This window comes from Ascaphus truei, unplaced genomic scaffold, assembly GCF_040206685.1.
Source record: "Ascaphus truei isolate aAscTru1 unplaced genomic scaffold, aAscTru1.hap1 HAP1_SCAFFOLD_120, whole genome shotgun sequence".
NCBI lineage: Eukaryota > Metazoa > Chordata > Amphibia > Anura > Ascaphidae > Ascaphus > Ascaphus truei.
In genome coordinates, this window is record NW_027454070.1 from 743,720 (window position 1) to 887,898 (window position 144,179).

Here is a 144,179-nt window from a genome sequence, read left to right on the forward strand (position 1 = left end):
ACAGGGGCATTTACATTGCGCATCTCATTACAGGGGCCTTTACACGGCGCATCTCATTACAGGGGCCTTTACACGGCGCATCTCATTACAGGGTCCTTTACACGGCGCATCTCATTACAGGGGCCTTTACACAGCACATCTCATTACAGGGGCCTTTACACTGCGCATCTCATTACAGGGGCCTAAACATTGCACATCTCATTACAAGGGTCTTTACACTGCGCATCTCATTACAGGGGCATTTACACTGCGCATCTCATTACAGGGGCATTTAAACTGCGCATCTCATTACAGGGGCATTTAAACTGCGCATCTCATTACAGGGGCATTTATACTGCGCATCTCATTACAGGGGCATTTACATTGCGCATCTCATTACAGGGGCCTTTACACGGCGCATCTCATTACAGGGTCCTTTACACGGCGCATCTCATTACAGGGGCATTTACACTGCGCATCTCATTACAGGGGAATTTACACTGAGCATCTCATTACAGGGGCATTTACACTGCGCATCTCATTACAGGGGCCTTTACACTGCGCATCTCATTACAGAGGCATTTACACTGCGCATCTCATTACAGGGGCCTTTACACTGCGCATCTCATTACAGGGGCATTTACACTGCGCATCTCATTACAGGGGCATTTACACTGCGCATCTCATTACAGGGGCATTTACACTGCGCATCTCATTACAGGGGCATTTACACTGCGCATCTCATTACAGGGGCCTTTACACTGCGCATCTCATTACGGGGCTTTTACACTGCGCATCTCATTACAGGGTCCTTTACACTGCGCATCTCATTACGGGGAATTTACACTGCGCATGTCATTACAGGGGCATTTACACTGCGCATGTCATTACAGGGGCATTTACACTGCGCATGTCTTTACAGGGGAATTTACACTGTGCATCTCATTACGGGGCATTTACACTGCGCATCTCATTACAAGGTCCTTTACACTGCGCATCTCATTACGGGGAATTTACACTGCGCATGTCATTACAGGGGCATTTACACTGCGCATGTCATTAGAGTGGCATTTACACTGCGCATCTCATTACAGGGGCATTTACACTGCGCTTCTCATTACAGGGGCATTTACACTGCGCATCTCATTACAGGGGCATTTACACTGCGCATCTCATTACAGGGGCATTTACACTGCGCATGTCATTACAGGGGCATTTACACTGTGCATCTCATTACGGGGCATTTACACTGCGCATCTCATTACAGGGCATTTACACTGTGCATCTCATTAAGGGGCATTTACACTGGGCATCCCATTACGGGGCATTTACACTGCGCATCTCATTACAGGGGCATTTACATTGCGCATCTCATTACAGGGGCCTTTACACTGCGCATCTCATTACAGGGGCCTTTACATTGCGCATCTCATTACAAGGGTCTTTACACTGCGCATCTCATTACAGGGGCATTTACACTGCGCATCTCATTACAGGGGCATTTACACTGCGCATCTCATTACAGGGGCATTTACACTGCGCATCTCATTACAGGGGCATTTACACTGCGCATCTCATTACAGGGGCATTTACACTGCGCATCTCATTACAGGGGCATTTACACTGCGCATCTCATTACAGGGGCATTTACACTGCGCATCTCATTACAGGGGCATTTACACTGCGCATCTCATTACAGGGGCATTTACACGGCGCATCTCATTACAGGGGCATTTACAATGTAATGAGATGCGCAGTGTAAATGCCCCTGTAATGAAATGCGCAGTGTAAATGCCCCTGTAATGAGATGCGCAGTGTAAATGTCCTGTAATGAGATGCGCAGTGTAAATGCCCCTGTAAAGTGATGCCCAGTATAAATGCCCCTGTAATGAGATGCGCAGTGTAAATGCCCCGTAATGAGATGCGCAGTGTAAAGGACCCTGTAATGAGATGCGCCGTGTAAATGCCCCTGTAATGAGATGCGCAGTGGAAATGCCCCTGTAATGAGATGCGCTGTGTAAAGGCCCCTGTAATGAGATGCGCCGTGTAAAGGCCCCTGTAATGAGATGCGCCGTGTAAAGGCCCCTGTAATGAGATGCGCCGTGTAAAGGCCCCTGTAATGAGATGCGCCGTGTAAAGGCCCCTGTAATGAGATGCGCCGTGTAAAGGCCCCTGTAATGAGATGCGCCGTGTAAAGGCCCCTGTAATGAGATGCGCAGTGTAAAGGCCCCTGTAATGAGATGCGCAGTGTAAAGGCCCCTGTAATGAGATGCGCAGTGTAAATGCCCCTGTAATGAGATGCGCAGTGTAAATGCCCCTGTAATGAGATGCGCAGTGTAAATGCCCCTGTAATGAGATGCGCAGTGTAAATGCCCCTGTAATGAGATGCGCAGTGTAAATGCCCCTGTAATGAGATGCGCAGTGTAAATGCCCCTGTAATGAGATGCGCAGTGTAAAGGCCCCTGTAATGAGATGCGCAGTGTAAATGCCCCTGTAATGAGATGCGCAGTGTAAATGCCCCTGTAATGAGATGCGCAGTGTAAATGCCCCGTAATGAGATGCGCAGTGTAAAGGACCCTGTAATGAGATGCGCAGTGTAAAAGCCCCGTAATGAGATGCGCAGTGTAAAGGCCCCTGTAATGACATGCGCAGTGTAAATGCCCCTGTAATGACATGCGCAGTGTAAATGCCCCTGTAATGACATGCGCAGTGTAAATGCCCCTGTAATGACATGCGCAGTGTAAATGCCCCTGTAATGAGATGCGCAGTGTAAATGCCCCTGTAATGAGATGCGCAGTTTAAATGCCCCTGTAATGAGATGCGCAGTGTAAAGGCCCCTGTAATGAGATGCGCAGTGTAAAGGCCCCTGTAATGATATGCGCAGTGTAAAGGCCCCTGTAATGAGATGCGCAGTGTAAAGGCCCCTGTAATGAGATGCGCAGTGTAAAGGCCCCTGTAATGAGATGCGCAGTGTAAAGGCCCCTGTAATGAGATGCGCAGTGTAAAGGCCCCCGCAATGAGATGCGCAGTGTAAATGCCCCCGTAATGAGATGCGCAGTGTAAATGCCCCCGTAATGAGATGCGCAGTGTAAATGCCCCGTAATGAGATGCGCAGTGTAAATGCCCCGTAATGAGATGCGCAGTGTAAATGCCCCTGTAATGAGATGCGCAGTGTAAATGCCCCTGTAATGAGATGCGCAGTGTAAATGCCCCTGTAATGAGATGCGCAGTGTAAATGCCCCGTAATGAGATGCGCAGTGTAAATGCCCCGTAATGAGATGCGCAGTGTAAATGCCCCGTAATGAGATGCGCAGTGTAAATGCCCCTGTAATGAGATGCGCAGTGTAAATGCCCCTGTAATGAGATGCGCAGTGTAAATGCCCCTGTAATGAGAAGCGCAGTGTAAATGCCCCGTAATGAGATGCGCAGTGTAAAGGCCCCTGTAATGAGATCGCAGTGTAAAGGCCCCTGTAATGAGATGCGCAGTGTAAAGGCCCCTGTAATGAGTTGCGCAGTGTAAATGCCCCTGTAATGAGTTGCGCAGTGTAAATGCCCCTGCAATGAGATGCGCAGTGTAAATGCCCCTGTAATGAGATGCGCAGTGTAAATGCCCCGTAATGAGATGCGCAGTGTAAATGCCCCGTAATGAGATGCGCAGTCTAAATGCCCCGTAATGAGATGCGCAGTGTAAATGCCCCTGTAATGAGATGCGCAGTGTAAATGCCCCTGTAATGAGATGCGCAGTGTAAATGCCCCTGTAATGAGATGCGCAGTGTAAATGCCCCTGTAATGAGAAGCGCAGTGTAAATGCCCCGTAATGAGATGCACAGTGTAAATGCCCCTGTAATGAGATGCGCAGTGTAAATGCCCCTGTAATGAAATGCGCAGTGTAAATGCCCCTGTAATGAGATGCGCAGTGTAAATGCCCCTGTAATGAGATGCGCAGTGTAAAGACCCTTGTAATGAGATGCGCAATGTAAAGGCCCCTGTAATGAGATGCGCAGTGTAAAGGCCCCTGTAATGAGATGCGCTGTGTAAAGGCCCCTGTAATGAGATGCGCCGTGTAAAGGACCCTGTAATGAGATGCGCCGTGTAAAGGCCCCTGTAATGAGATGCGCAGTGTAAATGCCTCTGTAATGAGATGCGCAGTGTAAATGCCCCGTAATGAGATGCGCAGTGTAAATGCCCCTGTAATGAGATGCGCTGTGTAAATGCCCCTGTAATGAGATGCGCCGTGTAAATGCCCCTGTAATGAGATGCGCCGTGTAAATGCCCCTGTAATGAGATGCGCAGTGTAAATGCCCCTGTAATGAGATGCGCAGTGTAAATGCCCCTGTAATGAGATGCTCAGTGTAAATTCCCCTGTAATGAGATGCGCAGTGTAAATGCCCCTGTAATGAGATGCGCAGTGTAAATGCCCCTGTAATGAGATGCGCAGTGTAAAGACCCTTGTAATGAGATGCGCAATGTAAAGGCCCCTGTAATGAGATGCGCAGTGTAAAGGCCCCTGTAATGAGATGCGCTGTGTAAAGGCCCCTGTAATGAGATGCGCCGTGTAAAGGACCCTGTAATGAGATGCGCCGTGTAAAGGCCCCTGTAATGAGATGCGCAGTGTAAATGCCTCTGTAATGAGATGCGCAGTGTAAATGCCCCGTAATGAGATGCGCAGTGTAAATGCCTCTGTAATGAGATGCGCAGTGTAAATGCCCCTGTAATGAGATGCGCCGTGTAAATGCCCCTGTAATGAGATGCGCCGTGTAAATGCCCCTGTAATGAGATGCGCAGTGTAAATGCCCCTGTAATGAGATGCGCAGTGTAAATGCCCCTGTAATGAGATGCGCAGTGTAAATGCCCCTGTAATGAGATGCGCAGTGTAAATGCCCCTGTAATGAGATGCGCAGTGTAAATGCCCCTGTAATGAGATGCGCAGTGTAAAGACCCTTGTAATGAGATGCGCAATGTAAAGGCCCCTGTAATGAGATGCGCAGTGTAAAGGCCCCTGTAATGAGATGCGCTGTGTAAAGGCCCCTGTAATGAGATGCGCCGTGTAAAGACCCCTGTAATGAGATGCGCAATGTAAATGCCCCTGTAATGAGATGCGCAGTGTAAATGCCCCGTAATGGGATGCCCAGTGTAAATGCCCCTTAATGAGATGCACAGTGTAAATGCCCCGTAATGAGATGCACAGTGTAAATGCCCCTGTAATGACATGCGCAGTGTAAATGCCCCTGTAATGAGATGCGCAGTGTAAATGCCCCTGTAATGAGATGCGCAGTGTAAATGCCCCTGTAATGAGAAGCGCAGTGTAAATGCCCCTGTAATGAGATGCGCAGTGTAAATGCCACTGTAATGAGATGCGCAGTGTAAAGGCCCTTGTAATGAGATGCGCAGTGTAAAGGCCCCTGTAATGAGATGCGCAGTGTAAAGGCCCCTGTAATGAGATGTGCTGTGTAAAGGCCCCTGTAATGAGATGCGCCATGTAAAGGCCCCTGTAATGAGATGCGCCGTGTAAAGGCCCCTCTAATGAGATGCGCCGTGTAAAGGCCCCTGTAATGAGATGCGCAATGTAAAGCCCCTGTAATGAGATGCGCAGTGTAAATGCCCCTGTAATGAGATGCGCAGTGTAAATGCCCCTGTAATGAGATGCGCAGTGTAAATGCCCCTGTAATGAGATGCGCAGTGTAAATGCCCTGTAATGAGATGCGCAGTGTAAATGCCCCGTAATGAGATGCACAGTGTAAATGCCCCTGTAATGACATGCGCAGTGTAAATGCCCCTGTAATGAGATGCGCAGTGTAAATGCCCCTGTAATGAGATGCGCAGTGTAAATGCCCCTGTAATGAGAAGCGCAGTGTAAATGCCCCTGTAATGAGATGCGCAGTGTAAATGCCACTGTAATGAGATGCGCAGTGTAAAGGCCCTTGTAATGAGATGCGCAGTGTAAAGGCCCCTGTAATGAGATGCGCAGTGTAAAGGCCCCTGTAATGAGATGTGCTGTGTAAAGGCCCCTGTAATGAGATGCGCCATGTAAAGGCCCCTGTAATGAGATGCGCCGTGTAAAGGCCCCTCTAATGAGATGCGCCGTGTAAAGGCCCCTGTAATGAGATGCGCAATGTAAAGCCCCTGTAATGAGATGCGCAGTGTAAATGCCCCTGTAATGAGATGCGCAGTGTAAATGCCCCTGTAATGAGATGCGCAGTGTAAATGCCCCTGTAATGAGATGCGCAGTGTAAATGCCCCTGTAATAAGATGCGCAGTGTAAATGCCCCTGTAATGAGATGCGCCGTGTAAATGCCCCTGTAATGAGATGCGCAGTGTAAATGCCCCTGTAATGAGATGCGCAGTGTAAATGCCCCGTAATGGGATGCCCAGTGTAAATGCCCCTTAATGAGATGCACAGTGTAAATGCCCTGTAATGAGATGCGCAGTGTAAATGCCCCGTAATGAGATGCACAGTGTAAATGCCCCTGTAATGACATGCGCAGTGTAAATGCCCCTGTAATGAGATGCGCAGTGTAAATGCCCCTGTAATGAGATGCGCAGTGTAAATGCCCCTGTAATGAGAAGCGCAGTGTAAATGCCCCTGTAATGAGATGCGCAGTGTAAATGCCACTGTAATGAGATGCGCAGTGTAAAGGCCCTTGTAATGAGATGCGCAGTGTAAAGGCCCCTGTAATGAGATGCGCAGTGTAAAGGCCCCTGTAATGAGATGTGCTGTGTAAAGGCCCCTGTAATGAGATGCGCCATGTAAAGGCCCCTGTAATGAGATGCGCCGTGTAAAGGCCCCTCTAATGAGATGCGCCGTGTAAAGGCCCCTGTAATGAGATGCGCAATGTAAAGCCCCTGTAATGAGATGCGCAGTGTAAATGCCCCTGTAATGAGATGCGCAGTGTAAATGCCCCTGTAATGAGATGCGCAGTGTAAATGCCCCTGTAATAAGATGCGCAGTGTAAATGCCCCTGTAATGAGATGCGCCGTGTAAATGCCCCTGTAATGAGATGCGCAGTGTAAATGCCCCTGTAATGAGATGCGCAGTGTAAATGCCCCTGTAATGAGATGCTCAGTGTAAATTCCCCTGTAATGAGATGCGCAGTGTAAATGCCCCTGTAATGAGATGCGCAGTGTAAATGCCCCTGTAATGAGATGCGCAGTGTAAAGACCCTTGTAATGAGATGCGCAATGTAAAGGCCCCTGTAATGAGATGCGCAGTGTAAAGGCCCCTGTAATGAGATGCGCCGTGTAAAGGCCCCTGTAATGAGATGCGCCGTGTAAAGGACCCTGTAATGAGATGCGCCGTGTAAAGGCCCCTGTAATGAGATGCGCAGTGTAAATGCCTCTGTAATGAGATGCGCAGTGTAAATGCCCCGTAATGAGATGCGCAGTGTAAATGCCCCTGTAATGAGATGCGCAGTGTAAATGCCCCTGTAATGAGATGCGCCGTGTAAATGCCCCTGTAATGAGATGCGCCGTGTAAATGCCCCTGTAATGAGATGCGCAGTAAAAATGCCCCGTAATGAGATGCGCAGTGTAAATGCCCCTGTAATGAGATGCGCAGTGTAAATGCCCCTGTAATGAGATGCGCAGTGTAAATGCCCCTGTAATGAGATGCGCAGTGTAAATGCCCCTGTAATGAGATGCGCAGTGTAAATGCCCCTGTAATGAGATGCGCAGTGTAAATGCCCCTGTAATGAGATGCGCAGTGTAAAGACCCTTGTAATGAGATGCGCAATGTAAAGGCCCCTGTAATGAGATGCGCAGTGTAAAGGCCCCTGTAATGAGATGCGCAATGTAAATGCCCCTGTAATGAGATGCGCAGTGTAAATGCCCCTGTAATGACATGCGCAGTGTAAATGCCCCTGTAATGAGATGCGCAGTGTAAATGCCCCTGTAATGAGATGCGCAGTGTAAATGCCCCTGTAATGAGATGCGCAGTGTAAATGCCCCTGTAATGAGATGCGCAGTGTAAATGCCCCGTAATGAGATGCGCAGTGTAAATGACCCTGTAATGAGATGCGCAGTGTAAATGGCGCATCTCATTACAGGGGCCTTTACACGGCGCATCTCATTACAGGGGCCTTTACACAGCACATCTCATTACAGGGGCATTTACACTGCGCATCTCATTACAAGGGCATTTCCACTGCGCATCTCATTACAGGGGCATTTACACTGCGCATCTCATTACAGGGGTATTTACACTGCGCATCTCATTACAGGGGCATTTACACTGCGTATCTCATTACAGTTAGCATTTACACTGCGCATCTCATTACAGGGGCATTTACACTGCGCATCTCATTACAGGGGCCTTTACACTGCGCATCTCATTACGGGGCTTTTACACTGCGCATCTCATTACGGGGCATTTACACTGCGCATCTCATTACAGGGGCCTTTACACTGCGCATCTCATTACAGGGGCCTTTACACTGCGCATCTCATTACAGGGGCCTTTACACTGCGCATCTCATTACAGGGGCCTTTACACTGCGCATCTCATTACAGGGGCCTTTACACTGCGCAACTCATTACAGGGGCCTTTACACTGCGCAACTCATTACAGGGGCCTTTACACTGCGCATCTCATTACAGGGGCATTTAAACTGCGCATCTCATTACAGGGGCCTTTACACTGCGCATCTCATTACAGGGGCCTTTACACTGCGCATCTCATTACAGGGGCCTTTACACGGCGCATCTCATTACAGGGGCCTTTACACGGCGCATCTCATTACAGGGGCCTTTACACGGCGCATCTCATTACAGGGGCCTTTACACGGCGCATCTCATTACAGGGGCCTTTACACGGCGCATCTCATTACAGGGGCCTTTACACGGCGCATCTCATTACGGGGCATTTACACTGCGCATCTCATTACAGGGGCATTTATACTGGGCATCACTTTACAGGGGCATTTACACTGAGCATCTCATTACAGGTGCATTTACACTGCGCATCTCATTACAGGGGCATTTACACTGCGCATTTCATTACAGGGGCATTTACACGGCGCATCTCATTACAGGGGCATTTACACTGCGCATCTCATTACAGGGGCATTTATACTGGGCATCACTTTACAGGGGCATTTACACTGCGCATCTCATTACAGGTGCATTTACACTGCGCATCTCATTACAGGGGCATTTACACTGCGCATTTCATTACAGGGGCATTTACACTGCGCATCTCATTACAGGGGCATTTACACTGCGCATCTCATTACGGGGCATTTACACTGCGCTTCTCATTACAGGGGCATTTACACTGCGCATCTCATTACAGGGGCATTTCCACTGCGCATCTCATTACAGGGGCATTTACACTGCGCATCTCATTACAGGGCATTTACACTGGGCATCCCATTACGGGGCATTTACACTGCGCATCTCATTACAGGGGCATTTACATTGCGCATCTCATTACAGGGGCCTTTACACGGCGCATCTCATTACAGGGGCCTTTACACAGCGCATCTCATTACAGGGGCATTTACACTGTGCATCTCATTACGGGGCATTTACACTGCGCATCTCATTACAGGGCATTTACACTGTGCATCTCATTAAGGGGCATTTACACTGGGCATCCCATTACGGGGCATTTACACTGCGCATCTCATTACAGGGGCATTTACACTGCGCATCTCATTACAGGGGCATTTACACTGCGCATCTCATTACGGGGCATTTACACGGCGCATCTCATTACAGGGGCCTTTACACAGCACATCTCATTACAGGGGCATTTACACTGCGCATCTCATTACAGGGGCATTTACACTGCGCATCTCATTACAGGGGCATTTACACTGCGCATCTCATTACGGGGCATTTACACTGCGCATCTCATTACGGGGCATTTACACTGCGCATCTCATTACGGGTCATTTACAATGCGCATCTCATTACGGGGGCATTTACACTGCGCATCTCATTACGGGGGCATTTACACTGCGCATCTCATTGCGGGGGCCTTTACACTGCGCATCTCATTACAGGGGCCTTTACACTGCGCATCTCATTACAGGGGCCTTTACACTGCGCATCTCATTACAGGGGCCTTTACACTGCGCATCTCATTACAGGGGCCTTTACACTGCGCATCTCATTACAGGGGCCTTTACACTGCGCAACTCATTACAGGGGCCTTTACACTGCGCATCTCATTACAGGGGCCTTTACACTGCGCATCTCATTACAGGGGCATTTAAACTGCGCATCTCATTACAGGGGCATTTACACTGCGCATCTCATTACAGGGGCATTTACACTGCGCATCTCATTACAGGGGCATTTACACTGCGCATCTCATTACAGGGGCATTTACACTGCGCATCTCATTACAGGGGCATTTACACTGCGCATCTCATTACGGGGCTTTTACACTGCGCATCTCAATACAGGGTCCTTTACACTGCGCATATCATTACGGGGCATTTACACTGCGCATCTCATTACAGGGGCATTTACACTGGGCATCTCATTACAGGGGCCTTTACACTGCGCATCTCATTACAGGGGCATTTACACTGCGCATCTCATTACAGGGGCATTTACACTGCGCATCTCCTTACAGGGGCATTTACACTGCGCATCTCATTACAGGGGCATTTACACTGCGCATCTCATTACAGGGGCATTTACACTGCGCATCTCCTTACAGGGGCATTTACACTGCGCATCTCATTACGGGGCATTTACACTGCGCATCTCATTACAGGGGCATTTACACTGCGCATCTCATTACAGGGGCATTTACACTGCGCATCTCATTACAAGGGCATTTACACTGCGCATCTCATTACAGGGGCATTTACACTGCGCATGTCATTACAGGGGCATTTACACTGCGCATGTCATTACAGGGGCATTTACACTGCGCATGTCATAACAGGGGAATTTACACTGTGCATCTTATTACGGGGCATTTACACTGCGCATCTCATTACAGGGCATTTACACTGCGCATCTCATTACAGGGCATTTACACTGTGCATCTCATTAAGGGACATTTACACTGAGCATCCCATTACGGGGCATTTACACTGCGCATCTCATTACAGGTGCCTTTACACGGCGCATCTCATTACAGGGGCCTTTACATGGCGCATCTCATTAAGGGGCATTTACACTGGGTATCCCATTACGGGGCATTTACACTGCGCATCTCATTACAGGGGCATTTACATTGCGCATCTCATTACAGGGGCCTTTACACGGCGCATCTCATTACAGGGGCCTTTACACGGCGCATCTCATTACAGGGGCCTTTACACGGCGCATCTCATTACAGGGGCCTTTACACAGCGCATCTCATTACAGGGGCCTTTACACTGCGCATCTCATTACAGGGGCCTTTACATTGCGCATCTCATTACAAGGGTCTTTACACTGCGCATCTCATTAAAGTGGCATTTACACTGCGCATCTCATTACAGGGGCATTTAAACTGCGCATCTCATAACAGGGGCATTTACACTGCGCATCTCATTACAGGGGCATTTACACTGCGCATCTCATTACAGGGGCATTTACACTGCGCATCTCATTACAGGGGCATTTACACTGCACATCTCATTACAGGGGCATTTACACTGCGCATCTCATTACAGGGTCCTTTACACTGCGCATCTCATTGCGGGGCATTTACACTGTGCATCTCATTACAGGGGCATTTACACTGGGCATCTCATTACAGGGGCATTTACACTGCGCATCTCATTACAGGGGCATTTACACTGCGCATCTCATTACAGGGGCATTTACACTGCGCATCTCATTACAGGGGCATTTACACTGCGCATCTCATTACGGGGCATTTACACTGCGCATCTCATTACAGGGGCATTTACACTGCGCATCTCATTAGAGGGGCATTTACACTGCGCATCTCATTACAGGGGCATTTACACTGCACATCTCATTACAGGGGCATTTACACTGCGCATGTCATTACAGGGGAATTTACACTGTGCATCTCATTACGGGGCATTTACACTGCGCATCTCATTACAGGGCATTTACAATGTGCATCTCATTAAGGGGCATTTACACTGGGCATCCCATTACGGGGCATTTACACTGCGCATCTCATTACAGGGGCATTTACATTGCGCTTCTCATTACAGGGGCCTTTACACGGCGCATCTCATTACAGGGGCATTTAAACTGCGCATCTCATAACAGGGGCATTTACACTGCGCATCTCATTACAGGGGCATTTACACTGCGCATCTCATTACAGGGGCATTTACACTGCGCATCTCATTACAGGGTCCTTTACACTGCGCATCTCATTACGGTGCATTTACACTGTGCATCTCATTACAGGGGCATTTACACTGGGCATCTCATTACAGGGGCATTTACACTGCGCATCTCATTACAGGGGCATTTACACTGCGCATCTCATTACAGGGGCATTTACACTGCGCATCTCATTACGGGGCATTTACACTGCGCATCTCATTACAGGGGCATTTACACTGCGCATCTCATTACGGGGCATTTACACTGCGCATCTCATTAGAGGGGCATTTACACTGCACATCTCATTACGGGGCATTTACACTGCGCATCTCATTACAGGGGCATTTACACTGCACATCTCATTACAGGGGCATTTACACTGCGCATGTCATTACAGGGGAATTTACACTGTGCATCTCATTACGGGGCATTTACACTGCGCATCTCATTACAGGGCATTTACAATGTGCATCTCATTAAGGGGCATTTACACTGGGCATCCCATTACGGGGCATTTACACTGCGCATCTCATTACAGGGGCATTTACATTGCGCATCTCATTACAGGGGCCTTTACACGGCGCATCTCATTATAGGGGCATTTAAACTGCGCATCTCATAACAGGGGCATTTACACTGCGCATCTCATTACAGGGGCATTTACACTGCGCATCTCATTACAGGGGCATTTACACTGCGCATCTCATTACAGGGTCCTTTACACTGCGCATCTCATTACGGTGCATTTACACTGTGCATCTCATTACAGGGGCATTTACACTGGGCATCTCATTACAGGGGCATTTACACTGCGCATCTCATTACAGGGGCATTTACACTGCGCATCTCATTACAGGTGCATTTACACTGCGCATCTCATTACGGGGCATTTACACTGCGCATCTCATTACAGGGGCATTTACACTGCGCATCTCATTACGGGGCATTTACACTGCGCATCTCATTACAGGGGCATTTACACTGCGCATCTCATTACAGGGGCATTTACACTGCGCATCTCATTACAGGGGCATTTACACTGCACATCTCATTACAGGGGCATTTACACTGCGCATGTCATTACAGGGGAATTTACACTGTGCATCTCATTACGGGGCATTTACACTGCGCATCTCATTAAAGGGCATTTACACTGTGCATCTCATTAAGGGGCATTTACACTGGGCATCCCATTACGGGGCATTTACACTGCGCATCTCATTACAGGGGCATTTACATTGCGCATCTCATTACAGGGGCCTTTACACGGCGCATCTCATTTGAGGGGCCTTTACACGGCGCATCTCATTACAGGGGCCTTTACACGGCGCATCTCATTACAGGGGCATTTACACTGCGCATCTCATTACAGGGGCATTTACACTGCGCATGTCATTACAGGGGCATTTACACTGCGCATGTCATTACAGGGGCATTTACACTGCGCATGTCATAACAGGGGAATTTACACTGTGCATCTTATTACAGGGGCATTTACACTGCGCATCTCATTACAGGGGCATTTACACTGCGCATCTCATTACAGGGGCATTTACACTGCGCATCTCATTACAGGGGCATTTACACTGCGCATCTCATTACAGGGGCTTTACATTTCGCATCTCATTACAGGGGCCTTTACACGGCGCATCTCATTAGAGGGGCCTTTACACGGCGCATCTCATTACAGGGGCCTTTACATGGCGCATCTCATTACAGGGGCCTTTACACAGCACATCTCATTACAGGGGCCTTTACACTGCGCATCTCATTACAGGGGCCTTTACACTGCGCATCTCATTACAAGGGCCTTTACACTGCGCATCTCATTACAGTGGCATTTACACTGCGCATTTCATTACAGGGGCATTTACACTGCGCTTCTCATTACAGGGGCATTTACACTGCGCATCTCATTACAGGGGCATTTACACTGCGCATCTCATTACAGGGGCATTTACACTGCGCATGTCATTACAGGGGCATTTACACTGTGCATCTCATTACGGGGCATTTACACTGCGCATCTCATTACAGGGCATTTACACTGTGCATCTCATTAAGGGGCATTTACACTGGGCATCCCATTACGGGGCATTTACACTGCGCATCTCATTACAGGGGCATTTACATTGCGCATCTCATTACAGGGGCCTTTACACGGCGCATCTCATTACAGGGGCCTTTACACAGCGCATCTCATTACAGGGGCCTTTACACTGCGCATCTCATTACAGGGGCCTTTACATTGCGCATCTCATTTCAAGGGTCTTTACACTGCGCATCTCATTACAGGGGCATTTACACTGCGCATCTCATTACAGGGGCATTTACACTGCGCATCTCATTACAGGGGCATTTACACTGCGCATCTCATTACAGGGGCATTTACACTGCGCATCTCATTACAGGGGCATTTACACTGCGCATCTCATTACAGGGGCATTTACACGGCGCATCTCATTACAGGGGCATTTACACGGCGCATCTCATTACAGGGGCATTTACACTGCGCATCGCATTACAGGGGCATTTACACTGCGCATCTCATTACGGGCATTTACACTGCGCATCTCATTACAGAGGCATTTACACTGCGCATCTCATTACAGGGGCCTTTACACGGCGCATCTCATTACAGGGTCCTTTACACGGCGCATCTCATTACAGGGGCCTTTACACAGCGCATCTCATTACAGGGGCCTTTACACTGCGCATCTCATTACAGGGGCCTTTACATTGCGCATCTCATTACAAGGGTCTTTACACTGCGCATCTCATTACAGGGGCATTTACACTGCGCATCTCATTACAGGGGCATTTACACTGCGCATCTCATTACAGGGGAATTTACACTGAGCATCTCATTACAGGGGCATTTACACTGCGCATCTCATTACAGGGGCATTTACACTGCGCATCTCATTACAGGGGCATTTACACTGCGCATCTCATTACAGGGGCATTTACACTGCGCATCTCATTACAGGGGCATTTACACGGCGCATCTCATTACAGGGGCATTTACACGGCGCATCTCATTACAGGGGCATTTACACTGCGCATCTCATTACAGGGTCATTTACACTGCGCATCTCATTACGGGGCATTTACACTGCGCATCTCATTACAGGGGCATTTACACTGCGCATCTCATTACAGGGGCATTTACACTGCGCATCTCATTACAGGGGCATTTACACTGCGCATCTCATTACAGGGGCATTTACACTGCGCATGTCATTACAGGGGCATTTACACTGCGTATCTCATTACAGGGGCATTTACATTGCGCATCTCATTACAGGGGCCTTTACACTGCGCATCTCATTACAGGGGCCTTTACATTGCGCATCTCATTACAAGGGTCTTTACACTGCGCATCTCATTACAGGGGCATTTACACTGCGCATCTCATTACAGGGGCATTTACACTGCGCATCTCATTACAGGGGCATTTACACTGCGCATCTCATTACAGGGGCATTTACACTGCGCATCTCATTACAGGGGCATTTACACTGCGCATCTCATTACAGGGGCATTTACACTGCGCATCTCATTACAGGGGCATTTACACGGCGCATCTCATTACAGGGGCATTTACACGGCGCATCTCATTACAGGGGCATTTACACGGCGCATCTCATTACAGGGGCATTTACACTGCGCATCTCATTACAGGGGCATTTACACTGCGCATCTCATTACGGGGCATTTACACTGCGCATCTCATTACAGAGGCATTTACACTGCGCATCTCATTACAGGGGCCTTTACACGGCGCATCTCATTACAGGGTCCTTTACACGGCGCATCTCATTACAGGGGCCTTTACACAGCGCATCTCATTACAGGGGCCTTTACACTGCGCATCTCATTACAGGGGCCTTTACATTGCGCATCTCATTACAAGGGTCTTTACACTGCGCATCTCATTACAGGGGCATTTACACTGCGCATCTCATTACAGGGGCATTTACACTGCGCATCTCATTACAGGGGAATTTACACTGAGCATCTCATTACAGGGGCATTTCCACTGTGCATCTCATTACAGGGGCATTTACACTGCGCATCTCATTACAGGGGCATTTACACTGCGCATCTCATTACAGGGGCATTTACACTGCGCATCTCATTACAGGGGCATTTACACGGCGCATCTCATTACAGGGGCATTTACACGGCGCATCTCATTACAGGGGCATTTACACTGCGCATCTCTTTACAGGGTCATTTACACTGCGCATCTCATTACGGGGCATTTACACTGCGCATCTCATTACAGGGGCATTTACACTGCGCATCTCATTACAGGGGCATTTACACTGCGCATCTCATTACAGGGGCATTTACACGGCGCATCTCATTACAGGGGCATTTACACTGCGCATCTCATTACAGGGGCATTTACACTGCGCATCTCATTACGGGGCATTTACACTGCGCATCTCATTACAGAGGCATTTACACTGCGCATCTCATTACAGGGGCCTTTACACGGCGCATCTCATTACAGGGTCCTTTACACGGCGCATCTCATTACAGGGGCCTTTACACAGCGCATCTCATTACAGGGGCCTTTACACTGCGCATCTCATTACAGGGGCCTTTACATTGCGCATCTCATTACAAGGGTCTTTACACTGCGCATCTCATTACAGGGGCATTTACACTGCGCATCTCATTACAGGGGCATTTACACTGCGCATCTCATTACAGGGGAATTTACACTGAGCATCTCATTACAGGGGCATTTACACTGCGCATCTCATTACAGGGGCATTTACACTGCGCATCTCATTACAGGGGCATTTACACTGCGCATCTCATTACAGGGGCATTTACACTGCGCATCTCATTACAGGGGCATTTACACGGCGCATCTCATTACAGGGGCATTTACACGGCGCATCTCATTACAGGGGCATTTACACTGCGCATCTCATTACAGGGTCATTTACACTGCGCATCTCATTACGGGGCATTTACACTGCGCATCTCATTACAGGGGCATTTACACTGCGCATCTCATTACAGGGGCATTTACACTGCGCATCTCATTACAGGGGCATTTACACTGCGCATCTCATTACAGGGGCATTTACACTGCGCATGTCATTACAGGGGCATTTACACTGCGTATCTCATTACAGGGGCATTTACATTGCGCATCTCATTACAGGGGCCTTTACACTGCGCATCTCATTACAGGGGCCTTTACATTGCGCATCTCATTACAAGGGTCTTTACACTGCGCATCTCATTACAAGGGTCTTTACACTGCGCATCTCATTACAGGGGCATTTACACTGCGCATCTCATTACAGGGGCATTTACACTGCGCATCTCATTACAGGGGCATTTACACTGCGCATCTCATTACAGGGGCATTTACACTGCGCATCTCATTACAGGGGCATTTACACTGCGCATCTCATTACAGGGGCATTTACACGGCGCATCTCATTACAGGGGCATTTACACGGCGCATCTCATTACAGGGGCATTTACACGGCGCATCTCATTACAGGGGCATTTACACTGCGCATCTCATTACAGGGGCATTTACACTGCGCATCTCATTACGGGGCATTTACACTGCGCATCTCATTACAGGGGCCTTTACACGGCGCATCTCATTACAGGGGCCTTTACACGGCGCATCTCATTACAGGGTCCTTTACACGGCGCATCTCATTACAGGGGCCTTTACACAGCGCATCTCATTACAGGGGCCTTTACACTGCGCATCTCATTACAGGGGCCTTTACATTGCGCATCTCATTACAAGGGTCTTTACACTGCGCATCTCATTACAGGGGCATTTACACTGCGCATCTCATTACAGGGGCATTTACACTGCGCATCTCATTACAGGGGAATTTACACTGAGCATCTCATTACAGGGGCATTTACACTGCGCATCTCATTACAGGGGCATTTACACTGCGCATCTCATAACAGGGGCATTTACACTGCGCATCTCATTACAGGGGCATTTACACTGCGCATCTCATTACAGGGGCATTTACACGGCGCATCTCATTACAGGGGCATTTACACGGCGCATCTCATTACAGGGGCATTTACACTGCGCATCTCTTTACAGGGTCATTTACACTGCGCATCTCATTACGGGGCATTTACACTGCGCATCTCATTACAGGGGCATTTACACTGCGCATCTCATTACAGGGGCATTTACACTGCGCATCTCATTACAGGGGCATTTACACGGCGCATCTCATTACAGGGGCATTTACACTGCGCATCTCATTACAGGGGCATTTACACTGCGCATTTCATTACGGGGCATTTACACTGCGCATCTCATTACAGAGGCATTTACACTGCGCATCTCATTACAGGGGCCTTTACACGGCGCATCTCATTACAGGGTCCTTTACACGGCGCATCTCATTACAGGGGCCTTTACACAGCGCATCTCATTACAGGGGCCTTTATACTGCGCATCTCATTACAGGGGCCTTTACATTGCGCATCTCATTACAAGGGTCTTTACACTGCGCATCTCATTACAGGGGCATTTACACTGCGCATCTCATTACAGGGGCATTTACACTGCGCATCTCATTACAGGGGAATTTACACTGAGCATCTCATTACAGGGGCATTTACACTGCGCATCTCATTACAGGGGCATTTACACTGCGCATCTCATTACAGGGGCATTTACACTGTGCATCTCATTACAGGGGCATTTACACTGCGCATCTCATTACAGGGGCATTTACACGGCGCATCTCATTACAGGGGCATTTACACGGCGCATCTCATTACAGGGGCATTTACACTGCGCATCTCATTACAGGGTCATTTACACTGCGCATCTCATTACGGGGCATTTACACTGCGCATCTCATTACAGGGGCATTTACACTGCGCATCTCATTACAGGGGCATTTACACTGCGCATCTCATTACAGGGGCATTTACACTGCGCATCTCATTACAGGGGCATTTACACTGCGCATGTCATTACAGGGGCATTTACACTGCGTATCTCATTACAGGGGCATTTACATTGCGCATCTCATTACAGGGGCCTTTACACTGCGCATCTCATTACAGGGGCCTTTACATTGCGCATCTCATTACAAGGGTCTTTACACTGCGCATCTCATTACAGGGGCATTTACACTGCGCATCTCATTACAGGGGCATTTACACTGCGCATCTCATTACAGGGGCATTTACACTGCGCATCTCATTACAGGGGCATTTACACTGCGCATCTCATTACAGGGGCATTTACACTGCGCATCTCATTACAGGGGCATTTACACTGCGCATCTCATTACAGGGGCATTTACACGGCGCATCTCATTACAGGGGCATTTACACGGCGCATCTCATTACAGGGGCATTTACACGGCGCATCTCATTACAGGGGCATTTACACTGCGCATCTCATTACAGGGGCATTTACACTGCGCATCTCATTACGGGGCATTTACACTGCGCATCTCATTACAGAGGCATTTACACTGCGCATCTCATTACAGGGGCCTTTACACGGCGCATCTCATTACAGGGTCCTTTACACGGCGCATCTCATTACAGGGGCCTTTACACAGCGCATCTCATTACAGGGGCCTTTACACTGCGCATCTCATTACAGGGGCCTTTACATTGCGCATCTCATTACAAGGGTCTTTACACTGCGCATCTCATTACAGGGGCATTTACACTGCGCATCTCATTACAGGGGCATTTACACTGCGCATCTCATTACAGGGGAATTTACACTGAGCATCTCATTACAGGGGCATTTACACTGCGCATCTCATTACAGGGGCATTTACACTGCGCATCTCATTACAGGGGCATTTACACTGCGCATCTCATTACAGGGGCATTTACACTGCGCATCTCATTACAGGGGCATTTACACGGCGCATCTCATTACAGGGGCATTTACACGGCGCATCTCATTACAGGGGCATTTACACTGCGCATCTCTTTACAGGGTCATTTACACTGCGCATCTCATTACGGGGCATTTACACTGCGCATCTCATTACAGGGGCATTTACACTGCGCATCTCATTACAGGGGCATTTACACTGCGCATCTCATTACAGGGGCATTTACACTGCGCATCTCATTACAGGGGCATTTACACTGCGCATGTCATTACAGGGGCATTTACACTGCGCATCTCATTACAGGGGCATTTACATTGCGCATCTCATTAAGGGGCATTTACACTGGGCATCCCATTACGGGGCATTTACACTGCGCATCTCATTACAGGGGCATTTACATTGCGCATCTCATTACAGGGGCCTTTACACGGCGCATCTCATTACAGGGGCCTTTACACGGCGCATCTCATTACAGGGTCCTTTACACGGCGCATCTCATTACAGGGGCCTTTACACAGCGCATCTCATTACAGGGGCCTTTACACGGCGCATCTCATTACAGGGGCCTTTACACGGCGCATCTCATTACAGGGTCCTTTACACGGCGCATCTCATTACAGGGGCCTTTACACAGCGCATCTCATTACAGGGGCCTTTACACTGAGCATCTCATTACAGGGGCATTTACACTGCGCATCTCATTACAGGGGCATTTACACTGCGCATCTCATTACAGGGGCATTTAAACTGCGCATCTCATTACAGGGGCATTTAAACTGCGCATCTCATTACAGGGGCATTTATACTGCGCATCTCATTACAGGGGCATTTACATTGCGCATCTCATTACAGGGGCCTTTACACGGCGCATCTCATTACAGGGTCCTTTACACGGCGCATCTCAATACAGGGGCATTTACACTGCGCATCTCATTACAGGGGAATTTACACTGAGCATCTCATTACAGGGGCATTTACACTGCGCATCTCATTACAGGGGCCTTTACACTGCGCATCTCATTACAGAGGCATTTACACTGCGCATCTCATTACAGGGGCCTTTACACTGCGCATCTCATTACAGGGGCATTTACACTGCGCATCTCATTACAGGGGCATTTACACTGCGCATCTCATTACAGGGGCATTTACACTGCGCATCTCATTACAGGGGCATTTACACTGCGCATCTCATTACAGGGGCCTTTACACTGCGCATCTCATTACGGGGCTTTTACACTGCGCATCTCATTACAGGGTCCTTTACACTGCGCATCTCATTACGGGGAATTTACACTGCGCATGTCATTACAGGGGCATTTACACTGCGCATGTCATTACAGGGGCATTTACACTGCGCATGTCTTTACAGGGGAATTTACACTGTGCATCTCATTACGGGGCATTAACACTGCGCATCTCATTACAAGGTCCTTTACACTGCGCATCTCATTACGGGGAATTTACACTGCGCATGTCATTACAGGGGCATTTACACTGCGCATGTCATTACAGGGGCATTTACACTGCGCATCTCATTACGGGGCTTTTACACTGCGCATCTCATTACAGGGTCCTTTACACTGCGCATCTCATTACGGGGAATTTACACTGCGCATGTCATTACAGGGGCATTTACACTGCGCATGTCATTACAGGGGCATTTACACTGCGCATGTCTTTACAGGGGAATTTACACTGTGCATCTCATTACGGGGCATTAACACTGCGCATCTCATTACAAGGTCCTTTACACTGCGCATCTCATTACGGGGAATTTACACTGCGCATGTCATTACAGGGGCATTTACACTGCGCATGTCATTACAGGGGCATTTACACTGCGCATGTCATTACAGGGGAATTTACACTGTGCATCTCATTACGGGGCATTTACACTGCGCATCTCATTACATGGCATTTACACTGTGCATCTCATTAAGGGCATTTACACTGGGCATCCCATTACGGGGCATTTACACTGCGCATCTCATTACAGGGGCTTTACATTGCGCATCTCATTACAGGGGCCTTTACACGGCGCATCTCATTAGAGGGGCCTTTACACGGCGCATCTCATTACAGGGGCCTTTACATGGCGCATCTCATTACAGGGGCCTTTACACAGCACATCTCATTACAGGGGCCTTTACACTGCGCATCTCATTACAGGGGCCTTTACACTGCGCATCTCATTACAAGGGCCTTTACACTGCGCATCTCATTACAGTGGCATTTACACTGCGCATCTCATTACAGGGGCATTTACACTGCGCTTCTCATTACAGGGGCATTTACACTGCGCATCTCATTACAGGGGCATTTACACTGCGCATCTCATTACAGGGGCATTTACACTGCGCATGTCATTACAGGGGCATTTACACTGTGCATCTCATTACGGGGCATTTACACTGCGCATCTCATTACAGGGCATTTACACTGTGCATCTCATTAAGGGGCATTTACACTGGGCATCCCATTACGGGGCATTTACACTGCGCATCTCATTACAGGGGCATTTACATTGCGCATCTCATTACAGGGGCCTTTACACTGCGCATCTCATTACAGGGGCCTTTACATTGCGCATCTCATTACAAGGGTCTTTACACTGCGCATCTCATTACAGGGGCATTTACACTGCGCATCTCATTACAGGGGCATTTACACTGCGCATCTCATTACAGGGGCATTTACACTGCGCATCTCATTACAGGGGCATTTACACTGCGCATCTCATTACAGGGGCATTTACACTGCGCATCTCATTACAGGGGCATTTACACTGCGCATCTCATTACAGGGGCATTTACACTGCCCATCTCATTACAGGGGCATTTACACGGCGCATCTCATTACAGGGGCATTTACACGGCGCATCTCATTACAGGGGCATTTACACTGCGCATCTCATTACAGGGGCATTTACACTGCGCATCTCATTACGGGGCATTTACACTGCGCATCTCATTACAGAGGCATTTACACTGCACATCTCATTACAGGGGCCTTTACACGGCGCATCTCATTACAGGGTCCTTTACACGGCGCATCTCATTACAGGGGCCTTTACACAGCGCATCTCATTACAGGGGCCTTTACACTGCGCATCTCATTACAGGGGCCTTTACATTGCGCATCTAATTACAAGGGTCTTTACACTGCGCATCTCATTACAGGGGCATTTACACTGCGCATCTCATTACAGGGGCATTTACACTGCGCATCTCATTACAGGGGAATTTACACTGAGCATCTCATTACAGGGGCATTTACACTGCGCATCTCATTACAGGGGCATTTACACTGCGCATCTCATTACAGGGGCATTTACACTGCGCATCTCATTACAGGGGCATTTACACTGCGCATCTCATTACAGGGGCATTTACACGGCGCATCTCATTACAGGGGCATTTACACGGCGCATCTCATTACAGGGGCATTTACACTGCGCATCTCATTACAGGGTCATTTACACTGCGCATCTCATTACGGGGCATTTACACTGCGCATCTCATTACAGGGGCATTTACACTGCGCATCTCATTACAGGGGCATTTACACTGCGCATCTCATTACAGGGGCATTTACACTGCGCATCTCATTACAGGGGCATTTACACTGCGCATGTCATTACAGGGGCATTTACACTGCGCATCTCATTACAGGGGCATTTACATTGCGCATCTCATTACAGGGGCCTTTACACTGCGCATCTCATTACAGGGGCCTTTACATTGCGCATCTCATTACAAGGGTCTTTACACTGCGCATCTCATTACAGGGGCATTTACACTGCGCATCTCATTACAGGGGCATTTACACTGCGCATCTCATTACAGGGGCATTTACACTGCGCATCTCATTACAGGGGCATTTACACTGCGCATCTCATTACAGGGGCATTTACACTGCGCATCTCATTACAGGGGCATTTACACTGCGCATCTCATTACAGGGGCATTTACACGGCGCATCTCATTACAGGGGCATTTACACGGCGCATCTCATTACAGGGGCATTTACACTGCGCATCTCATTACAGGGGCATTTACACTGCGCATCTCATTACGGGGCATTTACACTGCGCATCTCATTACAGAGGCATTTAGACTGCGCATCTCATTACAGGGGCCTTTACACGGCGCATCTCATTACAGGCTCCTTTACACGGCGCATCTCATTACAGGGGCCTTTACACAGCGCATCTCATTACAGGGGCCTTTACACTGCGCATCTCATTACAGGGGCCTTTACATTGCGCATCTCATTACAAGGGTCTTTACACTGCGCATCTCATTACAGGGGCATTTACACTGCGCATCTCATTACAGGGGCATTTACACTGCGCATCTCATTACAGGGGAATTTACACTGAGCATCTCATTACAGGGCCATTTACACTGCGCATCTCATTACAGGGGCATTTACACTGCGCATCTCATTACAGGGGCATTTACACGGCGCATCTCATTACAGGGGCATTTACACTGCGCATCTTATTACAGGGGCATTTACACTGCGCATCTCATTACAGGGGCATTTACACTGCGCATCTCATTACAGGGGCATTTACACTGCGCATCTCATTACAGGGGCATTTACACTGCGCATCTCATTACAAGGGCCTTTACACTGCGCATCTCATTACAGTGGCATTTACACTGCGCATCTCATTACAGGGGCATTTACACTGCGCTTCTCATTACAGGGGCATTTACACTGCGCATCTCATTACAGGGGCATTTACACTGCGCATCTCATTACAGGGGCATTTACACTGCGCATGTCATTACAGGGGCATTTACACTGTGCATCTCATTACGGGGCATTTACACTGCGCATCTCATTACAGGGGCATTTACACTGCGCATCTCATTACAAGGGCCTTTACACTGCGCATCTCATTACAGTGGCATTTACACTGCGCATCTCATTACAGGGGCATTTACACTGCGCTTCTCATTACAGGGGCATTTACACTGCGCATCTCATTACAGGGGCATTTACACTGCGCATCTCATTACAGGGGCATTTACACTGCGCATGTCATTACAGGGGCATTTACACTGTGCATCTCATTACGGGGCATTTACACTGCGCATTTCATTACAGGGCATTTACACTGTGCATCTCATTAAGGGGCATTTACACTGGGCATCCCATTACGGGGCATTTACACTGCGCATCTCATTACAGGGGCTTTTACATTGCGCATCTCATTACAGGGGCCTTTACACGGCGCATCTCATTACAGGGGCCTTTACACAGCGCATCTCATTACAGGGGCCTTTACACTGCGCATCTCATTACAGGGGCCTTTACATTGCGCATCTCATTACAAGGGTCTTTACACTGCGCATCTCATTACAGGGGCATTTACACTGCGCATCTCATTACAGGGGCATTTACACTGCGCATCTCATTACAGTGGCATTTACACTGCGCATCTCATTACAGGGGCATTTACACTGCGCATCTCATTACAGGGGCATTTACACTGCGCATCTCATTACAGGGGCATTTACACGGCGCATCTCATTACAGGGGCATTTACACGGCGCATCTCATTACAGGGGCATTTACACTGCGCATGTCATTACAGGGGCATTTACACTGCGCATCTCATTACGGGGCATTTACACTGCGCATCTCATTACAGAGGCATTTACACTGCGCATCTCATTACAGGGGCCTTTACACGGCGCATCTCATTACAGGGTCCTTTACACGGCGCATCTCATTACAGGGGCCTTTACACAGCGCATCTCATTACAAGGGTCTTTACACTGCGCATCTCATTACAGGGGCATTTACACTGCGCATCTCATTACAGGGGCATTTACACTGCGCATCTCATTACAGGGGAATTTACACTGAGCATCTCATTACAGGGGCATTTACACTGCGCATCTCATTACAGGGGCATTTACACTGCGCATCTCATTACAGGGGCATTTACACGGCGCATCTCATTACAGGGGCATTTACACGGCGCATCTCATTACAGGGGCATTTACACGGCGCATCTCATTACAGGGGCATTTACACGGCGCATCTCATTACAGGGGCATTTACACTGCGCATCTCATTACAGGGTCATTTACACTGCGCATCTCATTACGGGGCATTTACACTGCGCATCTCATTACAGGGGCATTTACACTGCGCATCTCATTACAGGGGCATTTACACTGCGCATCTCATTACAGGGGCATTTACACTGCGCATCTCATTACAGGGGCATTTACACTGCGCATCTCATTACAGGGGCATTTACACTGCGCATCTCATTACAGGGGCATTTACACTGCGCATCTCATTACAGGGGCATTTACACTGCGCATCTCATTACAGGGGCATTTACACTGCGCATCTCATTACAGGGGCATTTACACGGCGCATCTCATTACAGGGGCATTTACACGGCGCATCTCATTACAGGGGCATTTACACTGCGCATCTCATTACAGGGGCATTTACACTGCGCATCTCATTACAGGGGCATTTACACTGCGCATGTCATTACAGGGGCATTTACACTGCGCATCTCATTACAGGGGCATTTACACTGCGCATCTCATTAAGGGGCATTTACACTGGGCATCCCATTACGGGGCATTTACACTGCGCATCTCATTACAGGGGCATTTACATTGCGCATCTCATTACAGGGGCCTTTACACGGCGCATCTCATTACAGGGGCCTTTACACGGCGCATCTCATTACAGGGTCCTTTACACGGCGCATCTCATTACAGGGGCCTTTACACAGCACATCTCATTACAGGGGCCTTTACACTGCGCATCTCATTACAGGGGCCTAAACATTGCACATCTCATTACAAGGGTCTTTACACTGCGCATCTCATTACAGGGGCATTTACACTGCGCATCTCATTACAGGGGCATTTAAACTGCGCATCTCATTACAGGGGCATTTAAACTGCGCATCTCATTACAGGGGCATTTAAACTGCGCATCTCATTACAGGGGCATTTATACTGCGCATCTCATTACAGGGGCATTTACATTGCGCATCTCATTACAGGGGCCTTTACACGGCGCATCTCATTACAGGGTCCTTTACACGGCGCATCTCATTACAGGGGCATTTACACTGCGCATCTCATTACAGGGGAATTTACACTGAGCATCTCATTACAGGGGCATTTACACTGCGCATCTCATTACAGGGGCCTTTACACTGCGCATCTCATTACAGAGGCATTTACACTGCGCATCTCATTACAGGGGCCTTTACACTGCGCATCTCATTACAGGGGCATTTACACTGCGCATCTCATTACAGGGGCATTTACACTGCGCATCTCATTACAGGGGCATTTACACTGCGCATCTCATTACAGGGGCATTTACACTGCGCATCTCATTACAGGGGCCTTTACACTGCGCAACTCATTACGGGGCTTTTACACTGCGCATCTCATTACAGGGTCCTTTACACTGCGCATCTCATTACGGGGAATTTACACTGCGCATGTCATTACAGGGGCATTTACACTGCGCATGTCATTACAGGGGCATTTACACTGCGCATGTCTTTACAGGGGAATTTACACTGTGCATCTCATTACGGGGCATTTACACTGCGCATCTCATTACAAGGTCCTTTACACTGCGCATCTCATTACGGGGAATTTACACTGCGCATGTCATTACAGGGGCATTTACACTGCGCATGTCATTAGAGTGGCATTTACACTGCGCATCTCATTACAGGGGCATTTACACTGCGCTTCTCATTACAGGGGCATTTACACTGCGCATCTCATTACAGGGGCATTTACACTGCGCATCTCATTACAGGGGCATTTACACTGCGCATGTCATTACAGGGGCATTTACACTGTGCATCTCATTACGGGGCATTTACACTGCGCATCTCATTACAGGGCATTTACACTGTGCATCTCATTAAGGGGCATTTACACTGGGCATCCCATTACGGGGCATTTACACTGCGCATCTCATTACAGGGGCATTTACATTGCGCATCTCATTACAGGGGCCTTTACACTGCGCATCTCATTACAGGGGCCTTTACATTGCGCATCTCATTACAAGGGTCTTTACACTGCGCATCTCATTACAGGGGCATTTACACTGCGCATCTCATTACAGGGGCATTTACACTGCGCATCTCATTACAGGGGCATTTACACTGCGCATCTCATTACAGGGGCATTTACACTGCGCATCTCATTACAGGGGCATTTACACTGCGCATCTCATTACAGGGGCATTTACACTGCGCATCTCATTACAGGGGCATTTACACTGCGCATCTCATTACAGGGGCATTTACACTGCGCATCTCATTACAGGGGCATTTACACGGCGCATCTCATTACAGGGGCATTTACACTGTAATGAGATGCGCAGTGTAAATGCCCCTGTAATGAAATGCGCAGTGTAAATGCCCCGTAATGAGATGCGCAGTGTAAAGGACCCTGTAATGAGATGCGCCGTGTAAATGCCCCTGTAATGAGATACGCAGTGGAAATGCCCCTGTAATGAGATGCGCAGTGTAAATGCCCCTGTAATGAGATGCGCTGTGTAAAGGCCCCTGTAATGAGATGCGCCGTGTAAAGGCCCCTGTAATGAGATGCGCCGTGTAAAGGCCCCTGTAATGAGATGCGCCGTGTAAAGGCCCCTGTAATGAGATGCGCCGTGTAAAGGCCCCTGTAATGAGATGCGCCGTGTAAAGGCCCCTGTAATGAGATGCGCCGTGTAAAGGCCCCTGTAATGAGATGCGCCGTGTAAAGGCCCCTGTAATGAGATGCGCAGTGTAAAGGCCCCTGTAATGAGATGCGCAGTGTAAATGCCCCTGTAATGAGATGCGCAGTGTAAATGCCCCTGTAATGAGATGCGCAGTGTAAATGCCCCTGTAATGAGATGCGCAGTGTAAATGCCCCTGTAATGAGATGCGCAGTGTAAATGCCCCTGTAATGAGATGCGCAGTGTAAATGCCCCTGTAATGAGATGCGCAGTGTAAAGGCCCCTGTAATGAGATGCGCAGTGTAAATGCCCCTGTAATGAGATGCGCAGTGTAAATGCCCCTGTAATGAGATGCGCAGTGTAAATGCCCCGTAATGAGATGCGCAGTGTAAAGGACCCTGTAATGAGATGCGCAGTGTAAAAGCCCCGTAATGAGATGCGCAGTGTAAAGGCCCCTGTAATGACATGCGCAGTGTAAATGCCCCTGTAATGACATGCGCAGTGTAAATGCCCCTGTAATGACATGCGCAGTGTAAATGCCCCTGTAATGACATGCGCAGTGTAAATGCCCCTGTAATGAGATGCGCAGTGTAAATGCCCCTGTAATGAGATGCGCAGTTTAAATGCCCCTGTAATGAGATGCGCAGTGTAAAGGCCCCTGTAATGAGATGCGCAGTGTAAAGGCCCCTGTAATGAGATGCGCAGTGTAAAGGCCCCTGTAATGAGATGCGCAGTGTAAAGGCCCCTGTAATGAGATGCGCAGTGTAAAGGCCCCTGTAATGAGATGCGCAGTGTAAAGGCCCCTGTAATGAGATGCGCAGTGTAAAGGCCCCCGCAATGAGATGCGCAGTGTAAATGCCCCCGTAATGAGATGCGCAGTGTAAATGCCCCCGTAATGAGATGCGCAGTGTAAATGCCCCGTAATGAGATGCGCAGTGTAAATGCCCCGTAATGAGATGCGCAGTGTAAATGCCCCTGTAATGAGATGCGCAGTGTAAATGCCCCTGTAATGAGATGCGCAGTGTAAATGCCCCGTAATGAGATGCGCAGTGTAAATGCCCCGTAATGAGATGCGCAGTGTAAATGCCCCGTAATGAGATGCGCAGTGTAAATGCCCCTGTAATGAGATGCGCAGTGTAAATGCCCCTGTAATGAGATGCGCAGTGTAAATGCCCCTGTAATGAGAAGCGCAGTGTAAATGCCCCGTAATGAGATGCGCAGTGTAAAGGCCCCTGTAATGAGATCGCAGTGTAAAGGCCCCTGTAATGAGATGCGCAGTGTAAAGGCCCCTGTAATGAGTTGCGCAGTGTAAATGCCCCTGTAATGAGTTGCGCAGTGTAAATGCCCCTGCAATGAGATGCGCAGTGTAAATGCCCCTGTAATGAGATGCGCAGTGTAAATGCCCCGTAATGAGATGCGCAGTGTAAATGCCCCGTAATGAGATGCACAGTCTAAATACCCCGTAATGAGATGCGCAGTGTAAATGCCCCTGTAATGAGATGCGCAGTGTAAATGCCCCTGTAATGAGATGCGCAGTGTAAATGCCCCTGTAATGAGATGCGCAGTGTAAATGCCCCTGTAATGAGAAGCGCAGTGTAAATGCCCCGTAATGAGATGCGCAGTGTAAATGCCCCTGTAATGAGATGCGCAGTGTAAATGCCCCTGTAATGAAATGCGCAGTGTAAATGCCCCTGTAATGAGATGCGCAGTGTAAATGTCCTGTAATGAGATGCGCAGTGTATATGCCCCTGTAAAGTGATGCCCAGTATAAATGCCCCTGTAATGAGATGCGCAGTGTAAATGCCCCGTAATGAGATGCGCAGTGTAAAGGACCCTGTAATGAGATGCGCAGTGTAAATGCCCCTGTAATGAGATGCGCAGTGGAAATGCCCCTGTAATGAGATGCGCAGTGTAAATGCCCCTGTAATGAGATGCGCTGTGTAAAGGCCCCTGTAATGAGATGCGCCGTGTAAAGGCCCCTGTAATGAGATGCGCCGTGTAAAGGCCCCTGTAATGAGATGCGCCGTGTAAAGGCCCCTGTAATGAGATGCGCCGTGTAAAGGCCCCTGTAATGAGATGCGCCGTGTAAAGGCCCCTGTAATGAGATGCGCCGTGTAAAGGCCCCTGTAATGAGATGCGCAGTGTAAAGGCCCCTGTAATGAGATGCGCAGTGTAAAGGCCCCTGTAATGAGATGCGCAGTGTAAATGCCCCTGTAATGAGATGCGCAGTGTAAATGCCCCTGTAATGAGATGCGCAGTGTAAATGCCCCTGTAATGAGATGCGCAGTGTAAATGCCCCTGTAATGAGATGCGCAGTGTAAATGCCCCTGTAATGAGATGCGCAGTGTAAATGCCCCTGTAATGAGATGCGCAGTGTAAAGGCCCCTGTAATGAGATGCGCAGTGTAAATGCCCCTGTAATGAGATGCGCAGTGTAAATGCCCCTGTAATGAGAAGCGCAGTGTAAATGCCCCGTAATGAGATGCGCAGTGTAAAGGCCCCTGTAATGAGATCGCAGTGTAAAGGCCCCTGTAATGAGATGCGCAGTGTAAAGGCCCCTGTAATGAGTTGCGCAGTGTAAATGCCCCTGTAATGAGTTGCGCAGTGTAAATGCCCCTGCAATGAGATGCGCAGTGTAAATGCCCCTGTAATGAGATGCGCAGTGTAAATGCCCCGTAATGAGATGCGCAGTGTAAATGCCCCGTAATGAGATGCGCAGTCTAAATGCCCCGTAATGAGATGCGCAGTGTAAATGCCCCTGTAATGAGATGCGCAGTGTAAATGCCCCTGTAATGAGATGCGCAGTGTAAATGCCCCTGTAATGAGATGCGCAGTGTAAATGCCCCTGTAATGAGAAGCGCAGTGTAAATGCCCCGTAATGAGATGCGCAGTGTAAATGCCCCTGTAATGAGATGCGCAGTGTAAATGCCCCTGTAATGAAATGCGCAGTGTAAATGCCCCTGTAATGAGATGCGCAGTGTAAATGTCCTGTAATGAGATGCGCAGTGTAAATGCCCCTGTAAAGTGATGCCCAGTATAAATGCCCCTGTAATGAGATGCGCAGTGTAAATGCCCCGTAATGAGATGCGCAGTGTAAAGGACCCTGTAATGAGATGCGCAGTGTAAATGCCCCTGTAATGAGATGCGCAGTGTAAATGCCCCTGTAATGAGATGCGCAGTGTAAATGCCCCTGTAATGAGATGCGCTGTGTAAAGGCCCCTGTAATGAGATGCGCCGTGTAAAGGCCCCTGTAATGAGATGCGCCGTGTAAAGGCCCCTGTAATGAGATGCGCCGTGTAAAGGCCCCTGTAATGAGATGCGCCGTGTAAAGGCCCCTGTAATGAGATGCGCCGTGTAAAGGCCCCTGTAATGAGATGCGCCGTGTAAAGGCCCCTGTAATGAGATGCGCCGTGTAAAGGCCCCTGTAATGAGATGCGCAGTGTAAAGGCCCCTGTAATGAGATGCGCAGTGTAAAGGCCCCTGTAATGAGATGCGCAGTGTAAATGCCCCTGTAATGAGATGCGCAGTGTAAATGCCCCTGTAATGAGATGCGCAGTGTAAATGCCCCTGTAATGAGATGCACAGTGTAAATGCCCCTGTAATGAGATGCGCAGTGTAAATGCCCCTGTAATGAGATGCGCAGTGTAAATGCCCCGTAATGAGATGCGCAGTGTAAATGCCCCGTAATGAGATGCGCAGTGTAAATGCCCCGTAATGAGATGCGCAGTCTAAATGCCCCGTAATGAGATGCGCAGTCTAAATGCCCCGTAATGAGATGCGCAGTGTAAATGCCCCTGTAATGAGATGCGCAGTGTAAATGCCCCTGTAATGAGATGCGCAGTGTAAATGCCCCTGTAATGAGATGCGCAGTGTAAATGCCCCTGTAATGAGAAGCGCAGTGTAAATGCCCCGTAATGAGATGCGCAGTGTAAATGCCCCTGTAATGAGATGCGCAGTGTAAATGCCCCTGTAATGAAATGCGCAGTGTAAATGCCCCTGTAATGAGATGCGCAGTGTAAATGTCCTGTAATGAGATGCGCAGTGTAAATGCCCCTGTAAAGTGATGCCCAGTATAAATGCCCCTGTAATGAGATGCGCAGTGTAAATGCCCCGTAATGAGATGCGCAGTGTAAAGGACCCTGTAATGAGATGCGCAGTGTAAATGCCCCTGTAATGAGATGCGCAGTGGAAATGCCCCTGTAATGAGATGCGCTGTGTAAAGGCCCCTGTAATGAGATGCGCCGTGTAAAGGCCCCTGTAATGAGATGCGCCGTGTAAAGGCCCCTGTAATGAGATGCGCCGTGTAAAGGCCCCTGTAATGAGATGCGCCGTGTAAAGGCCCCTGTAATGAGATGCGCCGTGTAAAGGCCCCTGTAATGAGATGCGCCGTGTAAAGGCCCCTGTAATGAGATGCGCAGTGTAAAGGCCCCTGTAATGAGATGCGCAGTGTAAAGGCCCCTGTAATGAGATGCGCAGTGTAAATGCCCCTGTAATGAGATGCGCAGTGTAAATGCCCCTGTAATGAGATGCGCAGTGTAAATGCCCCTGTAATGAGATGCACAGTGTAAATGCCCCTGTAATGAGATGCGCAGTGTAAATGCCCCTGTAATGAGATGCGCAGTGTAAATGCCCCTGTAATGAGATGCGCAGTGTAAATGCCCCTGTAATGAGATGCGCAGTGTAAAGGCCCCTGTAATGAGATGCGCAGTGTAAATGCCCCTGTAATGAGATGCGCAGTGTAAATGCCCCTGTAATGAGATGCGCAGTGTAAATGCCCCGTAATGAGATGCGCAGTGTAAAGGACCCTGTAATGAGATGCGCAGTGTAAAAGCCCCGTAATGAGATGCGCAGTGTAAAGGCCCCTGTAATGACATGCGCAGTGTAAATGCCCCTGTAATGAGATGCGCAGTGTAAATGCCCCTGTAATGACATGCGCAGTGTAAATGCCCCTGTAATGACATGCGCAGTGTAAATGCCCCTGTAATGAGATGCGCAGTGTAAATGCCCCTGTAATGAGATGCGCAGTTTAAATGCCCCTGTAATGAGATGCGCAGTGTAAAGGCCCCTGTAATGAGATGCGCTGTGTAAAGGCCCCTGTAATGAGATGCGCCGTGTAAAGGCCCCTGTAATGAGATGCGCCGTGTAAAGGCCCCTGTAATGAGATGCGCCGTGTAAAGGCCCCTGTAATGAGATGCGCAATGTAAATGCCCCTGTAATGAGATGCGCAGTGTAAATGCCCCGTAATGGGATGCCCAGTGTAAATGCCCCTTAATGAGAAGCACAGTGTAAATGCCCTGGAATGATATGCGCAGTGTAAATGCCCCGTAATGAGATGCGCAGTGTAAATGCCCCTGTAATGAGATGCGCAGTGCAAATGCCCCTGTAATGAGATGCGCAGTGTAAATGCCCCTGTAATGAGATGCGCAGTGTAAAGGCCCCTGTAATGAGTTGCGCAGTGTAAAGGCCCCTGTAATGAGTTGCGCAGTGTAAAGGCCCCTGTAATGAGATGCGCAGTGTAAAGGCCCCTGTAATGAGATGCGCAGTGTAAAGCCCCCTGTAATGAGATGCGCAGTGTAAAGGCCCCTGTAATGAGATGCGCAGTGTAAAGGCCCCTGTAATGAGATGCGCAGTGTAAAGGCCCCTGTAATGAGATGCGCCGTGTAAAGGCCCCTGTAATGAGATGCGCCGTGTAAAGGCCCCTGTAATGAGATGCGCCGTGTAAAGGCCCCTGTAATGAGATGCGCCGTGTAAAGGCCCCTGTAATGAGATGCGCAGTGTAAATGCCCCTGTAATGAGATGCCCAGTGTAAATGCCCCTGTAATGAGATGCGCAGTGTAAATGCCCCGTAATGAGATGCGCAGTGTAAAGGACCCTGTAATGAGATGCGCAGTGTAAAGGACCCTGTAATGAGATGCGCAGTGTAAAAGCCCCGTAATGAGATGCGCAGTGTAAAGGCCCCTGTAATGACATGCGCAGTGTAAATGCCCCTGTAATGCGATGCGCAGTGTAAATGCCCCTGTAATGACATGCGCAGTGTAAATGCCCCTGTAATGAGATGCGCAGTGTAAATGCCCCTGTAATGAGATGCGCAGTGTAAATGCCCCTGTAATGAGATGCGCAGTTTAAATGCCCCTGTAATGAGATGCGCAGTGTAAAGGCCCCTGTAATGAGATGCGCTGTGTAAAGGCCCCTGTAATGATATGCGCCGTGTAAAGGCCCCTGTAATGAGATGCGCCGTGTAAAGGCCCCTGTAATGAGATGCGCAATGTAAATGCCCCTGTAATGAGAAGCGCAGTGTAAATGCCCCGTAATGAGATGCGCAGTGTAAATGCCCCTGTAATGAGATGCGCAGTGTAAATGCCCCTGTAATGAAATGCGCAGTGTAAATGCCCCTGTAATGAGATGCGCAGTGTAAATGTCCTGTAATGAGATGCGCAGTGTAAATGCCCCTGTAATGAGATGCGCAGTGTAAATGCCCCTGTAATGAAATGCGCAGTGTAAATGCCCCTGTAATGAGATGCGCAGTGTAAATGCCCCTGTAATGAGATGCGCAGTGTAAATGCCCCTGTAATGAGATGCGCAGTGTAAATGCCCCTGTAATGAGATGCGCTGTGTAAAGGCCCCTGTAATGAGATGCGCCGTGTAAAGGCCCCTGTAATGAGATGCGCCGTGTAAAGGCCCCTGTAATGAGATGCGCCGTGTAAAGGCCCCTGTAATGAGATGCGCCGTGTAAAGGCCCCTGTAATGAGATGCGCCGTGTAAAGGCCCCTGTAATGAGATGCGCCGTGTAAAGGCCCCTGTAATGAGATGCGCAGTGTAAAGGCCCCTGTAATGAGATGCGCAGTGTAAAGGCCCCTGTAATGAGATGCGAACTGTAAATGCCCCTGTAATGAGATGCGCAGTGTAAATGCCCCTGTAATGAGATGCGCAGTGTAAATGCCCCTGTAATGAGATGCACAGTGTAAATGCCCCTGTAATGAGATGCGCAGTGTAAATGCCCCTGTAATGAGATGCGCAGTGTAAATGCCCCGTAATGAGATGCGCAGTGTAAATGCCCCGTAATGAGATGCGCAGTGTAAATGCCCCGTAATGAGATGCGCAGTCTAAATGCCCCGTAATGAGATGCGCAGTGTAAATGCCCCTGTAATGAGATGCGCAGTGTAAATGCCCCTGTAATGAGATGCGCAGTGTAAATGCCCCTGTAATGAGATGCGCAGTGTAAATGCCCCTGTAATGAGAAGCGCAGTGTAAATGCCCCGTAATGAGATGCGCAGTGTAAATGCCCCTGTAATGAGATGCGCAGTGTAAATGCCCCTGTAATGAAATGCGCAGTGTAAATGCCCCTGTAATGAGATGCGCAGTGTAAATGTCCTGTAATGAGATGCGCAGTGTAAATGCCCCTGTAAAGTGATGCCCAGTATAAATGCCCCTGTAATGAGATGCGCAGTGTAAATGCCCCGTAATGAGATGCGCAGTGTAAAGGACCCTGTAATGAGATGCGCAGTGTAAATGCCCCTGTAATGAGATGCGCAGTGGAAATGCCCCTGTAATGAGATGCGCAGTGTAAATGCCCCTGTAATGAGATGCGCCGTGTAAAGGCCCCTGTAATGAGATGCGCCGTGTAAAGGCCCCTGTAATGAGATGCGCCGTGTAAAGGCCCCTGTAATGAGATGCGCCGTGTAAAGGCCCCTGTAATGAGATGCGCCGTGTAAAGGCCCCTGTAATGAGATGCGCCGTGTAAAGGCCCCTGTAATGAGATGCGCAGTGTAAAGGCCCCTGTAATGAGATGCGCAGTGTAAAGGCCCCTGTAATGAGATGCGCAGTGTAAATGCACCTGTAATGAGATGCGCAGTGTAAATGCCCCTGTAATGAGATGCGCAGTGTAAATGCCCCTGTAATGAGATGCACAGTGTAAATGCCCCTGTAATGAGATGCGCAGTGTAAATGCCCCTGTAATGAGATGCGCAGTGTAAATGCCCCTGTAATGAGATGCGCAGTGTAAATGCCCCTGTAATGAGATGCGCAGTGTAAATGCCCCTGTAATGAGATGCGCAGTGTAAAGGCCCCTGTAATGAGATGCGCAGTGTAAATGCCCCTGTAATGAGATGCGCAGTGTAAATGCCCCTGTAATGAGATGCGCAGTGTAAATGCCCCGTAATGAGATGCGCAGTGTAAAGGACCCTGTAATGAGATGCGCAGTGTAAAAGCCCCGTAATGAGATGCGCAGTGTAAAGGCCCCTGTAATGACATGCGCAGTGTAAATGCCCCTGTAATGAGATGCGCAGTGTAAATGCCCCTGTAATGACATGCGCAGTGTAAATGCCCCTGTAATGACATGCGCAGTGTAAATGCCCCTGTAATGAGATGCGCAGTGTAAATGCCCCTGTAATGAGATGCGCAGTTTAAATGCCCCTGTAATGAGATGCGCAGTGTAAAGGCCCCTGTAATGAGATGCGCTGTGTAAAGGCCCCTGTAATGAGATGCGCCGTGTAAAGGCCCCTGTAATGAGATGCGCCGTGTAAAGGCCCCTGTAATGAGATGCGCCGTGTAAAGGCCCCTGTAATGAGATGCGCAATGTAAATGCCCCTGTAATGAGATGCGCAGTGTAAATGCCCCGTAATGGGATGCCCAGTGTAAATGCCCCTTAATGAGAAGCACAGTGTAAATGCCCTGGAATGAGATGCGCAGTGTAAATGCCCCGTAATGAGATGCGCAGTGTAAATGCCCCTGTAATGAGATGCGCAGTGCAAATGCCCCTGTAATGAGATGCGCAGTGTAAATGCCCCTGTAATGAGATGCGCAGTGTAAAGGCCCCTGTAATGAGTTGCGCAGTGTAAAGGCCCCTGTAATGAGTTGCGCAGTGTAAAGGCCCCTGTAATGAGATGCGCAGTGTAAAGGCCCCTGTAATGAGATGCGCAGTGTAAAGCCCCCTGTAATGAGATGCGCAGTGTAAAGGCCCCTGTAATGAGATGCGCAGTGTAAAGGCCCCTGTAATGAGATGCGCCGTGTAAAGGCCCCTGTAATGAGATGCGCCGTGTAAAGGCCCCTGTAATGAGATGCGCCGTGTAAAGGCCCCTGTAATGAGATGCGCCGTGTAAAGGCCCCTGTAATGAGATGCGCAGTGTAAATGCCCCTGTAATGAGATGCCCAGTGTAAATGCCCCTGTAATGAGATGCGCAGTGTAAATGCCCCGTAATGAGATGCGCAGTGTAAAGGACCCTGTAATGAGATGCGCAGTGTAAAGGACCCTGTAATGAGATGCGCAGTGTAAAAGCCCCGTAATGAGATGCGCAGTGTAAAGGCCCCTGTAATGACATGCGCAGTGTAAATGCCCCTGTAATGCGATGCGCAGTGTAAATGCCCCTGTAATGACATGCGCAGTGTAAATGTCCCTGTAATGAGATGCGCAGTGTAAATGCCCCTGTAATGAGATGCGCAGTGTAAATGCCCCTGTAATGAGATGCGCAGTTTAAATGCCCCTGTAATGAGATGCGCAGTGTAAAGGCCCCTGTAATGAGATGCGCTGTGTAAAGGCCCCTGTAATGATATGCGCCGTGTAAAGGCCCCTGTAATGAGATGCGCCGTGTAAAGGCCCCTGTAATGAGATGCGCCGTGTAAAGGCCCCTGTAATGAGATGCGCAATGTAAATGCCCCTGTAATGAGATGCGCAGTGTAAATGCCCCGTAATGGTATGCCCAGTGTAAATGCCCCTTAATGAGATGCACAGTGTAAATGCCCTGGAATGAGATGCGCAGTGTAAATGCCCCGTAATGAGATGCGCAGTGTAAATGCCCCTGTAATGAGATGCGCAGTGTAAATGCCCCTGTAATGAGATGCGCAGTGTAAATACCCCTGTAATGAGATGCGCAGTGTAAATGCCCCTGTAATGAGATGCGCAGTTTAAATGCCCCTGTAATGAGATGCGCAGTGTAAAGGCCCCTGTAATGAGTTGCGCAGTGTAAAGGCCCCTGTAATGAGTTGCGCAGTGTAAAGGCCCCTGTAATGAGATGCGCAGTGTAAAGGCCCCTGTAATGAGATGCGCAGTGTAAAGCCCCCTGTAATGAGATGCGCAGTGTAAAGGCCCCTGTAATGAGATGCGCAGTGTAAAGGCCCCTGTAATGAGATGCGCAGTGTAAAGGCCCCTGTAATGAGTTGCGCAGTGTAAATGCCCCTGTAATGAGATGCGCAGTGTAAATGCCCCTGTAATGAGATGCGCAGTGTAAATGCCCCCGTAATGAGATGCGCAGTGTAAATGCCCCGTAATGAGATGCGCAGTGTAAATGCCCCGTAATGAGATGCGCAGTGTAAATGCCCCATAATGAGATGCGCAGTGTAAATGCCCCTGTAATGACATGCGCAGTGTAAATGCCCCTGTAATGAGATGCGCAGTGTAAATGCTCCTGTTATGAGATGCGCCGTGTAAATGCCCCTGTAATGAGATGCGCAGTGTAAAGGCCCCTGTAATGAGATGCCCAGTGTAAATGCCCTTGTAATGAGATGTGCAGTGTAAAGGCCCCTGTAATGAGATGCGCAGTGTAAATGCCCCTGTAATGAGATGCGCAGTGTAAATGCCCCTGTAATGAGTTGAGCAGTGTAAATGCCCCTGCAATGAGATGCGCAGTGTAAATGCCCCTGCAATGAGATGCGCAGTGTAAATTTGCCCCTGTAATGAGATGCGCAGTGTAAATGCCCCATAATGAGATGCGCAGTGTAAATGCCCCATAATGAGATGCGCAATTTAAATGCCCCGTAATGAGATGTGCAGTGTAAATGCCCCGTAATGAGTTGCGCAGTGTAAATACCCCGTAATGAAATGCGCAGTGTAAATGCCCCGTAATGAGATGCTCAGTGTAAATGCCCCGTAATGAGATGCGCAGTGTAAATGCCCCGTAATGAGATGTGCAGTGTAAATGCCCCGTAATGAGATGCTCAGTGTAAATTTCCTTTGTAATGAGATGCGCAGTGTAAATGCCCCGTAATGAGATGCGCAGTGTAAATGCCCCTGTAATGAGATGCGCAGTGTAAATGCCCCTGTAATGAGATGCGCAGTTTAAATGCCCCTGTAATGAGATGCGCAGTGTAAAGGCCCCTGTAATGAGATGTGCAGTGTAAATGCCCCGTAATGAGATGCGCAGAGTAAATGCCCCGTAATGAGATGCGCAGTGTAAATGCCCCTGTAATGAGTTTTCAGAATGTGTTCCTAGAACAGCTGCGAGCAACTTTTTTACTCAACGTTAACAACACATCTGAAGCTCAATATTTCTGGGCTGAAGCGGGAAGGACTAGACACAGTGTGCACTGTAAAGGGTAAGTCTGTGGCATTAACAGGAAGGGAGAAAAAGTACTTTCTAACCATTTTTAGGTTCAGCGGTAAAACTGAAGTTTCTATGGAACTGCAGCTCGGCTTGTGACTGTGGTTTTCCCGGTCACACAAAAATGCTGAAATTCGACTTATACAGTGTTTGTGCTTATTAAACTTGATGAATTCTCTCCTCTTGACGGTAGAATAGTGTGTAAAGCAAAGCACATTATAGCACTGACAGATGTAATGAAAGATAAATTAGAAATGATTGAAACATGTTGACCCAAGAAAAAGGAAACTGGGTCTGCCGTCCATCTAACAAAGAGCACTTACTGCAAACAAGACAGGAAGTAACTCTTGTTAGACACACAATAGAGACAATACTTTCAAAAGCATAGTATCATTGTTGCTAGGACAGCTAGTAACAAAATAGTTGTGTCTAGAGAGGGGTGTCCAGCTATTCTAGGATGCCTTTCTGGTCTGTGCTGAAGCAGGGCATTCTGGCGGCCAAGTGGCTTGACCTTTATTAGTGAGCCTGGTTACCCCCTCTCGGAACCACAGACTTTGAAATCGCCAGCTCATATACAGTGCATAAAATATATTTATATATATATACCCTTATACACCATTTTAATAAAAAATCGGGAAGAGTGAAAGACGCGCACGTTCATTTTCAGAGCTCCTAGACCTTCCTATAAGAAGTTAGCCAAAAAGTAGCTGCGAAAAACGCTTACAGTAGGTTAAGTTTCTCCAACCAGCCATAATGTTGTGAGAGTGAAATTATGTCTAAGTCCAGCTTTGGTACATTAGAAGCAACTCTGAAACTTAACCTAAGCGTTTTTCGAAGCAACTTTTTGGCTAACTTCTTATAGGAAGGTCTAGGAGCTCTGAAAATGAACGTGCGCGTCTTTCTCTCTTCCCGAGGGACTTAGAAGAATTTTGTGATATTTTTTATTAAAATGGTGTATAAGGGTATATATATAAATATATTTTATGCACTGTATATGAGCTGGCGATTTCTAAGTCTGTGGTTCCGAGAGGGGGTAACCAGGCTCACTAATAAAGGTCAAGCCACTTGGCTGCCAGAATGCCCTGCTTCAGCACAGACCAGAAAGGCTTTGTGATAAGCGTATCCCGGTATAGTCAGGGGTTAATGGGAGTCGTCCCCGTCCCCCCAGTATACGCCCAGAACCATGGACCCGGTACTTGTGGTTCGGACTGTCTCCAACCAGCCATAATGTTGTGAGAGTGAAATTATGTCTAAGTCCAGCTTTGGTACATTAAAAGCAACTCTGAAACTTAACCTACTGTAAGCGTTTTTCGCAGCTACTTTTTGGCTAACTTCTTATAGGAAGGTCTAGGAGCTCTGAAAATGAACGTGCGCGTCTTTCACTCTTCCCGATTTTTTATTAAAATGGTGTATAAGGGTATATATATATAAATATATTTTATGCACTGTATATGAGCTGGCGATTTCAAAGTCTGTGGTTCCGAGAGGGGGTAACCAGGCTCACTAATAAAGGTCAAGCCACTTGGCCGCCAGAATGCCCTGCTTCAGCACAGACCAGAAAGGCATCCTAGAATAGCTGGACACCCCTCTCTAGACACAACTATTTTGTTACTAGCTGTCCTAGCAACAATGATACTATGCTTTTGAAAGTATTGTCTCTATTGTGTGTCTAACAAGAGTTACTTCCTGTCTTGTTTGCAGTAAGTGCTCTTTGTTAGATGGACGGCAGACCCAGTTTCCTTTTTCTTGGGTCAACATGTTTCAATCATTTCTAATTTATCTTTCATTACATCTGTCAGTGCTATAATGTGCTTTGCTTTACACACTATTCTACCGTCAAGAGGAGAGAATTCATCAAGTTTAATAAGCACAAACACTGTATAAGTCGAATTTCAGCATTTTTGTGTGACCGGGAAAACCACAGTCACAAGCCGAGCTGCAGTTCCATAGAAACTTCAGTTTTACCGCTGAACCTAAAAATGGTTAGAAAGTACTTTTTCTCCCTTCCTGTTAATGCCACAGACTTACCCTTTACAGTGCACACTGTGTCTAGTCCTTCCCGCTTCAGCCCAGAAATATTGAGCTTCAGATGTGTTGTTAACGTTGAGTAAAAAAGTTGCTCGCAGCTGTTCTAGGAACACATTCTGAAAACTCATTACAGGGGCATTTACACTGCGCATCTCATTACGGGGCATTTACTCTGCGCATCTCATTACGGGGCATTTACACTGCACATCTCATTACAGGGGCCTTTACACTGCGCATCTCATTACAGGGGCATTTAAACTGCGCATCTCATTACAGGGGCATTTACACTGCGCATCTCATTACAGGGGCATTTACACTGCGCATCTCATTACGGGGCATTTACACTGCGCATCTCATTACAAAGGAAATTTACACTGAGCATCTCATTACGGGGCATTTACACTGCACATCTCATTACGGGGCATTTACACTGCGCATCTCATTACGGGGCATTTACACTGCGCATCTCATTACGGGGCATTTACACTGCGCATTTCATTACGGGGTATTTACACTGCGCAACTCATTACGGGGCATTTACACTGCACATCTCATTACGGGGCATTTAAATTGCGCATCTCATTATGGGGCATTTACACTGCGCATCTCATTATGGGGCATTTACACTGCGCATCTCATTACAGGGGCAAATTTACACTGCGCATCTCATTGCAGGGGCATTTACACTGCGCATCTCATTGCAGGGGCATTTACACTGCTCAACTCATTACAGGGGCATTTACACTGCGCATCTCATTACAGGGGCATTTACACTGCGCATCTCATTACAGGGGCCTTTACACTGCACATCTCATTACAAGGGAATTTACACTGGGCATCTCATTACAGGGGCATTTACACGGCGCATCTCATAACAGGAGCATTTACACTGCGCATCTCATTACAGGGGCATTTACACTGCGCATGTCATAACAGGGGCATTTACACTGCGCATCTCATTACGGGGCATTTACACTGCGCATCTCATTACGGGGCATTTACACTGCGCATCTCATTACGGGGCATTTACACTGCGCATCTCATTACGGGGGCATTTACACTGCGCATCTCATTACAGGGGCATTTACACTGCGCATCTCATTACAGGGGCATTTACACTGCGCAACTCATTACAGGGGCCTTTACACTGCGCATCTCATTACAGGGGCCTTTACACTGCGCATCTCATTACAGGGGCCTTTACACTGCGCATCTCATTACAGGGGGCTTTACACTGCGCATCTCATTACAGGGGCCTTTACACTGCGCATCTCATTACAGGGGCCTTTACACTGCGCAACTCATTACAGGGGCCTTTACACTGCGCAACTCATTACAGGGGCCTTTACACTGCGCATCTCATTACAGGGGCATTTAAACTGCGCATCTCATTACAGGGGCATTTACACTGCGCATCTCATTACAGGGGTATTTACACTGCGCATCTCATTACAGGGGCATTTACACTGCGCATCTCATTACAGGGGCATTTACACTGCGCATCTCATTACGGGGCATTTACACTGCGCATCTAATTCCAGGGCATTTACACTGTGCATCTCATTAAGGGGCATTTACACTGGGCATCCCATTACGGGGCATTTACACTGCGCATCTCATTACAGGGGCATTTACATTGCGCATCTCATTACAGGGGCCTTTACACGGCGCATCTCATTACAGGGGCCTTTACACGGCGCATCTCATTACAGGGGCCTTTACACGGCGCATATCATTACAGGGGCCTTTACACAGCGCATCTCATTACAGGGGCCTTTACACTGCGCATCTCATTACAGGGGCATTTAAACTGCGCATCTCATTACAGGGGCATTTACACTGCGCATCTCATTACAGGGGCATTTACACTGCGCATCTCATTACAGGGGCATTTACACTGCGCATGTCATTACAGGGGCATTTACACTGCGCATCGCATTACAGGGGCATTTACACTGCGCATGTCATTACAGGGGCCTTTACACTGCGCATCTCATTACGGGGCTTTTACACTGCGCATCTCATTACAGGGTCCTTTACACTGCGCATCTCATTACAGGGTCCTTTACACTGCGCATCTCATTACGGGGCATTTACACTGCGCATCTCATTACAGGGGCATTTACACTGGGCATCTCATTACAGGGGCATTTACACTGCGCATCTCATTACAGGGGCCTTTACACGGCGCATCTCATTACAGGGGCCTTTACACGGCGCATCTCATTACAGGGGCCTTTACACGGCGCATCTCATTACAGGGGCCTTTACACGGCGCATCTCATTACAGGGGCCTTTACACTGCGCATCTCATTACAGGGGCCTTTACACTGCGCATCTCATTACAGGGGGCTTTACACTGCGCATCTCATTACAGGGGCCTTTACACTGCGCATCTCATTACAGGGGCCTTTACACTGCGCAACTCATTACAGGGGCCTTTACACTGCGCAACTCATTACAGGGGCCTTTACACTGCGCATCTCATTACAGGGGCATTTACACTGCGCATCTCATTACAGGGGCATTTGCACTGCGCATCTCATTACAGGGGCATTTACACTGCGCATCTCATTACGGGGCATTTACACTGCGCATCTCATTCCAGGGCATTTACACTGTGCTTCTCATTAAGGGGCATTTACACTGGGCATCCCATTACGGGGCATTTACACTGCGCATCTCATTACAGGGGCATTTACATTGCGCATCTCATTACAGGGGCCTTTACACGGCGCATCTCATTACAGGGGCCTTTACACGGCGCATCTCATTACAGGGGCCTTTACACGGCGCATCTCATTACAGGGGCCTTTACACAGCGCATCTCATTACAGGGGCCTTTACACTGCGCATCTCATTACAGGGGCATTTAAACTGCGCATCTCATTACAGGGGCATTTACACTGCGCATCTCATTACAGGGGCATTTACACTGCGCATGTCATTACAGGGGCATTTACACTGCGCATGTCATTACAGGGGCATTTACACTGCGCATCTCATTACAGGGGCATTTACACTGCGCATGTCATTACAGGGGCCTTTACACTGCGCATCTCATTACGGGGCTTTTACACTGCGCATCTCATTACAGGGTCCTTTACACTGCGCATCTCATTACGGGGCATTTACACTGCGCATCTCATTACAGGGGCATTTACACTGCGCATCTCATTACAGGGGCATTTACACTGCGCATCTCATTACAGGGGCCTTTACACTGCGCATCTCATTACAGGGGCATTTACACTGCGCATCTCATTACAGGGGCATTTACACTGCGCATCTCATTACAGGGGCATTTACACTGCGCATCTCATTACAGGGGCATTTACACTGCGCATCTCATTACAGGGGCATTTACACTGCGCATCTCATTACAGGGGCATTTACACTGCGCATCTCATTACAGGGGCATTTACACTGCGCATCTCATTACAGGGGCCTTTACACTGCGCATCTCATTACAGGGGCCTTTACACGGCGCATCTCATTACAGGGGCCTTTACACGGCGCATCTCATTACAGGGGCCTTTACACGGCGCATCTCATTACAGGGGCCTTTACACGGCGCATCTCATTACAGGGGCCTTTACACGGCGCATCTCATTACAGGGGCCTTTACACGGCGCATCTCATTACAGGGGCCTTTACACGGCGCATCTCATTACAGGGGCCTTTACACGGCGCATCTCATTACAGGGGCATTTACACTGCGCATCTCATTACAGGGGCATTTCCACTGCGCATCTCATTACAGGGGCATTTACACTGCGCATCTCATTACAGGGTCCTTTACACTGCGCATCTCATTACGGGGCATTTACACTGCGCATCTCATTACAGGGGCATTTATACTGGGCATCACTTTACAGGGGCATTTACACTGCGCATCTCATTACAGGACATTTACACTGCGCATCTCATTACAGGGGCATTTACACTGCGCATTTCATTACAGGGGCATTTACACTGCGCATCTCATTACAGGGGCCTTTACACTGCGCATCTCATTACAGGGGCATTTAAACTGCGCATCTCATTACAGGGGCATTTACACTGCGCATCTCATTACAGGGGCATTTACACTGCGCATCTCATTACAGGGGCATTTACACTGCGCATGTCATTACAGGGGCATTTACACTGCGCATCGCATTACAGGGGCATTTACACTGCGCATGTCATTACAGGGGCCTTTACACTGCGCATCTCATTACGGGGCTTTTACACTGCGCATCTCATTACAGGGTCCTTTACACTGCGCATCTCATTACAGGGTCCTTTACACTGCGCATCTCATTACGGGGCATTTACACTGCGCATCTCATTACAGGGGCATTTACACTGGGCATCTCATTACAGGGGCATTTACACTGCGCATCTCATTACAGGGGCCTTTACACGGCGCATCTCATTACAGGGGCCTTTACACGGCGCATCTCATTACAGGGGCCTTTACACGGCGCATCTCATTACAGGGGCCTTTACACGGCGCATCTCATTACAGGGGCCTTTACACTGCGCATCTCATTACAGGGGCCTTTACACTGCGCATCTCATTACAGGGGGCTTTACACTGCGCATCTCATTACAGGGGCCTTTACACTGCGCATCTCATTACAGGGGCCTTTACACTGCGCAACTCATTACAGGGGCCTTTACACTGCGCAACTCATTACAGGGGCCTTTACACTGCGCATCTCATTACAGGGGCATTTACACTGCGCATCTCATTACAGGGGCATTTGCACTGCGCATCTCATTACAGGGGCATTTACACTGCGCATCTCATTACGGGGCATTTACACTGCGCATCTCATTCCAGGGCATTTACACTGTGCTTCTCATTAAGGGGCATTTACACTGGGCATCCCATTACGGGGCATTTACACTGCGCATCTCATTACAGGGGCATTTACATTGCGCATCTCATTACAGGGGCCTTTACACGGCGCATCTCATTACAGGGGCCTTTACACGGCGCATCTCATTACAGGGGCCTTTACACGGCGCATCTCATTACAGGGGCCTTTACACAGCGCATCTCATTACAGGGGCCTTTACACTGCGCATCTCATTACAGGGGCATTTAAACTGCGCATCTCATTACAGGGGCATTTACACTGCGCATCTCATTACAGGGGCATTTACACTGCGCATGTCATTACAGGGGCATTTACACTGCGCATGTCATTACAGGGGCATTTACACTGCGCATCTCATTACAGGGGCATTTACACTGCGCATGTCATTACAGGGGCCTTTACACTGCGCATCTCATTACGGGGCTTTTACACTGCGCATCTCATTACAGGGTCCTTTACACTGCGCATCTCATTACGGGGCATTTACACTGCGCATCTCATTACAGGGGCATTTACACTGCGCATCTCATTACAGGGGCATTTACACTGCGCATCTCATTACAGGGGCCTTTACACTGCGCATCTCATTACAGGGGCATTTACACTGCGCATCTCATTACAGGGGCATTTACACTGCGCATCTCATTACAGGGGCATTTACACTGCGCATCTCATTACAGGGGCATTTACACTGCGCATCTCATTACAGGGGCATTTACACTGCGCATCTCATTACAGGGGCATTTACACTGCGCATCTCATTACAGGGGCATTTACACTGCGCATCTCATTACAGGGGCCTTTACACTGCGCATCTCATTACAGGGGCCTTTACACGGCGCATCTCATTACAGGGGCCTTTACACGGCGCATCTCATTACAGGGGCCTTTACACGGCGCATCTCATTACAGGGGCCTTTACACGGCGCATCTCATTACAGGGGCCTTTACACGGCGCATCTCATTACAGGGGCCTTTACACGGCGCATCTCATTACAGGGGCCTTTACACGGCGCATCTCATTACAGGGGCATTTACACTGCGCATCTCATTACAGGGGCATTTCCACTGCGCATCTCATTACAGGGGCATTTACACTGCGCATCTCATTACAGGGTCCTTTACACTGCGCATCTCATTACGGGGCATTTACACTGCGCATCTCATTACAGGGGCATTTATACTGGGCATCACTTTACAGGGGCATTTACACTGCGCATCTCATTACAGGACATTTACACTGCGCATCTCATTACAGGGGCATTTACACTGCGCATTTCATTACAGGGGCATTTACACTGCGCATCTCATTACAGGGGCATTTACACTGCGCATCTCATTACGGGGCATTTACACTGCGCTTCTCATTACAGGGGCATTTACACTGCGCATCTCATTACAGGGGCATTTACACTGCGCATCTCATTACAGGGGCATTTACACTGCTCATCTCATTACAGGGGCATTTACACTGCGCATCTCATTACGGGGCATTTAGACTGCGCATCTCATTACGGGGCATTTACACTGCGCATCTCATTACGGGGCATTTACACTGCGCATCTCATTACAGGGGCATTTACACTGCGCATCTCATTGCAGGGGCATTTACACTGCGCAACTCATTACAGGGGCATTTACACTGCGCAACTCATTACAGGGGCCTTTACACTGCGCATCTCATTACAGGGGCCTTTACACTGCGATCTCATTACAGGGGCCTTTACACTGCGCATCTCATTACGGGGCATTTACACTGCGCTTCTCATTACAGGGGCATTTACACTGCGCATCTCATTACAGGGGCATTTACACTGCGCATCTCATTACAGGGGCCTTTACACTGCGCATCTCATTACAGGGGCATTTACACTGCGCATCTCATTACAGGGGCATTTACACTGCGCATCTCATTACAGGGGCATTTACACTGCGCATCTCATTACAGGGGCATTTACACTGCGCATCTCATTACAGGGGCATTTACACTGCGCATCTCATTACAGGGGCATTTACACTGCGCATCTCATTACAGGGGCCTTTACACTGCGCATCTCATTACAGGGGCCTTTACACTGCGCATCTCATTACAGGGGCCTTTACACGGCGCATCTCATTACAGGGGCCTTTACACGGCGCATCTCATTACAGGGGCCTTTACACGGCGCATCTCATTACAGGGGCCTTTACACGGCGCATCTCATTACAGGGGCCTTTACACGGCGCATCTCATTACAGGGGCCTTTACACGGCGCATCTCATTACAGGGGCCTTTACACAGCGCATCTCATTACAGGGGCATTTACACTGCGCATCTCATTACAGGGGCATTTCCACTGCGCATCTCATTACAGGGGCATTTACACTGCGCATCTCATTACAGGGTCCTTTACACTGCGCATCTCATTACGGGGCATTTACACTGCGCATCTCATTACAGGGGCATTTATACTGGGCATCACTTTACAGGGGCATATACACTGCGCATCTCATTACAGGACATTTACACTGCGCATCTCATTACAGGGGCATTTACACTGCGCATTTCATTACAGGGGCATTTACACTGCGCATCTCATTACAGGGGCATTTACACTGCGCATCTCATTACGGGGCATTTACACTGCGCTTCTCATTACAGGGGCATTTACACTGCGCATCTCATTACAGGGGCATTTACACTGCGCATCTCATTACAGGGGCATTTACACTGCGCATCTCATTACAGGGGCATTTACACTGCGCATCTCATTACGGGGCATTTAGACTGCGCATCTCATTACGGGGCATTTACACTGCGCATCTCATTACGGGGCATTTACACTGCGCATCTCATTACAGGGGCATTTACACTGCGCATCTCATTGCAGGGGCATTTACACTGCGCAACTCATTACAGGGGCATTTACACTGCGCAACTCATTACAGGGGCCTTTACACTGCGCATCTCATTACAGGGGCCTTTACACTGCGCATCTCATTACGGGGCATTTACACTGCGCTTCTCATTACAGGGGCATTTACACTGCGCATCTCATTACAGGGGCATTTACACTGCGCATCTCATTACAGGGGCATTTACACTGCGCATCTCATTACGGGGCATTTACACTGCGCATCTCATTACGGGGCATTTACACTGCGCATCTCATTACGGGGCATTTACACTGCGCATCTCATTACAGGGGCATTTACACTGCGCATCTCATTACAGGGGCATTTACACTGCGCATCTCATTACGGGGCATTTACACTGCGCATCTCATTACGGGGCATTTACACTGCGCATCTCATTACGGGGCATTTAGACTGCGCATCTCATTACGGGGCATTTACACTGCGCATCTCATTACGGGGCATTTACACTGCGCATCTCATTACAGGGGCATTTACACTGCGCATCTCATTGCAGGGGCATTTACACTGCGCAACTCATTACAGGGGCATTTACACTGCGCAACTCATTACAGGGGCCTTTACACTGCGCATCTCATTACAGGGGCCTTTACACTGCGCATCTCATTACGGGGCATTTACACTGCGCTTCTCATTACAGGGGCATTTACACTGCGCATCTCATTACAGGGGCATTTACACTGCGCATCTCATTACAGGGGCATTTACACTGCGCATCTCATTACGGGGCATTTACACTGCGCATCTCATTACGGGGCATTTACACTGCGCATCTCATTACGGGGCATTTACACTGCGCATCTCATTACAGGGGCATTTACACTGCGCATTTCATTACAGGGGCATTTACACTGCGCATCTCATTACGGGGCATTTACACTGCGCATCTCATTACGGGGCATTTACACTGCGCATCTCATTACGGGGGCATTTACACTGCGCATCTCATTACGGGGGCATTTACACTGCGCATCTCATTGCGGGGGCCTTTACACTGCGCATCTCATTACAGGGGCCTTTACACTGCGCATCTCATTACAGGGGCCTTTACACTGCGCATCTCATTACAGGGGCCTTTACACTGCGCATCTCATTACAGGGGCCTTTACACTGCGCATCTCATTACAGGGGCCTTTACACTGCGCATCTCATTACAGGGGCCTTTACACTGCGCATCTCATTACAGGGGCATTTAAACTGCGCATCTCATTACAGGGGCATTTACACTGCGCATCTCATTACAGGGGCATTTACACTGCGCATGTCATTACAGGGGCATTTACACTGCGCATGTCATTACAGGGGCATTTACACTGCGCATGTCATTACAGGGGCATTTACACTGCGCATGTCATTACAGGGGCCTTTACACTGCGCATCTCATTACGGGGCTTTTACACTGCGCATCTCATTACAGGGTCCTTTACACTGCGCATCTCATTACGGGGCATTTACACTGCGCATCTCATTACGGGGCATTTACACTGCGCATCTCATTACAGGGGCATTTACACTGCGCATCTCATTACAGGGGCATTTACACTGCGCATCTCATTACAGGGGCCTTTACACTGCGCATCTCATTACAGGGGCATTTACACTGCGCATCTCATTACAGGGGCATTTACACTGCGCATCTCATTACAGGGGCATTTACACTGCGCATCTCATTACAGGGGCATTTACACTGCGCATCTCATTACAGGGGCATTTACACTGCGCATCTCATTACAGGGGCATTTACACTGCGCATCTCATTACAGGGGCCTTTACACTGCGCATCTCATTACAGGGGCCTTTACACTGCGCATCTCATTACAGGGGCCTTTACACGGCGCATCTCATTACAGGGGCCTTTACACGGCGCATCTCATTACAGGGGCCTTTACACGGCGCATCTCATTACAGGGGCCTTTACACGGCGCATCTCATTACAGGGGCCTTTACACGGCGCATCTCATTACAGGGGCCTTTACACGGCGCATCTCATTACAGGGGCCTTTACACAGCGCATCTCATTACAGGGGCATTTACACTGCGCATCTCATTACAGGGGCATTTCCACTGCGCATCTCATTACAGGGGCATTTACACTGCGCATCTCATTACAGGGTCCTTTACACTGCGCATCTCATTACGGGGCATTTACACTGCGCATCTCATTACAGGGGCATTTATACTGGGCATCACTTTACAGGGGCATTTACACTGTGCTTCTCATTACAGGACATTTACACTGCGCATCTCATTACAGGGGCATTTACACTGCGCATTTCATTACAGGGGCATTTACACTGCGCATCTCATTACAGTGTAAATGCCCCTGTAATGAGATGCGCCGTGTAAATGCCCCTGTAATGAGATGCGCAGTGTAAATGCCCCTGTAATGAGATGCGCAGTGTAAATGCCCCTGTAATGAGATGCGCAGTGTAAATGCCCCTGTAATGAGATGCGCAGTGTAAATGCCCCTGTAATGAGATGCGCAGTGTAAATGCCCCTGTAATGAGATGCGCAGTGTAAATGCCCCTGTAATGAGATGCGCAGTGTAAATGCCCCTGTAATGAGATGCGCAGTGTAAAGACCCTTGTAATGAGATGCGCAATGTAAAGGCCCCTGTAATGAGATGCGCAGTGTAAAGGCCCCTGTAATGAGATGCGCAATGTAAATGCCCCTGTAATGAGATGCGCAGTGTAAATGCCCCGTAATGGGATGCCCAGTGTAAATGCCCCTTAATGAGATGCACAGTGTAAATGCCCTGTAATGAGATGCGCAGTGTAAATGCCCCGTAATGAGATGCACAGTGTAAATGCCCCTGTAATGACATGCGCAGTGTAAATGCCCCTGTAATGAGATGCGCAGTGTAAATGCCCCTGTAATGAGATGCGCAGTGTAAATGCCCCTGTAATGAGAAGCGCAGTGTAAATGCCCCTGTAATGAGATGCGCAGTGTAAATGCCACTGTAATGAGATGCGCAGTGTAAAGGCCCTTGTAATGAGATGCGCAGTGTAAAGGCCCCTGTAATGAGATGCGCAGTGTAAAGGCCCCTGTAATGAGATGTGCTGTGTAAAGGCCCCTGTAATGAGATGCGCCGTGTAAAGGCCCCTGTAATGAGATGCGCCGTGTAAAGGCCCCTCTAATGAGATGCGCCGTGTAAAGGCCCCTGTAATGAGATGCGCAATGTAAAGCCCCTGTAATGAGATGCGCAGTGTAAATGCCCCGTAATGGGATGCCCAGTGTAAATGCCCTTAATGAGATGCACAGTGTAAATGCCATGTAATGAGATGCGCAGTGTAAATGCCCCGTAATGAGATGCACAGTGTAAATTCCCCTGTAATGACATGCGCAGTGTAAATGCCCCTGTAATGACATGCGCAGTGTAAATGCCCCTGTAATGACATGCGCAGTGTAAATTCCCCGTAATGAGATGCGCAGTGTAAAGGACCTTGTAATGAGATGCGCAGTGTAAATGCCCCGTAATGAGATGCACAGTGTAAATTCCCCTGTAAAGACATGCGCAGTGTAAATGCCCCTGTAATGACATGCGCAGTGTAAATGCCCCTGTAATGACATGCGCAGTGTAAATTCCCCGTAATGAGATGCGCAGTGTAAAGGACCCTGTAATGAGATGCGCAGTGTAAAAGCCCCGTAATGAGATGCGCAGTGTAAAGGCCCCTGTAATGAGATGCGCAGTGTAAATGCCCCTGTAATGAGATGCGCAGTGTAAATGCCCCTGTAATGAGATGCGCAGTGTAAATGCCCCTGTAATGAGATGCGCAGTGTAAATGCCCCTGTAATGAGATGCGCAGTGTAAAGGCCCCTGTAATGAGATGCGCAGTGTAAATGCCTCTGTAATGAGATGCGCAGTGTAAAGGCCCCTGTAATGAGATGCGCAGTGTAAATGCCCCTGTAATGAGATGCTCAGTGTAAATTCCCCTGTAATGAGATGCGCAGTGTAAATGCCCCTGTAATGAGATGCGCCGTGTAAAGGACCCTGTAATGAGATGCGCCGTGTAAAGGCCCCTGTAATGAGATGCGCAATGTAAATGCCCCTGTAATGAGATGCGCAGTATAAATGCCCCTGTAATGAGATGCGCAGTTTAAATGCCCCTGTAATGAGATGCGCAGTTTAAATGCCCCTGTAATGAGATGCGCAGTGTAAATGCCCCTGTAATGAGATGCGCAGTGTAAAGACCCTTGTAATGAGATGTGCAATGTAAAGGCCCCTGTAATGAGATGCGCAGTGTAAAGGCCCCTATAATGAGATGTGCTGTGTAAAGGCCCCTGTAATGAGATGCGCCGTGTAAAGGACCCTGTAATGAGATGCGCCGTGTAAAGGCCCCTGTAATGAGATGCGCCGTGTAAAGGCCCCTGTAATGAGATGCGCAATGTAAATGCCCCTGTAATGAGATGCGCAGTGTAAATGCCCCGTAATGGGATGCCCAGTGTAAATGCCCCTTAATGAGATGCGCAGTGTAAATGCCCCTGTAATGAGATGCGCAGTGTAAATGCCCCTGTAATGACATGCGCAGTGTAAATGCCCCTGTAATGAGATGCGCAGTGTAAATGCCCCTGTAATGAGATGCGCAGTGTAAATGCCCCTGTAATGAGATGCGCCGTGTAAATGCCCCTGTAATGAGATGCGCCGTGTAAATGCCCCTGTAATGAGATGCGCAGTGTAAATGCCCCTGTAATGAGATGCGCAGTGTAAATGCCCCTGTAATGAGATGCGCAGTGTAAATGCCCCTGTAATGAGATGCGCAGTGTAAATGCCCCTGTAATGAGATGCGCAGTGTAAATGCCCCTGTAATGAGATGCGCAGTGTAAATGCCCCTGTAATGAGATGCGCAGTGTAAATGCCCCTGTAATGAGATGCGCAGTGTAAATGCCCCTGTAATGAGATGCGCAGTGTAAATGCCCCGTAATGAGATGCGCAGTGTAAATGACCCTGTAATGAGATGCGCAGTGTAAATGCCCCTGTAATGAGATGCGCCGTGTAAATGCCCCTGTAATGAGATGCGCCGTGTTATTGCCCCTGTAATGAGATGCGCCGTGTAAATGCCCCTGTAATGAGATGCGCCGTGTAAATGCCCCTGTAATGAGATGCGCAGTGTAAATGCCCCTGTAATGAGATGCGCAGTGTAAATGCCCCTGTAATGAGATGCTCAGTGTAAATTCCCCTGTAATGAGATACGCAGTGTAAATGCCCCTGTAATGAGATGCGCAGTGTAAATGCCCCTGTAATGAGATGCGCAGTGTAAAGACCCTTGTAATGAGATGCGCAATGTAAAGGCCCCTGTAATGAGATGCGCAGTGTAAAGGCCCCTGTAATGAGATGCGCTGTGTAAAGGCCCCTGTAATGAGATGCGCCGTGTAAAGGACCCTGTAATGAGATGCGCAGTGTAAATGCCCCTGTAATGAGATGCGCCGTGTAAATGCCCCTGTAATGAGATGCGCCGTGTTATTGCCCCTGTAATGAGATGCGCCGTGTAAATGCCCCTGTAATGAGATGCGCCGTGTAAATGCCCCTGTAATGAGATGCGCAGTGTAAATGCCCCTGTAATGAGATGCGCAGTGTAAATGCCCCTGTAATGAGATGCTCAGTGTAAATTCCCCTGTAATGAGATACGCAGTGTAAATGCCCCTGTAATGAGATGCGCAGTGTAAATGCCCCTGTAATGAGATGCGCAGTGTAAAGACCCTTGTAATGAGATGCGCAATGTAAAGGCCCCTGTAATGAGATGCGCAGTGTAAAGGCCCCTGTAATGAGATGCGCTGTGTAAAGGCCCCTGTAATGAGATGCGCCGTGTAAAGGACCCTGTAATGAGATGCGCCGTGTAAAGGCCCCTGTAATGAGATGCGCAGTGTAAATGCCTCTGTAATGAGATGCGCAGTGTAAATGCCCCGTAATGAGATGCGCAGTGTAAATGCCCCTGTAATGACATGCGCAGTGTAAATGCCCCTGTAATGAGATGCACCGTGTAAATGCCCCTGTAATGAGATGCGCCGTGTAAATGCCCCTGTAATGAGATGCGCAGTGTAAATGCCCCTGTAATGAGATGCGCAGTGTAAATGCCCCTGTAATGAGATGCGCAGTGTAAATGCCACTGTAATGAGATGCGCAGTGTAAATGCCCCTGTAATGAGATGCGCAGTGTAAATGCCCCTGTAATGAGATGCGCAGTGTAAAGACCCTTGTAATGAGATGCGCAATGTAAAGGCCCCTGTAATGAGATGCGCAGTGTAAAGGCCCCTGTAATGAGATGCGCTGTGTAAAGGCCCCTGTAATGAGATGCGCCGTGTAAAGGCCCCTGTAATGAGATGCGCAATGTAAATGCCCCTGTAATGAGATGCGCAGTGTAAATGCCCCGTAATGGGATGCCCAGTGTAAATGCCCCTTAATGAGATGCACAGTGTAAATGCCCTGTAATGAGATGCGCAGTGTAAATGCCCCGTAATGAGATGCACAGTGTAAATGCCCCTGTAATGACATGCGCAGTGTAAATGCCCCTGTAATGAGATGCGCAGTGTAAATGCCCCTGTAATGAGATGCGCAGTGTAAATGCCCCTGTAATGAGATGCGCAGTGTAAATGCCCCTGTAATGAGATGCGCAGTGTAAATGCCCCTGTAATGAGATGCGCAGTGTAAATGCCCCTGTAATAAGATGCGCAGTGTAAATGCCCCTGTAATGAGATGCGCCGTGTAAATGCCCCTGTAATGAGATGCGCAGTGTAAATGCCCCTGTAATGAGATGCGCAGTGTAAATGGCCCTGTAATGAGATGCTCAGTGTAAATTCCCCTGTAATGAGATGCGCAGTGTAAATGCCCCTGTAATGAGATGCGCAGTGTAAATGCCCCTGTAATGAGATGCGCAGTGTAAAGACCCTTGTAATGAGATGCGCAATGTAAAGGCCCCTGTAATGAGATGCGCAGTGTAAAGGCCCCTGTAATGAGATGCGCTGTGTAAAGGCCCCTGTAATGAGATGCGCCGTGTAAAGGAGCCTGTAATGAGATGCGCCGTGTAAAGGAGCCTGTAATGAGATGCGCCGTGTAAAGGCCCCTGTAATGAGATGCGCAGTCTAAATGCCTCTGTAATGAGATGCGCAGTGTAAATGCCCCGTAATGAGATGCGCAGTGTAAATGCCCCTGTAATGAGATGCGCAGTGTAAATGCCCCTGTAATGAGATGCGCCGTGTAAATGCCCCTGTAATGAGATGCGCCGTGTAAATGCCCCTGTAATGAGATGCGCAGTGTAAATGCCCCTGTAATGAGATGCGCAGTGTAAATGCCCCTGTAATGAGATGCGCAGTGTAAATGCCCCTGTAATGAGATGCGCAGTGTAAATGCCCCTGTAATGAGATGCGCAGTGTAAATGCCCCTGTAATGAGATGCGCAGTGTAAATGCCCCTGTAATGAGATGCGCAGTGTAAAGACCCTTGTAATGAGATGCGCAATGTAAAGGCCCCTGTAATGAGATGCGCAGTGTAAAGGCCCCTGTAATGAGATGCGCAATGTAAATGCCCCTGTAATGAGATGCGCAGTGTAAATGCCCCTGTAATGACATGCGCAGTGTAAATGCCCCTGTAATGAGATGCGCAGTGTAAATGCCCCTGTAATGAGATGCGCAGTGTAAATGCCCCTGTAATGAGATGCGCAGTGTAAATGCCCCTGTAATGAGATGCGCAGTGTAAATGCCCCGTAATGAGATGCGCAGTGTAAATGACCCTGTAATGAGATGCGCAGTGTAAATGCCCCTGTAATGAGATGCGCCGTGTAAATGCCCCTGTAATGAGATGCGCCGTGTAAATGCCCCTGTAATGAGATGCGCAGTGTAAATGCCCCTGTAATGAGATGCGCAGTGTAAATGCCCCTGTAATGAGATGCGCAGTGTAAATGCCCCTGTAATGAGATGCGCAGTGTAAATGCCCCTGTAATGAGATGCTCAGTGTAAATTCCCCTGTAATGAGATGCGCAGTGTAAATGCCCCTGTAATGAGATGCGCAGTGTAAATGCCCCTGTAATGAGATGCGCAGTGTAAAGACCCTTGTAATTAGATGCGCAATGTAAAGGCCCCTGTAATGAGATGCGCAGTGTAAAGGCCCCTGTAATGAGATGCGCTGTGTAAAGGCCCCTGTAATGAGATGCGCCGTGTAAAGGACCCTGTAATGAGATGCGCCGTGTAAAGGCCCCTGTAATGAGATGCGCAGTGTAAATGCCTCTGTAATGAGATGCGCAGTGTAAATGCCCCGTAATGAGATGCGCAGTGTAAATGCCCCTGTAATGAGATGCGCAGTGTAAATGCCCCTGTAATGAGATGCGCCGTGTAAATGCCCCTGTAATGAGATGCGCCGTGTAAATGCCCCTGTAATGAGATGGGCAGTGTAAATGCCCCTGTAATGAGATGCGCAGTGTAAATGCCCCTGTAATGAGATGCGCAGTGTAAATGCCCCTGTAATGAGATGCGCAGTGTAAATGCCCCTGTAATGAGATGCGCAGTGTAAATGCCCCTGTAATGAGATGCGCAGTGTAAATGCCCCTGTAATGAGATGCGCAGTGTAAAGTCCCCTGTAATGAGATGCGCAGTGTAAAGACCCTTGTAATGAGATGCGCAATGTAAAGGCCCCTGTAATGAGATGCGCAGTGTAAAGGCCCCTGTATTGAGATGCGCAATGTAAATGCCCCTGTAATGAGATGCGCAGTGTAAATGCCCCGTAATGGGATGCCCAGTGTAAATGCCCCTTAATGAGATGCACAGTGTAAATGCCCTGTAATGAGATGCGCAGTGTAAATGCCCCGTAATGAGATGCACAGTGTAAATGCCCCTGTAATGACATGCGCAGTGTAAATGCCCCTGTAATGAGATGCGCAGTGTAAATGCCCCTGTAATGAGATGCGCAGTGTAAATGCCCCTGTAATGAGAAGCGCAGTGTAAATGCCCCTGTAATGAGATGCGCAGTGTAAATGCCACTGTAATGAGATGCGCAGTGTAAAGGCCCTTGTAATGAGATGCGCAGTGTAAAGGCCCCTGTAATGAGATGCGCAGTGTAAAGGCCCCTGTAATGAGATGTGCTGTGTAAAGGCCCCTGTAATGAGATGCGCCATGTAAAGGCCCCTGTAATGAGATGCGCCGTGTAAAGGCCCCTCTAATGAGATGCGCCGTGTAAAGGCCCCTGTAATGAGATGCGCAATGTAAAGCCCCTGTAATGAGATGCGCAGTGTAAATGCCCCGTAATGGGATGCCCAGTGTAAATGCCCTTAATGAGATGCACAGTGTAAATGCCATGTAATGAGATGCGCAGTGTAAATGCCCCGTAATGAGATGCACAGTGTAAATTCCCCTGTAATGACATGCGCAGTGTAAATGCCCCTGTAATGACATGCACAGTGTAAATGCCCCTGTAATGACATGCGCAGTGTAAATTCCCCGTAATGAGATGCGCAGTGTAAAGGACCTTGTAATGAGATGCGCAGTGTTAATGCCCCGTAATGAGATGCACAGTGTAAATTCCCCTGTAAAGACATGCGCAGTGTAAATGCCCCTGTAATGACATGCGCAGTGTAAATGCCCCTGTAATGACATGTGCAGTGTAAATTCCCCGTAATGAGATGCGCAGTGTAAAGGACCCTGTAATGAGATGCGCAGTGTAAAAGCCCCGTAATGAGATGCGCAGTGTAAAGGCCCCTGTAATGAGATGCGCAGTGTAAATGCCCCTGTAATGAGATGCGCAGTGTAAATGCCCCTGTAATGAGATGCGCAGTGTAAATGCCCCTGTAATGAGATGCGCAGTGTAAAGGCCCCTGTAATGAGATGCGCAGTGTAAATGCCTCTGTAATGAGATGCGCAGTGTAAAGGCCCCTGTAATGAGATGCGCAGTGTAAATGCCCCTGTAATGAGATGCTCAGTGTAAATTCCCCTGTAATGAGATGCGCAGTGTAAATGCCCCTGTATTGAGATGCGCCGTGTAAAGGACCCTGTAATGAGATGCGCCGTGTAAAGGCCCCTGTAATGAGATGCGCCGTGTAAATGCCCCTGTAATGAGATGCGCAGTATAAATGCCCCTGTAATGAGATGCGCAGTTTAAATGCCCCTGTAATGAGATGCGCAGTTTAAATGCCCCTGTAATGAGATGCGCAGTGTAAATGCCCCTGTAATGAGATGCGCAGTGTAAATGCCCCTGTAATGAGATGCTCAGTGTAAAGGCCCCTGTAATGAGATGCGCCGTGTAAAGGACCCTGTAATGAGATGCGCCGTGTAAAGGCCCCTGTAATGAGATGCGCCGTGTAAAGGCCCCTGTAATGAGATGCGCTGTGTAAAGGCCCCTGTAATGAGATGCGCCGTGTAAAGGACCCTGTAATGAGATGCGCCGTGTAAAGGCCCCTGTAATGAGATGCGCCGTGTAAAGGCCCCTGTAATGAGATGCGCAATGTAAATGCCCCTGTAATGAGATGCGCAGTGTAAATGCCCCGTAATGGGATGCCCAGTGTAAATGCCCCTTAATGAGATGCGCAATGTAAATGCCCCTGTAATGAGATGCGCAGTGTAAATGCCCCTGTAATGACATGCGCAGTGTAAATGCCCCTGTAATGAGATGCGCAGTGTAAATGCCCCGTAATGGGATGCCCAGTGTAAATGCCCCTTAATGAGATGCGCAATGTAAATGCCCCTGTAATGAGATGCGCAGTGTAAATGCCCCTGTAATGACATGCGCAGTGTAAATGCCCCTGTAATGAGATGCGCAGTGTAAAGGCCCCTGTAATGAGATGCGCAGTGTAAATGCCCCTGTAATGAGATGCTCAGTGTAAATTCCCCTGTAATGAGATGCGCAGTGTAAATGCCCCTGTATTGAGATGCGCCGTGTAAAGGACCCTGTAATGAGATGCGCCGTGTAAAGGCCCCTGTAATGAGATGCGCAATGTAAATGCCCCTGTAATGAGATGCGCAGTATAAATGCCCCTGTAATGAGATGCGCAGTTTAAATGCCCCTGTAATGAGATGCGCAGTTTAAATGCCCCTGTAATGAGATGCGCAGTGTAAATGCCCCTGTAATGAGATGCGCAGTGTAAATGCCCCTGTAATGAGATGCTCAGTGTAAAGGCCCCTGTAATGAGATGCGCCGTGTAAAGGACCCTGTAATGAGATGCGCCGTGTAAAGGCCCCTGTAATGAGATGCGCCGTGTAAAGGCCCCTGTAATGAGATGCGCTGTGTAAAGGCCCCTGTAATGAGATGCGCCGTGTAAAGGACCCTGTAATGAGATGCGCCGTGTAAAGGCCCCTGTAATGAGATGCGCCGTGTAAAGGCCCCTGTAATGAGATGCGCAATGTAAATGCCCCTGTAATGAGATGCGCAGTGTAAATGCCCCGTAATGGGATGCCCAGTGTAAATGCCCCTTAATGAGATGCGCAATGTAAATGCCCCTGTAATGAGATGCGCAGTGTAAATGCCCCTGTAATGACATGCGCAGTGTAAATGCCCCTGTAATGAGATGCGCAGTGTAAATGCCCCTGTAATGAGATGCACAGTGTAAATGCCCCTGTAATGAGATGCGCAGTGTAAATGCCCCTGTAATGAGATGCGCAGTGTAAATCCCCCGTAATGAGATGCGCAGTGTAAATGACCCTGTAAAGAGATGCGCAGTGTAAATGCCCCTGTAATGAGATGCGCCGTGTAAATGCCCCTGTAATGAGATGCGCCGTGTAAATGCCCCTGTAATGAGATGCGCAGTGTAAATGCCCCTGTAATGAGATGCGCAGTGTAAATGCCCCTGTAATGAGATGCGCAGTGTAAATGCCCCTGTAATGAGATGCGCAGTGTAAATGCCCCTGTAATGAGATGCTCAGTGTAAATTCCCCTGTAATGAGATGCGCAGTGTAAAGGCCCCTGTAATGAGATGCGCAGTGTAAATGCCCCTGTAATGAGATGCGCAGTGTAAATGCCCCTGTAATGAGATGCGCAGTGTAAATGCCCCTGTAATGAGATGCGCAGTGTAAATGCCCCTGTAATGAGATGCGCAGTGTAAAGGCCCCTGTAATGAGATGCGCAGTGTAAATGCCTCTGTAATGAGATGCGCAGTGTAAAGGCCCCTGTAATGAGATGCGCAGTGTAAATGCCCCTGTAATGAGATGCTCAGTGTAAATTCCCCTGTAATGAGATGCGCAGTGTAAATGCCCCTGTATTGAGATGCGCCGTGTAAAGGACCCTGTAATGAGATGCGCCGTGTAAAGGCCCCTGTAATGAGATGCACAGTGTAAATTCCCCTGTAAAGACATGCGCAGTGTAAATGCCCCTGTAATGACATGCGCAGTGTAAATGCCCCTGTAATGACATGCGCAGTGTAAATTCCCCGTAATGAGATGCGCAGTGTAAAGGACCCTGTAATGAGATGCGCAGTGTAAAAGCCCCGTAATGAGATGCGCAGTGTAAAGGCCCCTGTAATGAGATGCGCAGTGTAAATGCCCCTGTAATGAGATGCGCAGTGTAAATGCCCCTGTAATGAGATGCGCAGTGTAAATGCCCCTGTAATGAGATGCGCAGTGTAAATGCCCCTGTAATGAGATGCGCAGTGTAAAGGCCCCTGTAATGAGATGCGCAGTGTAAATGCCTCTGTAATGAGATGCGCAGTGTAAAGGCCCCTGTAATGAGATGCGCAGTGTAAATGCCCCTGTAATGAGATGCTCAGTGTAAATTCCCCTGTAATGAGATGCGCAGTGTAAATGCCCCTGTATTGAGATGCGCCGTGTAAAGGACCCTGTAATGAGATGCGCCGTGTAAAGGCCCCTGTAATGAGATGCGCAATGTAAATGCCCCTGTAATGAGATGCGCAGTATAAATGCCCCTGTAATGAGATGCGCAGTTTAAATGCCCCTGTAATGAGATGCGCAGTTTAAATGCCCCTGTAATGAGATGCGCAGTGTAAATACCCCTGTAATGAGATGCGCAGTGTAAATGCCCCTGTAATGAGATGCTCAGTGTAAAGGCCCCTGTAATGAGATGCGCCGTGTAAAGGACCCTGTAATGAGATGCGCCGTGTAAAGGCCCCTGTAATGAGATGCGCCGTGTAAAGGCCCCTGTAATGAGATGCGCTGTGTAAAGGCCCCTGTAATGAGATGCGCCGTGTAAAGGACCCTGTAATGAGATGCGCCGTGTAAAGGCCCCTGTAATGAGATGCGCCGTGTAAAGGCCCCTGTAATGAGATGCGCAATGTAAATGCCCCTGTAATGAGATGCGCAGTGTAAATGCCCCGTAATGGGATGCCCAGTGTAAATGCCCCTTAATGAGATGCGCAATGTAAATGCCCCTGTAATGAGATGCGCAGTGTAAATGCCCCTGTAATGACATGCGCAGTGTAAATGCCCCTGTAATGAGATGCGCAGTGTAAATGCCCCGTAATGGGATGCCCAGTGTAAATGCCCCTTAATGAGATGCGCAATGTAAATGCCCCTGTAATGAGATGCGCAGTGTAAATGCCCCTGTAATGACATGCGCAGTGTAAATGCCCCTGTAATGAGATGCACAGTGTAAAGGCCCCTGTAATGAGATGCGCAGTGTAAATGCCCCTGTAATGAGATGCTCAGTGTAAATTCCCCTGTAATGAGATGCGCAGTGTAAATGCCCCTGTATTGAGATGCGCCGTGTAAAGGACCCTGTAATGAGATGCGCCGTGTAAAGGCCCCTGTAATGAGATGCGCAATGTAAATGCCCCTGTAATGAGATGCGCAGTATAAATGCCCCTGTAATGAGATGCGCAGTTTAAATGCCCCTGTAATGAGATGCGCAGTTTAAATGCCCCTGTAATGAGATGCGCAGTGTAAATGCCCCTGTAATGAGATGCGCAGTGTAAATGCCCCTGTAATGAGATGCTCAGTGTAAAGGCCCCTGTAATGAGATGCGCCGTGTAAAGGACCCTGTAATGAGATGCGCCGTGTAAAGGCCCCTGTAATGAGATGCGCCGTGTAAAGGCCCCTGTAATGAGATGCGCTGTGTAAAGGCCCCTGTAATGAGATGCGCCGTGTAAAGGACCCTGTAATGAGATGCGCCGTGTAAAGGCCCCTGTAATGAGATGCGCCGTGTAAAGGCCCCTGTAATGAGATGCGCAATGTAAATGCCCCTGTAATGAGATGCGCAGTGTAAATGCCCCGTAATGGGATGCCCAGTGTAAATGCCCCTTAATGAGATGCGCAATGTAAATGCCCCTGTAATGAGATGCGCAGTGTAAATGCCCCTGTAATGACATGCGCAGTGTAAATGCCCCTGTAATGAGATGCGCAGTGTAAATGCCCCTGTAATGAGATGCGCAGTGTAAATGCCCCTGTAATGAGATGCGCAGTGTAAATGCCCCTGTAATGAGATGCGCAGTGTAAATCCCCCGTAATGAGATGCGCAGTGTAAATGACCCTGTAAAGAGATGCGCAGTGTAAATGCCCCTGTAATGAGATGCGCCGTGTAAATGCCCCTGTAATGAGATGCGCCGTGTAAATGCCCCTGTAATGAGATGCGCAGTGTAAATGCCCCTGTAATGAGATGCGCAGTGTAAATGCCCCTGTAATGAGATGCGCAGTGTAAATGCCCCTGTAATGAGATGCGCAGTGTAAATGCCCCTGTAATGAGATGCTCAGTGTAAATTCCCCTGTAATGAGATGCGCAGTGTAAAGGCCCCTGTAATGAGATGCGCAGTGTAAATGCCCCTGTAATGAGATGCGCAGTGTAAATGCCCCTGTAATGAGATGCGCAGTGTAAATGCCCCTGTAATGAGATGCGCAGTGTAAATGCCCCTGTAATGAGATGCGCAGTGTAAAGGCCCCTGTAATGAGATGCGCAGTGTAAATGCCTCTGTAATGAGATGCGCAGTGTAAAGGCCCCTGTAATGAGATGCGCAGTGTAAATGCCCCTGTAATGAGATGCTCAGTGTAAATTCCCCTGTAATGAGATGCGCAGTGTAAATGCCCCTGTATTGAGATGCGCCGTGTAAAGGACCCTGTAATGAGATGCGCCGTGTAAAGGCCCCTGTAATGAGATGCGCAATGTAAATGCCCCTGTAATGAGATGCGCAGTATAAATGCCCCTGTAATGAGATGCGCAGTTTAAATGCCCCTGTAATGAGATGCGCAGTTTAAATGCCCCTGTAATGAGATGCGCAGTGTAAATGCCCCTGTAATGAGATGCGCAGTGTAAATGCCCCTGTAATGAGATGCTCAGTGTAAAGGCCCCTGTAATGAGATGCGCCGTGTAAAGGACCCTGTAATGAGATGCGCCGTGTAAAGGCCCCTGTAATGAGATGCGCCGTGTAAAGGCCCCTGTAATGAGATGCGCTGTGTAAAGGCCCCTGTAATGAGATGCGCAGTGTAAATGCCCCTGTATTGAGATGCGCCGTGTAAAGGACCCTGTAATGAGATGTGCCGTGTAAAGGCCCCTGTAATGAGATGCGCAATGTAAATGCCCCTGTAATGAGATGCGCAGTATAAATGCCCCTGTAATGAGATGCGCAGTTTAAATGCCCCTGTAATGAGATGCGCAGTTTAAATGCCCCTGTAATGAGATGCGCAGTGTAAATGCCCCTGTAATGAGATGCGCAGTGTAAATGCCCCTGTAATGAGATGCTCAGTGTAAAGGCCCCTGTAATGAGATGCGCCGTGTAAAGGACCCTGTAATGAGATGCGCCGTGTAAAGGCCCCTGTAATGAGATGCGCCGTGTAAAGGCCCCTGTAATGAGATGCGCTGTGTAAAGGCCCCTGTAATGAGATGCGCCGTGTAAAGGACCCTGTAATGAGATGCGCCGTGTAAAGGCCCCTGTAATGAGATGCGCCGTGTAAAGGCCCCTGTAATGAGATGCGCAATGTAAATGCCCCTGTAATGAGATGCGCAGTGTAAATGCCCCGTAATGGGATGCCCAGTGTAAATGCCCCTTAATGAGATGCGCAATGTAAATGCCCCTGTAATGAGATGCGCAGTGTAAATGCCCCTGTAATGACATGCGCAGTGTAAATGCCCCTGTAATGAGATGCGCAGTGTAAATGCCCCGTAATGGGATGCCCAGTGTAAATGCCCCTTAATGAGATGCGCAATGTAAATGCCCCTGTAATGAGATGCGCAGTGTAAATGCCCCTGTAATGACATGCGCAGTGTAAATGCCCCTGTAATGAGATGCGCAGTGTAAAGGCCCCTGTAATGAGATGCGCAGTGTAAATGCCCCTGTAATGAGATGCTCAGTGTAAATTCCCCTGTAATGAGATGCGCAGTGTAAATGCCCCTGTATTGAGATGCGCCGTGTAAAGGACCCTGTAATGAGATGCGCCGTGTAAAGGCCCCTGTAATGAGATGCGCAATGTAAATGCCCCTGTAATGAGATGCGCAGTATAAATGCCCCTGTAATGAGATGCGCAGTTTAAATGCCCCTGTAATGAGATGCGCAGTTTAAATGCCCCTGTAATGAGATGCGCAGTGTAAATGCCCCTGTAATGAGATGCGCAGTGTAAATGCCCCTGTAATGAGATGCTCAGTGTAAAGGCCCCTGTAATGAGATGCGCCGTGTAAAGGACCCTGTAATGAGATGCGCCGTGTAAAGGCCCCTGTAATGAGATGCGCCGTGTAAAGGCCCCTGTAATGAGATGCGCCGTGTAAAGGCCCCTGTAATGAGATGCGCTGTGTAAAGGCCCCTGTAATGAGATGCGCCGTGTAAAGCACCCTGTAATGAGATGCGCCGTGTAAAGGCCCCTGTAATGAGATGCGCCGTGTAAAGGCCCCTGTAATGAGATGCGCAATGTAAATGCCCCTGTAATGAGATGCGCAGTGTAAATGCCCCGTAATGGGATGCCCAGTGTAAATGCCCCTTAATGAGATGCGCAATGTAAATGCCCCTGTAATGAGATGCGCAGTGTAAATGCCCCTGTAATGACATGCGCAGTGTAAATGCCCCTGTAATGAGATGCGCAGTGTAAATGCCCCTGTAATGAGATGCGCAGTGTAAATGCCCCTGTAATGAGATGCGCAGTGTAAATGCCCCTGTAATGAGATGCGCAGTGTAAATCCCCCGTAATGAGATGCGCAGTGTAAATGACCCTGTAAAGAGATGCGCAGTGTAAATGCCCCTGTAATGAGATGCGCCGTGTAAATGCCCCTGTAATGAGATGCGCCGTGTAAATGCCCCTGTAATGAGATGCGCAGTGTAAATGCCCCTGTAATGAGATGCGCAGTGTAAATGCCCCTGTAATGAGATGCGCAGTGTAAATGCCCCTGTAATGAGATGCGCAGTGTAAATGCCCCTGTAATGAGATGCTCAGTGTAAATTCCCCTGTAATGAGATGCGCAGTGTAAATGCCCCTGTAATGAGATGCGCAGTGTAAATGCCCCTGTAATGAGATGCGCAGTGTAAAGACCCTTGTAATGAGATGCGCAATGTAAAGGCCCCTGTAATGAGATGCGCAGTGTAAAGGCCCCTGTAATGAGATGCGCTGTGTAAAGGCCCCTGTAATGAGATGCGCCGTGTAAAGGACCCTGTAATGAGATGCGCCGTGTAAAGGCCCCTGTAATGAGATGCGCAGTGTAAATGCCTCTGTAATGAGATGCGCAGTGTAAATGCCCCGTAATGAGATGCGCAGTGTAAATGCCCCTGTAATGAGATGCGCAGTGTAAATGCCCCTGTAATGAGATGCGCCGTGTAAATGCCCCTGTAATGAGATGCGCCGTGTAAATGCCCCTGTAATGAGATGCGCCGTGTAAATGCCCCTGTAATGAGATGCACAGTGTAAATGCCCCTGTAATGAGATGCGCAGTGTAAATGCCCCTGTAATGAGATGCGCAGTGTAAATGCCCCTGTAATGAGATGCGCAGTGTAAATGCCCCTGTAATGAGATGCGCAGTGTAAATGCCCCTGTAATGAGATGCGCAGTGTAAAGACCCTTGTAATGAGATGCGCAATGTAAAGGCCCCTGTAATGAGATGCGCAGTGTAAAGGCCCCTGTAATGAGATGCGCAATGTAAATGCCCCTGTAATGAGATACGCAGTGTAAATGCCCCTGTAATGACATGCGCAGTGTAAATGCCCCTGTAATGAGATGCGCAGTGTAAATGCCCCTGTAATGAGATGCGCAGTGTAAATGCCCCTGTAATGAGATGCGCAGTGTAAATGCCCCTGTAATGAGATGCGCAGTGTAAATGCCCCGTAATGAGATGCGCAGTGTAAATGACCCTGTAATGAGATGCGCAGTGTAAATGCCCCTGTAATGAAATGCGCCGTGTAAATGCCCCTGTAATGAGATGCGCCGTGTAAATGCCCCTGTAATGAGATGCGCAGTGTAAATGCCCCTGTAATGAGATGCGCAGTGTAAATGCCCCTGTAATGAGATGCGCAGTGTAAATGCCCCTGTAATGAGATGCGCAGTGTAAATGCCCCTGTAATGAGATGCTCAGTGTAAATTCCCCTGTAATGAGATGCGCAGTGTAAATGCCCCTGTAATGAGATGCGCAGTGTAAATGCCCCTGTAATGAGATGCGCAGTGTAAAGACCCTTGTAATGAGATGCGCAATGTAAAGGCCCCTGTAATGAGATGCGCAGTGTAAAGGCCCCTGTAATGAGATGCGCTGTGTAAAGGCCCCTGTAATGAGATGCGCCGTGAAAAGGACCCTGTAATGAGATGCGCCGTGTAAAGGCCCCTGTAATGAGATGCGCAGTGTAAATGCCTCTGTAATGAGATGCGCAGTGTAAATGCCCCGTAATGAGATGCGCAGTGTAAATGCCCCTGTAATGAGATGCGCAGTGTAAATGCCCCTGTAATGAGATGCGCCGTGTAAATGCCCCTGTAATGAGATGCGCAGTGTAAATGCCCCTGTAATGAGATGCGCAGTGTAAATGCCCCTGTAATGAGATGCGCAGTGTAAATGCCCCGTAATGAGATGCGCAGTGTAAATGACCCTGTAAAGAGATGCGCAGTGTAAATGCCCCTGTAATGAGATGCGCCGTGTAAATGCCCCTGTAATGAGATGCGCCGTGTAAATGCCCCTGTAATGAGATGCACAGTGTAAATGCCCCTGTAATGAGATGCGCAGTGTAAATGCCCCTGTAATGAGATGCGCAGTGTAAATGCCCCTGTAATGAGATGCGCAGTGTAAATGCCCCTGTAATGAGATGCTCAGTGTAAATTCCCCTGTAATGAGATGCGCAGTGTAAATGCCCCTGTAATGAGATGCGCAGTGTAAATGCCCCTGTAATGAGATGCGCAGTGTAAAGACCCTTGTAATGAGATGCGCAATGTAAAGGCCCCTGTAATGAGATGCGCAGTGTAAAGGCCCCTGTAATGAGATGCGCTGTGTAAAGGCCCCTGTAATGAGATGCGCCGTGTAAAGGACCCTGTAATGAGATGCGCCGTGTAAAGGCCCCTGTAATGAGATGCGCAGTGTAAATGCCTCTGTAATGAGATGCGCAGTGTAAATGCCCCGTAATGAGATGCGCAGTGTAAATGCCCCTGTAATGAGATGCGCAGTGTAAATGCCCCTGTAATGAGATGCGCCGTGTAAATGCCCCTGTAATGAGATGCGCCGTGTAAATGCCCCTGTAATGAGATGCGCCGTGTAAATGCCCCTGTAATGAGATGCGCAGTGTAAATGCCCCTGTAATGAGATGCGCAGTGTAAATGCCCCTGTAATGAGATGCGCAGTGTAAAGGCCCCTGTAATGAGATGCGCAGTGTAAATGCCCCTGTAATGAGATGCGCAGTGTAAATGCCCCTGTAATGAGATGCGCAGTGTAAATGCCCCTGTAATGAGATGCGCAGTGTAAAGACCCTTGTAATGAGATGCGCAATGTAAAGGCCCCTGTAATGAGATGCGCAGTGTAAAGGCCCCTGTAATGAGATGCGCAATGTAAATGCCCCTGTAATGAGATACGCAGTGTAAATGCCCCTGTAATGACATGCGCAGTGTAAATGCCCCTGTAATGAGATGCGCAGTGTAAATGCCCCTGTAATGAGATGCGCAGTGTAAATGCCCCTGTAATGAGATGCGCAGTGTAAATGCCCCTGTAATGAGATGCGCAGTGTAAATGCCCCGTAATGAGATGCGCAGTGTAAATGACCCTGTAATGAGATGCGCAGTGTAAATGCCCCTGTAATGAGATGCGCCGTGTAAATGCCCCTGTAATGATATGCGCCGTGTAAATGCCCCTGTAATGAGATGCGCAGTGTAAATGCCCCTGTAATGAGATGCGCAGTGTAAATGCCCCTGTAATGAGATGCGCAGTGTAAATGCCCCTGTAATGAGATGCGCAGTGTAAATGCCCCTGTAATGAGATGCTCAGTGTAAATTCCCCTGTAATGAGATGCGCAGTGTAAATGCCCCTGTAATGAGATGCGCAGTGTAAATGCCCCTGTAATGAGATGCGCAGTGTAAAGACCCTTGTAATGAGATGCGCAATGTAAAGGCCCCTGTAATGAGATGCGCAGTGTAAAGGCCCCTGTAATGAGATGCGCTGTGTAAAGGCCCCTGTAATGAGATGCGCCGTGTAAAGGACCCTGTAATGAGATGCGCCGTGTAAAGGCCCCTGTAATGAGATGCGCAGTGTAAATGCCTCTGTAATGAGATGCGCAGTGTAAATGCCCCGTAATGAGATGCGCAGTGTAAATGCCCCTGTAATGAGATGCGCAGTGTAAATGCCCCTGTAATGAGATGCGCCGTGTAAATGCCCCTGTAATGAGATGCGCCGTGTAAATGCCCCTGTAATGAGATGCGCAGTGTAAATGCCCCTGTAATGAGATGCGCAGTGTAAATGCCCCTGTAATGAGATGCGCAGTGTAAATGCCCCTGTAATGAGATGCGCAGTGTAAATGCCCCTGTAATGAGATGCGCAGTGTAAAGACCCTTGAAATGAGATGCGCAATGTAAAGGCCCCTGTAATGAGATGCGCAGTGTAAAGGCCCCTGTAATGAGATGCGCTGTGTAAAGGCCCCTGTAATGAGATGCGCCGTGTAAAGGCCCCTGTAATGAGATGCGCAATGTAAATGCCCCTGTAATGAGATGCGCAGTGTAAATGCCCCGTAATGGGATGCCCAGTGTAAATGCCCCTTAATGAGATGCACAGTGTAAATGCCCTGTAATGAGATGCGCAGTGTAAATGCCCCGTAATGAGATGCACAGTGTAAATGCCCCTGTAATGACATGCGCAGTGTAAATGCCCCTGTAATGAGATGCGCAGTGTAAATGCCCCTGTAATGAGATGCGCAGTGTAAATGCCCCTGTAATGAGAAGCGCAGTGTAAATGCCCCTGTAATGAAATGCGCAGTGTAAATGCCACTGTAATGAGATGCGCAGTGTAAAGGCCCTTGTAATGAGATGCGCAGTGTAAAGGCCCCTGTAATGAGATGCGCAGTGTAAAGGCCCCTGTAATGAGATGTGCTGTGTAAAGGCCCCTGTAATGAGATGCGCCATGTAAAGGCCCCTGTAATGAGATGCGCCGTGTAAAGGCCCCTCTAATGAGATGCGCCGTGTAAAGGCCCCTGTAATGAGATGCGCAATGTAAAGCCCCTGTAATGAGATGCGCAGTGTAAATGCCCCTGTAATGAGATGCGCAGTGTAAATGCCCCTGTAATGAGATGCGCAGTGTAAATGCCCCTGTAATGAGATGCGCAGTGTAAATGCCCCTGTAATAAGATGCACAGTGTAAATTCCCCTGTTATGACATGCGCAGTGTAAATGCCCCTGTAATGACATGCGCAGTGTAAATGCCCCTGTAATGAGATGCGCAGTGTAAATGCCCCTGTAATGAGATGCGCAGTGTAAATGCCCCTGTAATGAGATGCGCCGTGTAAAGGCCCCTGTAATGAGATGCGCCGTGTAAAGGCCCCTCAAATGAGATGCGCCGTGTAAAGGCCCCTGTAATGAGATGCGCAATGTAAATGCCCCTGTAATGAGATGCGCAGTGTAAATGCCCCGTAATGGGATGCCCAGTGTAAATGCCCCTTAATGAGATGCACAGTGTAAATGCCCTTTAATGAGATGCGCAGTGTAAATGCCCCGTAATGAGATGCACAGTGTAAATTCCCCTGTAATGACATGCGCAGTGTAAATGCCCCTGTAATGAGATGTGCAGTGTAAATGCCCCTGTAATGAGATGCGCAGTGTAAATGCCCCTGTAATAAGATGCGCAGTGTAAATGCCCCTGTAATGAGATGCGCAGTGTAAATGCCCCGTAATGAGATGCGCAGTGTAAATGCCCCTGTAATGAGATGCGCAGTGTAAATGCCCCGTAATGAGATGCGCAGTGTAAATGCCCCGTAATGAGATGCGCAGTGTAAATGCCCCTGTAATGAGATGCGCAGTGTAAATGCCCCTGTAATGAGATGCGCAGTGTAAATGCCCCTGTAATGAGATGCCCAGTGTAAATGCCCCTGTAATGAGATGCACAGTGTAAATGCACCGTAATGAGATGCGCAGTGTAAAGGACCCTGTAATGAGATGCGCAGTGTAAATGCCCCTGTAATGAGATGCGCAGTGTAAATGCCCCTGTAATGAGATGCGCAGTGTAAATGCCCCTGTTATGAGATGCGCAGTTTAAATGCCCCTGTAATGAGATGCGCCGTGTAAAGGCCCCTGTAATGAGATGCGCAATGTAAATGCCCCTGTAATGAGATGCGCAGTGTAAATGCCCCGTAATGGGATGCCCAGTGTAAATGCCCCTTAATGAGATGCACATTGTAAATGCCCTGTAATGAGATGCGCAGTGTAAATGCCCCGTAATGAGATGCACAGTGTAAATTCCCCTGTAATGACATGCGCAGTGTAAATGCCCCTGTAATGAGATGTGCAGTGTAAATGCCCCTGTAATGAGATGCGCAGTGTAAATGCCCCTCTAATGAGATGCGCAGTGTAAATGCCCCGTAATGAGATGCGCAGTGTAAATGCCCCTGTAATGAGATGCGCAGTGTAAATGCCCCGTAATGAGATGCGCAGTGTAAATGCCCCTGTAATGAGATGCGCAGTGTAAATGCCCCTGTAATGAGATGCGCAGTGTAAATGCCCCTGTAATGAGATGCCCAGTGTAAATGCCCCTGTAATGAGATGCACAGTGTAAATGCACCGTAATGAGATGCGCAGTGTAAAGGACCCTGTAATGAGATGCGCAGTGTAAATGCCCCTGTAATGAGATGCGCAGTGTAAATGCCCCTGTAATGAGATGCGCAGTGTAAATGCCCCTGTTATGAGATGCGCAGTTTAAATGCCCCTGTAATGAGATGCGCCGTGTAAAGGCCCCTGTAATGAGATGCGCAATGTAAATGCCCCTGTAATGAGATGCGCAGTGTAAATGCCCCGTAATGGGATGCCCAGTGTAAATGCCCCTTAATGAGATGCACATTGTAAATGCCCTGTAATGAGATGCGCAGTGTAAATGCCCCGTAATGAGATGCAAAGTGTAAATTCCCCTGTAATGACATGCGCAGTGTAAATGCCCCTGTAATGAGATGCGCAGTGTAAATGCCCCTCTAATGAGATGCACAGTGTAAATGCCCCTGTAATGAGATGCGCAGTGTAAATGCCCCGTAATGAGATGCGCAGTGTAAATGCCCCTGTAATGAGATGCGCAGTGTAAATGCCCATGTAATGAGATGCGCAGTGTAAATGCCCCTGTAATGAGATGCCCAGTGTAAATGCCCCTGTAATGAGATGCACAGTGTAAATGCCCCGTAATGAGATGCGCAGTGTAAAGGACCCTGTAATGAGATGCGCAGTGTAAATGCCCCTGTAATGAGATGTGCAGTGTAAATGCCCCTGTAATGAGATGCGCAGTGTAAATGCCCCTGTAATGAGATGCGCAGTGTAAATGCCCCTGTAATGAGATGCGCAGTGTAAATGCCCCTGTTATGAGATGCGCAGTTTAAATGCCCCTGTAATGAGATGCGCAGTGTAAATGCCACTTTAATGAGATGCGCAGTGTAAAGACCCTTGTAATGAGATGCGCAATGTAAAGGCCCCTGTAATGAGATGCGCAGTGTAAAGGCCCCTGTAATGAGATGCGCTGTGTAAAGGCCCCTGTAATGAGATGCGCCGTGTAAAGGCCCCTGTAATGAGATGCGCCGTGTAAAGGCCCCTGTAATGAGATGCGCCGTGTAAAGGCCCCTGTAATGAGATGCGCAATGTAAATGCCCCTGTAATGAGATGCGCAGTGTAAATGCCCCGTAATGGGATACCCAGTGTAAATGCCCCTTAATGAGATGCGCCATGTAAAGGCCCCTGTAATGAGATGCGCCGTGTAAAGGCACCTGTAATGAGATGCGCAGTGTAAATGCCCCGTAATGGGATGCTCAGTGTAAATGTCCCTTAATGAGATGCACAGTGTAAATGCCCTGTAATGAGATGCGCAGTGTAAATGCCCTGTAATGAGATGCGCAGTGTAAATGCCCCGTAATAAGATGCACAGTGTAAATTCCCCTGTTATGACATGCGCAGTGTAAATGCCCCTGTAATGACATGCGCAGTGTAAATGCCCCTGTAATGACATGCGCAGTGTAAATGCCCCTGTAATGAGATGCGCAGTGTAAATGCCCTTGTAATGAGATGCGCAGTGTAAATGCCCCTGTAATGAGATGCGCAGTGTAAATGCCCCTGTAATGAGATGCGCAGTGTAAATGCCCCGTAATGAGATGCGCAGTGTAAATGCCCCTGTAATGACATGCGCAGTGTAAATGCCCCTGTAATGAGATGCGCAGTGTAAATGCCCCTGTAATGAGATGCGCAGTGTAAATGCCCCTGTAAGGAGATGCGCAGTGTAAATGCCCCTGTAATGAGATGCGCAGTGTAAATGCCCCTGTAATGAGATGCGCAGTGTAAAGGCCCCTGTAATGAGATGCCCAGTGTAAATGCCCCTGTAATGAGATGCGCAGTGTAAATGCCCCGTAATGATATGCGCAGTGTAAAGGACCCTGTATTGAGATGCGCAGTGTAAAAGCCCCGTAATGAGATGCGCAGTGTAAATGCCCCTGTAATGAGATGCGCAGTGTAAATGCCCCTGTAATGAGATGCGCAGTGTAAATGCCCCTGTAATGAGATGCGCAGTGTAAATGCCCCTGTAATGAGATGCGCAGTGTAAATGCCCCTGTAATGAGATGCGCAGTTTAAATGCCCCTGTAATGAGATGCGCAGTGTAAAGGCCCCTGTAATGAGATGCGCAGTGTAAAGGCCCCTGTAATGAGTTGCGCAGTGTAAAGGCCCCTGTAATGAGATGCGCAGTGTAAAGGCCCCTGTAATGAGATGCGCAGTGTAAAGGCCCCTGTAATGAGATGCGCAGTGTAAAGGCCCCTGTAATGAGATGCGCAGTGTAAAGGCCCCTGTAATGAGATGCGCAGTGTAAAGGCCCCCGCAATGAGATGCGCAGTGTAAATGCCCCCGTAATGAGATGCGCAGTGTAAATGCCCCCGTAATGAGATGCGCATTGTAAATGACCCGTAATGAGATGCGCAGTGTAAATGCCCCGTAATGAGATGCGCAGTGTAAATGCCCCGTAATGAGATGCGCAGTGTAAATGCCCCTGTAATGAGATGCGCAGTGTAAATGCCCCTGTAATGAGATGCGCAGTGTAAATGCCCCTGTAATGAGATGCGCAGTGTAAATGCCCCTGTAATGAGATGTGCTGTGTAAAGGCCCCTGTAATGAGATGCGCCGTGTAAATGCCCCGTAATGAGATGCGCAGTGTAAATGCCCCTGTAATGAGATGCGCAGTGTAAATGCCCCTGTAATGAGATGCGCAGTGTAAATGCCCCGTAATGGGATGCCCAGTGTAAATGCCCCTTAATGAGATGCACAGTGTAAATGCCCTGTAATGAGATGCGCAGTGTAAATGCCCCGTAATGAGATGCACAGTGTAAATGCCCCTGTAATGAGATGCGCTGTGTAAAGGCCCCTGTAATGAGATGCGCCGTGTAAAGGCCCCTGTAATGAGATGCGCAATGTAAATGCCCCTGTAATGAGATGCGCAGTGTAAATGCCCCGTAATGGGATGCCCAGTGTAAATGCCCTGTAATGAGATGCGCAGTGTAAATGCCCCTGTAATGAGATGCGCAGTGGAAATGCCCCTGTAATGAGATGCGCAGTGTAAATGCCCCTGTAATGAGAAGCGCAGTGTAAATGCCCCGTAATGAGATGCGCAGTGTAAATGCCCCTGTAATGAGATGCGCAGTGTAAATGCCCCTGTAATGAAATGCGCAGTGTAAATGCCCCTGTAATGAGATGCGCAGTGTAAATGCACCTGTAATGAGATGCGCAGTGTAAATGCCCCTGTAAAGTGATGCCCAGTATAAATGCCCCTGTAATGAGATGCGCAGTGTAAATGCCCCTGTAATGAGATGCGCCGTGTAAATGCCCCTGTAATGAAATGCGCAGTGTAAATGCCCCTGTAATGAGATGCGCAGTGTAAATGCACCTGTAATGAGATGCTCAGTGTAAATGCCCCTGTAAAGTGATGCCCAGTATAAATGCCCCTGTAATGAGATGCGCAGTGTAAATGCCCCGTAATGAGATGCGCCGTGTAAAGGCCCCTGTAATGAGATGCGCCGTGTAAAGGCCCCTGTAATGAGATGCGCCGTGTAAAGGCCCCTGTAATGAGATGCGCCGTGTAAAGGCCCCTGTAATGAGATGCGCCGTGTAAAGGCCCCTGTAATGAGATGCGCCGTGTAAAGGCCCCTGTAATGAGATGCGCAGTGTAAAGGCCCCTGTAATGAGATGCGCAGTGTAAAGGCCCCTGTAATGAGATGCGCAGTTTAAATGCCCCTGTAATGAGATGCGCAGTGTAAAGGCCCCTGTAATGAGTTGCGCAGTGTAAAGGCCCCTGTAATGAGTTGCGCAGTGTAAAGGCCCCTGTAATGAGATGCGCAGTGTAAAGGCCCCTGTAATGAGATGCGCAGTGTAAAGGCCCCTGTAATGAGATGCGCAGTGTAAAGGCCCCTGTAATGAGATGCGCAGTGTAAATGCCCCGTAATGAGATGTGCAGTGTAAAAGCCCCGTAATGAGATGCGCAGTGTAAAGGCCCCTGTAATGAGATGCGCAGTGTAAATGCCCCTGTAATGAGATGCGCAGTGTAAATGCTACCTGTAATGAGATACGCAGTGTAAATGCCCCTGTAATGAGATGCGCAGTGTAAATACCCCTGTAATGAGATGCGCAGTGTAAATGCCCCTGTAATGAGATGCGCAGTGGAAATGCCCTTGTAATGAGATGCGCAGTGTAAATGCCCCTGTAATGAGATGTGCTGTGTAAAGGCCCCTGTAATGAGATGCGCCGTGTAAAGGCCCCTGTAATGAGATGCGCCATTTACACTGCGCATCTCATTACAGGGTCATTTACACTGCGCATCTCATTACGGGGCATTTACACTGCGCATCTCATTACAGGGGCATTTACACTGCGCATCTCATTACAGGGGCATTTACACTGTGCATCTCATTACAGGGGCATTTACACTGCGCATCTCATTACAGGGGCATTTACACTGCGCATGTCATTACAGGGGCATTTACACTGCGCATCTCATTACAGGGGCATTTACATTGCGCATCTCATTACAGGGGCCTTTACACTGCGCATCTCATTACAGGGGCCTTTACATTGCGCATCTCATTACAAGGGTCTTTACACTGCGCATCTCATTACAGGGGCATTTACACTGCGCATCTCATTACAGGGGCATTTACACTGCGCATCTCATTACAGGGGCATTTACACTGCGCATCTCATTACAGGGGCATTTACACTGCGCATCTCATTACAGGGGCATTTACACTGCGCATCTCATTACAGGGGCATTTACACTGCGCATCTCATTACAGGGGCATTTACACTGCGCATCTCATTACAGGGGCATTTACACTGCGCATCTCATTACGGGGCATTTACACTGCGCATCTCATTACAGGGGCATTTACACGGCGCATCTCATTACAGGGGCATTTACACGGCGCATCTCATTACAGGGGCATTTACACTGCGCATCTCATTACAGGGGCATTTACACTGCGCATCTCATTACGGGGCATTTACACTGCGCATCTCATTACAGAGGCATTTACACTGCGCATCTCATTACAGGGGCCTTTACACGGCGCATCTCATTACAGGGTCCTTTACACGGCGCATCTCATTACAGGGGCCTTTACACGGCGCATCTCATTACAGGGGCCTTTACACTGCGCATCTCATTACAGGGGCCTTTACATTGCGCATCTCATTACAAGGGTCTTTACACTGCGCATCTCATTACAGGGGCATTTACACTGCGCATCTCATTACAGGGGCATTTACACTGCGCATCTCATTACAGGGGAATTTACACTGAGCATCTCATTACAGGGGCATTTACACTGCGCATCTCATTACAGGGGCATTTACACTGCGCATCTCATTACAGGGGCATTTACACGGCGCATCTCATTACAGGGGCATTTACACTGCGCATCTTATTACAGGGGCATTTACACTGCACATCTCATTACAGGGGCATTTACACTGCGCATCTCATTACAGGGGCATTTACACTGCGCATCTCATTACAGGGGCATTTACACTGCGCATCTCATTACAGGGGCTTTACATTGCGCATCTCATTACAGGGGCCTTTACACGGCGCATCTCATTAGAGGGGCCTTTACACGGCGCATCTCATTACAGGGGCCTTTACACGGCGCATCTCATTACAGGGGCCTTTACACAGCACATCTCATTACAGGGGCCTTTACACTGCGCATCTCATTACAGGGGCCTTTACACTGCGCATCTCATTACAAGGGCCTTTACACTGCGCATCTCATTACAGTGGCATTTACACTGCGCATCTCATTACAGGGGCATTTACACTGCGCTTCTCATTACAGGGGCATTTACACTGCGCATCTCATTACAGGGGCATTTACACTGCGCATCTCATTACAGGGGCATTTACACTGCGCATGTCATTACAGGGGCATTTACACTGTGCATCTCATTACGGGGCATTTACACTGCGCATCTCATTACAGGGCATTTACACTGTGCATCTCATTAAGGGGCATTTACACTGGGCATCCCATTACGGGGCATTTACACTGCGCATCTCATTACAGGGGCATTTACACTGCACATCTCATTACAGGGGCATTTACACGGCGCATCTCATTACAGGGGCATTTACACTGCGCATCTTATTACAGGGGCATTTACACTGCGCATCTCATTACAGGGGCATTTACACTGCGCATCTCATTACAGGGGCATTTACACTGCGCATCTCATTACAGGGGCATTTACACTGCGCATCTCATTACAGGGGCATTTACACTGCGCATCTCATTACAGGGGCTTTACATTGCGCATCTCATTACAGGGGCCTTTACACGGCGCATCTCATTAGAGGGGCCTTTACACGGCGCATCTCATTACAGGGGCCTTTACATGGCGCATCTCATTACAGGGGCCTTTACACAGCACATCTCATTACAGGGGCCTTTACACTGCGCATCTCATTACAGGGGCCTTTACACTGCGCATCTCATTACAAGGGCCTTTACACTGCGCATCTCATTACAGTGGCATTTACACTGCGCATCTCATTACAGGGGCATTTACACTGCGCTTCTCATTACAGGGGCATTTACACTGCGCATCTCATTACAGGGGCATTTACACTGCGCATCTCATTACAGGGGCATTTACACTGCGCATGTCATTACAGGGGCATTTACACTGTGCATCTCATTATGGGGCATTTACACTGTGCATCTCATTAAGGGGCATTTACACTGGGCATCCCATTACGGGGCATTTACACTGCGCATCTCATTACAGGGGCATTTACATTGCGCATCTCATTACAGGGGCCTTTACACGGCGCATCTCATTACAGGGGCCTTTACACAGCGCATCTCATTACAGGGGCCTTTACACTGCGCATCTCATTACAGGGGCCTTTACATTGCGCATCTCATTACAAGGGTCTTTACACTGCGCATCTCATTACAGGGGCATTTACACTGCGCATCTCATTACAGGGGCATTTACACTGCGCATCTCATTACAGGGGCATTTACACTGCGCATCTCATTACAGGGGCATTTACACTGCGCATCTCATTACAGGGGCATTTACACTGCGCATCTCATTACAGGGGCATTTACACGGCGCATCTCATTACAGGGGCATTTACACGGCGCATCTCATTACAGGGGCATTTACACTGCGCATCTCATTACAGAGGCATTTACACTGCGCATCTCATTACGGGGCATTTACACTGCGCATCTCATTACAGAGGCATTTACACTGCGCATCTCATTACAGGGGCCTTTACACGGCGCATCTCATTACAGGGTCCTTTACACGGCGCATCTCATTACAGGGGCCTTTACACAGCGCATCTCATTACAGGGGCCTTTACACTGCGCATCTCATTACAGGGGCCTTTACATTGCGCATCTCATTACAAGGGTCTTTACACTGCGCATCTCATTACAGGGGCATTTACACTGCGCATCTCATTACAGGGGCATTTACACTGCGCATCTCATTACAGGGGAATTTACACTGAGCATCTCATTACAGGGGCATTTACACTGCGCATCTCATTACAGGGGCATTTACACTGCGCATCTCATTACAGGGGCATTTACACGGCGCATCTCATTACAGGGGCATTTACACGGCGCATCTCATTACAGGGGCATTTACACGGCACATCTCATTACAGGGGCATTTACACGGCGCATCTCATTACAGGGGCATTTACACTGCGCATCTCATTACAGGGTCATTTACACTGCGCATCTCATTACGGGGCATTTACACTGCGCATCTCATTACAGGGGCATTTACACTGCGCATCTCATTACAGGGGCATTTACACTGCGCATCTCATTACAGGGGCATTTACACTGCGCATGTCATTACAGGGGCATTTACACTGCGCATCTCATTACAGGGGCATTTACATTGCGCATCTCATTACAGGGGCCTTTACACTGCGCATCTCATTACAGGGGCCTTTACATTGCGCATCTCATTACAAGGGTCTTTACACTGCGCATCTCATTACAGGGGCATTTACACTGCGCATCTCATTACAGGGGCATTTACACTGCGCATCTCATTACAGGGGCATTTACACTGCGCATCTCATTACAGGGGCATTTACACTGCGCATCTCATTACAGGGGCATTTACACTGCGCATCTCATTACAGGGGCATTTACACTGCGCATCTCATTACAGGGGCATTTACACGGCGCATCTCATTACAGGGGCATTTACACGGCGCATCTCATTACAGGGGCATTTACACAGCGCATCTCATTACAGGGGCATTTACACTGCGCATCTCATTACGGGGCATTTACACTGCGCATCTCATTACAGAGGCATTTACACTGCGCATCTCATTACATGGGCCTTTACACGGCGCATCTCATTACAGGGTCCTTTACACGGCGCATCTCATTACAGGGGCCTTTACACAGCGCATCTCATTACAGGGGCCTTTACACTGCGCATCTCATTACAGGGGCCTTTACATTGCGCATCTCATTACAAGGGTCTTTACACTGCGCATCTCATTACAGGGGCATTTACACTGCGCATCTCATTACAGGGGCATTTACACTGCGCATCTCATTACAGGGGAATTTACACTGAGCATCTCATTACAGGGGCATTTACACTGCGCATCTCATTACAGGGGCATTTACACTGCGCATCTCATTACAGGGGCATTTACACTGCGCATCTCATTACAGGGGCATTTACACTGCGCATCTCATTACAGGGGCATTTACACTGCGCATCTCATTACAGGGGCATTTACACTGCGCATCTCATTACAGGGGCATTTACACGGCGCATCTCATTACAGGGGCATTTACACGGCGCATCTCATTAAAGGGGCATTTACACTGCGCATCTCATTACAGGGTCATTTACACTGCGCATCTCATTACAGGGGCATTTACACTGCGCATCTCATTACAGGGGCATTTACACTGCGCATCTCATTACAGGGGCATTTACACTGCGCATGTCATTACAGGGGCATTTACACTGCGCATCTCATTACAGGGGCATTTACACTGCGCATCTCATTAAGGGGCATTTACACTGGGCATCCCATTACGGGGCATTTACACTGCGCATCTCATTACAGGGGCATTTACATTGCGCATCTCATTACAGGGGCCTTTACACGGCGCATCTCATTACAGGGGCCTTTACACGGCGCATCTCATTACAGGGTCCTTTACACGGCGCATCTCATTACAGGGGCCTTTACACGGCGCATCTCATTACAGGGGCCTTTACACTGCGCATCTCATTACAGGGGCCTTTACATTGCACATCTCATTACAAGGGTCTTTACACTGCGCATCTCATTACAGGGGCATTTACACTGCGCATCTCATTACAGGGGCATTTAAACTGCGCATCTCATTACAGGGGCATTTAAACTGCGCATCTCATTACAGGGGCATTTATACTGCGCATCTCATTACAGGGGCATTTACATTGCGCATCTCATTACAGGGGCCTTTACACGGCGCATCTCATTACAGGGTCCTTTACACGGCGCATCTCATTACAGGGGCATTTACACTGCGCATCTCATTACTGGGGAATTTACACTGAGCATCTCATTACAGGGGCATTTACACTGCGCATCTCATTACAGGGGCCTTTACACTGCGCATCTCATTACAGAGGCATTTACACTGCGCATCTCATTACAGGGGCCTTTACACTGCGCATCTCATTACAGGGGCATTTACACTGCGCATCTCATTACAGGGGCATTTACACTGCGCATCTCATTACAGGGGCATTTACACGGCGCATCTCATTACAGGGGCATTTACACTGCGCATCTCATTACAGGGGCCTTTACACTGCGCATCTCATTACGGGGCTTTTACACTGCGCATCTCATTACAGGGTCCTTTACACTGCGCATCTCATTACGGGGAATTTACACTGCGCATCTCATTACAGGGGCCTTTACATTGCACATCTCATTACAAGGGTCTTTACACTGCGCATCTCATTACAGGGGCATTTACACTGCGCATCTCATTACAGGGGCATTTAAACTGCGCATCTCATTACAGGGGCATTTAAACTGCGCATCTCATTACAGGGGCATTTATACTGCGCATCTCATTACAGGGGCATTTACATTGCGCATCTCATTACAGGGGCCTTTACACGGCGCATCTCATTACAGGGTCCTTTACACGGCGCATCTCATTACAGGGGCATTTACACTGCGCATCTCATTACTGGGGAATTTACACTGAGCATCTCATTACAGGGGCATTTACACTGCGCATCTCATTACAGGGGCCTTTACACTGCGCATCTCATTACAGAGGCATTTACACTGCGCATCTCATTACAGGGGCCTTTACACTGCGCATCTCATTACAGGGGCATTTACACTGCGCATCTCATTACAGGGGCATTTACACTGCGCATCTCATTACAGGGGCATTTACACGGCGCATCTCATTACAGGGGCATTTACACTGCGCATCTCATTACAGGGGCCTTTACACTGCGCATCTCATTACGGGGCTTTTACACTGCGCATCTCATTACAGGGTCCTTTACACTGCGCATCTCATTACGGGGAATTTACACTGCGCATGTCATTACAGGGGCATTTACACTGCGCATGTCATTACAGGGGCATTTACACTGCGCATGTCTTTACAGGGGAATTTACACTGTGCAGCTCATTACGGGGCATTTACACTGCGCATCTCATTACAAGGTCCTTTACACTGCGCATCTCATTACGGGGAATTTACACTGCGCATGTCATTACAGGGGCATTTACACTGCGCATGTCATTACAGGGGCATTTACACTGCGCATGTCATTACAGGGGAATTTACACTGTGCATCTCATTACGGGGCATTTACACTGCGCATCTCATTACATGGCATTTACACTGTGCATCTCATTAAGGGCATTTACACTGGGCATCCCATTATGGGGCATTTACACTGCGCATCTCATTACAGGGGCTTTACATTGCGCATCTAATTACAGGGGCCTTTACACAGCGCATCTCATTACAGGGGCCTTTACACAGCGCATCTCATTACAGGGGCCTTTACACTGCGCATCTCATTACAGGGGCCTTTACATTGCGCATCTCATTACAAGGGTCTTTACACTGCGCATCTCATTACAGGGGCATTTACACTGCGCATCTCATTACAGGGGCATTTACACGGCGCATCTCATTACAGGGGCATTTACACTGCGCATCTCATTACAGGGGCATTTACACTGCGCATCTCATTACGGGGCATTTACACTGCGCATCTCATTACAGAGGCATTTACACTGCGCATCTCATTACAGGGGCCTTTACACGGCGCATCTCATTACAGGGTCCTTTACACGACGCATCTCATTACAGGGGCCTTTACACAGCGCATCTCATTACAGGGGCATTTACACTGCGCATCTCATTACAGGGGCCTTTACACTGCGCATCTCATTACAGGGGCCTTTACATTGCGCATCTCATTACAAGGGTCTTTACACTGCGCATCTCATTACAGGGGCATTTACACTGCGCATCTCATTACAGGGGCATTTACACGGCGCATCTCATTACAGGGGCATTTACACTGCGCATCTCATTACAGGGGCATTTACACTGCGCATCTCATTACGGGGCATTTACACTGCGCATCTCATTACAGAGGCATTTACACTGCGCATCTCATTACAGGGGCCTTTACACGGCGCATCTCATTACAGGGTCCTTTACACGACGCATCTCATTACAGGGGCCTTTACACAGCGCATCTCATTACAGGGGCATTTACACTGCGCATCTCATTACAGGGGAATTTACACTGAGCATCTCATTACAGGGGCATTTACACTGCGCATCTCATTACAGGGGCATTTACACTGCGCATCTCATTACAGGGGCATTTAGACTGCGCATCTCATTACAGGGGCATTTACACTGCGCATCTCATTACAGGGGCATTTACACGGCGCATCTCATTACAGGGGCATTTACACGGCGCATCTCATTACAGGGGCATTTACACTGCGCATCTCATTACAGGGGAATTTACACTGAGCATCTCATTACAGGGGCATTTACACTGCGCATCTCATTACGGGGAATTTACACTGCGCATGTCATTACAGGGGCATTTACACTGCGCATGTCATTACAGGGGCATTTACACTGCGCATGTCATTACAGGGGAATTTACACTGTGCATCTCATTACGGGGCATTTACACTGCGCATCTCATTACATGGCATTTACACTGTGCATCTCATTAAGGGCATTTACACTGGGCATCCCATTACGGGGCATTTACACTGCGCATCTCATTACAGGGGCTTTACATTGCGCATCTCATTACAGGGGCCTTTACACAGCGCATCTCATTACAGGGGCCTTTACACTGCGCATCTCATTACAGGGGCCTTTACACTGCGCATCTCATTACAGGGGCCTTTACATTGCGCATCTCATTACAAGGGTCTTTACACTGCGCATCTCATTACAGGGGCATTTACACTGCGCATCTCATTACAGGGGCATTTACACTGCGCATCTCATTACAGGGGCATTTACACTGCGCATCTCATTACAGGGGCATTTACACTGCGCATCTCATTACAGGGGCATTTACACTGCGCATCTCATTACAGGGGCATTTACACTGCGCATCTCATTACAGGGGCATTTACACGGCGCATCTCATTACAGGGGCATTTACACTGCGCATCTCATTACAGGGGCATTTACACTGCGCATCTCATTACGGGGCATTTACACTGCGCATCTCATTACAGAGGCATTTACACTGCGCATCTCATTACAGGGGCCTTTACACGGCGCATCTCATTACAGGGTCCTTTACACGACGCATCTCATTACAGGGGCCTTTACACAGCGCATCTCATTACAGGGGCATTTACACTGCGCATCTCATTACAGGGGAATTTACACTGAGCATCTCATTACAGGGGCATTTACACTGCGCATCTCATTACAGGGGCATTTACACTGCGCATCTCATTACAGGGGCATTTAGACTGCGCATCTCATTACAGGGGCATTTAGACTGCGCATCTCATTACAGGGGCATTTACACTGCGCATCTCATTACAGGGGCATTTACACGGCGCATCTCATTACAGGGGCATTTACACGGCGCATCTCATTACAGGGGCATTTACACTGCGCATCTCATTACAGGGTCATTTACACTGCGCATCTCATTACGGGGCATTTACACTGCGCATCTCATTACAGGGGCATTTACACTGCGCATCTCATTACAGGGGCATTTACACTGCGCATCTCATTACAGGGGCATTTACACTGCGCATCTCATTACAGGGGCATTTACACTGCGCATGTCATTACAGGGGCATTTACACTGCGCATCTCATTACAGGGGCATTTACACTGCGCATCTCATTAAGGGGCATTTACACTGGGCATCCCATTACGGGGCATTTACACTGCGCATCTCATTACAGGGGCATTTACATTGCGCATCTCATTACAGGGGCCTTTACACGGCGCATCTCATTACAGGGGCCTTTACACGGCGCATCTCATTACAGGGTCCTTTACACGGCGCATCTCATTACAGGGGCCTTTACACAGCGCATCTCATTACAGGGGCCTTTACACTGCGCATCTCATTACAGGGTCATTTACACTGCGCATCTCATTACGGGGCATTTACACTGCGCATCTCATTACAGGGGCATTTACACTGCGCATCTCATTACAGGGGCATTTACACTGCGCATCTCATTACAGGGGCATTTACACTGTGCATCTCATTACAGGGGCATTTACACTGCGCATGTCATTACAGGGGCATTTACACTGCGCATCTCATTACAGGGGCATTTACATTGCGCATCTCATTACAGGGGCCTTTACACTGCGCATCTCATTACAGGGGCCTTTACATTGCGCATCTAATTACAAGGGTCTTTACACTGCGCATCTCATTACAGGGGCATTTACACTGCGCATCTCATTACAGGGGCATTTACACTGCGCATCTCATTACAGGGACATTTACACTGCGCATCTCATTACAGGGGCATTTACACTGCGCATCTCATTACAGGGGCATTTACACTGCGCATCTCATTACAGGGGCATTTACACTGCGCATCTCATTACAGGGGCATTTACACAGCGCATCTCATTACAGGGGCATTTACACGGCGCATCTCATTACAGGGGCATTTACACTGCGCATCTCATTACGGGGCATTTACACTGCGCATCTCATTACAGAGGCATTAACACTGCGCATCTCATTACAGGGGCCTTTACACGGCGCATCTCATTACAGGGTCCTTTACACGGCGCATCTCATTACAGGGGCCTTTACACAGCGCATCTCATTACAGGGGCCTTTACACTGCGCATCTCATTACAGGGGCCTTTACATTGCGCATCTCATTACAAGGGTCTTTACACTGCGCATCTCATTACAGGGGCATTTACACTGCGCATCTCATTACAGGGGCATTTACACTGCGCATCTCATTACAGGGGAATTTACACTGAGCATCTCATTACAGGGGCATTTACACTGCGCATCTCATTACAGGGGCATTTACACTGCGCATCTCATTACAGGGGCATTTACACTGCGCATCTCATTACAGGGGCATTTACACTGCGCATCTCATTACAGGGGCATTTACACGGCGCATCTCATTACAGGGGCATTTACACGGCGCATCTCATTACAGGGGCATTTACACTGCGCATCTCATTACAGGGTCATTTACACTGCGCATCTCATTACGGGGCATTTACACTGCGCATCTCATTACAGGGGCATTTACACTGCGCATCTCATTACAGGGGCATTTACACTGCGCATCTCATTACAGGGGCATTTACACTGCGCATGTCATTACAGGGGCATTTACACTGCGCATGTCATTACAGGGGCATTTACACTGCGCATCTCATTACAGGGGCATTTACACTGCGCATCTCATTAAGGGGCATTTACACTGGGCATCCCATTACGGGGCATTTACACTGCGCATCTCATTACAGGGGCATTTACATTGCGCATCTCATTACAGGGGCCTTTACACGGCGCATCTCATTACAGGGGCCTTTACACGGCGCATCTCATTACAGGGTCCTTTACACGGCGCATCTCATTACAGGGGCCTTTACACAGCGCATCTCATTACAGGGGCCTTTACACTGCGCATCTCATTACAGGGGCCTTTACATTGCACATCTCATTACAAGGGTCTTTACACTGCGCATCTCATTACAGGGGCATTTACACTGCGCATCTCATTACAGGGGCATTTAAACTGCGCATCTCATTACAGGGGCATTTAAACTGCGCATCTCATTACAGGGGCATTTATACTGCGCATCTCATTACAGGGGCATTTACACTGCGCATCTCATTACAGGGGCATTTACACTGCGCATCTCATTACAGGGGCCTTTACACTGCGCATCTCATTACAGGGGCATTTACACTGCGCATCTCATTACAGGGGCATTTACACTGCGCATCTCATTACAGGGGCATTTACACGGCGCATCTCATTACAGGGGCATTTACACTGCGCATCTTATTACAGGGGCATTTACACTGCGCATCTCATTACAGGGGCATTTACACTGCTCATCTCATTACAGGGGCATTTACACTGCGCATCTCATTACAGGGGCATTTACACTGCGCATCTCATTACAGGGGCTTTACATTGCGCATCTCATTACAGGGGCCTTTACACGGCGCATCTCATTAGAGGGGCCTTTACACGGCGCATCTCATTACAGGGGCCTTTACATGGCGCATCTCATTACAGGGGCCTTGACACAGCACATCTCATTACAGGGGCCTTTACACTGCGCATCTCATTACAGGGGCCTTTACACTGCGCATCTCATTACAAGGGCCTTTACACTGCGCATCTCATTACAGTGGCATTTACACTGCGCATCTCATTACAGGGGCATTTACACTGCGCTTCTCATTACAGGGGCATTTACACTGCGCATCTCATTACAGGGGCATTTACACTGCGCATCTCATTACAGGGGCATTTACACTGCGCATGTCATTACAGGGGCATTTACACTGTGCATCTCATTACGGGGCATTTACACTGCGCATCTCATTACAGGGCATTTACACTGTGCATCTCATTAAGGGGCATTTACACTGGGCATCCCATTACGGGGCATTTACACTGCGCATCTCATTACAGGGGCATTTACATTGCGCATCTCATTACAGGGGCCTTTACACGGCGCATCTCATTACAGGGGCCTTTACACAGCGCATCTCATTACAGGGGCCTTTACACTGCGCATCTCATTACAGGGGCCTTTACATTGCGCATCTCATTACAAGGGTCTTTACACTGCGCATCTCATTACAGGGGCATTTACACTGCGCATCTCATTACAGGGGCATTTACACTGCGCATCTCATTACAGGGGCATTTACACTGCACATCTCATTACAGGGGCATTTACACGGCGCATCTCATTACAGGGGCATTTACACGGCGCATCTCATTACAGGGGCATTTACACTGCGCATCTCATTACAGGGGCATTTACACTGCGCATCTCATTACGGGGCATTTACACTGCGCATCTCATTACAGAGGCATTTACACTGCGCATCTCATTACAGGGGCCTTTACACGGCGCATCTCATTACATGGTCCTTTATACGGCGCATCTCATTACAGGGGCCTTTACACAGCGCATCTCATTACAGGGGCCTTTACACTGCGCATCTCATTACAGGGGCCTTTACATTGCGCATCTCATTACAAGGGTCTTTACACTGCGCATCTCATTACAGGGGCATTTACACTGCGCATCTCATTACAGGGGCATTTACACTGCGCATCTCATTACAGGGGCATTTACACTGCGCATCTCATTACAGGGGAATTTACACTGAGCATCTCATTACAGGGGCATTTACACTGCGCATCTCATTACAGGGGCATTTACACTGCGCATCTCATTACAGGGGCATTTACACTGCGCATCTCATTACAGGGGCATTTACACTGCGCATCTCATTACAGGGGCATTTACACGGCGCATCTCATTACAGGGGCATTTACACGGCGCATCTCATTACAGGGGCATTTACACTGCGCATCTCATTACAGGGTCATTTACACTGCGCATCTCATTACGGGGCATTTACACTGCGCATCTCATTACAAGGGCATTTACACTGCGCATCTCATTACAGGGGCATTTACACTGCGCATCTCATTACAGGGGCATTTACACTGCGCATCTCATTACAGGGGCATTTACACTGCGCATGTCATTACAGGGGCATTTACACTGCGCATCTCATTACAGGGGCATTTACATTGCGCATCTCATTACAGGGGCCTTTACACTGCGCATCTCATTACAGGGGCCTTTACATTGCGCATCTCATTACAAGGGTCTTTACACTGCGCATCTCATTACAGGGGCATTTACACTGCGCATCTCATTACAGGGGCATTTACACTGCGCATCTCATTACAGGGGCCTTTACATGGCGCATCTCATTACAGGGGCCTTGACACAGCACATCTCATTACAGGGGCCTTTACACTGCGCATCTCATTACAGGGGCCTTTACACTGCGCATCTCATTACAAGGGCCTTTACACTGCGCATCTCATTACAGTGGCATTTACACTGCGCATCTCATTACAGGGGCATTTACACTGCGCTTCTCATTACAGGGGCATTTACACTGCGCATCTCATTACAGGGGCATTTACACTGCGCATCTCATTACAGGGGCATTTACACTGCGCATGTCATTACAGGGGCATTTACACTGTGCATCTCATTACGGGGCATTTACACTGCGCATCTCATTACAGGGCATTTACACTGTGCATCTCATTAAGGGGCATTTACACTGGGCATCCCATTACGGGGCATTTACACTGCGCATCTCATTACAGGGGCATTTACATTGCGCATCTCATTACAGGGGCCTTTACACGGCGCATCTCATTACAGGGGCCTTTACACAGCGCATCTCATTACAGGGGCCTTTACACTGCGCATCTCATTACAGGGGCCTTTACATTGCGCATCTCATTACAAGGGTCTTTACACTGCGCATCTCATTACAGGGGCATTTACACTGCGCATCTCATTACAGGGGCATTTACACTGCGCATCTCATTACAGGGGCATTTACACTGCACATCTCATTACAGGGGCATTTACACGGCGCATCTCATTACAGGGGCATTTACACGGCGCATCTCATTACAGGGGCATTTACACTGCGCATCTCATTACAGGGGCATTTACACTGCGCATCTCATTACGGGGCATTTACACTGCGCATCTCATTACAGAGGCATTTACACTGCGCATCTCATTACAGGGACCTTTACACGGCGCATCTCATTACATGGTCCTTTATACGGCGCATCTCATTACAGGGGCCTTTACACAGCGCATCTCATTACAGGGGCCTTTACACTGCGCATCTCATTACAGGGGCCTTTACATTGCGCATCTCATTACAAGGGTCTTTACACTGCGCATCTCATTACAGGGGCATTTACACTGCGCATCTCATTACAGGGGCATTTACACTGCGCATCTCATTACAGGGGCATTTACACTGCGCATCTCATTACAGGGGAATTTACACTGAGCATCTCATTACAGGGGCATTTACACTGCGCATCTCATTACAGGGGCATTTACACTGCGCATCTCATTACAGGGGCATTTACACTGCGCATCTCATTACAGGGGCATTTACACTGCGCATCTCATTACAGGGGCATTTACACGGCGCATCTCATTACAGGGGCATTTACACGGCGCATCTCATTACAGGGGCATTTACACTGCGCATCTCATTACAGGGTCATTTACACTGCGCATCTCATTACGGGGCATTTACACTGCGCATCTCATTACAAGGGCATTTACACTGCGCATCTCATTACAGGGGCATTTACACTGCGCATCTCATTACAGGGGCATTTACACTGCGCATCTCATTACAGGGGCATTTACACTGCGCATGTCATTACAGGGGCATTTACACTGCGCATCTCATTACAGGGGCATTTACATTGCGCATCTCATTACAGGGGCCTTTACACTGCGCATCTCATTACAGGGGCCTTTACATTGCGCATCTCATTACAAGGGTCTTTACACTGCGCATCTCATTACAGGGGCATTTACACTGCGCATCTCATTACAGGGGCATTTACACTGCGCATCTCATTACAGGGGCATTTACACTGCGCATCTCATTACAGGGGCATTTACACTGCGCATCTCATTACAGGGGCATTTACACTGCGCATCTCATTACAGGGGCCTTTACACTGCGCATCTCATTACAGGGGCCTTTACACTGCGCATCTCATTACAGGGGCCTTTACACGGCGCATCTCATTACGGGGAATTTACACTGCGCATGTCATTACAGGGGCATTTACACTGCGCATGTCATTACAGGGGCATTTACACTGCGCATGTCATTACAGGGGAATTTACACTGTGCATCTCATTACGGGGCATTTACACTGCGCATCTCATTACATGGCATTTACACTGTGCATCTCATTAAGGGCATTTACACTGGGCATCCCATTACGGGGCATTTACACTGCGCATCTCATTACAGGGGCCTTTACATTGCGCATCTCATTACAAGGGTCTTTACACTGCGCATCTCATTACAGGGGCATTTACACTGCGCATCTCATTACAGGGGCATTTACACTGCGCATCTCATTACAGGGGAATTTACACTGAGCATCTCATTACAGGGGCATTTACACTGCGCATCTCAATACAGGGGCATTTACACTGCGCATCTCATTACAGGGGCATTTACACTGCGCATCTCATTACAGGGGCATTTACACTGCGCATCTCATTACAAGGTCCTTTACACTGCGCATCTCATTACGGGGAATTTACACTGCGCATGTCATTACAGGGGCATTTACACTGCGCATGTCATTACAGGGGCATTTACACTGCGCATGTCATTACAGGGGAATTTACACTGTGCATCTCATTACGGGGCATTTACACTGCGCATCTCATTACATGGCATTTACACTGTGCATCTCATTAAGGGCATTTACACTGGGCATCCCATTACGGGGCATTTACACTGCGCATCTCATTACAGGGGCTTTACATTGCGCATCTCATTACAGGGGCCTTTACACGGCGCATCTCATTAGAGGGGCCTTTACACGGCGCATCTCATTACAGGGGCCTTTACATGGCGCATCTCATTACAGGGGCCTTTACACAGCACATCTCATTACAGGGGCCTTTACACTGCGCATCTCATTACAGGGGCCTTTACACTGCGCATCTCATTACAAGGGCCTTTACACTGCGCATCTCATTACAGGGGCATTTACACTGCGCTTCTCATTACAGGGGCATTTACACTGCGCATCTCATTACAGGGGCATTTACACTGCGCATCTCATTACAGGGGCATTTACACTGCGCATGTCATTACAGGGGCATTTACACTGCGCATCTCATTACAGGGCATTTACACTGTGCATCTCATTAAGGGGCATTTACACTGGGCATCCCATTACGGGGCATTTACACTGCGCATCTCATTACAGGGGCATTTACATTGCGCATCTCATTACAGGGGCCTTTACACTGCGCATCTCATTACAGGGGCCTTTACATTGCGCATCTCATTACAAGGGTCTTTACATTGCGCATCTCATTACAGGGGCATTTACACTGCGCATCTCATTACAGGGGCATTTACACTGCGCATCTCATTACAGGGGCATTTACACTGCGCATCTCATTACAGGGGCATTTACACTGCGCATCTCATTACAGGGGCATTTACACTGCGCATCTCATTACAGGGGCATTTACACTGCGCATCTCATTACAGGGGCATTTACACGGCGCATCTCATTACAGGGGCATTTACACGGCGCATCTCATTACAGGGGCATTTACACTGCGCATCTCATTACAGGGGCATTTACACTGCGCATCTCATTACGGGGCATTTACACTGCGCATCTCATTACAGAGGCATTTACACTGCGCATCTCATTACAGGGGCCTTTACACGGCGCATCTCATTACAGGGTCCTTTACACGGCGCATCTCATTACAGGGGCCTTTACACGGCGCATCTCATTACAGGGGCCTTTACACTGCGCATCTCATTACAGGGGCCTTTACATTGCGCATCTCATTACAAGGGTCTTTACACTGCGCATCTCATTACAGGGGCATTTACACTGCGCATCTCATTACAGGGGCATTTACACTGCGCATCTCATTACAGGGGCATTTACACTGAGCATCTCATTACAGGGGCATTTACACTGCGCATCTCATTACAGGGGCATTTACACTGCGCATCTCATTACAGGGGCATTTACACTGCGCATCTCATTACAGGGGCATTTACACTGCGCATCTCATTACAGGGGCATTTACACGGCGCATCTCATTACAGGGGCATTTACACGGCGCATCTCATTACAGGGGCATTTACACTGCGCATCTCATTACAGGGTCATTTACACTGCGCATCTCATTACGGGGCATTTACACTGCGCATCTCATTACAGGGGCATTTACACTGCGCATCTCATTACAGGGGCATTTACACTGCGCATCTCATTACAGGGGCATTTACACTGCGCATCTCATTACAGGGGCATTTACACTGCGCATGTCATTACAGGGGCATTTACACTGCGCATCTCATTACAGGGGCATTTACATTGCGCATCTCATTACAGGGGCCTTTACACTGCGCATCTCATTACAGGGGCCTTTACATTGCGCATCTCATTACAAGGGTCTTTACACTGCGCATCTCATTACAGGGGCATTTACACTGCGCATCTCATTACAGGGGCATTTACACTGCGCATCTCATTACAGGGGCATTTACACTGCGCATCTCATTACAGGGGCATTTACACTGCGCATCTCATTACAGGGGCATTTACACTGCGCATCTCATTACAGGGGCATTTACACTGCGCATCTCATTACAGGGGCATTTACACTGCGCATCTCATTACAGGGGCATTTACACTGCGCATCTCATTACAGGGGCATTTACACTGCGCATCTCATTACAGGGGCTTTACATTGCGCATCTCATTACAGGGGCCTTTACACGGCGCATCTCATTAGAGGGGCCTTTACACGGCGCATCTCATTACAGGGGCCTTTACATGGCGCATCTCATTACAGGGGCCTTGACACAGCACATCTCATTACAGGGGCCTTTTCACTGTGCATCTCATTACAAGGGCCTTTACACTGCGCATCTCATTACAGTGGCATTTACACTGCGCATCTCATTACAGGTGCATTTACACTGCGCTTCTCATTACAGGGGCATTTACTCTGCGCATCTCATTACAGGGGCATTTACACTGCGCATCTCATTACAGGGGCATTTACACGGAGCATGTCATTACAGGGGCATTTACACTGTGCATCTCATTACGGGGCATTTACACTGCGCATCTCATTACAGGGCATTTACACTGTGCATCTCATTAAGGGGCATTTACACTGGGCATCCCATTACGGGGCATTTACACTGCGCATCTCATTACAGGGGCATTTACATTGCGCATCTCATTACAGGGGCCTTTACACGGCGCATCTCATTACAGGGGCCTTTACACAGCGCATCTCATTACAGGGGCCTTTACACTGCGCATCTCATTACAGGGGCCTTTACATTGCGCATCTCATTACAAGGGTCTTTACACTGCGCATCTCATTACAGGGGCATTTACACTGCGCATCTCATTACAGGGGCATTTACACTGCGCATCTCATTACAGGGGCATTTACACTGCACATCTCATTACAGGGGCATTTACACGGCGCATCTCATTACAGGGGCATTTACACGGCGCATCTCATTACAGGGGCATTTACACTGCGCATCTCATTACAGGGGCATTTACACTGCGCATCTCATTACGGGGCATTTACACTGCGCATCTCATTACAGAGGCATTTACACTGCGCATCTCATTACAGGGGCCTTTACACGGCGCATCTCATTACAGGGTCCTTTATACGGCGCATCTCATTACAGGGGCCTTTACACAGCGCATCTCATTACAGGGGCCTTTACACTGCGCATCTCATTACAGGGGCCTTTACATTGCGCATCTCATTACAAGGGTCTTTACACTGCGCATCTCATTACAGGGGCATTTACACTGCGCATCTCATTACAGGGGCATTTACACTGCGCATCTCATTACAGGGGCATTTACACTGCGCATCTCATTACAGGGGAATTTACACTGAGCATCTCATTACAGGGGCATTTACACTGCGCATCTCATTACAGGGGCATTTACACTGCGCATCTCATTACAGGGGCATTTACACTGCGCATCTCATTACAGGGGCATTTACACTGCGCATCTCATTACAGGGGCATTTACACGGCGCATCTCATTACAGGGGCATTTACACGGCGCATCTCATTACAGGGGCATTTACACTGCGCATCTCATTACAAGGGCATTTACACTGCGCATCTCATTACAGGGGCATTTACACTGCGCATCTCATTACAGGGGCATTTACACTGCGCATCTCATTACAGGGGCATTTACACTGCGCATGTCATTACAGGGGCATTTACACTGCGCATCTCATTACAGGGGCATTTACACTGCGCATGTCATTACAGGGGCCTTTACACTGCGCATCTCATTACAGGGGCCTTTACATTGCGCATCTCATTACAAGGGTCTTTACACTGCGCATCTCATTACAGGGGCCTTTACATTGCGCATCTCATTACAAGGGTCTTTACACTGCGCATCTCATTACAGGGGCATTTACACTGCGCATCTCATTACAGGGGCATTTACACTGCGCATCTCATTACAGGGGCATTTACACTGCGCATCTCATTACAGGGGCATTTACACTGCGCATCTCATTACAGGGGCATTTACACTGCGCATCTCATTACAGGGGCATTTACACTGCGCATCTCATTACAGGGGCATTTACACTGCGCATCTCATTACAGGGGCATTTACACGGCGCATCTCATTACAGGGGCATTTACACGGCGCATCTCATTACAGGGGCATTTACACTGTGCATCTCATTACAGGGGCATTTACACTGCGCATACCATTACGGGGCATTTACACTGCGCATCTCATTACAGAGGCATTTACACTGCGCATCTCATTACAGGGGCCTTTACACGGCGCATCTCATTACAGGGTCCTTTACACGGCGCATCTCATTACAGGGGCCTTTACACAGCGCATCTCATTACAGGGGCCTTTACACTGCGCATCTCATTACAGGGGCCTTTACATTGCGCATCTCATTACAAGGGTCTTTACACTGCGCATCTCATTACAGGGGCATTTACACTGCGCATCTCATTACAGGGGCATTTACACTGCGCATCTCATTACAGGGGAATTTACACTGAGCATCTCATTACAGGGGCATTTACACTGCGCATCTCATTACAGGGGCATTTACACTGCGCATCTCATTACAGGGGCATTTACACTGCGCATCTCATTACAGGGGCATTTACACTGCGCATCTCATTACAAGGTCCTTTACACTGCGCATCTCATTACGGGGAATTTACACTGCGCATGTCATTACAGGGGCATTTACACTGCGCATGTCATTACAGGGGCATTTACACTGCGCATGTCATTACAGGGGCATTTACACTGCGCATGTCATTACAGGGGAATTTACACTGTGCATCTCATTACGGGGCATTTACACTGCGCATCTCATTACATGGCATTTACACTGTGCATCTCATTAAGGGCATTTACACTGGGCATCCCATTACGGGGCATTTACACTGCGCATCTCATTACAGGGGCCTTTACATTGCGCATCTCATTACAAGGGTCTTTACACTGCGCATCTCATTACAGGGGCATTTACACTGCGCATCTCATTACAGGGGCATTTACACTGCGCATCTCATTACAGGGGAATTTACACTGAGCATCTCATTACAGGGGCATTTACACTGCGCATCTCAATACAGGGGCATTTACACTGCGCATCTCATTACAGGGGCATTTACACTGCGCATCTCATTACAGGGGCATTTACACTGCGCATCTCATTACAAGGTCCTTTACACTGCGCATCTCATTACGGGGAATTTACACTGCGCATGTCATTACAGGGGCATTTACACTGCGCATGTCATTACAGGGGCATTTACACTGCGCATGTCATTACAGGGGAATTTACACTGTGCATCTCATTACGGGGCATTTACACTGCGCATCTCATTACATGGCATTTACACTGTGCATCTCATTAAGGGCATTTACACTGGGCATCCCATTACGGGGCATTTACACTGCGCATCTCATTACAGGGGCTTTACATTGCGCATCTCATTACAGGGGCCTTTACACGGCGCATCTCATTAGAGGGGCCTTTACACGGCGCATCTCATTACAGGGGCCTTTACATGGCGCATCTCATTACAGGGGCCTTTACACAGCACATCTCATTACAGGGGCCTTTACACTGCGCATCTCATTACAGGGGCCTTTACACTGCGCATCTCATTACAAGGGCCTTTACACTGCGCATCTCATTACAGTGGCATTTACACTGCGCATCTCATTACAGGGGCATTTACACTGCGCTTCTCATTACAGGGGCATTTACACTGCGCATCTCATTACAGGGGCATTTACACTGCGCATCTCATTACAGGGGCATTTACACGGCGCATGTCATTACAGGGGCATTTACACTGTGCATCTCATTACGGGGCATTTACACTGCGCATCTCATTACAGGGCATTTACACTGTGCATCTCATTAAGGGGCATTTACACTGGGCATCCCATTACGGGGCATTTACACTGCGCATCTCATTACAGGGGCATTTACATTGCGCATCTCATTACAGGGGCCTTTACACTGCGCATCTCATTACAGGGGCCTTTACATTGCGCATCTCATTACAAGGGTCTTTACATTGCGCATCTCATTACAGGGGCATTTACACTGCGCATCTCATTACAGGGGCATTTACACTGCGCATCTCATTACAGGGGCATTTACACTGCGCATCTCATTACAGGGGCATTTACACTGCGCATCTCATTACAGGGGCATTTACACTGCGCATCTCATTACAGGGGCATTTACACTGCGCATCTCATTACAGGGGCATTTACACTGCGCATCTCATTACAGGGGCATTTACACGGCGCATCTCATTACAGGGGCATTTACACGGCGCATCTCATTACAGGGGCATTTACACTGCGCATCTCATTACAGGGGCATTTACACTGCGCATCTCATTACGGGGCATTTACACTGCGCATCTCATTACAGAGGCATTTACACTGCGCATCTCATTACAGGGGCCTTTACACGGCGCATCTCATTACAGGGGCCTTTACACAGCGCATCTCATTACAGGGGCCTTTACACTGCGCATCTCATTACAGGGGCCTTTACATTGCGCATCTCATTACAAGGGTCTTTACACTGCGCATCTCATTACAGGGGCATTTACACTGCGCATCTCATTACAGGGGCATTTACACTGCGCATCTCATTACAGGGGCATTTACACTGAGCATCTCATTACAGGGGCATTTACACTGCGCATCTCATTACAGGGGCATTTACACTGCGCATCTCATTACAGGGGCATTTACACTGCGCATCTCATTACAGGGGCATTTACACTGCGCATCTCATTACAGGGGCATTTACACGGCGCATCTCATTACAGGGGCATTTACACGGCGCATCTCATTACAGGGGCATTTACACTGCGCATCTCATTACAGGGTCATTTACACTGCGCATCTCATTACGGGGCATTTACACTGCGCATCTCATTACAGGGGCATTTACACTGCGCATCTCATTACAGGGGCATTTACACTGCGCATCTCATTACAGGGGCATTTACACTGCGCATCTCATTACAGGGGCATTTACACTGCGCATGTCATTACAGGGGCATTTACACTGCGCATCTCATTACAGGGGCATTTACATTGCGCATCTCATTACAGGGGCCTTTAAACTGCGCATCTCATTACAGGGGCCTTTACATTGCGCATCTCATTACAAGGGTCTTTACACTGCGCATCTCATTACAGGGGCATTTACACTGCGCATCTCATTACAGGGGCATTTACACTGCGCATCTCATTACAGGGGCATTTACACTGCGCATCTCATTACAGGGGCATTTACACTGCGCATCTCATTACAGGGGCATTTACACTGCGCATCTCATTACAGGGGCATTTACACTGCGCATCTCATTACAGGGGCATTTACACTGCGCATCTCATTACAGGGGAATTTACACGGCGCATCTCATTACAGGGGAATTTACACGGCGCATCTCATTACAGGGGCATTTACACTGCGCATCTCATTACAGGGGCATTTACACTGCGCATCTCATTACGGGGCATTTACACTGCGCATCTCATTACAGAGGCATTTACACTGCGCATCTCATTACAGGGGCCTTTACACGGCGCATCTCATTACAGGGTCCTTTACACGGCGCATCTCATTACAGGGGCCTTTACACAGCGCATCTCATTACAGGGGCCTTTACACTGCGCATCTCATTACAGGGGCCTTTACATTGCGCATCTCATTACAAGGGTCTTTACACTGCGCATCTCATTACAGGGGCATTTACACTGCGCATCTCATTACAGGGGCATTTACACTGCGCATCTCATTACAGGGGAATTTACACTGAGCATCTCATTACAGGGGCATTTACACTGCGCATCTCATTACAGGGGCATTTACACTGCGCATCTCATTACAGGGGCATTTACATTGCGCATCTCATTACAGGAGCATTTACACTGCGCATCTCATTACAGGGGCATTTACACGGCGCATCTCATTACAGGGGCATTTACACGGCGCATCTCATTACAGGGGCATTTACACTGCGCATCTCATTACAGGGTCATTTACACTGCGCATCTCATTACGGGGCATTTACACTGCGCATCTCATTACAGGGGCATTTACACTGCGCATCTCATTACAGGGGCATTTACACTGCGCATCTCATTACAGGGGCATTTACACTGCGCATCTCATTACAGGGGCATTTACACTGCGCATGTCATTACAGGGGCATTTACACTGCGCATCTCATTACAGGGGCATTTACACTGCGCATCTCATTAAGGGGCATTTACACTGGGCATCCCATTACGGGGCATTTACACTGCGCATCTCATCACAGGGGCATTTACATTGCGCATCTCATTACAGGGGCCTTTACACGGCGCATCTCATTACAGGGGCCTTTACACGGCGCATCTCATTACAGGGTCCTTTACACGGCGCATCTCATTACAGGGGCCTTTACACAGCGCATCTCATTACAGGGGCCTTTACACTGCGCATCTCATTACAGGGGCCTTTACATTGCACATCTCATTACAAGGGTCTTTACACTGCGCATCTCATTACAGGGGCATTTACACTGCGCATCTCATTACAGGGGCATTTAAACTGCGCATCTCATTACAGGGGCATTTAAACTGCGCATCTCATTACAGGGGCATTTATACTGCGCATCTCATTACAGGGGCATTTACACTGCGCATCTCATTACAGGGGCATTTACACTGCGCATCTCATTACAGGGGCCTTTACACTGCGCATCTCATTACAGAGGCATTTACACTGCGCATCTCATTACAGGGGCATTTACACTGCGCATCTCATTACAGGGGCATTTACACGGCGCATCTCATTACAGGGGCATTTACACTGCGCATCTTATTACAGGGGCATTTACACTGCGCATCTCATTACAGGGGCATTTACACTGCGCATCTCATTACAGGGGCATTTACACTGCGCATCTCATTACAGGGGCATTTACACTACGCATCTCATTACAGAGGCTTTACATTGCGCATCTCATTACAGGGGCCTTTACACGGTGCATCTCATTAGAGGGGCCTTTACACGGCGCATCTCATTACAGGGGCCTTTACACGGCGCATCTCATTACAGGGGCCTTTACACAGCACATCTCATTACAGGGGCCTTTACACTGCGCATCTCATTACAGGGGCCTTTACACTGCGCATCTCATTACAAGGGCCTTTACACTGCGCATCTCATTACAGTGGCATTTACACTGCGCATCTCATTACAGGGGCATTTACACTGCGCTTCTCATTACAGGGGCATTTACACTGCGCATCTCATTACAGGGGCATTTACACTGCGCATCTCATTACAGGGGCATTTACACTGCGCATGTCATTACAGGGGCATTTACACTGTGCATCTCATTACGGGGCATTTACACTGCGCATCTCATTACAGGGCATTTACACTGTGCATCTCATTAAGGGGCATTTACACTGGGCATCCCATTACGGGGCATTTACACTGTGCATCTCATTACAGGGGCATTTACATTGCGCATCTCATTACAGGGGCCTTTACACGGCGCATCTCATTACAGGGGCCTTTACACAGCGCATCTCATTACAGGGGCCTTTACACTGCGCATCTCATTACAGGGGCCTTTACATTGCGCATCTCATTACAAGGGTCTTTACACTGCGCATCTCATTACAGGGGCATTTACACTGCGCATCTCATTACATGGGCATTTACACTGCGCATCTCATTACAGGGGCATTTACACTGCGCATCTCATTACAGGGGCATTTACACTGCGCATCTCATTACAGGGGCATTTACACTGCGCATCTCATTACAGGGGCATTTACACGGCGCATCTCATTACAGGGGCATTTACACGGCGCATCTCATTACAGGGGCCTTTACATTGCGCATCTCATTACAAGGGTCTTTACACTGCGCATCTCATTACAGGGGCATTTACACTGCGCATCTCATTACAGGGGCATTTACACTGCGCATCTCATTACAGGGGAATTTACACTGAGCATCTCATTACAGGGGCATTTACACTGCGCATCTCATTACAGGGGCATTTACACTGCGCATCTCATTACAGGGGCATTTACACTGCGCATCTCATTACAGGGGCATTTACACTGCGCATCTCATTACAGGGGCATTTACACTGCGCATCTCATTACAGGGGCATTTACACTGCGCATCTCATTACAGGGGCATTTACACGGCGCATCTCATTACAGGGGCATTTACACGGCGCATCTCATTACAGGGGCATTTACACTGCGCATCTCATTACAGGGTCATTTACACTGCGCATCTCATTACGGGGCATTTACACTGCGCATCTCATTACAGGGGCATTTACACTGCGCATCTCATTACAGGGGAATTTACACTGAGCATCTCATTACAGGGGCATTTACACTGCGCATCTCATTACAGGGGCATTTACACTGCGCATCTCATTACAGGGGCATTTACACTGCGCATCTCATTACAGGGGCATTTACACTGCGCATCTCATTACAGGGGCATTTACACTGCGCATCTCATTACAGGGGCATTTACACTGCGCATCTCATTACAGGGGCATTTACACGGCGCATCTCATTACAGGGGCATTTACACGGCGCATCTCATTACAGGGGCATTTACACTGCGCATCTCATTACAGGGTCATTTACACTGCGCATCTCATTACGGGGCATTTACACTGCGCATCTCATTACAGGGGCATTTACACTGCGCATCTCATTACAGGGGCATTTACACTGCGCATCTCATTACAGGGGCATTTACACTGCGCATGTCATTACAGGGGCATTTACACTGCGCATCTCATTACAGGGGCATTTACACTGCGCATCTCATTAAGGGGCATTTACACTGGGCATCCCATTACGGGGCATTTACACTGCGCATCTCATTACAGGGGCATTTACATTGCGCATCTCATTACAGGGGCCTTTACACGGCGCATCTCATTACAGGGGCCTTTACACGGCGCATCTCATTACAGGGTCCTTTACACGGCGCATCTCATTACAGGGGCCTTTACACAGCGCATCTCATTACAGGGGCCTTTACACTGCGCATCTCATTACAGGGGCCTTTACATTGCACATCTCATTACAAGGGTCTTTACACTGCGCATCTCATTACAGGGGCATTTACACTGCGCATCTCATTACAGGGGCATTTAAACTGCGCATCTCATTACAGGGGCATTTAAACTGCGCATCTCATTACAGGGGCATTTATACTGCGCATCTCATTACAGGGGCATTTACATTGCGCATCTCATTACAGGGGCCTTTACACGGCGCATCTCATTACAGGGTCCTTTACACGGCGCATCTCATTACAGGGGCATTTACACTGCGCATCTCATTACTGGGGAATTTACACTGAGCATCTCATTACAGGGGCCTTTACACAGCGCATCTCATTACAGGGGCCTTTACACTGCGCATCTCATTACAGGGGCCTTTACATTGCGCATCTCATTACAAGGGTCTTTACACTGCGCATCTCATTACAGGGGCATTTACACTGCGCATCTCATTACAGGGGCATTTACACTGCGCATCTCATTACAGTGGCATTTACACTGCGCATCTCATTACAGGGGCATTTACACTGCGCATCTCATTACAGGGGCATTTACACTGCGCATCTCATTACAGGGGCATTTACACGGCGCATCTCATTACAGGGGCATTTACACGGCGCATCTCATTACAGGGGCATTTACACTGCGCATGTCATTACAGGGGCATTTACACTGCGCATCTCATTACGGGGCATTTACACTGCGCATCTCATTACAGAGGCATTTACACTGCGCATCTCATTACAGGGGCCTTTACACGGCGCATCTCATTACAGGGTCCTTTACACGGCGCATCTCATTACAGGGGCCTTTACACAGCGCATCTCATTACAGGGGCCTTTACACTGCGCATCTCATTACAGGGGCCTTTACATTGCGCATCTCATTACAAGGGTCTTTACACTGCGCATCTCATTACAGGGGCATTTACACTGCGCATCTCATTACAGGGGCATTTACACTGCGCATCTCATTACAGGGGAATTTACACTGAGCATCTCATTACAGGGGCATTTACACTGCGCATCTCATTACAGGGGCATTTACACTGCGCATCTCATTACAGGGGCATTTACACGGCGCATCTCATTACAGGGGCATTTACACGGCGCATCTCATTACAGGGGCATTTACACGGCGCATCTCATTACAGGGGCATTTACACGGCGCATCTCATTACAGGGGCATTTACACGGCGCATCTCATTACAGGGGCATTTACACTGCGCATCTCATTACAGGGTCATTTACACTGCGCATCTCATTACGGGGCATTTACACTGCGCATCTCATTACAGGGGCATTTACACTGCGCATCTCATTACAGGGGCATTTACACTGCGCATCTCATTACAGGGGCATTTACACTGTGCATCTCATTACAGGGGCATTTACACTGCGCATCTCATTACAGGGGCATTTACACTGCGCATCTCATTACAGGGGCATTTACACTGCGCATCTCATTACAGGGGCATTTACACTGCGCATCTCATTACAGGGGCATTTACACTGCGCATCTCATTACAGGGGCATTTACACGGCGCATCTCATTACAGGGGCATTTACACGGCGCATCTCATTACAGGGGCATTTACACTGCGCATCTCATTACAGGGGCATTTACACTGCGCATCTCATTACAGGGGCATTTACACTGCGCATGTCATTACAGGGGCATTTACACTGCGCATCTCATTACAGGGGCATTTACACTGCGCATCTCATTAAGGGGCATTTACACTGGGCATCCCATTACGGGGCATTTACACTGCGCATCTCATTACAGGGGCATTTACATTGCGCATCTCATTACAGGGGCCTTTACACGGCGCATCTCATTACAGGGGCCTTTACACGGCGCATCTCATTACAGGGTCCTTTACACGGCGCATCTCATTACAGGGTCCTTTACACGGCGCATCTCATTACAGGGGCCTTTACACAGCACATCTCATTACAGGGGCCTTTACACTGCGCATCTCATTACGGGGGCCTTTACATTGCACATCTCATTACAAGGGTCTTTACACTGCGCATCTCATTACAGGGGCATTTACACTGCGCATCTCATTACAGGGGCATTTAAACTGCGCATCTCATTACAGGGGCATTTAAACTGCGCATCTCATTACAGGGGCATTTAAACTGCGCATCTCATTACAGGGGCATTTATACTGCGCATCTCATTACAGGGGCATTTACATTGCGCATCTCATTACAGGGGCCTTTACACGGCGCATCTCATTACAGGGTCCTTTACACGGCGCATCTCATTACAGGGGCATTTACACTGCGCATCTCATTACAGGGGAATTTACACTGAGCATCTCATTACAGGGGCATTTACACTGCGCATCTCATTACAGGGGCCTTTACACTGCGCATCTCATTACAGAGGCATTTACACTGCGCATCTCATTACAGGGGCCTTTACACTGCGCATCTCATTACAGGGGCATTTACACTGCGCATCTCATTACAGGGGCATTTACACTGCGCATCTCATTACAGGGGCATTTACACTGCGCATCTCATTACAGGGGCATTTACACTGCGCATCTCATTACAGGGGCCTTTACACTGCGCATCTCATTACGGGGCTTTTACACTGCGCATCTCATTACAGGGTCCTTTACACTGCGCATCTCATTACGGGGAATTTACACTGCGCATGTCATTACAGGGGCATTTACACTGCGCATGTCATTACAGGGGCATTTACACTGCGCATCTCATTACAGGGGCATTTACACTGCGCATCTCATTACAGGGGCATTTACACTGCGCATCTCATTACAGGGGCATTTACACTGCGCATCTCATTACAGGGGCATTTACACGGCGCATCTCATTACAGGGGCATTTACACGGCGCATCTCATTACAGGGGCATTTACACTGCGCATCTCATTACAGGGGCATTTACACTGCGCATCTCATTACGGGGCATTTACACTGCGCATCTCATTACAGAGGCATTTACACTGCGCATCTCATTACAGGGGCCTTTACACGGCGCATCTCATTACAGGGTCCTTTACACGACGCATCTCATTACAGGGGCCTTTACACAGCGCATCTCATTACAGGGGCCTTTACACTGCGCATCTCATTACAGGGGCCTTTACATTGCGCATCTCATTACAAGGGTCTTTACACTGCGCATCTCATTACAGGGGCATTTACACTGCGCATCTCATTACAGGGGCATTTACACTGCGCATCTCATTACAGGGGCATTTACACTGCACATCTCATTACAGAGGCATTTACACTGCGCATCTCATTACAGGGGCATTTACACTGCGCATCTCATTACAGGGGCATTTAGACTGCGCATCTCATTACAGGGGCATTTACACTGCGCATCTCATTACAGGGGCATTTACACGGCGCATCTCATTACAGGGGCATTTAAACGGCGCATCTCATTACTGGGGCATTTACACTGCGCATCTCATTACAGGGTCATTTACACTGCGCATCTCATTACGGGGCATTTACACTGCGCATCTCATTACAGGGGCATTTACACTGCGCATCTCATTACAGGGGCATTTACACTGCGCATCTCATTACAGGGGCATTTACACTGCGCATCTCATTACAGGGGCATTTACACTGCGCATGTCATTACAGGGGCATTTACACTGCGCATCTCATTACAGGGGCATTTACACTGCGCATCTCATTAAGGGGCATTTACACTGGGCATCCCATTACGGGGCATTTACACTGCGCATCTCATTACAGGGGCATTTACATTGCGCATCTCATTACAGGGGCCTTTACACGGCGCATCTCATTACAGGGGCCTTTACACGGCGCATCTCATTACAGGGTCCTTTACACGGCGCATCTCATTACAGGGGCCTTTACACAGCGCATCTCATTACAGGGGCCTTTACACTGCGCATCTCATTACAGGGTCATTTACACTGCGCATCTCATTACGGGGCATTTACACTGCGCATCTCATTACAGGGGCATTTACACTGCGCATCTCATTACAGGGGCATTTACACTGCGCATCTCATTACAGGGGCATTTACACTGCGCATCTCATTACAGGGGCATTTACATTGCGCATCTCATTACAGGGGCCTTTACACTGCGCATCTCATTACAGGGGCCTTTACATTGCGCATCTAATTACAAGGGTCTTTACACTGCGCATCTCATTACAGGGGCATTTACACTGTGCATCTCATTACAGGGGCATTTACACTGCGCATCTCATTACAGGGGCATTTACACTGTGCATCTCATTACAGGGGCATTTACACTGCGCATCTCATTACAGGGTCATTTACACTGCGCATCTCATTACGGGGCATTTACACTGCGCATCTCATTACAGGGGCATTTACACTGCGCATCTCATTACAGGGGCATTTACACTGCGCATGTCATTACAGGGGCATTTACACTGCGCATCTCATTACAGGGGCATTTACATTGCGCATCTCATTACAGGGGCCTTTACACTGCGCATCTCATTACAGGGGCCTTTACATTGCGCATCTAATTACAAGGGTCTTTACACTGCGCATCTCATTACAGGGGCATTTACACTGTGCATCTCATTACAGGGGCATTTACACTGCGCATCTCATTACAGGGGCATTTACACTGCGCATCTCATTACAGGGGCATTTACACTGCGCATCTCATTACAGGGGCATTTACACTGCGCATCTCATTACAGGGGCATTTACACTGCGCATCTCATTACAGGGGCATTTACACGGCGCATCTCATTACAGGGGCATTTACACTGCGCATCTCATTACAGGGGCATTTACACTGCGCATCTCATTACGGGGCATTTACACTGCGCATCTCATTACAGAGGCATTTACACTGCGCATCTCATTACAGGGGCCTTTACACGGCGCATCTCATTACAGGGTCCTTTACACGACGCATCTCATTACAGGGGCCTTTACACAGCGCATCTCATTACAGGGGCCTTTACACTGCGCATCTCATTACAGGGGCCTTTACATTGCGCATCTCATTACAAGGGTCTTTACACTGCGCATCTCATTACAGGGGCATTTACACTGCGCATCTCATTACAGGGGCATTTACACTGCGCATCTCATTACAGGGGCATTTACACTGCACATCTCATTACAGAGGCATTTACACTGCGCATCTCATTACAGGGGCATTTACACTGCGCATCTCATTACAGGGGCATTTAGACTGCGCATCTCATTACAGGGGCATTTACACTGCGCATCTCATTACAGGGGCATTTACACGGCGCATCTCATTACAGGGGCATTTACACGGCGCATCTCATTACTGGGGCATTTACACTGCGCATCTCATTACAGGATCATTTACACTGCGCATCTCATTACGGGGCATTTACACTGCGCATCTCATTACAGGGGCATTTACACTGCGCATCTCATTACAGGGGCATTTACACTGCGCATCTCATTACAGGGGCATTTACACTGCGCATCTCATTACAGGGGCATTTACACTGCGCATGTCATTACAGGGGCATTTACACTGCGCATCTCATTACAGGGGCATTTACACTGCGCATCTCATTAAGGGGCATTTACACTGGGCATCCCATTACGGGGCATTTACACTGCGCATCTCATTACAGGGGCATTTACATTGCGCATCTCATTACAGGGGCCTTTACACGGCGCATCTCATTACAGGGGCCTTTACACGGCGCATCTCATTACAGGGGCCTTTACACAGCGCATCTCATTACAGGGGCCTTTACACTGCGCATCTCATTACAGGGTCATTTACACTGCGCATCTCATTACGGGGCATTTACACTGCGCATCTCATTACAGGGGCATTTACACTGCGCATCTCATTACAGGGGCATTTACACTGCGCATCTCATTACAGGGGCATTTACACTGCGCATCTCATTACAGGGGCATTTACACTGCGCATGTCATTACAGGGGCATTTACACTGCGCATCTCATTACAGGGGCATTTACATTGCGCATCTCATTACAGGGGCCTTTACACTGCGCATCTCATTACAGGGGCCTTTACATTGCGCATCTAATTACAAGGGTCTTTACACTGCGCATCTCATTACAGGGGCATTTACACTGTGCATCTCATTACAGGGGCATTTACACTGCGCATCTCATTACAGGGGCATTTACACTGCGCATCTCATTACAGGGGCATTTACACTGCGCATCTCATTACAGGGGCATTTACACTGCGCATCTCATTACAGGGGCATTTACACTGCGCATCTCATTACAGGGGCATTTACACAGCGCATCTCATTACAGGGGCATTTACACGGCGCATCTCATTACAGGGGCATTTACACTGCGCATCTCATTACAGAGGCATTAACACTGCGCATCTCATTACAGGGGCCTTTACACGGCGCATCTCATTACAGGGTCCTTTACACGGCGCATCTCATTACAGGGGCCTTTACACAGCGCATCTCATTACAGGGGCCTTTACACTGCGCATCTCATTACAGGGGCCTTTACATTGCGCATCTCATTACAAGGGTCTTTACACTGCGCATCTCATTACAGGGGCATTTACACTGCGCATCTCATTACAGGGGCATTTACACTGCGCATCTCATTACAGGGGAATTTACACTGAGCATCTCATTACAGGGGCATTTACACTGCGCATCTCATTACAGGGGCATTTACACTGCGCATCTCATTACAGGGGCATTTACACTGCGCATCTCATTACAGGGGCATTTACACTGCGCATCTCATTACAGGGGCATTTACACGGCGCATCTCATTACAGGGGCATTTACACGGCGCATCTCATTACAGGGGTATTTACACTGCGCATCTCATTACAGGGTCATTTACACTGCGCATCTCATTACGGGGCATTTACACTGCGCATCTCATTACAGGGGCATTTACACTGCGCATCTCATTACAGGGGCATTTACACTGCGCATCTCATTACAGGGGCATTTACACTGCGCATCTCATTACAGGGGCATTTACACTGCGCATGTCATTACAGGGGCATTTACACTGCGCATCTCATTACAGGGGCATTTACACTGCGCATCTCATTAAGGGGCATTTACACTGGGCATCCCATTACGGGGCATTTACACTGCGCATCTCATTACAGGGGCATTTACATTGCGCATCTCATTACAGGGGCCTTTACACGGCGCATCTCATTACAGGGGCCTTTACACGGCGCATCTCATTACAGGGTCCTTTACACGGCGCATCTCATTACAGGGGCCTTTACACAGCGCATCTCATTACAGGGGCCTTTACACTGCGCATCTCATTACAGGGGCCTTTACATTGCACATCTCATTACAAGGGTCTTTACACTGCGCATCTCATTACAGGGGCATTTACACTGCGCATCTCATTACAGGGGCATTTAAACTGCGCATCTCATTACAGGGGCATTTAAACTGCGCATCTCATTACAGGGGCATTTATACTGCGCATCTCATTACAGGGGCATTTACACTGCGCATCTCATTACAGGGGCATTTACACTGCGCATCTCATTACAGGGGCCTTTACACTGCGCATCTCATTACAGGGGCATTTACACTGCGCATCTCATTACAGGGGCATTTACACTGCGCATCTCATTACAGGGGCATTTACACGGCGCATCTCATTACAGGGGCATTTACACTGCGCATCTTATTACAGGGGCATTTACACTGCGCATCTCATTACAGGGGCATTTACACTGCGCATCTCATTACAGGGGCATTTACACTGCGCATCTCATTACAGGGGCATTTACACTGCGCATCTCATTACAGGGGCTTTACATTGCGCATCTCATTACAGGGGCCTTTACACAGCGCATCTCATTAGAGGGGCCTTTACACGGCGCATCTCATTACAGGGGCCTTTACATGGCGCATCTCATTACAGGGGCCTTGACACAGCACATCTCATTACAGGGGCCTTTACACTGCGCATCTCATTACAGGGGCCTTTACACTGCGCATCTCATTACAAGGGCCTTTACACTGCGCATCTCATTACAGTGGCATTTACACTGCGCATCTCATTACAGGGGCATTTACACTGCGCTTCTCATTACAGGGGCATTTACACTGCGCATTAAAGACCCTTGTAATGAGATGCGCAATGTAAAGGCCCCTGTAATGAGATGCGCAGTGTAAAGGCCCCTGTAATGAGATGCGCTGTGTAAAGGCCCCTGTAATGAGATGCGCCGTGTAAAGGACCCTGTAATGAGATGCGCCGTGTAAAGGCCCCTGTAATGAGATGCGCAGTGTAAATGCCTCTGTAATGAGATGCGCAGTGTAAATGCCCCGTAATGAGATGCGCAGTGTAAATGCCCCTGTAATGAGATGCGCAGTGTAAATGCCCCTGTAATGAGATGCGCCGTGTAAATGCCCCTGTAATGAGATGCGCCGTGTAAATGCCCCTGTAATGAGATACGCAGTGTAAATGCCCCTGTAATGAGATGCGCAGTGTAAATGCCCCTGTAATGAGATGCGCAGTGTAAATGCCCCTGTAATGAGATGCGCAGTGTAAATGCCCCTGTAATGAGATGCGCAGTGTAAATGCCCCTGTAATGAGATGCGCAGTGTAAATGCCCCTGTAATGAGATGCGCAGTGTAAATGCCCCTGTAATGAGATGCGCAGTGTAAAGACCCTTGTAATGAGATGCGCAATGTAAAGGCCCCTGTAATGAGATGCGCAGTGTAAAGGCCCCTGTAATGAGATGCGCAATGTAAATGCCCCTGTAATGAGATGCGCAGTGTAAATGCCCCGTAATGGGATGCCCAGTGTAAATGCCCCTTAATGAGATGCACAGTGTAAATACCCTGTAATGAGATGCGCAGTGTAAATGCCCCGTAATGAGATGCACAGTGTAAATGCCCCTGTAATGACATGCGCAGTGTAAATGCCCCTGTAATGAGATGCGCAGTGTAATGCCCCTGTAATGAGATGCGCAGTGTAAATGCCCCTGTAATGAGAAGCGCAGTGTAAATGCCCCTGTAATGAGATGCGCAGTGTAAATGCCACTGTAATGAGATGCGCAGTGTAAATGCCCCTGTAATGACATGCGCAGTGTAAATGCCCCTGTAATGACATGCGCAGTGTAAATTCCCCGTAATGAGATGCGCAGTGTAAAGGACCTTGTAATGAGATGCGCAGTGTAAATGCCCCTGTAATGAGATGCGCAGTGTAAATGCCCCTGTAATGAGATGCGCAGTGTAAATGCCCCTGTAATGAGATGCGCAGTGTAAATGCCCCTGTAATGAGATGCTCAGTGTAAATTCCCCTGTAATGAGATGCGCAGTGTAAATGCCCCTGTAATGAGATGCGCAGTGTAAATGCCCCTGTAATGAGATGCGCAGTGTAAAGACCCTTGTAATGAGATGCGCAATGTAAAGGCCCCTGTAATGAGATGCGCAGTGTAAATGCCCCGTAATGGGATGCCCAGTGTAAATGCCCTTAATGAGATGCACAGTGTAAATGCCATGTAATGAGATGCGCAGTGTAAATGCCCCGTAATGAGATGCACAGTGTAAATTCCCCTGTAATGACATGCGCAGTGTAAATGCCCCTGTAATGACATGCGCAGTGTAAATGCCCCTGTAATGACATGCGCAGTGTAAATTCCCCGTAATGAGATGCGCAGTGTAAAGGACCTTGTAATGAGATGCGCAGTGTAAATGCCCCTGTAATGAGATGCGCAGTGTAAATGCCCCTGTAATGAGATGCGCAGTGTAAATGCCCCTGTAATGAGATGCGCAGTGTAAATGCCCCTGTAATGAGATGCTCAGTGTAAATTCCCCTGTAATGAGATGCGCAGTGTAAATGCCCCTGTAATGAGATAAGCAGTGTAAATGCCCCTGTAATGAGATGCGCAGTGTAAAGACCCTTGTAATGAGATGCGCAATGTAAAGGCCCCTGTAATGAGATGCGCAGTGTAAAGGCCCCTGTAATGAGATGCGCTGTGTAAAGGCCCCTGTAATGAGATGCGCCGTGTAAAGGACCCTGTAATGAGATGCGCCGTGTAAAGGCCCCTGTAATGAGATGCGCAGTGTAAATGCCTCTGTAATGAGATGCGCAGTGTAAATGCCCCGTAATGAGATGCGCAGTGTAAATGCCCCTGTAATGAGATGCGCAGTGTAAATGCCCCTGTAATGAGATGCGCCGTGTAAATGCCCCTGTAATGAGATGCGCCGTGTAAATGCCCCTGTAATGAGATGCGCAGTGTAAATGCCCCTGTAATGAGATGCGCAGTGTAAATGCCCCTGTAATGAGATGCGCAGTGTAAATGCCCCTGTAATGAGATGCGCAGTGTATATGCCCCTGTAATGAGATGCGCAGTGTAAATGCCCCTGTAATGAGATGCGCAGTGTAAATGCCCCTGTAATGAGATGCGCAGTGTAAATGCCCCTGTAATGAGATGCGCAGTGTAAAGACCCTTGTAATGAGATGCGCAATGTAAAGGCCCCTGTAATGAGATGCGCAGTGTAAAGGCCCCTGTAATGAGATGCGCAATGTAAATGCCCCTGTAATGAGATGCGCAGTGTAAATGCCCCTGTAATGACATGCGCAGTGTAAATGCCCCTGTAATGAGATGCGCAGTGTAAATGCCCCTGTAATGAGATGCGCAGTGTAAATGCCCCTGTAATGAGATGCGCAGTGTAAATGCCCCTGTAATGAGATGCGCAGTGTAAATGCCCCGTAATGAGATGCGCAGTGTAAATGACCCTGTAATGAGATGCGCAGTGTAAATGCCCCTGTAATGAGATGCGCCGTGTAAATGCCCCTGTAATGAGATGCGCCGTGTAAATGCCCCTGTAATGAGATGCGCAGTGTAAATGCCCCTGTAATGAGATGCGCAGTGTAAATGCCCCTGTAATGAGATGCGCAGTGTAAATGCCCCTGTAATGAGATGAACAGTGTAAATGCCCCTGTAATGAGATGCTCAGTGTAAATTCCCCTGTAATGAGATGCGCAGTGTAAATGCCCCTGTAATGAGATGCGCAGTGTAAATGCCCCTGTAATGAGATGCGCAGTGTAAAGACCCTTGTAATGAGATGCGCAATGTAAAGGCCCCTGTAATGAGATGCGCAGTGTAAAGGCCCCTGTAATGAGATGCGCTGTGGAAAGGCCCCTGTAATGAGATGCGCCGTGTAAAGGACCCTGTAATGAGATGCGCCATGTAAAGGCCCCTGTAATGAGATGCGCAGTGTAAATGCCTCTGTAATGAGATGCGCAGTGTAAATGCCCCGTAATGAGATGCGCCGTGTAAAGGCCCCTGTAATGAGATGCGCAGTGTAAATGCCCCTGTAATGAGATGCGCCGTGTAAATGCCCCGTAATGGGATGCCCAGTGTAAATGCCCCTTAATGAGATGCACAGTGTAAATGCCCTGTAATGAGATGCACAGTGTAAATGCCCCGTAATGAGATGCACAGTGTAAATGCCCCTGTAATGACATGCGCAGTGTAAATGCCCCTGTAATGAGATGCGCAGTGTAAATGCCCCTGTAATGAGATGCGCAGTGTAAATGCCCCTGTAATGAGAAGCGCAGTGTAAATGCCCCTGTAATGAGATGCGCAGTGTAAATGCCACTGTAATGAGATGCGCAGTGTAAAGGCCCTTGTAATGAGATGCGCAGTGTAAATGCCCCTGTAATGAGATGCGCAGTGTAAATGCCCCTGTAATGAGATGCGCAGTGTAAATGCCCCTGTAATGAGATGCGCAGTGTAAATGCCCCTGTAATAAGATGCGCAGTGTAAATGCCCCTGTAATGAGATGCGCCGTGTAAATGCCCCTGTAATGAGATGCGCAGTGTAAATGCCCCTGTAATGAGATGCGCAGTGTAAATGGCCCTGTAATGAGATGCTCAGTGTAAATTCCCCTGTAATGAGATGCGCAGTGTAAATGCCCCTGTAATGAGATGCGCAGTGTAAATGCCCCTGTAATGAGATGCGCAGTGTAAAGACCCTTGTAATGAGATGCGCAATGTAAAGGCCCCTGTAATGAGATGCGCAGTGTAAAGGCCCCTGTAATGAGATGCGCTGTGTAAAGGCCCCTGTAATGAGATGCGCCGTGTAAAGGAGCCTGTAATGAGATGCGCCGTGTAAAGGCCCCTGTAATGAGATGCGCAGTCTAAATGCCTCTGTAATGAGATGCGCAGTGTAAATGCCCCGTAATGAGATGCGCAGTGTAAATGCCCCTGTAATGAGATGCGCAGTGTAAATGCCCCTGTAATGAGATGCGCCGTGTAAATGCCCCTGTAATGAGATGCGCCGTGTAAATGCCCCTGTAATGAGATGCGCAGTGTAAATGCCCCTGTAATGAGATGCGCAGTGTAAATGCCCCTGTAATGAGATGCGCAGTGTAAATGCCCCTGTAATGAGATGCGCAGTGTAAATGCCCCTGTAATGAGATGCGCAGTGTAAATGCCCCTGTAATGAGATGTGCAGTGTAAATGCCCCTGTAATGAGATGCGCAGTGTAAATGCCCCTGTAATGAGATGCGCAGTGTAAAGACCCTTGTAATGAGATGCGCAATGTAAAGGCCCCTGTAATGAGATGCGCAGTGTAAAGGCCCCTGTAATGAGATGCGCAATGTAAATGCCCCTGTAATGAGATGCGCAGTGTAAATGCCCCTGTAATGACATGCGCAGTGTAAATGCCCCTGTAATGAGATGCGCAGTGTAAATGCCCCTGTAATGAGATGCGCAGTGTAAATGCCCCTGTAATGAGATGCGCAGTGTAAATGCCCCTGTAATGAGATGCGCAGTGTAAATGCCCCGTAATGAGATGCGCAGTGTAAATGACCCTGTAATGAGATGCGCAGTGTAAATGCCCCTGTAATGAGATGCGCCGTGTAAATGCCCCTGTAATGAGATGCACCGTGTAAATGCCCCTGTAATGAGATGCGCAGTGTAAATGCCCCTGTAATGAGATGCGCAGTGTAAATGCCCCTGTAATGAGATGCGCAGTGTAAATGCCCCTGTAATGAGATGCGCAGTGTAAATGCCCCTGTAATGAGATGCTCAGTGTAAATTCCCCTGTAATGAGATGCGCAGTGTAAATGCCCCTGTAATGAGATGCGCAGTGTAAATGCCCCTGTAATGAGATGCGCAGTGTAAAGACCCTTGTAATTAGATGCGCAATGTAAAGGCCCCTGTAATGAGATGCGCAGTGTAAAGGCCCCTGTAATGAGATGCGCTGTGTAAAGGCCCCTGTAATGAGATGCGCCGTGTAAAGGACCCTGTAATGAGATGCGCCGTGTAAAGGCCCCTGTAATGAGATGTGCAGTGTAAATGCCTCTGTAATGAGATGCGCAGTGTAAATGCCCCGTAATGAGATGCGCAGTGTAAATGCCCCTGTAATGAGATGCGCAGTGTAAATGCCCCTGTAATGAGATGCGCCGTGTAAATGCCCCTGTAATGAGATGCGCCGTGTAAATGCCCCTGTAATGAGATGCGCAGTGTAAATGCCCCTGTAATGAGATGCGCAGTGTAAATGCCCCTGTAATGAGATGCGCAGTGTAAATGCCCCTGTAATGAGATGCGCAGTGTAAATGCCCCTGTAATGAGATGCTCAGTGTAAATTCCCCTGTAATGAGATGCGCAGTGTAAATGCCCCTGTAATGAGATGCGCAGTGTAAATGCCCCTGTAATGAGATGCGCAGTGTAAAGACCCTTGTAATTAGATGCGCAATGTAAAGGCCCCTGTAATGAGATGCGCAGTGTAAAGGCCCCTGTAATGAGATGCGCTGTGTAAAGGCCCCTGTAATGAGATGCGCCGTGTAAAGGACCCTGTAATGAGATGCGCCGTGTAAAGGCCCCTGTAATGAGATGCGCAGTGTAAATGCCTCTGTAATGAGATGCGCAGTGTAAATGCCCCGTAATGAGATGCGCAGTGTAAATGCCCCTGTAATGAGATGCGCAGTGTAAATGCCCCTGTAATGAGATGCGCCGTGTAAATGCCCCTGTAATGAGATGCGCCGTGTAAATGCCCCTGTAATGAGATGGGCAGTGTAAATGCCCCTGTAATGAGATGCGCAGTGTAAATGCCCCTGTAATGAGATGCGCAGTGTAAATGCCCCTGTAATGAGATGCGCAGTGTAAATGCCCCTGTAATGAGATGCGCAGTGTAAATGCCCCTGTAATGAGATGCGCAGTGTAAATGCCCCTGTAATGAGATGCGCAGTGTAAAGACCCTTGTAATGAGATGCGCAATGTAAAGGCCCCTGTAATGAGATGCGCAGTGTAAAGGCCCCTGTAATGAGATGCGCAATGTAAATGCCCCTGTAATGAGATGCGCAGTGTAAATGCCCCGTAATGGGATGCCCAGTGTAAATGCCCCTTAATGAGATGCACAGTGTAAATGCCCTGTAATGAGATGCGCAGTGTAAATGCCCCGTAATGAGATGCACAGTGTAAATGCCCCTGTAATGACATGCGCAGTGTAAATGCCCCTGTAATGAGATGCGCAGTGTAAATGCCCCGTAATGGGATGCCCAGTGTAAATGCCCCTTAATGAGATGCACAGTGTAAATGCCCTGTAATGAGATGCGCAGTGTAAATGACCCTGTAATGAGATGCGCAGTGTAAATGCCCCTGTAATGAGATGCGCCGTGTAAATGCCCCTGTAATGAGATGCGCCGTGTAAATGCCCCTGTAATGAGATGCGCAGTGTAAATGCCCCTGTAATGAGATGCGCAGTGTAAATGCCCCTGTAATGAGATGCGCAGTGTAAATGCCCCTGTAATGAGATGCGCAGTGTAAATGCCCCTGTAATGAGATGCTCAGTGTAAATTCCCCTGTAATGAGATGCGCAGTGTAAATGCCCCTGTAATGAGATGCGCAGTGTAAATGCCCCTGTAATGAGATGCGCAGTGTAAAGACCCTTGTAATTAGATGCGCAATGTAAAGGCCCCTGTAATGAGATGCGCAGTGTAAAGGCCCCTGTAATGAGATGCGCTGTGTAAAGGCCCCTGTAATGAGATGCGCCGTGTAAAGGACCCTGTAATGAGATGCGCCGTGTAAAGGCCCCTGTAATGAGATGCGCAGTGTAAATGCCTCTGTAATGAGATGCGCAGTGTAAATGCCCCGTAATGAGATGCGCAGTGTAAATGCCCCTGTAATGAGATGCGCAGTGTAAATGCCCCTGTAATGAGATGCGCCGTGTAAATGCCCCTGTAATGAGATGCGCCGTGTAAATGCCCCTGTAATGAGATGCGCAGTGTAAATGCCCCTGTAATGAGATGCGCAGTGTAAATGCCCCTGTAATGAGATGCGCAGTGTAAATGCCCCTGTAATGAGATGCGCAGTGTAAATGCCCCTGTAATGAGATGCTCAGTGTAAATTCCCCTGTAATGAGATGCGCAGTGTAAATGCCCCTGTAATGAGATGCGCAGTGTAAATGCCCCTGTAATGAGATGCGCAGTGTAAAGACCCTTGTAATTAGATGCGCAATGTAAAGGCCCCTGTAATGAGATGCGCAGTGTAAAGGCCCCTGTAATGAGATGCGCTGTGTAAAGGCCCCTGTAATGAGATGCGCCGTGTAAAGGACCCTGTAATGAGATGCGCCGTGTAAAGGCCCCTGTAATGAGATGCGCAGTGTAAATGCCTCTGTAATGAGATGCGCAGTGTAAATGCCCCGTAATGAGATGCGCAGTGTAAATGCCCCTGTAATGAGATGCGCAGTGTAAATGCCCCTGTAATGAGATGCGCCGTGTAAATGCCCCTGTAATGAGATGCGCCGTGTAAATGCCCCTGTAATGAGATGGGCAGTGTAAATGCCCCTGTAATGAGATGCGCAGTGTAAATGCCCCTGTAATGAGATGCGCAGTGTAAATGCCCCTGTAATGAGATGCGCAGTGTAAATGCCCCTGTAATGAGATGCGCAGTGTAAATGCCCCTGTAATGAGATGCGCAGTGTAAATGCCCCTGTAATGAGATGCGCAGTGTAAAGACCCTTGTAATGAGATGCGCAATGTAAAGGCCCCTGTAATGAGATGCGCAGTGTAAAGGCCCCTGTAATGAGATGCGCAATGTAAATGCCCCTGTAATGAGATGCGCAGTGTAAATGCCCCGTAATGGGATGCCCAGTGTAAATGCCCCTTAATGAGATGCACAGTGTAAATGCCCTGTAATGAGATGCGCAGTGTAAATGCCCCGTAATGAGATGCACAGTGTAAATGCCCCTGTAATGACATGCGCAGTGTAAATGCCCCTGTAATGAGATGCGCAGTGTAAATGCCCCTGTAATGAGATGCGCAGTGTAAATGCCCCTGTAATGAGAAGCGCAGTGTAAATGCCCCTGTAATGAGATGCGCAGTGTAAATGCCACTGTAATGAGATGCGCAGTGTAAAGGCCCTTGTATTGAGATGCGCAGTGTAAAGGCCCCTGTAATGAGATGCGCAGTGTAAAGGCCCCTGTAATGAGATGTGCTGTGTAAAGGCCCCTGTAATGAGATGCGCCATGTAAAGGCCCCTGTAATGAGATGCGCCGTGTAAAGGCCCCTGTAATGAGATGCGCCGTGTAAAGGCCCCTGTAATGAGATGCGCAATGTAAAGCCCCTGTAATGAGATGCGCAGTGTAAATGCCCCGTAATGGGATGCCCAGTGTAAATGCCCTTAATGAGATGCACAGTGTAAATGCCATGTAATGAGATGCGCAGTGTAAATGCCCCGTAATGAGATGCACAGTGTAAATTCCCCTGTAATGACATGCGCAGTGTAAATGCCCCTGTAATGACATGCGCAGTGTAAATGCCCCTGTAATGACATGCGCAGTGTAAATTCCCCGTAATGAGATGCGCAGTGTAAAGGACCTTGTAATGAGATGCGCAGTGTTAATGCCCCGTAATGAGATGCACAGTGTAAATTCCCCTGTAAAGACATGCGCAGTGTAAATGCCCCTGTAATGACATGCGCAGTGTAAATGCCCCTGTAATGACATGCGCAGTGTAAATTCCCCGTAATGAGATGCGCAGTGTAAAGGACCCTGTAATGAGATGCGCAGTGTAAAAGCCCCGTAATGAGATGCGCAGTGTAAAGGCCCCTGTAATGAGATGCGCAGTGTAAATGCCCCTGTAATGAGATGCGCAGTGTAAATGCCCCTGTAATGAGATGCGCAGTGTAAATGCCCCTGTAATGAGATGCGCAGTGTAAATGCCCCTGTAATGAGATGCGCAGTGTAAAGGCCCCTGTAATGAGATGCGCAGTGTAAATGCCTCTGTAATGAGATGCGCAGTGTAAAGGCCCCTGTAATGAGATGCGCAGTGTAAATGCCCCTGTAATGAGATGCTCAGTGTAAATTCCCCTGTAATGAGATGCGCAGTGTAAATGCCCCTGTATTGAGATGCGCCGTGTAAAGGACCCTGTAATGAGATGCGCCGTGTAAAGGCCCCTGTAATGAGATGTGCAATGTAAATGCCCCTGTAATGAGATGCACAGTATAAATGCCCCTGTAATGAGATGCGCAGTTTAAATGCCCCTGTAATGAGATGCGCAGTTTAAATGCCCCTGTAATGAGATGCGCAGTGTAAATGCCCCTGTAATGAGATGCGCAGTGTAAAGACCCTTGTAATGAGATGTGCAATGTAAAGGCCCCTGTAATGAGATGCGCAGTGTAAAGGCCCCTGTAATGAGATGCGCTGTGTAAAGGCCCCTGTAATGAGATGCGCCGTGTAAAGGACCCTGTAATGAGATGCGCCGTGTAAAGGCCCCTGTAATGAGATGCGCCGTGTAAAGGCCCCTGTAATGAGATGCGCAATGTAAATGCCCCTGTAATGAGATGCGCAGTGTAAATGCCCCGTAATGGGATGCCCAGTGTAAATGCCCCTTAATGAGATGCGCAATCTAAATGCCCCTGTAATGAGATGCGCAGTGTAAATGCCCCTGTAATGACATGCGCAGTGTAAATGCCCCTGTAATGAGATGCGCAGTGTAAATGCCCCTGTAATGAGATGCGCAGTGTAAATGCCCCTGTAATGAGATGCGCAGTGTAAATGCCCCTGTAATGAGATGCGCAGTGTAAATGCCCCGTAATGAGATGCGCAGTGTAAATGACCCTGTAAAGAGATGCGCAGTGTAAATGCCCCTGTAATGAGATGCTCCGTGTAAATGCCCCTGTAATGAGATGCGCCGTGTAAATGCCCCTGTAATGAGATGCGCAGTGTAAATGCCCCTGTAATGAGATGCGCAGTGTAAATGCCCCTGTAATGAGATGCGCAGTGTAAATGCCCCTGTAATGAGATGCGCAGTGTAAATGCCCCTGTAATGAGATGCTCAGTGTAAATTCCCCTGTAATGAGATGCGCAGTGTAAATGCCCCTGTAATGAGATGCGCAGTGTAAATGCCCCTGTAATGAGATGCGCAGTGTAAAGACCCTTGTAATGAGATGCGCAATGTAAAGGCCCCTGTAATGAGATGCGCAGTGTAAAGGCCCCTGTAATGAGATGCGCTGTGTAAAGGCCCCTGTAATGAGATGCGCCGTGTAAAGGACCCTGTAATGAGATGCGCCGTGTAAAGGCCCCTGTAATGAGATGCGCAGTGTAAATGCCTCTGTAATGAGATGCGCAGTGTAAATGCCCCGTAATGAGATGCGCAGTGTAAATGCCCCTGTAATGAGATGCGCAGTGTAAATGCCCCTGTAATGAGATGCGCCGTGTAAATGCCCCTGTAATGAGATGCGCCGTGTAAATGCCCCTGTAATGAGATGCGCCGTGTAAATGCCCCTGTAATGAGATGCGCAGTGTAAATGCCCCTGTAATGAGATGCGCAGTGTAAATGCCCCTGTAATGAGATGCGCAGTGTAAATGCCCCTGTAATGAGATGCGCAGTGTAAATGCCCCTGTAATGAGATGCGCAGTGTAAATGCCCCTGTAATGAGATGCGCAGTGTAAATGCCCCTGTAATGAGATGCGCAGTGTAAAGACCCTTGTAATGAGATGCGCAATGTAAAGGCCCCTGTAATGAGATGCGCAGTGTAAAGGCCCCTGTAATGAGATGCGCAATGTAAATGCCCCTGTAATGAGATGCGCAGTGTAAATGCCCCTGTAATGACATGCGCAGTGTAAATGCCCCTGTAATGAGATGCGCAGTGTAAATGCCCCTGTAATGAGGTGCGCAGTGTAAATGCCCCTGTAATGAGATGCGCAGTGTAAATGCCCCTGTAATGAGATGCGCAGTGTAAATGCCACGTAATGAGATGCGCAGTGTAAATGACCCTGTAATGAGATGCGCAGTGTAAATGCCCCTGTAATGAGATGCGCCGTGTAAATGCCCCTGTAATGAGATGCGCCGTGTAAATGCCCCTGTAATGAGATGCGCAGTGTAAATGCCCCTGTAATGAGATGCGCAGTGTAAATGCCCCTGTAATGAGATGCGCAGTGTAAATGCCCCTGTAATGAGATGCGCAGTGTAAATGCCCCTGTAATGAGATGCTCAGTGTAAATTCCCCTGTAATGAGATGCGCAGTGTAAATGCCCCTGTAATGAGATGCGCAGTGTAAATGCCCCTGTAATGAGATGCGCAGTGTAAAGACCCTTGTAATGAGATGCGCAATGTAAAGGCCCCTGTAATGAGATGCGCAGTGTAAAGGCCCCTGTAATGAGATGCGCTGTGTAAAGGCCCCTGTAATGAGATGCGCCGTGTAAAGGACCCTGTAATGAGATGCGCCGTGTAAAGGCCCCTGTAATGAGATGCGCAGTGTAAATGCCTCTGTAATGAGATGCGCAGTGTAAATGCCCCGTAATGAGATGCGCAGTGTAAATGCCCCTGTAATGAGATGCGCAGTGTAAATGCCCCTGTAATGAGATGCGCCGTGTAAATGCCCCTGTAATGAGATGCGCCGTGTAAATGCCCCTGTAATGAGATGCGCAGTGTAAATGCCCCTGTAATGAGATGCGCAGTGTAAATGCCCCTGTAATGAGATGCGCAGTGTAAATGCCCCTGTAATGAGATGCGCAGTGTAAATGCCCCTGTAATGAGATGCGCAGTGTAAATGCCCCTGTAATGAGATGCGCAGTGTAAAGACCCTTGAAATGAGATGCGCAATGTAAAGGCCCCTGTAATGAGATGCGCAGTGTAAAGGCCCCTGTAATGAGATGCGCTGTGTAAAGGCCCCTGTAATGAGATGCGCCGTGTAAAGGCCCCTGTAATGAGATGCGCAATGTAAATGCCCCTGTAATGAGATGCGCAGTGTAAATGCCCCGTAATGGGATGCCCAGTGTAAATGCCCCTTAATGAGATGCACAGTGTAAATGCCCTGTAATGAGATGCGCAGTGTAAATGCCCCTGTAATGAGATGCACAGTGTAAATGCCCCTGTAATGACATGCGCAGTGTAAATGCCCCTGTAATGAGATGCGCAGTGTAAATGCCCCTGTAATGAGATGCGCAGTGTAAATGCCCCTGTAATGAGAAGCGCAGTGTAAATGCCCCTGTAATGAAATGCGCAGTGTAAATGCCACTGTAATGAGATGCGCAGTGTAAAGGCCCTTGTAATGAGATGCGCAGTGTAAAGGCCCCTGTAATGAGATGCGCAGTGTAAAGGCCCCTGTAATGAGATGTGCTGTGTAAAGGCCCCTGTAATGAGATGCGCCATGTAAAGGCCCCTGTAATGAGATGCGCCGTGTAAAGGCCCCTCTAATGAGATGCGCCGTGTAAAGGCCCCTGTAATGAGATGCGCATTGTAAAGCCCCTGTAATGAGATGCGCAGTGTAAATTCCCCTGTAATGAGATGCGCAGTGTAAATGCCCCTGTAATGAGATGCGCAGTGTAAATGCCCCTGTAATGAGATGCGCAGTGTAAATGCCCCTGTAATAAGATGCACAGTGTAAATTCCCCTGTTATGACATGCGCAGTGTAAATGCCCCTGTAATGACATGCGCAGTGTAAATGCCCCTGTAATGACATGCGCAGTGTAAATGCCCTGTAATGAGATGCGCAGTGTAAATGCCCCTGTAATGAGATGCGCAGTGTAAATGCCCCTGTAATGAGATGCGCCGTGTAAAGGCCCCTGTAATGAGATGCGCCGTGTAAAGGCCCCTCAAATGAGATGCGCCGTGTAAAGGCCCCTGTAATGAGATGCGCAATGTAAATGCCCCTGTAATGAGATGCGCAGTGTAAATGCCCCGTAATGGGATGCCCAGTGTAAATGCCCCTTAATGAGATGCACAGTGTAAATGCCCTTTAATGAGATGCGCAGTGTAAATGCCCCGTAATGAGATGCACAGTGTAAATTCCCCTGTAATGACATGCGCAGTGTAAATGCCCCTGTAATGAGATGTGCAGTGTAAATGCCCCTGTAATGAGATGCGCAGTGTAAATGCCCCTGTAATGAGATGCGCAGTGTAAATGCCCCTGTAATGAGATGCGCAGTGTAAATGCCCCGTAATGAGATGCGCAGTGTAAATGCCCCTGTAATGAGATGCGCAGTGTAAATGCCCCTGTAATGAGATGCGCAGTGTAAATGCCCCTGTAATGAGATGCCCAGTGTAAATGCCCCTGTAATGAGATGCACAGTGTAAATGCACCGTAATGAGATGCGCAGTGTAAAGGACCCTGTAATGAGATGCGCAGTGTAAATGCCCCTGTAATGAGATGCGCAGTGTAAATGCCCCTGTAATGAGATGCGCAGTGTAAATGCCCCTGTTATGAGATGCGCAGTTTAAATGCCCCTGTAATGAGATGCGCCGTGTAAAGGCCCCTGTAATGAGATGCGCAATGTAAATGCCCCTGTAATGAGATGCGCAGTGTAAATGCCCCGTAATGGGATGCCCAGTGTAAATGCCCCTTAATGAGATGCACATTGTAAATGCCCTGTAATGAGATGCGCAGTGTAAATGCCCCGTAATGAGATGCACAGTGTAAATTCCCCTGTAATGACATGCGCAGTGTAAATGCCCCTGTAATGAGATGTGCAGTGTAAATGCCCCTGTAATGAGATGCGCAGTGTAAATGCCCCTCTAATGAGATGCGCAGTGTAAATGCCCCTCTAATGAGATGCGCAGTGTAAATGCCCCTGTAATGAGATGCGCAGTGTAAATGCCCCGTAATGAGATGCGCAGTGTAAATGCCCCTGTAATGAGATGCGCAGTGTAAATGCCCCTGTAATGAGATGCGCAGTGTAAATGCCCCTGTAATGAGATGCCCAGTGTAAATGCCCCTGTAATGAGATGCACAGTGTAAATGCCCCGTAATGAGATGCGCAGTGTAAAGGACCCTGTAATGAGATGCGCAGTGTAAATGCCCCTGTAATGAGATGTGCAGTGTAAATGCCCCTGTAATGAGATGCGCAGTGTAAATGCCCCTGTAATGAGATGCGCAGTGTAAATGCCCCTGTAATGAGATGCGCAGTGTAAATGCCCCTGTTATGAGATGCGCAGTTTAAATGCCCCTGTAATGAGATGCGCAGTGTAAATGCCACTTTAATGAGATGCGCAGTGTAAAGACCCTTGTAATGAGATGCGCAATGTAAAGGCCCCTGTAATGAGATGCGCAGTGTAAAGGCCCCTGTAATGAGATGCGCTGTGTAAAGGCCCCTGTAATGAGATGCGCCGTGTAAAGGCCCCTGTAATGAGATGCGCCGTGTAAAGGCCCCTGTAATGAGATGCGCCGTGTAAAGGCCCCTGTAATGAGATGCGCAATGTAAATGCCCCTGTAATGAGATGCGCAGTGTAAATGCCCCGTAATGGGATACCCAGTGTAAATGCCCCTTAATGAGATGCGCCATGTAAAGGCCCCTGTAATGAGATGCGCCGTGTAAAGGCACCTGTAATGAGATGCGCAGTGTAAATGCCCCGTAATGGGATGCTCAGTGTAAATGTCCCTTAATGAGATGCACAGTGTAAATGCCCTGTAATGAGATGCGCAGTGTAAATGCCCTGTAATGAGATGCGCAGTGTAAATGCCCCGTAATAAGATGCACAGTGTAAATTCCCCTGTTATGACATGCGCAGTGTAAATGCCCCTGTAATGACATGCGCAGTGTAAATGCCCCTGTAATGACATGCGCAGTGTAAATGCCCCTGTAATGAGATGCGCAGTGTAAATGCCCTTGTAATGAGATGCGCAGTGTAAATGCCCCTGTAATGAGATGCGCAGTGTAAATGCCCCTGTAATGAGATGCGCAGTGTAAATGCCCCGTAATGAGATGCGCAGTGTAAATGCCCCTGTAAGGAGATGCGCAGTGTAAATGCCCCTGTAATGAGATGCGCAGTGTAAATGCCCCTGTAATGAGATGCGCAGTGTAAATGCCCCTGTAAGGAGATGCGCAGTGTAAATGCCCCTGTAATGAGATGCGCAGTGTAAATGCCCCTGTAATGAGATGCGCAGTGTAAAGGCCCCTGTAATGAGATGCCCAGTGTAAATGCCCCTGTAATGAGATGCGCAGTGTAAATGCCCCGTAATGATATGCGCAGTGTAAAGGACCCTGTATTGAGATGCGCAGTGTAAAAGCCCCGTAATGAGATGCGCAGTGTAAATGCCCCTGTAATGAGATGCGCAGTGTAAATGCCCCTGTAATGAGATGCGCAGTGTAAATGCCCCTGTAATGAGATGCGCAGTGTAAATGCCCCTGTAATGAGATGCGCAGTGTAAATGCCCCTGTAATGAGATGCGCAGTTTAAATGCCCCTGTAATGAGATGCGCAGTGTAAAGGCCCCTGTAATGAGATGCGCAGTGTAAAGGCCCCTGTAATGAGTTGCGCAGTGTAAAGGCCCCTGTAATGAGATGCGCAGTGTAAAGGCCCCTGTAATGAGATGCGCAGTGTAAAGGCCCCTGTAATGAGATGCGCAGTGTAAAGGCCCCTGTAATGAGATGCGCAGTGTAAAGGCCCCTGTAATGAGATGCGCATTACTAAAGGTCTAAGGAGCTCTGAAAATGAACGTGCGCGTCTTTCACTCTTCCCGAGGGACTTAGAAGAATTTTGTGATATTTTTTATTAAAATGGTGTACTGTATAAGGGTATATATATAAATATATTTTATGCACTGTATATGAGCTGGCGATTTCTAAGTCTGTGGTTCCGAGAGGGGGTAACCAGGCTCACTAATAAAGGTCAAGCCACTTGGCTGCCAGAATGCCCTGCTTCAGCACAGACCAGAAATGCATTGTGATAAGCGTATCCCCGGTATAGTCAGGGGTTAATGGGAGTCGTCCCCGTCCCCCCAGTATACGGCCAGAACCATGGACCCGGTACTTGTGGTTCGGACTGTCTCCAACCAGCCATAATGTTGTGAGAGTGAAATTATGTCTAAGTCCAGCTTTGGTACATTAGAAGCAACTCTGAAACTTAACCTAAGCGTTTTTCGAAGCTACCTTTTGGCTAACTTCTTATAGGAAGATCTAGGAGCTCTGAAAATGAACGTGCGCGTCTTTCACTCTTCCCGAGGGACTTAGAAGAATTTTGTGATATTTTTTATTAAAATGGTGTATAAGGGTATATATATAAATATATTTTATGCACTGTATATGAGCTGGCGATTTCTAAGTCTGTGGTTCCGAGAGGGGGTAACCAGGCTCACTAATAAAGGTCAAGCCACTTGGCTGCCAGCACAGACCAGAAAGGCATTGTGATAAGCGTATCCCCGGTATAGTCAGGGGTTAATGGGAGTCCCCCCCCCAGTATACGCCCAGAACCATGGACCCGATACTTGTGGTTCGGACTGTCTCCAACCAGCCATAATGTTGTGAGAGTGAAATTATGTCTAAGTCCAGCTTTGGAACATTAGAAGCAACTCTCAAACTTAACCTAAGCGTTTTTCGAAGCTACTTTTTGGCTAACTTCTTATAGGAACGTCTAGAAGCTCTGAAAATGAACGTGTGCATCTTTCACTCTTCCCGAGGGACTTAGAAGAATTTTGTGATATTTTTTATTAAAATGGTGTATAAGGGTATATATTTAAATATATTTTATGCACTGTATATGAGCTGGCGATTTCTAAGTCTGTGGTTCCGAGAGGGGGTAACCAGGCTCACTAATAACCCCTGCCGCACCCCATAAAGGTCAAGCCACTTGGCTGACAGAATGCCCTGCTTCAGCACAGACCAGAAAGGCATTGTGATAAGCGTATCCCCGGTAAAGTCAAGGGTTAATGGGAGTCGTCCCCGTCCCCCCAGTATACGCCCAGAACCATGGACCCGGTACTTGTGGTTTGGACTGTCTCCAACCAGCCATAATGTTGTGAGAGTGAAATTACTGTATGTCTAAGTCCAGCTTTGGTACATTAGAAGCAACTCTGAAACTTAACCTACTGTAAGCGTTTTTCGCAGCTACTTTTTGGCTAACTTCTTATAGGAAGGTCTAGGAGCTCTGAAAATGAACGTGCGCGTCTTTCACTCTTCCCGAGGGACTTAGAAGAATTTTGTGATATTTTTTATTAAAATGGTGTACTGTATAAGGGTATATATATAAATATATTTTATGCACTGTATATGAGCTGGCGATTTCTAAGTCTGTGGTTCCGAGAGGGGGTAACCAGGCTCACTAATAAAGGTCAAGCCACTTGGCTGCCAGCACAGACCAGAAAGGCATTGTGATAAGCGTATCCCCGGTATAGTCAGGGGTTAATGGGAGTCCCCCCCCCAGTATACGCCCAGAACCATGGACCCGGTACTTGTGGTTCGGACTGTCTCCAACCAGCCATAATGTTGTGAGAGTGAAATTATGTCTAAGTCCAGCTTTGGAACATTAGAAGCAACTCTCAAACTTAACCTAAGCGTTTTTCGAAGCTACTTTTTGGCTAACTTCTAATAGGAACGTCTAGAAGCTCTGAAAATGAACGTGTGCATCTTTCACTCATCCCGAGGGACTTAGAAGAATTTTGTGATATTTTTTATTAAAATGGTGTATAAGGGTATATATTTAAATATATTTTATGCACTGTATATGAGCTGGCGATTTCTAAGTCTGTGGTTCCGAGAGGGGGTAACCAGGCTCACTAATAACCCCTGCCGCACCCCATAAAGGTCAAGCCACTTGGCTGCCAGAATGCCCTGCTTCAGCACAGACCAGAAAGGCATTGTGATAAGCGTATCCCCGGTAAAGTCAAGGGTTAATGGGAGTCGTCCCCGTCCCCCCAGTATACGGCCAGAACCATGGACCCGGTACTTGTGGTTCGGACTGTCTCCAACCAGCCATAATGTTGTGAGAGTGAAATTATGTCTAAGTCCAGCTTTGGTACATTAGAAGCAACTCTGAAACTTAACCTACTGTAAGCGTTTTTCGCAGCTACTTTTTGGCTAACTTCTTATAGGAAGGTCTAGGAGCTCTGAAAATGAACGTGCGCGTCTTTCACTCTTCCCGAGGGACTTAGAAGAATTTTGTGATATTTTTTATTAAAATGGTGTATAAGGGTATATATAGAAATATATTTTATGCACTGTATATGAGCTGGCGATTTCTAAGTCTGTGGTTCCGAGAGGGGGTAACCAGGCTCACTAATAAAGGTCAAGCCACTTGGCTGCCAGCACAGACCAGAAAGGCATTGTGATAAGCGTATCCCCGGTATAGTCAGGGGTTAATGGGAGTCCCCCCCCAGTATACGCCCAGAACCATGGACCCGGTACTTGTGGTTCGGACTGTCTCCAACCAGCCATAATGTTGTGAGAGTGAAATTATGTCTAAGTCCAGCTTTGGTACATTAGAAGCAACTCTGAAACTTAACCTAAGCGTTTTTCGAAGCTACTTTTTGGCTAACTTCTTATAGGAAGGTCTAGGAGCTCTGAAAATGAACGTGCGCGTCTTTCACTCTTCCCGAGGGACTTAGAAGAATTTTGTGATATTTTTTATTAAAATGGTGTATAAGGGTATATATTTAAATATATTTTATGCACTGTATATGAGCTGGCGATTTCTAAGTCTGTGGTTCCGAGAGGGGGTAACCAGGCTCACTAATAACCCCTGCCGCACCCCATAAAGGTCAAGCCACTTGGCTGACAGAATGCCCTGCTTCAGCACAGACCAGAAAGGCATTGTGATAAGCGTATCCCCGGTAAAGTCAAGGGTTAATGGGAGTCGTCCCCGTCCCCCCAGTATACGCCCAGAACCATGGACCCGGTACTTGTGGTTTGGACTGTCTCCAACCAGCCATAATGTTGTGAGAGTGAAATTACTGTATGTCTAAGTCCAGCTTTGGTACATTAGAAGCAACTCTGAAACTTAACCTACTGTAAGCGTTTTTCGCAGCTACTTTTTGGCTAACTTCTTATAGGAAGGTCTAGGAGCTCTGAAAATGAACGTGCGCGTCTTTCACTCTTCCCGAGGGACTTAGAAGAATTTTGTGATATTTTTTATTAAAATGGTGTACTGTATAAGGGTATATATATAAATATATTTTATGCACTGTATATGAGCTGGCGATTTCTAAGTCTGTGGTTCCGAGAGGGGGTAACCAGGCTCACTAATAAAGGTCAAGCCACTTGGCTGCCAGCACAGACCAGAAAGGCATTGTGATAAGCGTATCCCCGGTATAGTCAGGGGTTAATGGGAGTCCCCCCCCCAGTATACGCCCAGAACCATGGACCCGGTACTTGTGGTTCGGACTGTCTCCAACCAGCCATAATGTTGTGAGAGTGAAATTATGTCTAAGTCCAGCTTTGGAACATTAGAAGCAACTCTCAAACTTAACCTAAGCGTTTTTCGAAGCTACTTTTTGGCTAACTTCTAATAGGAACGTCTAGAAGCTCTGAAAATGAACGTGTGCATCTTTCACTCATCCCGAGGGACTTAGAAGAATTTTGTGATATTTTTTATTAAAATGGTGTATAAGGGTATATATTTAAATATATTTTATGCACTGTATATGAGCTGGCGATTTCTAAGTCTGTGGTTCCGAGAGGGGGTAACCAGGCTCACTAATAACCCCTGCCGCACCCCATAAAGGTCAAGCCACTTGGCTGCCAGAATGCCCTGCTTCAGCACAGACCAGAAAGGCATTGTGATAAGCGTATCCCCGGTAAAGTCAAGGGTTAATGGGAGTCGTCCCCGTCCCCCCAGTATACGGCCAGAACCATGGACCCGGTACTTGTGGTTCGGACTGTCTCCAACCAGCCATAATGTTGTGAGAGTGAAATTATGTCTAAGTCCAGCTTTGGTACATTAGAAGCAACTCTGAAACTTAACCTACTGTAAGCGTTTTTCGCAGCTACTTTTTGGCTAACTTCTTATAGGAAGGTCTAGGAGCTCTGAAAATGAACGTGCGCGTCTTTCACTCTTCCCGAGGGACTTAGAAGAATTTTGTGATATTTTTTATTAAAATGGTGTATAAGGGTATATATAGAAATATATTTTATGCACTGTATATGAGCTGGCGATTTCTAAGTCTGTGGTTCCGAGAGGGGGTAACCAGGCTCACTAATAAAGGTCAAGCCACTTGGCTGCCAGCACAGACCAGAAAGGCATTGTGATAAGCGTATCCCCGGTATAGTCAGGGGTTAATGGGAGTCCCCCCCCAGTATACGCCCAGAACCATGGACCCGGTACTTGTGGTTCGGACTGTCTCCAACCAGCCATAATGTTGTGAGAGTGAAATTATGTCTAAGTCCAGCTTTGGTACATTAGAAGCAACTCTGAAACTTAACCTAAGCGTTTTTCGAAGCTACTTTTTGGCTAACTTCTTATAGGAAGGTCTAGGAGCTCTGAAAATGAACGTGCGCGTCTTTCACTCTTCCCGAGGGACTTAGAAGAATTTTGTGATATTTTTTATTAAAATGGTGTATAAGGGTATATATTTAAATATATTTTATGCACTGTATATGAGCTGGCGATTTCTAAGTCTGTGGTTCCGAGAGGGGGTAACCAGGCTCACTAATAACCCCTGCCGCACCCCATAAAGGTCAAGCCACTTGGCTGCCAGAATGCCCTGCTTCAGCACAAACCAGAAAGGCATTGTGATAAGCGTATCCCCGGTAAAGTCAAGGGTTAATGGGAGTCGTCCCCGTCCCCCCAGTATACGGCCAGAACCATGGACCCGGTACTTGTGGTTCGGACTGTCTCCAACCAGCCATAATGTTGTGAGAGTGAAATTATGTCTAAGTCCAGCTTTGGTACATTAGAAGCAACTCTGAAACTTAACCTAAGCGTTTTTCGAAGCTACCATTTGGCTAACTTCTTATAGGAAGATCTAGGAGCTCTGAAAATGAACGTGCGCGTCTTTCACTCTTCCCGAGGGACTTAGAAGAATTTTGTGATATTTTTTATTAAAATGGTGTATAAGGGTATATATATAAATATATTTTATGCACTGTATATGAGCTGGCGATTTCTAAGTCTGTGGTTCCGAGAGGGGGTAACCAGGCTCACTAATAAAGGTCAAGCCACTTGGCTGCCAGCACAGACCAGAAAGGCATTGTGATAAGCGTATCCCCGGTATAGTCAGGGGTTAATGGGAGTCCCCCCCCAGTATACGGTCAGAACCATGGACCCGGTACTTGTGGTTCGGACTGTCTCCAACCAGCCATAATGTTGTGAGAGTGAAATTATGTCTAAGTCCAGCTTTGGAACATTAGAAGCAACTCTCAAACTTAACCTAAGCGTTTTTCGAAGCTACTTTTTGGCAAACTTCTTATAGGAACGTCTAGAAGCTCTGAAAATGAACGTGTGCATCTTTCACTCTTCCCGAGGGACTTAGAAGAATTTTGTGATATTTTTTATTAAAATGGTGTATAAGGGTATATATTTAAATATATTTTATGCACTGTATATGAGCTGGCGATTTCTAAGTCTGTGGTTCCGAGAGGGGGTCACCAGGCTCACTAATAACCCCTGCCGCACCCCATAAAGGTCAAGCCACTTGGCTGCCAGAATGCCCTGCTTCAGCACAGACCAGAAAGGCATTGTGATAAGCGTATCCCCGGTAAAGTCAAGGGTTAATGGGAGTCGTCCCCGTCCCCCCAGTATACGCCCAGAACCATGGACCCGGTACTTGTGGTTCGGACTGTCTCCAACCAGCCATAATATTGTGAGAGTGAAATTATGTCTAAGTCCAGTTTTGGTACATTAGAAGCAACTCTGAAACTTAACCTAAGCGTTTTTCGAAGCAACTTTTTGGCTAACTTCTTATAGGAAGGTCTAGGAGCTCTGAAAATGAACGTGCGCGTCTTTCTCTCTTCCCGAGGGACTTAGAAGAATTTTGTGATATTTTTTATTAAAATGGTGTATAAGGGTATATATATAAATATATTTTATGCACTGTATATGAGCTGGCGATTTCTAAGTCTGTGGTTCCGAGAGGGGGTAACCAGGCTCACTAATAAAGGTCAAGCCACTTGGCTGCCAGAATGCCCTGCTTCAGCACAGACCAGAAAGGCTTTGTGATAAGTGTATCCCGGTATAGTCAGGGGTTAATGGGAGTCGTCCCCGTCCCCCCAGTATACGCCCAGAACCATGGACCCGGTACTTGTGGTTCGGACTGTCTCCAACCAGCCATAATGTTGTGAGAGTGAAATTATGTCTAAGTCCAGCTTTGGTACATTAAAAGCAACTCTGAAACTTAACCTACTGTAAGCGTTTTTCGCAGCTACTTTTTGGCTAACTTCTTATAGGAAGGTCTAGGAGCTCTGAAAATGAACGTGCGCGTCTTTCACTCTTCCCGATTTTTTATTAAAATGGTGTATAAGGGTATATATATATAAATATATTTTATGCACTGTATATGAGCTGGCGATTTCAAAGTCTGTGGTTCCGAGAGGGGGTAACCAGGCTCACTAATAAAGGTCAAGCCACTTGGCCGCCAGAATGCCCTGCTTCAGCACAGACCAGAAAGGCATCCTAGAATAGCTGGACACCCCTCTCTAGACACAACTATTTTGTTACTAGCTGTCCTAGCAACAATGATACTATGCTTTTGAAAGTATTGTCTCTATTGTGTGTCTAACAAGAGTTACTTCCTGTCTTGTTTGCAGTAAGTGCTCTTTGTTAGATGGACGGCAGACCCAGTTTCCTTTTTCTTGGGTCAACATGTTTCAATCATTTCTAATTTATCTTTCATTACATCTGTCAGTGCTATAATGTGCTTTGCTTTACACACTATTCTACCGTCAAGAGGAGAGAATTCATCAAGTTTAATAAGCACAAACACTGTATAAGTCGAATTTCAGCATTTTTGTGTGACCGGGAAAACCACAGTCACAAGCCGAGCTGCAGTTCCATAGAAACTTCAGTTTTACCGCTGAACCTAAAAATGGTTAGAAAGTACTTTTTCTCCCTTCCTGTTAATGCCACAGACTTACCCTTTACAGTGCACACTGTGTCTAGTCCTTCCCGCTTCAGCCCAGAAATATTGAGCTTCAGATGTGTTGTTAACGTTGAGTAAAAAAGTTGCTCGCAGCTGTTCTAGGAACACATTCTGAAAACTCATTACAGGGGCATTTACACTGCGCATCTCATTACGGGGCATTTACTCTGCGCATCTCATTACGGGGCATTTACACTGCACATCTCATTACAGGGGCCTTTACACTGGGCATCTCATTACAGGGGCATTTAAACTGCGCATCTCATTACAGGGGCATTTACACTGCGCATCTCATTACAGGGGCATTTACACTGCGCATCTCATTACGGGGCATTTACACTGCGCATCTCATTACAAAGGAAATTTACACTGAGCATCTCATTACGGGGCATTTACACTGCACATCTCATTACGGGGCATTTACACTGCGCATCTCATTACGGGGCATTTACACTGCGCATCTCATTACGGGGCATTTACACTGCGCATTTCATTACGGGGTATTTACACTGCGCAACTCATTACGGGGCATTTACACTGCACATCTCATTACGGGGCATTTAAATTGCGCATCTCATTATGGGGCATTTACACTGCGCATCTCATTATGGGGCATTTACACTGCGCATCTCATTACAGGGGCAAATTTACACTGCGCATCTCATTGCAGGGGCATTTACACTGCGCATCTCATTGCAGGGGCATTTACACTGCTCAACTCATTACAGGGGCATTTACACTGCGCATCTCATTACAGGGGCATTTACACTGCGCATCTCATTACAGGGGCCTTTACACTGCACATCTCATTACAAGGGCATTTACACTGGGCATCTCATTACAGGGGCCTTTACACTGCGCATCTCATTACAGGGGCATTTACACGGCGCATCTCATAACAGGAGCATTTACACTGCGCATCTCATTACAGGGGCATTTACACTGCGCATGTCATTACAGGGGCATTTACACTGCGCATCTCATTACGGGGCATTTACACTGCGCATCTCATTACGGGGCATTTACACTGCGCATCTCATTACGGGGCATTTACACTGCGCATCTCATTACGGGGGCATTTACACTGCGCATCTCATTACAGGGGCATTTACACTGCGCATCTCATTACAGGGGCATTTACACTGCGCAACTCATTACAGGGGCCTTTACACTGCGCATCTCATTACAGGGGCCTTTACACTGCGCATCTCATTACAGGGGCCTTTACACTGCGCATCTCATTACAGGGGGCTTTACACTGCGCATCTCATTACAGGGGCCTTTACACTGCGCATCTCATTACAGGGGCCTTTACACTGCGCAACTCATTACAGGGGCCTTTACACTGCGCAACTCATTACAGGGGCCTTTACACTGCGCATCTCATTACAGGGGCATTTAAACTGCGCATCTCATTACAGGGGCATTTACACTGCGCATCTCATTACAGGGGTATTTACACTGCGCATCTCATTACAGGGGCATTTACACTGCGCATCTCATTACAGGGGCATTTACACTGCGCATCTCATTACGGGGCATTTACACTGCGCATCTCATTCCAGGGCATTTACACTGTGCATCTCATTAAGGGGCATTTACACTGGGCATCCCATTACGGGGCATTTACACTGCGCATCTCATTACAGGGGCATTTACATTGCGCATCTCATTACAGGGGCCTTTACACGGCGCATCTCATTACAGGGGCCTTTACACGGCGCATCTCATTACAGGGGCCTTTACACGGCGCATATCATTACAGGGGCCTTTACACAGCGCATCTCATTACAGGGGCCTTTACACTGCGCATCTCATTACAGGGGCATTTAAACTGCGCATCTCATTACAGGGGCATTTACACTGCGCATCTCATTACAGGGGCATTTACACTGCGCATCTCATTACAGGGGCATTTACACTGCGCATGTCATTACAGGGGCATTTACACTGCGCGTCGCATTACAGGGGCATTTACACTGCGCATGTCATTACAGGGGCCTTTACACTGCGCATCTCATTACGGGGCTTTTACACTGCGCATCTCATTACAGGGTCCTTTACACTGCGCATCTCATTACAGGGTCCTTTACACTGCGCATCTCATTAGGGGGCATTTACACTGCGCATCTCATTACAGGGGCATTTACACTGGGCATCTCATTACAGGGGCATTTACACTGCGCATCTCATTACAGGGGCCTTTACACGGCGCATCTCATTACATGGGCCTTTACACGGCGCATCTCATTACAGGGGCCTTTACACGGCGCATCTCATTACAGGGGCCTTTACACGGCGCATCTCATTACAGGGGCCTTTACACTGCGCATCTCATTACAGGGGCCTTTACACTGCGCATCTCATTACAGGGGGCTTTACACTGCGCATCTCATTACAGGGGCCTTTACACTGCGCATCTCATTACAGGGGCCTTTACACTGCGCAACTCATTACAGGGGCCTTTACACTGCGCAACTCATTACAGGGGCCTTTACACTGCGCATCTCATTACAGGGGCATTTACACTGCGCATCTCATTACAGGGGCATTTGCACTGCGCATCTCATTACAGGGGCATTTACACTGCGCATCTCATTACGGGGCATTTACACTGCGCATCTCATTCCAGGGCATTTACACTGTGCTTCTCATTAAGGGGCATTTACACTGGGCATCCCATTACGGGGCATTTACACTGCGCATCTCATTACAGGGGCATTTACATTGCGCATCTCATTACAGGGGCCTTTACACGGCGCATCTCATTACAGGGGCCTTTACACGGCGCATCTCATTACAGGGGCCTTTACACGGCGCATCTCATTACAGGGGCCTTTACACAGCGCATCTCATTACAGGGGCCTTTACACTGCGCATCTCATTACAGGGGCATTTAAACTGCGCATCTCATTACAGGGGCATTTACACTGCGCATCTCATTACAGGGGCATTTACACTGCGCATGTCATTACAGGGGCATTTACACTGCGCATGTCATTACAGGGGCATTTACACTGCGCATCTCATTACAGGGGCATTTACACTGCGCATGTCATTACAGGGGCCTTTACACTGCGCATCTCATTACGGGGCTTTTACACTGCGCATCTCATTACAGGGTCCTTTACACTGCGCATCTCATTACGGGGCATTTACACTGCGCATCTCATTACAGGGGCATTTACACTGCGCATCTCATTACAGGGGCATTTACACTGCGCATCTCATTACAGGGGCCTTTACACTGCGCATCTCATTACAGGGGCATTTACACTGCGCATCTCATTACAGGGGCATTTACACTGCGCATCTCATTACAGGGGCATTTACACTGCGCATCTCATTACAGGGGCATTTACACTGCGCATCTCATTACAGGGGCATTTACACTGCGCATCTCATTACAGGGGCATTTACACTGTGCATCTCATTACAGGGGCATTTACACTGCGCATCTCATTACAGGGGCATTTACACTGCGCATCTCATTACAGGGGCCTTTACACTGCGCATCTCATTACAGGGGCCTTTACACGGCGCATCTCATTACAGGGGCCTTTACACGGCGCATCTCATTACAGGGGCCTTTACACAGCGCATCTCATTACAGGGGCATTTACACTGCGCATCTCATTACAGGGGCATTTCCACGGCGCATCTCATTACAGGGGCATTTACACTGCGCATCTCATTACAGGGTCCTTTACACTGCGCATCTCATTACGGGGCATTTACACTGCGCATCTCATTACAGGGGCATTTATACTGGGCATCACTTTACAGGGGCATTTACACTGCGCATCTCATTACAGGACATTTACACTGCGCATCTCATTACAGGGGCATTTACACTGCGCATTTCATTACAGGGGCATTTACACTGCGCATCTCATTACAGGGGCATTTACACTGCGCATCTCATTACGGGGCATTTACATTGCGCTTCTCATTACAGGGGCATTTACACTGCGCATCTCATTACAGGGGCATTTACACTGCGCATCTCATTACAGGGGCATTTACACTGCGCATCTCATTACAGGGGCATTTACACTGCGCATCTCATTACGGGGCATTTAGACTGCGCATCTCATTATGGGGCATTTACACTGCGCATCTCATTACGGGGCATTTACACTGCGCATCTCATTACAGGGGCATTTACACTGCGCATCTCATTGCAGGGGCATTTACACTGCGCAACTCATTACAGGGGCATTTACACTGCGCAACTCATTACAGGGGCCTTTACACTGCGCATCTCATTACAGGGGCCTTTACACTGCGATCTCATTACAGGGGCCTTTACACTGCGCATCTCATTACGGGGCATTTACACTGCGCTTCTCATTACAGGGGCATTTACACTGCGCATCTCATTACAGGGGCATTTACACTGCGCATCTCATTACAGGGGCCTTTACACTGCACATCTCATTACAGGGGCATTTACACTGCGCATCTCATTACAGGGGCATTTACACTGCGCATCTCATTACAGGGGCATTTACACTGCGCATCTCATTACAGGGGCATTTACACTGCGCATCTCATTACAGGGGCATTTACACTGCGCATCTCATTACAGGGGCATTTACACTGCGCATCTCATTACAGGGGCCTTTACACTGCGCATCTCATTACAGGGGCCTTTACACTGCGCATCTCATTACAGGGGCCTTTACACGGCGCATCTCATTACAGGGGCCTTTACACGGCGCATCTCATTACAGGGGCCTTTACACGGCGCATCTCATTACAGGGGCCTTTACACGGCGCATCTCATTACAGGGGCCTTTACACGGCGCATCTCATTACAGGGGCCTTTACACGGCGCATCTCATTACAGGGGCCTTTACACGGCGCATCTCATTACAGGGGCCTTTACACAGCGCATCTCATTACAGGGGCATTTACACTGCGCATCTCATTACAGGGGCATTTCCACTGCGCATCTCATTACAGGGGCATTTACACTGCGCATCTCATTACAGGGTCCTTTACACTGCGCATCTCATTACGGGGCATTTACACTGCGCATCTCATTACAGGGGCATTTATACTGGGCATCACTTTACAGGGGCATATACACTGCGCATCTCATTACAGGACATTTACACTGCGCATCTCATTACAGGGGCATTTACACTGCGCATTTCATTACAGGGGCATTTACACTGCGCATCTCATTACAGGGGCATTTACACTGCGCATCTCATTACGGGGCATTTACACTGCGCTTCTCATTACAGGGGCATTTACACTGCGCATCTCATTACAGGGGCATTTACACTGCGCATCTCATTACAGGGGCATTTACACTGCGCATCTCATTACGGGGCATTTAGACTGCGCATCTCATTACGGGGCATTTACACTGCGCATCTCATTACGGGGCATTTACACTGCGCATCTCATTACAGGGGCATTTACACTGCGCATCTCATTGCAGGGGCATTTACACTGCGCAACTCATTACAGGGGCATTTACACTGCGCATCTCATTACAGGGGCATTTACACTGCGCATCTCATTACAGGGGCCTTTACACTGCGATCTCATTACAGGGGCCTTTAAAATGCGCATCTCATTACGGGGCATTTACACTGCGCTTCTCATTACAGGGGCATTTACACTGCGCATCTCATTACAGGGGCATTTACACTGCGCATCTCATTACAGGGGCATTTACACTGCGCATCTCATTACGGGGCATTTACACTGCGCATCTCATTACGGGGCATTTACACTGCGCATCTCATTACGGGGCATTTACACTGCGCATCTCATTACAGGGGCATTTACACTGCGCATCTCATTACAGGGGCATTTACACTGCGCATCTCATTACGGGGCATTTACACTGCGCATCTCATTACGGGGCATTTACACTGCGCATCTCATTACGGGGGCATTTACACTGCGCATCTCATTACGGGGGCATTTACACTGCGCATCTCATTGCGGGGGCCTTTACACTGCGCATCTCATTACGGGGGCCTTTACACTGCGCATCTCATTACAGGGGCCTTTACACTGCGCATCTCATTACAGGGGCCTTTACACTGCGCATCTCATTACAGGGGCCTTTACACTGCGCATCTCATTACAGGGGCCTTTACACTGCGCATCTCATTACAGGGGCCTTTACACTGCGATCTCATTACAGGGGCCTTTAAAATGCGCATCTCATTACGGGGCATTTACACTGCGCTTCTCATTACAGGGGCATTTACACTGCGCATCTCATTACAGGGGCATTTACACTGCGCATCTCATTACAGGGGCATTTACACTGCGCATCTCATTACGGGGCATTTAGACTGCGCATCTCATTACGGGGCATTTACACTGCGCATCTCATTACGGGGCATTTACACTGCGCATCTCATTACAGGGGCATTTACACTGCGCATCTCATTGCAGGGGCATTTACACTGCGCAACTCATTACAGGGGCATTTACACTGCGCAACTCATTACAGGGGCCTTTACACTGCGCATCTCATTACAGGGGCCTTTACACTGCGATCTCATTACAGGGGCCTTTAAAATGCGCATCTCATTACGGGGCATTTACACTGCGCATCTCATTACGGGGGCATTTACACTGCGCATCTCATTGCGGGGGCCTTTACACTGCGCATCTCATTACGGGGGCCTTTACACTGCGCATCTCATTACAGGGGCCTTTACACTGCGCATCTCATTACAGGGGCCTTTACACTGCGCATCTCATTACAGGGGCCTTTACACTGCGCATCTCATTACAGGGGCCTTTACACTGCGCATCTCATTACAGGGGCCTTTACACTGCGCATCTCATTACAGGGGCATTTAAACTGCGCATCTCATTACAGGGGCATTTACACTGCGCATCTCATTACAGGGGCATTTACACTGCGCATGTCATTACAGGGGCATTTACACTGCGCATGTCATTACAGGGGCATTTACACTGCGCATGTCATTACAGGGGCATTTACACTGCGCATGTCATTACAGGGGCCTTTACACTGCGCATCTCATTACGGGGCTTTTACACTGCGCATCTCATTACAGGGTCCTTTACACTGCGCATCTCATTACAGGGTCCTTTACACTGCGCATCTCATTACGGGGCATTTACACTGCGCATCTCATTACAGGGGCATTTACACTGCGCATCTCATTACAGGGGCATTTACACTGCGCATCTCATTACAGGGGCCTTTACACTGCGCATCTCATTACAGGGGCATTTACACTGCGCATCTCATTACAGGGGCATTTACACTGCGCATCTCATTACAGGGGCATTTACACTGCGCATCTCATTACAGGGGCATTTACACTGCGCATCTCATTACAGGGGCATTTACACTGCGCATCTCATTACAGGGGCATTTACACTGCGCATCTCATTACAGGGGCCTTTACACTGCGCATCTCATTACAGGGGCCTTTACACTGCGCATCTCATTACAGGGGCCTTTACACGGCGCATCTCATTACAGGAGCCTTTACACGGCGCATCTCATTACAGGGGCCTTTACACGGCGCATCTCATTACAGGGGCCTTTACACGGCGCATCTCATTACAGGGGCCTTTACACGGCGCATCTCATTACAGGGGCCTTTACACGGCGCATCTCATTACAGGGGCCTTTACACAGCGCATCTCATTACAGGGGCATTTACACTGCGCATCTCATTACAGGGGCATTTCCACTGCGCATCTCATTACAGGGGCATTTACACTGCGCATCTCATTACAGGGTCCTTTACACTGCGCATCTCATTACGGGGCATTTACACTGCGCATCTCATTACAGGGGCATTTATACTGGGCATCACTTTACAGGGGCATTTACACTGCGCATCTCATTACAGGACATTTACACTGCGCATCTCATTACAGGGGCATTTACACTGCGCATTTCATTACAGGGGCATTTACACTGCGCATCTCATTACAGTGTAAATGCCCCTGTAATGAGATGCGCCGTGTAAATGCCCCTGTAATGAGATGCGCAGTGTAAATGCCCCTGTAATGAGATGCGCAGTGTAAATGCCCCTGTAATGAGATGCGCAGTGTAAATGCCCCTGTAATGAGATGCGCAGTGTAAATGCCCCTGTAATGAGATGCGCAGTGTAAATGCCCCTGTAATGAGATGCGCAGTGTAAATGCCCCTGTAATGAGATGCGCAGTGTAAATGCCCCTGTAATGAGATGCGCAGTGTAAAGACCCTTGTAATGAGATGCGCAATGTAAAGGCCCCTGTAATGAGATGCGCAGTGTAAAGGCCCCTGTAATGAGATGCGCAATGTAAATGCCCCTGTAATGAGATGCGCAGTGTAAATGCCCCGTAATGGGATGCCCAGTGTAAATGCCCCTTAATGAGATGCACAGTGTAAATGCCCTGTAATGAGATGCGCAGTGTAAATGCCCCGTAATGAGATGCACAGTGTAAATGCCCCTGTAATGACATGCGCAGTGTAAATGCCCCTGTAATGAGATGCGCAGTGTAAATGCCCCTGTAATGAGATGCGCAGTGTAAATGCCCCTGTAATGAGAAGCGCAGTGTAAATGCCCCTGTAATGAGATGCGCAGTGTAAATGCCACTGTAATGAGATGCGCAGTGTAAAGGCCCTTGTAATGAGATGCGCAGTGTAAAGGCCCCTGTAATGAGATGCGCAGTGTAAAGGCCCCTGTAATGAGATGTGCTGTGTAAAGGCCCCTGTAATGAGATGCGCCGTGTAAAGGCCCCTGTAATGAGATGCGCCGTGTAAAGGCCCCTCTAATGAGATGCGCCGTGTA